This window comes from Amyelois transitella, chromosome 3 (assembly GCF_032362555.1).
Source record: "Amyelois transitella isolate CPQ chromosome 3, ilAmyTran1.1, whole genome shotgun sequence".
Taxonomy (NCBI): domain Eukaryota; kingdom Metazoa; phylum Arthropoda; class Insecta; order Lepidoptera; family Pyralidae; genus Amyelois; species Amyelois transitella.
The window spans coordinates 8,063,206-8,185,101 of NC_083506.1; the positions used below are offsets into that span (position 1 = coordinate 8,063,206).

General features: G+C 32.9%; 3 protein-coding genes across 6 annotated transcripts; 1 reads left to right on the plus strand and 2 right to left on the minus strand.

The window, feature by feature from the left end:
* Positions 1-37,776: 37,776 nt before the first annotated feature.
* On the minus strand, positions 37,777-41,144 carry LOC106137794 (NADH dehydrogenase [ubiquinone] flavoprotein 2, mitochondrial). The gene is made up of 5 exons (XM_013338703.2): positions 41,025-41,144; positions 39,743-39,930; positions 39,116-39,323; positions 38,542-38,618; positions 37,777-37,894 (listed from the first exon to the last, which is right to left on the minus strand). Exons 1-5 carry the CDS (start codon positions 41,028-41,030, stop codon positions 37,777-37,779), a joined length of 597 nt encoding a protein of 198 aa, XP_013194157.2. The 5' UTR covers positions 41,031-41,144.
* An 18,615-nt stretch (positions 41,145-59,759) lies between these two features.
* Positions 59,760-99,223, plus strand: LOC106137829 (uncharacterized). 4 transcript variants are annotated; one of them, XM_060950127.1, is made up of 6 exons: positions 59,760-59,832; positions 88,988-89,102; positions 92,337-93,951; positions 94,384-95,150; positions 96,026-96,155; positions 96,825-99,223. In XM_060950127.1, exons 2-6 carry the CDS (start codon positions 89,015-89,017, stop codon positions 96,871-96,873), a joined length of 2,649 nt encoding a protein of 882 aa, XP_060806110.1. In that variant the 5' UTR covers positions 59,760-59,832; positions 88,988-89,014; the 3' UTR covers positions 96,874-99,223. The 4 variants fall into 4 exon arrangements, with proteins under 4 accessions (XP_060806110.1, XP_060806101.1, XP_060806097.1 ...); XM_060950118.1 differs by lacking the exon at positions 59,760-59,832 and adding an exon at positions 65,007-65,210; XM_060950114.1 differs by lacking the exon at positions 59,760-59,832 and adding an exon at positions 75,541-75,702.
* A 715-nt stretch (positions 99,224-99,938) lies between these two features.
* LOC106138760 (uncharacterized) lies at positions 99,939-118,655 on the minus strand. The gene is made up of 4 exons (XM_060948840.1): positions 118,510-118,655; positions 112,546-112,652; positions 107,171-107,321; positions 99,939-105,204 (listed from the first exon to the last, which is right to left on the minus strand). The coding sequence occupies exons 1-4, from the start codon at positions 118,653-118,655 to the stop codon at positions 99,939-99,941; spliced, it is 5,670 nt and encodes a 1,889-aa protein (XP_060804823.1).
* Positions 118,656-121,896: the final 3,241 nt, after the last annotated feature.

Consider the following 121,896-nt stretch of genomic DNA (forward strand, 5'->3'; position numbering starts at 1 on the left):
TTTCAACCGTTTTATCTATTACTCGTAATTTAATGTACTTTATCCACTAGCCCTAACTTTCGAAGTAAACACAGCAAACATGTTGGAATTAAATGAGGGCTTAGCTTGTGATGTAAATGACTAGGTCAGCTGTGTGATGGACCAGTAAGGGTACACACGAGAGACCAATGAAGCGGTATTTTATTATAATGTTGAGACCGACATTAAGGTCGGCTTTTCAAGCTGCAGTAAACCTCTGTAATTAAAAAAAAAGTTTAATTTCTATGCGGTATGTAAAAATATCTTATATTATTTTCTTCCCTTTTTAAGAAATCGTTTTATGAAATAGTCTCTCTCTGTCCTATATTTGTGTGATTCCAGTTACAACCATCGCTATTATGCTGTAGGGCTTGGGGTCCGCTTAGTGCTAGTAGTAATAATATAACCCCGTAGTTATTGATGTCCATTGTTACCACTATATAAAAATTATATATATAATATTATAAATAAAAAAGGCAAGGATGTTTTTATTTACGTACATATTGATAAAAAAAATAATACAACCGAAGCTTAGTGTAAGGAGAGGCAGTACAAGGGCACTTATTTCTAGAGAAATTTCTTCCAGTAGGCCCAGGTTTTAAATATCTTTTGTTCGTGTTTTCTAAACAAAATTGAACTGTCACACGAATAACCAAATAACAGGTTATCACCGATGTTTACATTATAAAACATATGAAATAAGGCTATGGCGTGATAAGAAATGTGAGAATTATACCGCCCTATGCAGAGAGGGTCCCATGGCACTTTCTGTATCATTAAGCTGACACTTCGTGAAATAAATGTTGGGGAATAATACGTTAGTGTAAAGGGCGTGGCCACACAAAATAACTTGGAAAAGTATCATGTGAGTGATGTTAATGAAAATCATACTAATATTCGCTTACATTCTAAAGGTTCTCCGCTGAACCCAATTGTAGACTGTTAGATACTGCTATTAGCATTAAGTCTGCCTATTGTACTTTACAAATTGTAATTAGTACAATTAAGAATAATAAATAAACAAATATTATAAACTGAAAAGTATGTATTTCTGGCCGTTGTTCAAGCTTGATCTAATTAACTAATCTTCATTGTATTTTTGTAACTTAGTAGTAGAGTTCCCGTGAAATAAGTTATATACATTGTACGCGAGCGAATCTGCGGGCAACAGGTATTTAAATATAATAAGCATATATTTAAATGAAACTATCTACACTAAGTGTGCCGTAGCCGTGTTTTTTTCGGCATAGTAAAATAAAGACATAAGTATCGTAGAACACGATTAAAATCGTAATATACTATCAACCAATCGATAATTCTAAAAAGAAGACATATCCAAAATGCTTTGAAACTTAAGTAATATAGAAAAAAAATATTCCATAAAAACAACAATGCCTTCTACTTTGTTATTTATTTTGAAAGTCATATTTTTTCCTCAAAAAATTTATTGAAAAATTGTTCCGGCATTTTGTCCAGCAAAGCAGTGGGCAGCTGTCAATGTTAAAATTAAATTCTTCTGTGGCTTTTCAGAAAATCGTGGAAAAGTTTTATAGCGGCAACTGAATATTTTGGTAAGGTAAAAGAAACCGTTGGGAATGACAAAAATGCCGTGTAAAAAGATAGCAAAATGATAATATTATAAGAGTAATATCATTTATATCATTTACTTTTCTTACTTCTATAAAACTCTACTTCTTATTTCGATAAAATTGTCAATTTTAAAGAGTCTCTTGTGGATTCTCGTAGTAAAACTAAGATACTATAAAACAAACAAAAAATACATATTTTTTTTTCCTTATCGGACCTTCACCACATTTTGGTTAACTAATAGAAAGAACTTAACTTCATATATTAAAAAAGACTTCATCTAGGTACTTTATAAAAATATACTTATCAAACAGTACCCACTTATACATATAAATCAAAACAAAATACAAATCTTCTTAAAAGCAAATCGTACATCACAAACAAACAACAGTCATAACAACTTCAGATTACGCGACACAAACTCGCATTAAACGTTACACTGCTAAATGACAGATAGCATGCTTAAAGAACTGAATGTATGAGTCCGTAGCGTGACATAAATATCCTTCGTGAATATTATCCCATAGGTGAAAATTCGTTATTTATACTGACACGGAACGATTGCAGTCATCTCTGGAAATTGCCGGATCTGAGCGACACCATCAGCGTAAATCAACGCAGATGGAACCAAATAAAGCCAGATTGTTTAAGATGACATCGTTTTTTCAAGGGGGCTGACATTATGTGACTAAATTACGTACGAGATTTGATATGGTTAAGGTTCAAATTTTTGTGTCGTGCTGGTGTGGCAGTGAAAAACATACAAAATACATGTATGCCATCTGCCTCTCTCACTTCGCAGATTGTATAAGTCCAGTAAATCAAATATTATAACAGAAAATCTTTGGTTATTTTTCTTACCAGTCAATGAAATAAGATATAAAAAATTAAAAGTTGTATTGAATTTATCAATTGATAACGTATGATATGAATTAACCCTTAATTGCATGATTTTTCCTATTGTTTTAAAATAAATCAGGTTGATGTAATTAATGCTCTAGATTAAAGGAAAAATATTTAAAAAAATCCTAGTATAAATAAGAATTTGAATTATTTAAAAAACAGTGATGAAAATTTACATCATTATGCATTGTTACATATATAGCTCAGTACTAAATAAGTCAAAAGATATTGTTTACTTATTCTCCTATATTCTAAATGATAATTTAAAAAACAATTATTATTTTATTCAAGCACAAATTAACTCCACATTGATTACACGAAATTGTGGAATAGCCTTTACATTTGGGAAATTTACACCGAAGTGACCTTTCTTTTTTTTATTGTAATTCTTCTTCCAGTAGACTGGTACTAGGGTTTTGTTGTACGCAATAGTCATTTATAAAGTTGCCAGGAACAACAAATTTAAAGTTTACAGTTTTTGAGTACCTTTTTTTCTTCACTAAATGTTATGATTGAAATTTCCATCATCATGCAAAGAAGGGTTAAATCTTTAAATTATTGTTAACTTCACAGCCTGCTAAGACAGAAGCCCAGGAGGATGCGGATGCTACAATACAACTTTCTTCTGACATCTATCATGCAACCTTGCGCAAACTTAGTAAATATTTTTGTTAAACCAGCCAATTTGATTTGTAACAGGCTGCTACGAATATATATAAAAGTTTCAGCTGCACCAAAACTAAAATAAATAATGAAGTGAAAATGTGTTTTCATTGCTTAATTTGTTTGAATAACACTTTACCTTAACAAGTTGACCACTCAACTTGCACCCCAATCCGGACGATCCTGAATTGGCTGTTGTATAACTGTGTACTATAAGATTAATTAGCTGTGGTCGCTGAGCTCCGTAATCTAAAGCCTAGTCAAGGTACTGTTTGAAGTCAAACCCAACATCATAGGAAATGGTGGTATTATTATTCCTTTTGAACAATAAAAGTTAAATTACTCTGTTTGTTGTCATAGAAACTGTCAAATTTATTCGTTCTTTTTTATAAAAATTAAAACAAGGTTTTTTTTTCTTTAGTCCAGATTCAAACTGCCGTTTTTACCAAAAATAAAAGAACGATAGAAAAATCTTTGCAAAATATTGTCACAGCATGAAAACAGTTAATTATTAAAAATTATCCTTTTCTCAATATTTCTCTTTGCTCGTCAAAATCGACACAGGTCGTAGGTCGTTAAAGTTACTTCTAATTAAAATGAAAAGCCATTGTAACCGGGCGTGGTGTGGAATTCATTTTGGTAAACAAATGTGAAAGAAAAACAAAAACCAATTAATAGTCGCGCTGCGCGTTGATTCAACGTGGAAACCCCAAAGCACAACTTTGGAATAAAAATAAAACAGAATTATAATAGTGCATATGCTCGTGTTAAACTCTGAATACAAACATTATCATAACTTTGTCCAATAGTTACAAGACTCGAAAGCTACAGTAGGTAGTGGAATGGCTGAATGGTGGCATTGTAATAATTCAAAGAAGTACCAAGTTAGTTCACAATCGTTGCTGATGATAAAAAAACACGTTGCGTAGGTCAACCGGGAGTCACTTCGTGTAAAAACTAAAGCAAAACTTATTCAATTCAGGAATAATACTAACATTATATGGATCATGGTTAGAAGGCGCACTCCAAGCTCCTCTCCAGAGAGGTGAAGATGTAACCGTTTTACGCTGAGACGAAGAGCAACGGATGACAATATCAAAGCCTTGTTTTCTATAAACAGATGTAGTACGCAATGCAGTTCTATCAAATAGTTTTGTTCCATTTACTCGGTGAGATTTATCAACACGATCACGTACAACATATTTCATCTTAATGCCATATTCTCTGTAGATATTGCGTTAAGGTGATGTTTCATGGGTAACCCAAATTGATATTTGCGAAAACAAAGCTTTACGGATCACAAACTCCGACGTACTGGTAATAAAAGAGAACGTATTACGACGTTTCCACATTTGTTATTGTTTTCCTTTCTTATAAATAAATATTGTTAGTGACTGAAAATGTATTGAAATATGTTACATACATACTTTATTTATATTTATACATAAAATCACGCCTCTTTCCCGGAGGGGTAGGCAGAGACTACAATATGTTTATTCATCTTAATATTGATTTCATTGATTTTTACGTATCGGTCTTTGGCTGTGATTTTGATCAAGTTTCGCTATTTATTTAGGTACTATAAAATTACTTACGCAAGTTTTTTCTTGCAATTTTAGTAAACTGTCTTAAAACATTTTCAAAGTTACTTCTTTTAGATATCTCATGACACAAAGGGTGAGCTACCTATTAATGAACTAGCAACGGCGGGACTTTTATAATAATCCTTACTCAGCTGAAGCCTGCCTACGTATTTGTATGATGCATTTCTTTGAAAATCATGTATTCCTTTTTATAAACTAGATTGGTACTATGGAAAGTACTATGGATTCAACAAAGAAATTGTCCTCCTTCCACTTGACCGACTTATGAAGTCCATGATAAAGCGGTCGACACACATCTAGCGGTCAAAATGCAAGAGTAGACCATTTTTCTATGTCACTATACAAATAGCCGGCGGGCACTACGCGAATCTTTGAAAGTCACAGACACAGATGTTTTTAGAACAGATGGCGTTTGGATTTTAAATTCATGGTAAGTATAGTAAATAGAAAAAATATTTATGCCGTGTGGTTCACGGCACCAATTTAAAAAAGAATAGGACCACTTTATCTCTTTCCCATAGTTGTAGTAGAGGCGATTAAGAAATGGGCGATAGAGATAAGCAATGGGCTTAATTGGCCAAGCATACTCTCACTATTTGAATCTTAATTCAATCATTAAGCTTAACAGCTTAACATGGCTTGTCAGTCTTTTAAGACTACTGTCTCTACTGTCTACCCGGCAAGGGATAAAGACGTGATTATATGAATGAATTAATGGAAACGATGCTCTAACGGTGAGGGAAAACATCGTCAGGAGACCTGCACATTCAGACAACTGAATCTGTAAGCATGATCCAATGTTACTTAGCTACGAGATTCCAATAATGTTTAAAAGGTCTACTGGCCCTGTTATTGATTTCTCAAAGGTTTCGCTTTTTGCTTGCTTCATATCGTTGAATATGCTTGTCACCATTCAGACTATCATCAATCATAATATTATGAACCAGGACTATTGAATTGAGATAGGTAATCACGTCCAAATATTGATGCTACGGAATCAATAAAATGTATGAGAAATTAGGAAATGGAATGAAAAGAAAAACGAACAATGTTTAGAAAATATCTAATGAAAAAAAGAAATGTACTCGTAACGTTAAAATGTACGACAGTTTTCATTCTGAAAACGACAATGACCTGGATTGAAATTGCATGCATGCATAAAAGGATTTTCGAAACTCTGTTAAATATGAATCAAAATGTACTGCATATGGAGCGACTTAAATAAAAAAATGTATGCCGCGTAAAAGTTAACTGCTGTTTTACTTTTATTGCTTCACTTTTAAACGGGTCGCCGTTAATCCTTGTTCAAATATCTCGCAACATCTGTTCGAACGATATTTTACAAGTGCCACGACATTTACTTTTAAAAATATCTACCCGATGTTTTGGGAAAGAAAATTAAATTCGAAATAACGGCATTAAGAGCTGTTTTATATTAGTCGTAACTTGGAATGGACGGGTGTGAGCCCTAGTGGCTAGTAAAGGTAATAAATATATCCCTTTGGTATAAGCACGTCACGTAGATTGGAGGTGGATTCCCATTGGAATTCGGCCAGCTATGTTTAGTATTAATTTATGACTTAAAAAATTAATGTTCTGGTTGATATCGGTTGTAAGAAATTTTAGAAATAGTAACTGAAGTTGATGATTTAGATTTCTCGTTATATTTACTTAAAAATAAATATGTAATAACTTTTCGTATATTCAATTCATACAAATAAATACGAAGAAAAACGCTGTTTTATACTGTAGCCCCTCTATTTCTTACTTTGATAACGTTATGGTACTATTTTGGTCAAAAAAGTAATCCTTGCTATACCGTTCCAACAGAAGTAAATTCTGCTATCACATAACTACCCTAACAAACAAGAGGACAATGTTTATAACATGCTTGTATATTGATGTTATATTGTCAGATTAAATTCTGGGCAAACAGAGGTTTCGCCATCACAGCTGCACAAGTTGAACTAATTTCATCCTAACATGACAAGGGTATTAGTTGGGTCGGGACCCTTTTTATAACTTACCTTCCTAGCGCAGCACGGAATCTGCCTTAATATCTAAATGATTGTCGCCCGGACGTGATGGCATTTTTGTTCTTGTCGTGGATTGAAGACAAATGTTTTATGGCTTAGGATTCTTGAAGATATTTTTCAAAAAGCAATCTTTTTTCTTATTACAAGATATAATTTTTTAAGCCAAGTAAAATTTGTTCCAAAAATTATTTCTTTCTCATTTTTGCGTAATCCAGTTACGCATTTGATTGCGTAGTTCAGGAGTCGAAAGTCTGCTAAAATATTGCATGTTATGGTAAAATTATAGTTAATATATTTCATATGACTTGGTGTGTTCATTGCATACCTTTGAGTAACTTAAAGCTACAGAGGAGCTTAATTATAAATTCAGCATTTTATACCAGATAAAGATTCAAGGCATACCAATTTTGAGTAAATAATTATGAAATTTTAATACAGGAAGACCGCAAACCTACTTCGTTAATAAAGCAATCATCCAGATTATTCAGATCCTTGACAAAACTCTGTAAGCAACAACCGACTCTGCCGTAACTTATTGCCGATGTTAATCCAGATTTGAAACTGTTAAATTATGCAATAATTTGTCTCGAATTAAAGGCTGTTGTAAGTATTGCTGGGTGAAGTATTTGAGACTCGGGGAGATTTCTGAGCGGCGTCGCGCAGGACTCAAACAGATAAGGGTGGCCCGCACTAAGCTCATGAATTACCGCCGTTTCTTTGTACGTCAGACCCGGCTTCGTCTCCCGGAATGAGAATGCCCGTGTGTGCTTGAATTATTTAAATTCTGCATACCTCTCCTCGGCGCGAATAAGTGAAGTTACTACGACATCATTAAGTCGGCAATAATCGTAATGAAATGTTCTCCGTTCGTGACCCAGCTGCGCTGCCTTGGAAGATAATATCACCGGTTTTAACGCAATTTAGGAGTGTTCATCCGGGTAAAATTTCTTCATTAAGCGTTTAAAATGTCCGAGAAAAACAGTGGACTTGAAGCCGAAAAATAAGATGTCAGTTTTGTGATATCTATCCAGAAACACGAAGCACGTACCCGGGTCAAATATACGTATCTATAGATTTTCGAGACGAATACAAGTCTTGCTCATAAGAAATTCACCCTTGTCGCTAGAGAACCCTCTTGAATTATAACATCAGAAAGTGATAAGTTTTTGTAGGAGGATTACGTAGATTCTAAGTATTATAGCATGCCGAGTGAGTCGGTATTTCACAAAGTTCTTAATTTCTTACTGGATTTTATAAAATCGGTTTCATGTCTTTAACATTGCATTTTCGATGTTGATTAATAAGATTTATGGTAAGAAAGGTAAATGAAAAACATTATACAACACGGCTTTTACTTAAATATTCCCGAAGTTATAATTAAAAAAATATATTTTACCTGATTTAAAAATCACTAAAATGTGATAAATTTTGGTTTGATCCATAGTAAGACACCTTAGCAATTTTTTTAAGTTTAAATAAATATTTTAAACAAAAAGTACAATGTTGTGTTTGAATTGAATCATAATAGTTAAATAATCATGATCATCACTATCCTCCATGGCGTCAGTCTTGTTTGCGTTGTTACCTCCCAGTTCATTAGTCGATTATGGTAAAAATGTATTCTACGTATTAACACAGCTTTTATCAACCAAAATATGTCAGCTATAATCCAAAGATCCTTCATATTCTGTAGCTCCCTGTATTAATAAAATCCGGAAATCTTGCCCGGAGCTAGGAACAAATGCTTCGACATCAAACTGATAACATTATATTATGTAATAAACTTGGGAGACGTATAAGGCAAATAAAATACTTCATGTGCTGAAAAAGATTTCTTATATAATACGTAAGGTTGTTTCGATATTATTATAATATATTAACTTTATTGTTTATAAATATTTAAGTAATCTTTAGCATCTTTTAAGGGAAAAATATGTTTCCCATTAGTATAGTTCAAGGATGTTGCAATTCAATTCACTCAAGTTAAATATACAATTTCTCTCAATATTGTAAACGTAAAGATGTTTTTGTGCTTGTTTATTCTCATAATTTGAATTTGAATTTTTTTGACATTCAAATAACATGAGTATCTTCAATTGAAACAACAATTTTTAAAAACGGAAAGATGCAAAACTTTTTTGTTTTTAACTGATCAATCGCTTTAACGTCTCACCGTCAAAACTTAACAGTTGCAACAAATAACGTAACGATTCATCAGCATTCAGCGGCGTGGCAATTGAAACTGCGGTAGTGCGGACCTCCCACTCAATTTTCCTTGTTCCGACTGAAGTTATTTGCATCACAAAAACACAATGTCGGAACGCAAGACCATTAATCACTAGGCGGAACTTCGGCGGTGAATGGTTTCAACCACACGCGAATGATTCAGACGTTTCGATCGACGCGTTATAATGTCGCCGCTACATCGGTGAGTGTTGATTTGTGGGTTAACGGGGTAGTACATAATTACATAAATAATATAAGTCTCTTAAAAAAATTATTTTGTAAGTGTGGTTTCTGGCACTTCAGAAAAGAACCATTTCCTCTTCTCTTTGTTGAGATTAAGATAGTGAGTAGTTGCTAGCCTATCACCTAAAATAACTCCAAGTTAGGCCTTACACTTGGCTGACTTTTGCAATTAAAGCGGGATGAAAAGTAGCTATAAAATAAACTTTTTTTTTCTTTCCTACCAGACCAGACCAGCTAGGAAGTTTGCACTAGATTATCGTATGTAAGAGATAGAAGGATCTAATTCTAAAGTACAGGGAAACACATGGTACATTATTAAGGTTTTTATTCCAAGACAGACATGGTCAATAGACTTACTAAGATTCTCCGCTATCAGCTCAACATTAAAAGATACTAATCCTAAGCGAATACTACAAATACTTGTAACATCATCATTACTCACAACAAAAGCGGGTACTGTTCAAATTGTCTGTCTGTACTTTAAAAGTTTTTTAAGTGCCGGAACAAGCCGCCGTTTTAATTGCGCCAACCGGAAGGGGAGAGATGAATGGTAGGAAACGGCAGCAGTCTTGCCAACCGCCCTACATTATTAAAACTTGCCTCTTACATCGCCCCACTCTAGTCTCCGGCATAATGAATCGCGCATCTCGAATAGACTTGAAATTTTGTTCACAAATATCGAGTGGGATTCCGAATTCGAAATTTTTTTAATTTAAATTATAGCGACCAACAATTTTTAAATTGATATCCATCGATTTATTTTCTGTAACCTTATTTTTCACCCAGTTTATTATCAACTGGGTGAACAAGTTAAAATTATAATTTTAGCCAATGCAAAAAAGGCGAAACTCTCTTTCTCTCGTTCAAAGTGTTTTCAGCAACGTTATCTATTTTAAAGTCATCTCAGCTAAACAATGCTAATATATATGCTACCTAACCTACGTTACTAATAAAATTAGACATTAAAAAATTCTTCTACTGTTAATTGCATTTGCAAAACAGTGTCAAATAATTTGGAAAAAAAAGTTATGACGCCTGACAACATGAAAGATAACATCCAAATTAAACAAATGCTTTAGTTTAAAACTAGCGTTTGCATTGAGCTTCACGATTAACAACAATGTGTAATATACATATTACTAATATTGTTCTAATAATTAACTTATAAATTTCTCCCAAACATTTAATTTAAATTAACCTCAGTAATGAGATGTTAGCGTAAATAAATGGTTACGCACATGTATTTATTTCGTATATAAACTTCTAATTAAGATCGGAATAATGGAGTGTTGTGAAATGAATTGATAAACTTATTGCAAAATTAGAGATAGGGCGTAAAAGCCATACTGAGTTCATAAATTAGTTGTATACTGTATATCAAAACCAATACATGTTATTGGTGCAAAAAATACAAATATTAAAAAAAAGTGATATTTAACTTTTAATTTTTTTAAAACAAATTGACAATAAATAAATGAAAAATATCATTATAAAACAAAAATATTCTTTATTGACCTTTTCAATAAGTTACTTACATTTTGAAAACGCCAGCATAGGCAAAAGAGAAAAGTCATTGTAAATAGTGAGCTAATAATAGCATAAATAGGACTAACAAAGCTTCACAGAGCCAGAGCTTCAAGTGGTGCTTAAAGTGGCGCCCTCTCTGGAAAAAGTCACGAATCTTAAGACTTGAGGATTTAGTGGTTACCTCAGTTTTCGAGGTTAAGGAGACAATTTGTCACTTTTCTTTAGTTTAAAACCAGCCACAAACTGTAAATGCTGACCTTGTATTCCTTAATGAGTTATTAAAAAGAACCTTTAAAAACAATACGTATTTGCACACGACACTATATACATACTACTTATAAATTGACATCAGTAAAACCGATTGGTAAATAATTTTTTTATTAGCAAGTTTTTACGTCATATTCTGAGAATGTTAATGTTAATACCTAGGTAATAAATGATTACATACATACATACATATGGTCACGTCTATATCCCTTGCGTGGTAGACAGAGCCATTAGTCTTGAAAAGACTGAATGACCACGTTCAGCTATTTGGCTTAATGATAGAATTGAGATTCAAATAGTGACAGGTTGCTAGCCCATCGCCTAAAAAGAATCCCAAGTTTGTAAGCCTATTACTTATTACTTAGTGATTAAAGTGAAACTGAGGCTTGTATTTGAGAAAAAAAATATAATATTAATATACTTGTTTAAACTGTATTGCAAAGTATTACAAAATATGAGAATTCTCCATCCAAAGTTAAAATAAAATCTGAAAACATATTGTAATCTCAGTTAAAATAAAACAACCGCATATCACATTGTATGCATTGTCAACAATAGCCAACCCCGTCCTATTGTTAAAACGTTAAAAACTTCGCGCCACCGACACAATGCGTTCCGTTACACGCAACAAACAATAGGTAACCGCCGTGAAACTCACTAATTGCGCTTTCAAAAATAGTTTACATCCTAATAACATTAAACATGCTAAAGTTTGCAAGAATTTGTGGATGTGTTTGTCACTTTCACGCAAAATGTAGTAGACGGTTTGATGAAATTTAGTACACAAGTAGAATATAGCCTAGATTATAACATCAGTAGTTTCTATCTCGAACTTCAAGCTAAAGCGAAGCCATCGGAGGGACAAGCAGAACTGTCTTTCCACTTATGACGTTTCTTGCATACTTCTATCGCTTCAATTAAAATCATAACTCTTTATGAAAGCTCGTGGGTAGGATAATCTAAACTGACCTACTCGCAATCTTCCAGACGGTAAGCTGCCTGGATGTGTAACCATGATCTTCTCAGCAGCCCACCTTTCTTTACGTTTCGCAACTTTTCTCACGGTATTCACGTTCACCGTAAAAGCATCGTTTTGAAATCAAACCAAACGTGATTAAAAAAGTGCCTTTGTTGCATCGTCACTGTAGGATTCACTTTACAAAATTCGCCTTCAAAAGTATTTTCGCTAACATTGTTTATAAAAAATTGCAACTTGTATAACCTTACTGGCCTTATTACAAGCTCTGGGGGTACCTTTCCCAGAGCCCCGGCGTGCCTTATCTGTGGTACGGCAAGAGCCTCATAAGCCGAGTTGTTACCTGGGAACACATTGTATCACATTATGCTGTCGACCTTATACCCACATCCTCACGTAATAAGAATGTAGTCTTATGAATATTTTCCGCCTCCACAATGCGATTAAAGATTAAGGTTGTAAGCTGTTAGGGGCAATGCGTGTATACCGATATAAGAACGTCACTTTTCGCGTAAATAAGTGTTAAGTATAGGATGTGTTCTCAATATTATTCATTCTGTGTTTAGATTTAATATTTTAGACAACTAAAACAAATTAACCACAAGTAGCCCGATGATATCTTTAGCAGGAAATCAAAAGTTTATTTGCATAATACACAGAATTCCTGTGGCCTACTTAAAACACTACATAAACACTGCAGATATGTGACTATATAATAACTTTAAAGAATATTTAATATATAAAAGAAATAAAAAAAATCAATCAAATAAACCGTGTACTTATTATGCGAATTCCGCTAAATAACACACTTGGAAACTCAAAACTCAGTTTCAGCGTGTTCGATCTCTAATAGAAACTGCACGCGTTTACTCCTTTAACAAGTTTGCGTTAACAACATTCTAGATAGTACGAGTATTGTAATGTCCATACTACTGGTACAATGCATAACAAGAATACAGGAATATTAAAGGTAGAATAAAATTCTGAAACAAAATCATAGCGGTATGCAATTCACGCAATGTTGTAATTTATAATTTAACAAGCTTTTATCCGCAACATCGTCCCCGCGAATTTAGCGACCTCCACAAGAAGCAACAAATATCGTGTCACCTACATATAGTTATAGGCGAACCCAAGATTGAGTATATTACTCGTAGATTGAAACAACATTAATTATTTTTTTCACAGAAATATACTTCCTGAATCTGGTGTAAATACTTATAGAAAATAGTATATTGCAGGATTAAAATCTAAAATTAAATTTTTGAAAACAATGACGGAATCAAATTCATAATTTTATTATGTCACTCAGATTTTCCATTAGCTTCGAAATAGGTCGATGTCACAAAGTAACCTTATTGTAAAAGTCTGTGGTCGTAATCTCGGGTTCTTGCGAATGCCACAATAATCGTGGCCTGACGTCAATCACACGAGGGCAGCTCCAAGGATGGAACTGAAGGGTAGGATTATGAGGGTCTAACTCTCAGACGCAACAGGATTATTAATATTCAGGGTCGCGGATGATGGCTTTAATTTACTTTTATTTAATATTCAATTACAGGTTGGTTTGTGTAAGCCTATCAGGGATTAAATTATGAAGGATTACAACGTTATTTTTGTATGTTTTTCTTTATAAAAATGGAAGCTGTAAAATGGGTTTTAAAAGTTTAAGGTTTAAACTGAACTTCAGGACTAGCTTCTCTTTTTTGGAGAATATCAAATAATAATTAATTTTATTCTGCCTGCGTCTTAATAAATTGTAATAATATCTACCACAAAACAGCGAATTTTAGCCACGTAATTTTTTCTTTCCAAAAAGCCCAACAATAATTTTGTTATTTTTCGGTAATGAAGAAATATGAATGCCACGATTGTGTTAAAACTTACAAAGTTTTACCTACCATTAATTTACACCCAATAGGGAGAGCCTTGTGACATTGAGATACAGTCTCTGCTTATTTCAGTCAAAAGTCTCTCGCAATCTTTCTTATTTATAATATGGTACTCTCAACATAGAAACCAAAAGGTAATATTATGATTGTGGAAAACAATAAAGAAATTATTGATTTGATTTTGATTTTTGATGAACGATTACCTAGCGTCCGTCGACCTAACAACGTAAAAGTGTATCACAATAATAAATGCAAATCACATAAAAAACGTTGTTTTATTGATTTTAACTTACAATTAACTGTAACAACATTATGACGTCACAGGAATTTTCGATATATACTTTCGGCTTTTGTCTGCTTGAACGCAATAAATCAAACAAACCACGCAAATATTAAAGCAAAATAACGTTAATTGTATTGTATGTTAAAATAAACGCGCTCATGTAACGTTAAGGAGACAATTAACGCGATACGCAAATTTATGTAATGAAAATTTGTAACGCGCTGTGAATTTAAATGGAATGATAGGTTTCAAACTCATTATTTCTGAAATTTAAACTACCTAACCACATTATTAACTAGTCTCAATATTTACTCACGAATTAATATTATAATACACCTTAATCACGCGCGTTCTATAATTACTATTCATATTCGATAACAATCCTATGATTGGAATACCTTAATTTTAAAGTAGGGACAGATTACCAGCTCTACTAGTCTTCTATACCAATTGAAAAAAATAAATATTACCGACCTCTTATACTCCACTCCCACATTAAGTGGGAACCACACTTCTTTTAAGACTTCATTAAATTAATAGGGAAACTTAATAATGTAACTATATTAAGTATTCAATCATTTGTACAAGCATTTGAAGGTGTTAATTTACCTTGTCGCAAAACACTTAAATTTGAAATGAATAATTTAGACCGACGCTCGTTATGTGAATTGCAAATCAAGCGGAAGATTGTGTATTTACACGAAATAATATTCAGGCAAAATCTTCCCTAACGAATTGTTTGCTTTGTGCAAACTTTTGCAAATCGAAAATACTATATTTTCGAACACTTTATGAAATCTAAAATCAATTCAATTCAGACTTTCTATTATCGTAACTTGAAATAGAATTGTATTATAACTCAGCTAAAAGCGTCGTTAACTGTATGAATAATTTAAAAAATGCAACACAAATTTACTTATACATATTTTACGAACACCCAAACCAATTGTCTAAAAACAAAATGCAGGTTATCCTCACGCTATTTTATTTCACAAATGCACCTGTACCATACCGCTTCTCAGAAACTTTCCAGGCGTTCTCTTCAAAGGCGCATTTCGCTGTTTATCGTAACAATCAGCTCGGAGTGTATGTCGCACAGCTGCGGGTTAAGTTGGGAATATATAAGTAGGTCTAGGGAGATAGTAGAATGCTCAGTTAAAGACAAAGGAGCAGCACAAAGCTATTCCGAGCGAGTCGCCAGAATCTCCGGGGGTTTGCGGTTAGCGTTTGCTGAGCCGGTTTGCTCGGCTCGCCTGTTGCTGGTTACGACTGAAATTATCTAGAATTAAGGAAAATACACGTGTAAAAATTGTATCACACACACGGTCGGTCGTGTTCAAGATCCTTGCGATTTTGTCCTTCAAAGTATATATAAAAATCCAACTATGTCTTCTTCTTCCTGGCTTTAGTCCCGGTTGCGTCCTCACCGCTCTGGAGAGGCGCCCTGAGTATGCCTTTTCTGGATATGTGCATAACCACGGATCCTGGATTTGATGAGTTAAGTTTTTACACGTCCATCTGACCTCCGTAATCTTTGCAGGGGAACCTAACCCGTATTGGATCGATCATTATTACACAGTTTCCTAATTGGGTTTACTCACAATGTTTTCCCTCACCGAAAAAGCATCAGCTAGTATACAAATTTATGTAGGTACATAATTTAAATAAAAATCCATGTCTTTATTATTATTTATCGTAAAAGGCGACTAAAGGGTAGGCTTATAAACTTGGGATTCTTCTTTTAGGCGATGGACTAGCAACCCGTCACTATTTGAATCTCAATTTTATCTTAAAGCCAAATAGTTGAACGTAGCCTATCAGTCTTTACAAGATTGTTAGCTCTGTCTACCCCGCACGGCATATAGACGTGATAATATGTATGTATGTATATTATTTATATTATATACCTTATTATATACCAATATTCTTCAATTCCTTTATATATAAATATATTAGATTTCGAAATATTTCTTGAAATATTTACAAGAATTTTATAAAACAAATATATTTTGATAGGTATTTACCCTATTATAAATATTTTCTTTTTAGAGATTTTGAGTGAGTTTAACCTCAAACTGCCTGTTGGTAAGCAAGTTATTGCATGTAAATTCAAATAATGCATATTTACATTTGCCGTGTCATTGTATCAAACTAAATCGTTTCAATATATGTATTTTTTCCTATACAAAAACATTGCAAAAAAATTTAGTGCTTTAGGAATTCACATACATACATACATAAAATCACGCCTTTTTCCCGGAGGGGTAGGCAGAGACTACATCTTTCCACTTGCTTTATTTTAGGAATTCACGTTTGCAATATTCAACCGCATTGCGGCCATGACTGCCAAAGGAAATCTTAGCACGTGTTGTTCTCGTCACAAAGACTTAAATACCACACTTTATGTACACTTTACCTCGAATAACACACAAAACCGGCAAATGTACCTGCAATACACACGGGTTCGGAAAATGTACAAGGTGTTTTGTTAAACTCTTTTTTATTTAAGAAATCGTAGTAAACTGTTTTATATAAGGTGTTTTAAAGATGGTGGGTAACCCTCGATTCCATTTTATTTTAATTTGCCTTTTTTCTTTCTATATGGTAATGGCTCAGTATCGTGTAGGGTAGGTTCATAGCCGTACTTAAGACATTTAAAACCCACGTTATATGCCCTAGTCACTTAAAACGGGTCCGCAGTAGAATTTGATACTCTAACCAGTCTTCCATAAGTATACTGTATATCGGGTGCATACTTATTAAAAACTCTTACAATAAACAAAATCGATTAAAAGTAAAGTACCTATATAATACCTAAACATCAGTCACCTCAAACAATATATTTTCAGAATTTGTTAAACAAAGAGTACGTACAAATTATTCCATGTTATATCTAAACGAAAAAAGTTCCTTTTTGAATATTTCATAAAAGCCCTGCTATTTTAAATTCTTCATTTTTTCACCAGTATAACATACAGTTGTTGGAGATTGTTTTATTAAAACTTTTTCAGAACGTTGGCTTTTTGCATAACTCCGTTTTGTTTCGAATCATGAATACATAAAACTGAAAAGTTTACCTTTTAATGAAAGAAATTATAGCTTTAATAATGATGATCCATTTAAAAAGAGAGTTTGAGATTACATAAAATTCCAACGCTCAAATATGTAAACGCATCATCTTTTTCCTAAACATATGTAATTTACTTAGTTACTAGTTCTTTGCCGCGAACTTAGATCTCATTACACTTAGATACACTTAACATTTTTACATTGTGAATACCCCACGAACTTGAAAATTCTTTTAACAGATCCATATAATTTAATTTTTTATCAACATCAGCACCAAAGATTCGAAAGTTATCGCATTTCGAACTTACCTAAATACGTACAAAAAATGTCATGTGTCACTTCACTAGGTCAATTATTTCATTCGTATAATATTCCTTTATCACTAAAGGGGTAATAAGGTTTGATATTTATCTAAAATAATATAATTTTACAAGCATGAATACATTTTATCAAGCGCCCCGTTCAATTTGTTATCGTGTCCCTTACACATTGTTCCTGAAAATCTAATCAAGCTGGCAAAAACACAATAGACCCAATTTCAATATCTGTTAATTAAAATCAATCCTTTCTTTATATTCAATTGGATAACAATAAAACGGAAACAGAATAGACATGAGTTATATTTTAAAAAAATACCAACAATTGTTAAATTTAGGCAATAATTTATTACAGCAAGTGTAGCTGAAATTTACGGCCATTGGTAAAACGTGGGGTGTAGGTTATTCTTCGTAAAATCAATATGAACACACATTCTGGTTATGGACGGTCGTTTTTACATTTTTAAAATTGACCTTTAATGTAATGCTGCTTCCTATAAAACCGTAACTAACAAATGATAGAATATTCCGGTTTTGTGTATGGATTTTGGCTCCTTTTTCTTAAAGAGATCACCAAAGATAGAAATAAAACTTAACACAATTATTATAATTAATTTTCATACAATAAGGTAAATATATACTAGGTTGGCAAAATAATTTATGATCATCGCAACGTAGGATACCTCAGAATAGGCCAATGTCCTGCAGTGAATTGCAATAGACAGTGATAGATGGGATATGGTTAGCAAGGAACAGAAGATATCACAAAATTTTAGCCACCATACATCATCACTCTCAGAAATCAGATTTTCATTAATTTTATTACTGTAAAATGAAGACTTTTCTTAGTAATTATATCGTAACTTCTTAGCCATTTCTTAATCTTATAAAAAAATAAACGATATAAAACTAAAAGAAATAAATTTTAATATGTTTAGCTAGTACTGTTTTTAATTTGACAATATTAAAATAAAACAAAACGTTACTTTATAATTGTAAATCTACATTATCTTCAAGTACTCAATCTTCTTACTAGGAGGCGTTTAGGTTTCCGTGAACTTGCCAAATTTATAATAAAACGACAGCTAAATATCCGAACAGGAAATTAAATAGGAATCAGAACAAAACCCATTATAAAGTCTCATCAATCACTAAATTTCCCTTAAGGCTTGCTATGAAAAAGGTAAAAACGTAAAAACGAACACATTGAGAGACGCGTCGTGTCGACAGTAACGTATCCAACTTGAAGATTGATTATTTTTTCAAGATTACGTTTCGTTTATTTGAATTGAATCAGTTGACAAGAATAACACAACATTTCGGTATTTATTTTCATGATACGATTTAAGCATTATATTATTTATAGATACACAGATTTAAATATATGGCGATGGGCTAGCGATCTCACTACCCGTTACTTTTTAATTCTCAATTCCATCATTAAGCCATACGTCTGAAAGAATGTCTCCCCGTAAGGGACATAGACGTGATTGCTACTTATGTATGAATGAAGAAATAGTGAAAATGTGGTTTCTGTTAATGCAACTTTGATAAAACACAGCATTACATACCTAGCTATGAGCTGTTTTATGTTTGTACCTATGCACAAACATAAAACCGTTGTGTTGAGTCAGTTTCTATAATTTTGAAATAAAATACTAGAACATTTGGCAATGATCCTTTGTTGTATTTAGTCGACCACAAATTGTTCATTTCGTTTAGTTTATGTAACAATTAGAAAGGAAAACACCAGGAAAGCGATACCCGCTTTTCCATAATGTAACCGTTTCAGACCGAAATGAAGCCGGGATGATTCTCATTAAATCGTACGTGAAACTTCAACATTTTGTATGAACTAATTTCAAAGACAATTTTTTTTTTCCTGAAATCATGTCCAATCCAAATGACTTTTTTTGTTTTTGTTCATTTGTCATATATTCTTATCATTGTTATTATGTAAGAAATAAAAACGATTTAAGTCAATACTCTAAGACAAAAACGCATCTTAAATTAAAACAGCATAACAATACAACGATCTTACTTACTCTTAAATGCAAGTTTGAAACGCACACACATTGATATGGAAATCAAGCGGTTATACAGCCATGTGTTCAATAGCATCAAATAGTTCGCAATTAGGCTATAACAATTTCAATGCACCAACGTAGTAGAGCTTGATAAGTCTAATAGTATCCATTGTAATTTACTATGAAATTTTAATAATATAATAGTACGATTTAGTCTAATAATTATTCTCTAACTTTCATCACAGTCCGATTGTTGTTTTCAAGAACAGAGTAGTTATTTAAGTGATAACTTTTGAGTGGAGTTGAAAACACCAAAAGCAAAATCTTCAATCAACCGTACAATATCAAGATTCTACCTAAAGCTTTTATGAAAAAAAAATTCCTTTCCTTTTCTTTCACGCAATAAAATTAATGACTACCGAATTTAAGGCGTGAATGTAGTCTAAATAGATATTACAAAGTGATTACCGTCATTGAGAAAAACCCAAGCAAATAATGGAGAAGAAAAATTGAATGTTCATTGAAAAGTCGGTGGAACATGCGTGATTAATGTGCCCGAGGCTGAACTGAGCCGTCGTGTTTTTATGATGCAAATCAGCGAGGCTGCTAGCTATGGGACCGTTAGGGGTTACGCACACTAGACTATAGACGCACATTTTTAGACGATTTCTATTAAAATAAGACTTATATAGATACAAGTATGAAGGACACAAAAACAATATATAAGATTCGAAGTACGGAAGCGCCATGGCAAATTAAAACTTAGATAGCAAGATGATAGGGATATATGTATGTATACCACGAAAAAAAGAGCTGGAAATCTGATGTAAGAAACTAAAAAAGCACTCATATCTCTCACTTAGAAGATATGGTGTAAGAAATAGTAAGAAACGTTTTAAAAATGCAGTGTTCGATGTTCCTAACTCACTATCATATGCGCATTCTGAGACAAATTGTTGCGGCCCGTCGTAAACGTTCTACGCCTGAGCGATCTTATTTAAAACACATATGCGGAAAACTAACAAAACAAATGAACAGCGAGATTTCCTTTTGTCCCTATCTTGATTGTCCATTTTGTTCGCAATGTAATGCCCGGCTGAATATGCCATATTAGACTTGTATACATCCAGAGATGTCATATTATGATTTTTTTCACTCTTTTCCGGAAATTCAGAGGAAGTATCCTTCAACATTATTATTTCCATCCATGCCAAAATTGGTGAACTTGGGAATACACAAGAATATTTTTCTCTGTTGTTATAAGACATGGAATCTTTTTCAAAATGAAATATCCAAAAATTAAAATTACAGAAATAAAGTTCGACTAAAACTTTATTTTTGAGATTTTTATATCGATTAAATTCTCTAAAGCTCCGTGCAACAATAACTAAAGGGTAATACACCTAACTCAATTTGTCTCATAGCATTCCCCCTAAGTGTAATTGCGTTTCGTAATAAGTAATTTGGGAAATTCTCTTCGCTGAAGCTTCCCATAGGGTTGTCAATGGTAGATGTCAGTATAGCAGGATAGGTGCAAAATTGCAGACGGGTTGATAAATTAATGAACCTATAACGAGCAGAATATAATTATAATAAGTACTTATGTCCTTTCCAGTCAAATGTGGTTTTAAGTCTCATGACTATTGGTTCTTCCCCGTAAGAGAACTAGACGATAATATACTCCAGGATTGTAGATCAAAAGCGAACCCTTTCGATTCTTTCCAGGAAGTGGCAGTAACTAGGATAAATACCGAGAGTATGATTATGCTGGAACCATATTCTTTGTTTTAGGTTACTCTCAAATACTTACTCACATTTAGTTTCTACTAGTAAGTATGTTAAATTGTTCATATAAATTTCTGTACAAAAGATGGTTTAAGCTAGCTATCTTTTCTACCTGTCCCAAATCTAGCCAGTTGATAACCCTGCCGGCGATGGTATAATTAGATACGTCGTTAATTAGACGGCAGCTCCACAAGAGCACTCAGGGGCCGCTTTCGTTTACTTTCGTAAGCACTAGGCAGGTCTCTCTTTGGTGCATGAATTAAATCACCTTGTTTTGGGTTAAGACTGGTTTTACAATTTTAAAAGGACAATGTAGTAAATGGATGTGGAATTGTGGATGTCGCGGAAATGAAGGTTATTATTTTTGAAAGAGTATCTAACCCAATTTTGATCGTTGATTCTCATCCAGTTGCCTTAAGTGGTAGTAAGGTAAGTTAAGGTTGCCTCGGTACTTGACGTGGCAAAACTTCATCTTATGCACCTTTTAAGACAAGTTTTTCAATCATATTTGAGTCATTGAAAATATAATCAGAAGACACTTTGCAGTAGTTGTTTAAGTATATTTGAATTATCTCAAATTTTACTGACTGACTGATTAATCCTTATTGTCACTTACTTAATAGATAGAATTATTATTAGATAGAATTTTCCTAAAAGATTGACGAAGTACTTGGGTATCTTTATTTTTCTATAATAATTAGTAAAAAACAACTTTATTACAAAGCTTTGTCATATTTTAGAAGCACTAAGCAATTATTGTTTTACTAGCTTCCCCCCGCGACTCCGTCCGCACGGATGTCGGTCTTCGCGTGGATGGTTTATTTCTCCATTTTGAGTAACTCTTACAATGACATTATATAAATATCTATTGGACCCAATTACGGCTAGGCCTATAATAATTAAGGAGATCCCTGTTTTGAGCTACTGCTGTTGAGTTCGCGTTCTGTAGTAAGTAGTCCGGTCAATTTAGACCAAAAAATAAGAATGAAGCTACATTAATTCCCATCAAGCTGAAAATGAGTATAATTGTTTAAAACACAATCAAAACCATTATTTCAAAATTTTCCATGATTCCGGTTTAAGGAAAAAAAAATACCCAAGGTCAAAGGTTATAAATGGGTTTTTCACGATTTTCTTCAAAACGGTAAGTTTTATCGGAAAATTACCTCAGACATAGATTGTAGATCATAAAGTTATCTATAAAAAGGAATCAATAATTTTTTTCAATAAAGCTACCGTTTCTGAGATATAACTATGCAAAAAGTTGCAAGCGTCATAATATGCATAAGCACGTCTCGTATATACTCTGTGTAGCAGTAATATAAGTAAAAATATTGTTCTGTCGGTAATTTTAACTTGAATTCAAAATATAAAATATACATAAGTATAATGAAACCCAGTCCCTTCATTTATACTGTAGTGAAACCTTGAGACAACATCTGTCTCTCTGTTTAATTGTGTATGTGGCTAGGGTCGTATACCTTAAGGCGCCATGCCGCCCTAATTAATATAATCCTCCGTGCTCTTGCCGCCATCCATGTTCCAGCCGTTCTAGAACCAAACGGTCTGGCTCGGGATGATGCCAAGAGACCGGATGGTATGACCTTGGTACCCTGGAGATTAGGGCGGCCTTTGGTGTGGGATGCTACTTGTGTCGACACACTTGCGCCGTCTCATCTTCAGGTTACTAAATCTAAGGCCGGTTCTACTTCAAATGAGGCAAAAAACCTCAAAAGGCGCAAATATGTAGGTATCGGCAATACCTATACTTTTGAACCTTTTGGGGTAGAAACTCTGGGACGGGGGGCCTATCTGCCCATCAGCTTTTCCGACAATTGTCGAAAAAGCTGATTGAGGTATCTCTTGACCGAGGGCTGGAAATTATCTGGCTCAGAGAATCCGCATTGCCATTCAATTTGCAATGCTGCCAGCCTTTTGGGCACACTCCCGCATGTTGATACTATGCAGGGACTGTACAATTTATAAATTACATTTTAGTTTGTAGTCATCTTTTTTCTTTCTTTTTATAAGTAGTTTTAGTTTTAATTTGATTTAATTGTAATCTCTATTATTTTCCTAAGATGATTTTCTTCACTTAGGGTTATTCTTATTTTTTTAAATAATAAATGCGAAAGTTAGTCTTGAGTGCCACTGCGTAGTGAAAACACGTGTTTCTTCTAACCTATTTCAGTATTTTTCAAGTTTAATAATAAAAATGTTTAAAAAAAAACGCGCTAATAGTACATTAACTCAGAGGTGGCGTGGAAACGTGTGCATATTATGACGCCTGCAACTTTTTGCATCGTCATATCTCAGAAACGGTAGCTTTATTGAAAAATAATATTGATACCTTTTTTATAGATAACTTTATGATCTACAATTGATGTCTGAGGTAATTTTCCGATTTGAAAAACGTAAGTTTTGAAGAAAATCGCGAAACACCCGTTTTTTACCTTTGACCTTGGGTCATTTTTTTTCCTTAAACCGGAATCATGGGAAATTTTGAAATAATGCTTTTGATTGTGTTTTAAACAATTATACTCATTTTCAGCTTGATGGGAATTAATGTAGCTTCGAATGTCTAGATTGACCGGACTAAAGTATTTTTTTCATAGTAATTAGTAGCGGCCCGCGTGTGCCGCAAACGGTTCAAGCTAAATCCGACTTTCGGTGTTACAGGTTACGGCCCTGAATCCACTGCGGGTAACGTAACGTGTGTTCGCGGTTCTACAGAACAACGTCTATGGATAAACTGAAAAATTAAATTTTTTTTTCTTCGTATTTTTCCAGGATAAAAAGTATCCTATTTTATGCCCAGGATAATGAGGTATAATTATACCAAGTTTCATCAAAATCGAACCGTTAGTTTTCACGTGATGCCTGAACATACAGACAGACAGACAAAATTTTTTTTAATCACATATTTGTGTTTGGTATCGATCCAGTAACACCCCCTGCTATTTATTTTTTCAATATTTTCAATGTACAGAATTGACCCTTCTACAGATTTATTATATGTATAGATAGATATAGATTTAAACTTAGTATTTCATTCAAAAAATCTATGTTACAAACAAATACGAATAAACACCAAAATGACTCTGCCAAGATGTCCATCATAGCAAAAGAAAAATTACTGATATAATTTTCGCGAAACACATGGCGTCTGAGAGAAAGGAGAAAGCCTATTCTACTAATGGAAGCACAATGGAAAAGAAAACTCAATCAAGCGCACGAGTCACCGTGATTTCTGCGCCTAACTACAAAACAGATTTACTTCTGTTGAAACAATTCATTTGGCCCTTATCTGCTTATGCTGTATCCTTAAATGTATTCTGCATATTTATCAATCACGTAAATGTGAATAATACTGTACCATAAATTGTATCTTTCGGTGTATTTTAATAGATTGGAGAGTAAAAAAAATTTTTTTAATGAGGATTTCTCTAATTGCATTAGGTACATATTGTTTCCTGAAAGGTCAATAGAGCGTGTATTATAATTATATTTTAAAACTAAGTTAAATAATATTTTTCAATTGCTTTCAAATTAAAATATTTTTTTAATCGTAGAAAAATTAAACCTAAAAACAATAATATAATATTCTATTAGTCCTTATTTAATTAATTAAATAGAGTAATATGTACAAAAAAAGATATTCGCAATAATGTAACCAACAATTGTCACAAATGACTATAAGAAATTTGATCTTTCATCAAGCAGAAACTATTGTGAGGTGAAATTTACGGGCTTAGCAGGACTATACTAAGAAAGATATATCGTAGGACCCGGCGTCATTAGCTGGGAATGCCACATTTCCCACAAAGCGGCGGAAATTCTTCTAAATAACCTTTACGTAACTTTTCATATGTGAGCCTGATTTAGCAGCCACATTACGGGTTGAGCCCGGATTTTTTGCGCCTGTCTCTTAATTGGATGTTAAACATCTGGGCCTTGCCTGGCCACCTGATTACCTTTTTATAGCACGAAACAACTGGATACCTAACAGTTTTCGCCACCATACATTTTTATTGAATAAAAAAAAAAGACTAAGTTATTGTTTTTTATTTTATAGATATACTTAGATGATTGTGTAATGAACGTGGAGGATTTGTGAAGTAACATTTGCAACTAAAAGTATTTTAATTTCCACAAAATGGTGGAAAAACATTTTTACAATAGAAGTTTAAATAATAAGACCATTTCGGCTCGTTTGTAAAAACAAGTGAAAAGGTACTGCGAGTTCTTACAGAACTCGTAATCCTAAAAACGTCTGTTCCTAATTTCTTTTCCGATTTTAAAAGAACCATCTTTCATTTACGACGACATTTAGAACAAGAATTTCAGGCTTCGACACGAAGTTTTGGCAATTTCGGTACTTTACGAAGGTTTTTTTGTGACTCACACTTTGTCGTTAATCTTTCGAACAAAAACGTCGTCTACTTTCCCCGGCTTCACTCCACTGCGCTGGTCTCTGTGTTCAAATGACAGATTTAAATTGCCGTTTCGCTATATATTAACTTTTTCTGAGCTATATATTATGCTAATAAAGCCATAACCACAAATTTCAGTAGAGCAAATAACTTTCCCTTATAATTTTGTAATTAACGCAAAGTTACTTAATTATTACCAACCACGACTTATTACATTGCCCATATTACATCGCGCTTCCGTATTGATGTTTCAAAAATTGTTTTTAAATTTATCTCGTTAAAATGTCTCGCCACAGATTTCTACCTTTATTTTCTTAATTTAATGTTTGTTATACGTATAGACATTAAAACAAATGTTTTAATACATTTTTGCCTATTTTCTTAGTTACCTTTTACAACATGAGAAAGAGATGGAGTAATCGTACTCTAAAGTACACAGAATAATAATAAATAGGTATTCCAAACATCGAAAAAACTCAAATTACCTTTATGCTACCAATTTCTCTATCGTAATATTTATTTTTAAAGGCACATACTTTTAGAATATTTAAGTCCACTTATATTGTCTCCTATTCAATATTGTAAAAGCGGTTTTCACTGGATTTTATATTAGGGTTGTAAGGGATCGTTCAGTCTCTCCATTCGAGGTAAATTCGACCCAAATTTGTCCAAATGCGGACACATTTTCCACGTCCCCAGAATACTTTTCTTTTTATTGGAATGTATATTTCAGAAATTTCATTGGTACCTAAGAACACTGTGCAACGGAGTGTTATTGCAAATGAAAATATAGTAATAGCAGTACGCTGCATCTTGTAAAACTAAATTACTTTCAAGAAAACAAAGTAAGCTTTTTTAATAGTCCATTCTCTACTTCCTTGAGTACTACTTTCACTGCGGAGTTGGTCGACTTTTGTTTTTTGTGGAGCGTAGAAACGACGCCAAGGGAAAATTCAGTTAACTAAAGCTTGTGTAGATTGTAGACAGAACCAGTGGGGGCGTTCGTTTTCATTTTTATATTGCCATTAGTTCCATTTTCTCTATGGCTTACGTATACTTTTTTTCTGCATTTCAATAATAACATCCAGATATTTTCGTCGAATGGTTTTAAGATCAAGAAAGAAAATTGATAAAAGTTTACAGGATCAAAATAAGTTCTATGATTGAAAAATATTTTATTTGTAATACATACTCTATTTGGTGTCAAAAATACTCTATTCTTTTAAGTCCATTGTATTTTAACAATTTCCATACATTTTATCAATGTTAATATTTCGTCGTTAACATAATTCAAGATTATCTCACACGCATGCCTGCACATAATATTAAACAAAATTCGATACAAGTCATTTTATATAAAACTGGAAAAAAGCGAAACATTAAGTAATATCGGATAGCATATCGGAAATTGGTAATATATAAGGTACTGGGAATTTTATGTTCCCATGTTTTTTATGGACTCGTATATTGAGCTTATTTCATACTGAAACCATTTTTATAGCTTTAACGATCATAAGTACGTATTTTATGATGTTAAAGACTAAACTATGTTGTATCTTTTATAATTATTTTAAAGCTAAGTATATCGATAAGATATTTGAGATAAGATCTAATGGTTAAAACCAATTATAATATTTATGACGAATAGAAATAAAGTTGGTTTTTAAAAATGTAAACTTTTAGAACATCTGAATTTGGCAAAGCTTCGTCGCAAATTTATGATAGAAACCTGAAATCCCGCTTCAGAAAAATTCTGTAAAAATATTGTGTTATTTTTTAAGAATAAGCGGATTTGTAAAACCTGCTTTTTTGGTAACTATTCTTAAAAATAAATTGAGATAAAAAGCTTTCAGCTTAAACTTACAATAATTTTTTAAACATATGTCTTCTTTTTATATTTGTATTATATAATAAACTAAATACCCCGTAGTTTTAGTATTTTAGAATAGGACCACTCAATCTCTTTCCCATGAATGTCGTAAAAGGCGACTAAGGAAATAAGGCTCACATTCATTTAGTACAACTTACCATGCCAGCCTGAAGAGAGATCCAGCGAAGAAATAACATAGTGTGTGCCAGCTGCTCTCTTCCTGTGCAGTTTTAAAAAGACACACTACTATATTTATATTTAACTTGGGAGATCAATCTGTCATTATTGGAATCTGAATTCTATCACTAAGCTATACAGCATAACGTAGCCATTCAGTTTTTCGAGACTGTTTTTTTTTATTTCTACCCTGTGTACTATGTCGTGATTATATACGTACTTATGTATGTATTTTTACAAATAAAATGCATTATATACGGGTAAGATTGCAAATCCAAAAACCAATTAATTCTTAGTTATATTGATTCCGCACTCATGCGAATATTGTCATTTGAATCGGTCTACTTTCTACCCAATAAAACCAAATTGCCCCAAATGAGATAGATATATTTGAATTATAATACAAATATATCTATCTCAAACAACTTAATTTGAAAAAGTCTGAAGACCATTGGGGTATGTCTGTTAGTATCATAAGTCAAATCATAGATATTATTGCATCTGATCTAGCTTTTATATTTAATGAATGTATTGATGAGGGTATTTTTCCAAATTTAATGAAATGTAGCAAATTAATACCTCTATTCAAAAAAGGGGAGAAAACAGTCCTTGGCAATTATAGACCTATTTCTATATTGCCAGTTTTGAGCAAGGTGTTTGAGAAGATGATGCTTAATCAAATGCAACAATATTTTAAAATCAATAACATTTTCCATTCCCAACAATATGGGTTCACTGCCGGGAAGTCCACCACTGATGCGGGAGTAGCACTTGTTACTCAAATCTATGACGCGTGGGAGAGTTCACAGGATTCAGTTGGAGTCTTTTGCGATCTCTCTAAAGCATTTGATTGCGTAGATCATCAGACACTTTTGCGTAAACTTCGTCAATATGGGTTTGACCACAAATCAACTAAACTAATGGCATCCTATTTGACTGATAGGTTTCAAACTGTAGATATTAATGGAGTAAAGTCAAGCGGATCAAGCGTCTCAATGGGTGTTCCTCAGGGCTCAATTTTAGGACCATTCCTCTTCTTGGTATATGTCAATGACCTGCCTTTTATGGTGGAAAAACAGGCGGGTATAGTGCTGTTTGCCGATGACACTTCTTTAATATTTAAATTAGATCGCCATAGCGAAAATGTAAGTTCGGTTAATAATATACTGTCGGCCATATCTATCTGGTTCTCAACCAACAATCTTCTTTTAAATGCTAATAAGACCCAATGCATTAAATTTACCCTTCCAAACGTAAGGCAGGCCAATACTGACATAACACTGGAAGGCCAGAAATTAGAATTTGTTGAAAATACAAAGTTTTTAGGAATTATAATTGATGCAAAGCTACAGTGGGGTGCTCATATTTCTAAACTATCCAATAGACTTAGCTCTGCCGCTTATGCTGTTAGGAGGATCCGACAATTGACAGATGTAGCTACAGCTAGGCTTGTTTATTTTAGCTATTTTCATAGCTTGTTATCTTATGGTTTACTTTTATGGGGTAGCGCGGCTGATATACAAACTATTTTTATAATTCAGAAAAGGGCCGTTCGCGCAATTTACGGCTTAGGACCAAGAGACTCGTTAAGACAACTCTTTAAGAAAATAAACATACCTACAGTAGCGTCCCAGTACATTTTTGATCTTATAATGTATGTTAGGAAAAATACCTCTTTTTTTCAAAAAGTTAGTGCCACAACTGATAGAAATTTACGTAATAAACATAAATTAGTCATGCCGTTTCATAGGCTTAGCAAAGTCAGTAAATCATTTATGGGGAACTGAATACGATTTTATAATAGGTTGCCGGAGTCTGTTCTTGATATGCCCAACCGAAAATTCAAAGAGTATGTAAAGAAAGTACTTTGTGGGAAGGCTTATTATAGGACTGATGATTACCTTAATGATAAAAACATCTGGCTCGAGCTTGGCACAGGAACCTCGTAATTAATTGTAGTTTAATTTGAACTTAAATCAAAATTTCAGTACACTCTGTACATAAATCTTTTTAAAATTGGCAATCCATAATATATATATATATATATTTCTTTTTTCAATATTAAATCTCATAAATATATAAATCTCCCGTGAACAATGTATTCTCCCGTCCACATTCTATTCTAAGTATAATTTAATATTGTGAAGTTGACGTTGTTGATGAAAATGCTGCAGTGCAGTTTGTTACCGCTTCTTCTGCACTGACGCCTTGGAAGCGGCAGTAAACTTAGTTTTTAAGTAATTTAGTTGACGTCAACCAAGTTGTTAAACCATACGACAATTATTAAGCGATATAATAATATCCTATAATAATGAATAAAAATTTTGAATTTTGAATTTGAATTTTGAATAGTGATAAGTAATACTGTTAATCTTTAAGTAAATTTTTCGGTATTATGTTTTTAATAATTATACACTGTATAAGAAATTCCATGTCTTAGGGATTTATGCAATTTTATGAGTGACTTCTTATAGGTTCGGACAAATATTTTCACATTTATATTTTATTGATCAGTATAGAAGAGAACATTTAATAAAATATTTTGATGTACTCGTAGCATGTTATGGACTTTGGATAATCATTGATAAAGCTTAACTATCGCTAATAATTTTCTTTCGGTTTTTGACAAATCATATTGCTGATGAACTTCTATACTTATTTGGTTAATTCGAAATGAAATTCATTAGATGTGAATTAACTTATTGTATTTAACATTGTAATTTATAAATTATTCCGCAATTGCATTCTTTGATCTAATAAATATATAAGATTATGAAGCAATAAATACTCGATGTACCTAATAGTTAATCCCATGTGAATGAAACACACATGACTGAGAGCACAATACGATTGACCGGAGCGAGGCTGACGACAAGACAATGCGGACATGTAGACTACTAGTCCACTACAAATTATGTTCGTTCTATCAGTACTGCTGCATTGGATGTTTATTGTTTCTAATTGAATTTTTTTAATCAAATCAATAAATGTATACGGCACAAATTACATAGACTTAGCTAGCCCTGAAATAAGTCCGAGACTTGTGTTATGATGTAATAAACAATACTATTTTTTATAATGAATACTTAAATAGACCGACATCCAAGACCTAATCAAGAAGTTCGTGCTTCATCATGCCCTGGCCGGGATTTAAACTCAGGACCTTCACTTTTAAAGGCAAACTCATTAACGCCTACGACACTGAGACAGTCACATAAGTTTTGATGTTAATCGTTGGTTTTAATAACATTCGCCTATCTTATTTATCATTTGCTGTATAAAACTTATGGAATGGAGGAAGGTTATGAAATGTTCAAAGTTGTAAACAATTATGAACGCTCCAATTCAACTTTTCCAATATTAAAATTTGTAACAAATTTTGAACCAATGTCCTTCATGCAACCAGAAAATATCGAATGAAAAGGTTATTATTTTATCATAACCAATAAGCCAGACAGTTCATCAAATTTTCAATGACGGTTGTTTTTATTCAATTTGGCCAGTCGACTAAGTTGAACGGAGTTTTGGTTGCAAATCTTGATTGATAGCAGACACGAGGCCCATCAATTTCCACACTAAAGCGGAATTTGCACTTTAATGGCCACGAATATAATAAGAGCACATTTTAATATACTTTTAGCCTGCTACACAAATAAATAATATTACCTTTGAAAATGAATTATTATTGTTTATTTAGGCTGTATGTTTACGGTTTAAATAAGTGAAAGTACGTTCTTATCTATTTTGTTTTCGATTTATGTATCATCTTAGTTACTTCGTCTTTATTCCATAAGGATAATATAGAGCCAACAGCCTCGAAGTGACTGTAAAGCCACGATTAGCTGTTTCAGAATTAGATTGTGACAAGTTGGTAGCCTATCGCCTTTTCCAAATTTATAAGTCTTTCCCTATCACTTCATTACATATTTCTGACATCTTGGGGAGAAGTTAAGTTCCATACGTGACCTCCATGTACCTATGTGTTACAAAGTCAAATAGATTATTTAACTGTATGTAAGCTTTTTCAAAAATGGTTTGTAATAAGCTTAGAAAAACTGCTTAGATAATGAACATACATACATATAATGAAGAGCCTCAGTCAGTCTTATAAATAAAGGCCACGTTCACAGCTTGCGACTGTCAGTATCTGAATCTCAATTCCATCATTGAGCCATACAGCTGAACATGACCTTATATAATTAAGTCTGATGGATTTCATACTATAATTAAAACCATCAACTATTCCATAAAATATTCTTGCTAACAATCCCAAATTCAGAGCATCTATCATTAGTTAACCCTCTTTTCAGAGATAGTTAACCTTTCCCCTATCAAATATGGACACAGCCGGGTGTACTCCGTGTACCCAACGTTGGCTAGAACAGACGACGGTCCCTCAGGAAACGTGCCGGAGCGTAGTCAGAAACAATCAAATGTCCATGTTCTCAAACAACACAAAGTATTCTGTTGAAGGAATGTTTTTGATGGGCACAATGATCGTTGGAAAATAGTAAAGTAAATATTTATTGCTCTCCATAAAATCTTACAATTATTTAATTAAAATAGAAATCTGAATTACGATTTTTCTGGTTAGTAACTTAATTTCAGTTAATATTTGGAAGAAGTACATTGCTGTGGGTTAACACCATTCATGCAATGCTGAATCACCTAAATTTTTATCGGCCAATGTAGGTACCACATGTCGCCCGCACTTGTTCCGCTTAAATTATGAGCCAAGCAGACGCGCCAAACTTGTTTTTGTTTCCAAGATTAACGATGAACAACGGCCCTCGAAAAAACGTGTCACAGAAAACGGATATTGCCCGAAAGTTTACGGTATAAATTTTCTTTTGTTCACTTTTATGGCGTTTATGTAAATAATGAAGCAGCCCTTTTATGGCTTCGTTGCCTTTTGCGTGGCACTCGAAGTTGAATTGTAAGATTATGAGGCGGAAGTTTACCGAGATTATGATTATGGTGCGGATATTTGGGAAAATTGAGTCTTCGCATTTACGCCGCCCGCACTCACGCCGCGCTTGTATGAAGAAAAGTATACGTTGTATCGACTTTTTTATATTTATTCGAAGCCTAAAATTACAGCTTTAAATGCTGTGTGTAATAAATGTTTGCTTTGTATTTGGGTAGTACTGGCTACTATAGTAAAAGGTTATATAACTGACTAATGTATTTATATGATTAAACCAAAAAGAATTAAAAATGGAATGCAAAATTGAGCATGATAAATTTAACATGTAGTAGGTATAAACTTTAAACGTATTTTTATTTGTATCTTATAATCGTAAAAATTAAAATTAAAAGATCGAATATAATAGTGTGTGACTACAAATTGTGTTAAAATATTTTAGTTACACCTATGTAGCTGCGGTAAAAAAAAAACATTAACATAGTCACTCTTGAGGCAGTTTGACTCGATTAATCAATATTCTTGGGAACTATAGGTACATGGCTTTGAGAGCTTTGATTTGAAGCCATAATAAGCCGATAAAATAAATCTTGAATTATAAATATTCGACCACAGTAGAATATCAATACAAGTCCGACAATTTGAAAATGAAATATTCTCGGGTTACTATCACTAGCAACAAGCACGAACTATAAACAGAGAAACTAACTGTGAAATAGCATCGCTTGCAGGGTGCAAGTTGATATTCATTATAGCCATGGATAGCTTACTGACCGCAGTCCGATGCTCACTTCAGCCTTAATTTAGAGAATTTATAGCTCCTACAACTACATTTAATATACATATATATCTATCATCTTATTTTCAGCCAAAAGCATTTATGAAATACATAGTTGTACTTAGGCAAATTTTTCTATTTAAGTATAACCTCCTCTGAAACTTCAAAAAAAGATGTATTGAAAAAGTGAAAAATGCGTTCATATAAAATACATTTCAAACGTTGAGAACATCCAAAAAATACAACTTTAAAGCTTTAAAACAAAAATTTGAGTGAAACCAAGTAGAAATATAACAATTTAATTCTCGCCGAAAACGCCATTTTCCATCAAGAACGTTGGAATCACAATTCGAGAGAAATATTATTGCATTTTTGTTTTCCATTTGTACGTTTTACGGTTACGGCAGTGCTCTGGCTGGCCTGGGGCTGGTGAGATGGCCGCCTGTTGCATAGTCGCGATTTTAGTAGTTAAATTTGAAGTTAATTGCAAGATGTAGGAACATTTATTCATAGCGTTACTGTGATTCACAGGGATCGTCGCATATTTATTTGGTTTCAGCATTGGGTTTTAGATAGATTGTTAGAATTAAATAGAATTTTTATTGAATAGAAAAAACAAACAATTGAAATCTTGCTTTGTTTGCAAACTCATTAGATACTTATCAGTACTATGTCTCTCTGATTAATAAACATTTTTTTTTTTCTTATTAAAAAAATATGAAAAAAAATATGAAGCCAGCATTTAGTTACAACCACAACTTTTGAATTGAACATACCTTGATAAAATTGATGACAGCCTGACAAAAAGACAGAAAATAGAGAGTAGACGAGAGTCCTTAACCGACGAAATTGCACAAAAAGAGTGATAATTTTGAATGAAGGGAGTCTTAATGAACAAATACCCAAACGTGCATCATCCAATTGCCATAGCATATTTTTCTTTGCTCAATGTAGTAATTTGTTACATTACAACACCGTGTGATAGTCGGCTTCCTAAAGCAATAACAACGCAGCTACGACGTCCGGTCGCGCCATTAACTACCGCATTATCTCACTGCTTCTTTTCCCAAATATTTGGACATTTTTATTTGCCATCATTGCTATAAAATTGTTAACAAACCACAAACCCAGGTTTTACTTTTGAACAAAGACACTACTATAAACTTGAGCTGTGTATTTCCTGACACTTTTGAATAGGAACTCTCCATTTTAACCTTTGACAAATGTCGTAAAGGCGACTAAGGTAATAGGCACAATTATCGTGTGCATCTACCATAATAATTTAGTTGTTTGTTCCCTGGTTAAGGTTGCAGAGATCAGACAGGAGTCGCATCGTACATACTCTTGTCCAATCCAGGATCTTGGTCAAAATGTGCACCACAAAAAGTGGAAGCACCACCAAATTATTTTAGTTTTGAAATTCTATCATAATTAAAATATTTGTTCACTGATTTTTTTTAACCAAGTTTGGAACTACATTCGTTTACTGTCACGCTTGTTAGTATAAATCAAGCGTTGAAATTGTTTTTTGCACCCCGAATAAATGCACCAAATTGAAAATGTTATTTGAAATTACTATTTTTATTATAAAAATTCAAGTCAAATTCGCCATCTACAAGCATAGCGACCATAATTGTAAGCATATAAATTTTTTTTGCTACTACCACGCCTTAATACTAGTAAATTGAGCCTAGGAAGAAGAAGGCACTCGATAAGCACTTAGTACTAATAGTGGATCGTAGTTATTGAATCTTACGGATTGCATCGATATAATTGCAAGCAACTACTTGATTACTACGCTCTCTGGGGAAGATATCGAGTAAACCTCCTATCCTTTGAACATTACCGCTCTCGACCCCACTTGACCTGAACGGTGCTTGTTAGCAAACTGAAATTAAATGTACCTAAATTTTCTTCGACGTCAATTATAACTAATTTATATGAATTCGAAGCGATTTTTCGCTTTGTATGTTAACAACAGCATGTACAAAAATGATAAGAATTTTATTGTAACTTTTTTATACAGACAGTCAGATATAATTTTGTGCGTGGAATACGGACGATTATGGTATGATTACGAACAAAATATGTTTTGATAATTTGTGAAGAGTAAACGATCAGCTAATTATCGATCTCTTATTCGAATTCACACATATCGCGAAGGCACAGCCGACAGAAAATCTCTCCTAAAATCCGCGAGTGACAGCAGAAACGTGCGAAGTCTAATAAAGCGCTTAATTAAGAACAAAAAGGAATTACAGTGTAATAAAGGTTATAAAACATCGCCCTATACTTCTTGATCATATATTTGGCTTTTAGAAAAATAGAAGAAGTTTCAAGAGAAGGATTTATGAGTTTGAGATCCCTTTTTTGGCGATGGGCTAGCAAACTTTCATTAAAACTGAATCTCAGTCCCATTATGTAGATACCAGTTTAACGTGGCCTTTTAAAGTGAAATGACTATTGGTGCTATCTAGCTCGCCACGATATTATTATATGTGTGTGAAAAAAGGCTTACGGAATGATCGAGAAGCCAGTTCAAAACCCAACTATCAATCATCGTAACGTTAAAACGCATCCATCACCAGCTTTCAAACTTTGTTATTTGGGACTTATTTGTACCTACATCCACGTATTTACGAGTTGCTGAAAACAAACGGAATGTTCGTTAGTATTCCTAAATGTTATCATCAATCAATCGCCCAATATGAAACTCTTACGTTACTAAGTGAAGTGAAGTGAATGATTGACAGACTGCGTGCAGCCGAAACTATTGGGCGGAAGCGGATATTAGGATTTCAAAAAATGCCAAAGGTAGGTAAAGAACCAATATCTTTTGTTTGAGTATATATATATGATGTAGTCATTATATTAAATTAAACTTTATGGTTAAAATGCTTCATGCAAGCTCATTTGATTATATTTAAATAAAGAGGTTTTAAAAAAATGAGCTCTTATGAAGACCTGTGATTAGCTAAAGAACCTATCAGACTTTGCCAATCCTAAAAAATGTACGCTGCTTGCGTAAGGTATTTTAAATATGTAATGTTAATCTGATATCGAGCTTAACTTTATCCTTATTGAAAACAAAAGCCAAACAATTGATCAATAAACCTTGAACTTGATACCACAACTCCAAACTTCCAAAGGAATCTCAAGCAAGACTTCTCTGATCTTTATATTGCTATTTATAAATGGTACAGGCAGAAAAATAAATAAATATTGGACTTATATCAAAATTCAACACATAACAGGACTTAATAAATGAAAATAATAAAAAGGCATATCGAAGAAAGAAAATTATCATGCGTTTATGCCTAAGTGCGCTGTTATGTGGGTTGTAATTTTCAGTCACAAATAAATCAGTTTTATAGATATAAAAATCGTTGACGTTCTGACGTTCAATCTATTTCTTCTTCCTGTCATTTGTGAAAGTTACATCCCTTTCTGGAGAGAAGTCTGGTGCGCGTCTGTTCACAATGGTACTAAATGGGTAAGACAGGTTTTTATACCAAGTGTTTCGGATTTGAATCTTTGCGAGATATCCTAACACATACTGGATCCGAGTTGCACTATATGAATGTGCCTTTTTCCTTCTAAATTGCCAGGCTACTATATTCTACCTAGCACAAAGTCACTGTCATGTGAAAATTAACGTTTTAAAAATATACGCCAAAAAGGATTGCAAAATGATGTTCTTGATTTTATCTGTGATGACTGTACAAAGTGATCCAGAACTAATTATATATTCGCCCGTCGTGTTTCGCAACTGGAGTGCTTGAAGTGGAAAATTGGAATTTTATACTGTCGTTTTTCTGACAGGATATTAAAACCTTAGCGAAATATTTAATTTGCCGTCAAAAAATTACAGTCACGATTGTACGCTCTCGTCTTACCTGATCTTAATATTTTGTGAAGCAATTTTAGGCTTGGTATTTTCTTTGTAACCAACTCAGAAAATAATAATATAGCTACTTCTTAAACATTTACAGCTTGTGGTTATATAATTTTGGAAAGGTGCTTTGGTTATCTTTTTTTGAATTTATTATTATGATGATTGATTGTCTCTTATTCACGAGGTTCAATTTTAACTATTTCAAAAACGTAATATTTACAAATACACCATTTAATAATAATCTTCTTATCACAAAGAAGTACTATCAACATTCAATCACTTCTTTTTAGGAGTATTAGAAAATAATGCTGGCTGAATACCAAATCCTGGCCCAGGGGGACACTCACACAGACTGGTCAAGCCACATATAGGCTCGCAACTAAATCTTCCACTCCTGAAAAAGGGGCAATTTTAAAATACGTAGATTCCACGACCTTAAAATAAGCAGGATCTATCTAAGCATTAATTAGTACATACAGTCACGTTTATATCTCTTACGGGGTAGACAATGTCATCATTCTTGAAAACACTGAAAGGCCACGTTCAGTGGTATGGCTAAATTATGGAATTTAGATTCGAATATTGACAGGTTGCTATCCCATCGCCTACGATGAATCCTTAGTGTGAGGTAATAGCCATTCCCTTAGTCGTCTTATACTACATCCATCGGAAACATATGGATTGGTCCTATTCTTAAGTGCCGGGAACCACACTGCGATCAGTAAGTATCATTATTCTCCTGTCATTTGTTCTATTTTCGTATTCTGTATGGGGGACCCCGACGTTAATTATCGCGAAATCCATCCTGTGTGATCCTGTAAATTAGGAAACCTAACGCTGGTGTCTCAGAACAGTTTTGCTATTAAAGGAATAGTGATTTCTATCATTGATTCCCGGAAATTCCCACGAGTGCGAAGGTCAGTGTAGGAATAGTATTAGTATGGGCAGAATGTATTCTATAAAAGAAAAAAAGTATATTATATAAAAGAAGGAAATACATTTTGCTCTTGGTAAAAGATTTTTATTAAAAAAAATACATACTGTGGTCCAGGTGGCGGGATACCTCCGCATTTCAGAGTTTGAATAATGTTTTGAACGTCGCAAACAGTCACATCTTCCTGTAATAAATATCTTAGTTATAATATTTTTACATTTGTTCTACATACATTACTAACTTTTATATCATAAAATATTGGCTCTCAGAAAAAAATAAAAAACATTAAGATCTTCTCCCTCTTTATGTCGTAAGTACAGGTTCCAGCCCTACCTACCTATTATATACCTATTATAGGCTTAAGTGGTATCTAATTTAACTCCTTTTTATAACAATATAAATTTTTTAATTTGATTGCCGAACTGTATTTCACTTCTTTAATAATTCTGTTATTCATGTTTTCGATAGCCACAAATATACTTTGTATATATATACAAAGTATTAAATGGTTACCAGAGCCAGCAGACTCGAAGGCCTCGATCATCTGAAAAGCTTCATGATGGGATTGAACAACCTACAAAATAATCATCGTCGACAACAAGCGCAGGAGCATTCCTAAACTGCCGAGAACCACACGGCGCTACATTGCATTTTCTTCTTAAACAGAATCGACTAACTTACATAATAATCATCGTCAATAACCAGCACAGGAGCATTAGCGCATGCGCCTGCGCACTCGACCTTGTCCACCCCGAACATGCCGTCGTCAGACAAGCTGCCCGCACAGCAGCACGTCGCTTGCTCGACAGCCTGCAGTATGATGTCGGAGCCGCGCAGCATGCAAGGTGTCGTTACGCAAACTTTTACATTGTACTTTCCTCTGTATCGCCTGGAATAAATATGAACTTTTAATACTGGACTTATTTGTATGACGCAATTTTCATACATCATAGTTTTGCTTCATTTCCGTTTTATTTTCTAACTCTACATTGATGATACATTTTGATGAGTGTGCCTAAGTATAGTGACCGCTATTTAATTAATTATAACATGAAGAAATAAATAGAGAAGATTCCCTATAACTGCAATGAAAACACGAAATGTGGAAAAATCCTAGTAATTCAATATAAATCACCAGCTTTTTATCACCCTCAGAATTCTCTTTCATTCACTCCTAAGAATTCTCTTTCATTTGCTCCTAAGAATTTTCTTTCATTAGTTACTATTGATATCTAAACAGCAAAGTTTCGTTCATCTATTTCATTATTTAAAAAAATAACTACAGAATAATATATCGGTTACATATACCTCTTAGTCATAGTGTAAAATGTGCACCATTCGTATACTCTCATTCTTGGCATACTCAGAATCTCTGCAATTTTGTGCATCGCAGATATAGGTACCCAGCCAATTTGACGCTGTACTATATCGACACATGCACCCAGGGCTGATCTCTGCGCCCCTTCAGGATAGTTCTGGATGATAGCTGCAATTCTCTGAAAATAAAAATAAGATAACCGTACCTCACTTTCTTTTGCCTGCATCTTGGCCACGTAAAATTTTTATTGTATAATATATAAAATTTGCACTAACACTACTACTGCATAATATAGGATATATCCGTCACCAACAGTGCTAATATAATATCACATTTTTTTCCAGATAATTTAAAAAAGCAAACAACCATAAAAATTCATATTATTTTCCACAGCATGCTATTATAAAAGTGTTCTTGAATTAAAATAATAAATCATCTATTCGCTGTATGTGTGTATCCACAGGCGGAAATCATCTCACAATAAAATAAATTTTACAGCAGTTAAGCTCATTACAATTTAATTTCAATCGGACAACAACCACGCATTTGCTTTTCGGGCAATTAATCATAATTTTTAATTTGTGTGAAATGTTTACACAAATACACATTAGTGGGTAATTGTTTAGTTTGGCCGATGTGTCCGCTCGCCGCTGGATTGCATTCGGCTAACATAAATATTGCTGCAATGTGAAATATTTGCTTTACGTAAAATTTTGCAATTCCGTTCCAATTTAATTTTTAATTGCAATTATATTTAATTTAGATACAATAATTGCGAAATGTTAGATGGTTTTTTGCTGAGTGGGCCGGCCATACAAACAACAGAGTTTAACTTTCGGTTAGACCAAAATTGTAATATTATATTTCTCTTATCGGTTTCTCCTTGTAAATATAAGAACATCTAAACGAGTATTTAGTCTCGTAGCAAACAAAAGTCGTACGGGTGAATTGAGAGTAGAGTGGTAGCTCAAAGGAAAAATCGATATTACTCTCTCCATTGAATTAGAGAATTAATTTATCTGGCCAAATATAGAGATACGTACGTAGTAGTAGATCCTAAGATAAATCATTCTTTTTAATAAAATTATATTGTTTTTTTTTTGCCTGGGGCTTAGCTTCCATAGAAATTTCCAATGATTAATCCTACCTGCTGATGGTCACTCCATCTCTGTGCAAAATGTTACTACAGTCGATCCTTTTTTTGAATTGTTACAAACAAAAATATAAATCTTGTTTATAATAATATAAGTATGGAGTAAGGGAAAATCTAACCATCATATTAGCTTCAGTAAATTCAAAAGGTGTCGTGGCATTATTATCCTTAGTGTCCCTATGAACAAATACTTCTTCGTGATTCAGACACGGAGAAGCAGAAAATCTTCGAAAATGATGTGAAACCTGGAAAATAATAAAGTAGGTCAAAACAGATCAGGCTCATTCCTTAAATATAATGTCAAATTGCGTTGTACCATAAGAATTTATACTATTAAATTTTGTTAAGAATAAGCATTTATCTTTCCTTAGATAATCTTTCTCAAATAAAATTAGGTATATACAAATATAGCGTTATCATAGGCGATACATATAAAATATTAACTTAAAGAATACGTAATATACGTATTAGTATGTCTAGTCGTAGTTTTACTTACATAAGGTAAAATATGCTGCTGTAATTTCAACATTTTACTGTAGGAATCTTTTATTTTGAGATAAAAATTGATGATGCGATTATTGATTTAAAACCTTTTTTTGACAAACAACTTTCTTTTAACTTGTACGGCTCATAAATGTTCAAATACGATAACATCATGAAGGTTTAAATTTAAAAAGTTTCCATTACTTACCAAAATATCGCGGGAATTTATTTGAATAAGTATTATAATCGTGAATCGTCCGGTAATAGCCTTTGTAGATAGTAAATGCACACTCTATTTTGGTTTTATACAGGGAGCTTGGTCTTGGTCTTGTTTTAAACTCACAGAGGTATACAAAATTATCCGCCACTTCATTTTATTTTATAAAAATCTTTGAACCACCAAGGCGTGAACACATTACGGAAAGTGTTTCGAGCGATCTAAAAGTTGTTACCAGGGAAGGAATATTAACGGATATTGGAAAAAGATGGCAAAAGATGGCAGTTGCCGGATCAAGTCTAGTAGGCACTAATATTCGCTGGATGCAATATCGAGGTACTTTGCCATAAAATCGTTGGATGTCGTGGTTACGTTGTTGACCTTACAACGTTATAGCGGAAGCAATTTCAATGTCGTAAATGATTTTTATCAAAAATTCTGACCCGACCTATACGCAGTATTTATCAGAGAATGTGACGATAAATGGAAAATGTTCAGTATATTAAACACTTAACAGCCTGGGGTCTACCTGTGGAAGAGGAAAACCAAGACTAAATTCTTTGATCAAATAAAACAAAACGAAAACCTACAACATGGGCAAATAAAAATTCCTAAATAAAATTATACTATTTGATTTAGATGTCTAGAATTACTACTGTTGACTTATAAATTAAATCACTACCCAGTCTCTCACTCTAAATATTTAATAATATTTGAAAATATAACCTTGTATAGCAACCAAAGCCAGTTTTAAATGATTTTACTTTATTCAACTTATTCTACCGTTCCTTAAAAAAATTATATATTTTCTCAATATATTTTAGTCTTCGTCAATGACACTCGACTTTTGAAATAAGATGATAAGTATCAGTTTCTTTCGCTCATTTAATAAAGATGCAATAACGTCCAATTTCCTTTTCACGGAAAAATCTGAGTTAAAATTTTCACCGACAAATTTAATTTCTTGTTGACTGCGGCGGGCGAGCTCGTTAGATTGAAACAAATTTCAATCAACCCGCAAAATTATTGGACTTCGTTTTATTCGATAGCATAAATCCTTTCGGCAAAAATTGTAAGTTTAAACCTAGACGCCAATAAATGCATTCCTTTTCATTTTGACATTGAAACAACTTTTAAATGCGAAAGTAAAGGCTATGCGCTATATTTTATTGAACGGCCATTATATATTGAACAATAAATTACTGATCTGATATCGATTAAATTTGTAACCGATATATATTATATCTTTAGGTGTGGAATGATTTCTTTAAACCTGGAATTTCCTGCATCTCACAAAAAGAGAACGAGTTTAATACAATTAAATATATTTCAAATATTTCATTAAAAATATTTTTAAATTTGCTCGGCGTAATTTTGACCCAAAAAGGTATTTAACCTCCTTCGACCCCGGTTGAATATACGAGTATACATGGCTTAACTAAGACGTGAGCAGCTTACTAAGACCCTGACATTACACTTAAGTACCTATAACGTAGTCATAAGTAATAATACTTAGGTAGGTATTTACTTAGAAATTAGCTCCTTGGAAGGGTACACAAAGAGGAGAACAGTTTTAACATGAAATTACTTATGATTCTAAGATCACAATTGTTCTTAATACCAAATTTACTTGTTTGGATGGATCTTCGGACCAGAAATTACCAAAAATTAAAGAATTTCGCTATTCACATAAAATTTGGGTCATTACGCACTTCGATAAAATTGCAATTGAATAGAATTTTTTTTGTATGGAAGAATTTCCGCGATAATGTAAAGTAGGTATTAACCTACTTTACATTATCGCGGAAATTCTTCCATAGCGGATGCATAAAGTCTGCATATTTCTAGTTACGCCGCACACTGCACTGCTATGCTTCGAGATTTGGAATCTGGTTTCCTTTCTCCACTTTGTCCGATCTTCAGCATCCTCAATTTAAGCCAATTGACCTGCACACCTTTATCTTCGCCTATAAGATCTGTCCCGTCTAATTTCACATTTTTGTGATAACTGTCTTTAAGATATCTACCATTTTATTGTTAACTTTCTTTTTAACTAGAAAAAGTAGTATTGAAAAATTTCCCACAACATTATTACGCAGACATTCGCCTTAAGATAGGGACCCGAACAATTCGTCTCCTAAACTCGATGTGAAGCTAAGTTCCACAGCAGTACCGGAACGAACGAACGCTTTATTCCTTTTGTTTTATGAGACAATTAAGACTCGAAAGACTTCAGGAAAACGAAGAGTAAATTTTTGTGCCTGGCAATAAAATGAACATTTAAATAGCAGATTGAAAACTCTTAACGGTTTATGTTAAGTTTACGAAGAAACAAGCTAGAAGATTACGTCTACAAAATTAACTATCTTGCGACCCACAATTAAATCCTTTAACAGCGAGTATTCGAAAGAAAATGGTTTATTTCTCGGGGAAAAAAGCTAAAACAATTTAACAGCGCACTCTGTAGTGTAGCCTCAAACTTAAACTTTTCCATTTAAACTTATAGTTCTTCCTTTTTGTTGAAGACCACTTCTGGTTTGTACTTCTATATTACCAAAACATCATTAAGTACTTTATACATATGATGAATACTAATAGTGCCGAGTATTTCCTGGCACTTAAGAATAGGACTACTCCATATCTTTCCAATGGATGTCGGGAAAAACGAATAAAGAAAAAGCTTAAATCTTAGGATTTTTCTTATATGCGCTGGGCTGCTACCCCAGCTGAACGAGGCCTTTCAAAGTCTTTTTAAAACTGTCCAAAGCTCTGTCTGTAAGGGATATAAACATGACTACATGTATGTGTGTATATACTAATATAAAAATAATTAGTTAAAATTAAGTTTCTAAAGCAGAAAGTCACGTGTCATAAAAGGATTTTTTTGAAAAATAAAACTCTACCTTATGTCTTATGAATTTTAATTTTTCATTTATACACCGAGTTAGGAAAACATTACGACACGTCACAAATTATAACACCCAGGCTTAACGTTAACGCGCTTGTTAAAAGGTTTTTGCTAAGAGAACAATCTTTTTGTCTTTATGTGACCCTTGTCACAAGTAATTTTGTTATGAAGCGATTAATTCACATTTTCATAAATATAATTTCTTTTTGTTGAAGCTAAATCACATTTATTTTTATTTTGTTAAGTATCTACCTCTACCAGATAATAGCTGTCAAAAATGAAAGTCAACATTTAATTAAGTCCGTTTCAGACAGAAACGTGGGCTTAGATATTTTGGACTTTCTGCTTTTTTGCATTCATTCAAGTTTATTTGAACTTTTTAAAAATCCGTGGTTTTCTAACTTCAGTAATAGTAACTATTTGTTGATTTTTAACTATCATTTAGTATACATATTATTTTATAATCTTGAAATCACGTCCTTGAGGTAAACATTTATATCCTACATTATGTTATACTTAAATATATGTCACAATTCTTTTCAATCACATACATAGATAATATTTTTTATATACAAAAACTTTCAGTCATAATTCTGTGAGAAGTCACTTGTTCAGTCACCTACGTTTCATTCAAAAATTAACATTCAAATATAATTATGATTTAATATTTATATTATTTAATATTATTACAAATATTTTTGCTAATTTCGAAAGATTTAAAACAACGCGTTTCAATTTATGACTAAGGAACAAGACGGGTACAAATTTAGGCTTTAGAATATAAAGTTATCATAGACCCTTATAATCCATGCGCTCACAACTTTGATCCCTTCAAAATGGAGCCAACCTTCAGAGATGGACATTTCCTGTGTTATCTGTTTCACCAGGCTCGTCGCTCTGAAACCAGCGATTTGTAGGTAGGTATATATATGATCGCGACAGAACATTCCCCATTGATGAGAGATGAGATAATCTACTATATGAGATACCGTGGATGAAACAATAAAGAGCTTTAAAAAAGCGGTGATCATTGATGTACCTATGTGAATGATATTTTATTAAATCTTGATGATCTTTTAGAAAGGTGAAGTCATAATTATTTTACTCGCTTTCTCTTGAAAAAACTTGCAATTGTACACAAAGCTTTCTTTTTGCTTTATCTCGTATATTTTCAGGAATGTCAGCCGAGGCCAACTTTAACGAACAATGATCCAATTATCTGTGAATTCCCGAAGTTAAATACGGTCTATACATAGAACCGGCAGCTTATAATGGAAAATACTGATAGCTTCGTTAGACTAATTGAACAGGCTAGCTTTCAACGTTGGGGGTATCTGAACATGATGAAAACAGTAATTATTAGCACATCAAACAATTGTTAAATTTCTGAGTAGAACAGTAACTGATATGTGTCACTGTTACTGATATGTGTTATTAGTAAAACTAAGGAATTATAATATTGAGTCCATAATTATTATGCAGACAAATATGGAATATAAAGCTTTTAGATAATGTGGAATCGATCTCCGCTGTATGGAATACTTGCAGATAAAGAAAATAAGCCCGTATATACATATTCATAAAATCGAAGACAACAAAAAAGATTTAAAAAAATATTCAGACTCTAAAAATGTTACCTATAATTATAAGTTTGAATGAAAATGCTTATAGGTAATTGGTTTTTCGGCGTTTCATAGCGTTAACAAAAACAATTTAAGCCCAACAACAAAATATCACAGATGTGTGAAGTTCTTTTTAGTTATGTTTTATTTCTGCTCGCCAGTTAAATGGATAGGAAAACATTGAAACTAATCTATTTTTCGTAGGTAGATTACACAACAAAGCTGCCATTAATCCATACTGTTTGCTTTGACCCAAAACCAGACGGCCGAGATCCCTTGTGGCTATAACGTCGCCTGTTCAAAGGAGCTTAGTTGAAATCTAGTGAGCCCTTCGATATCATGTTCGTTTACACAATAGTTATGCAAAATCTATAATGAGATTATACGCTTAAGTGATCCTCAATGTATTTTAGGAATTGGTTATGGGAAACCCATAATCTCATGAATACTTATGAAAAAGCAATATATATATGTAACTTTGCTTTATTAATTATATATAAATATGATTATCTTATATATATATTTCTCGTGTCACAATGTTCGTTCCCGTACTCCTCCGAAACGGCTAGACCGATTCTCGTGATATTTTGCGAGCATATTCAGTAGGTTTGAGAATCGGGCAACATCTATTTTTCATACCCCTTAGTGATAAGGGGTGTCCTTTAACATTTTTTTAACTAGAAATTACTTTAAATATATTTATATGGCAAAATAACGTTTGGCGGGACAGCTAGTAGGTTATTATATTCTAGTGCACATTAATAGCTAGTTCAGCGTATTGCAAAAACGTTATTATAAACAGCAAATAACGGACGAATGTTACTTTTCTTTAATAAGGAAGTATCCTTAATACATTAAAACAAGCAACTCAAAGGAATATTTAAGACAACCTTTGAACTTTCAGAAACAACCTGGAATTTTTAAAATATCCTAAAATAAGAAACTGAAATACTTCACTGTCTCGTAAACATGTTCGAAAATAAAGATTCCAAGAGCGAACAAATTTTACTTGGCATGGGTTATGTATTTAAATGCTCGTACCTATATTTTGCAATCACATAATAATTAGTAAGGTGACCATCATAAAATCTTTTCGACTTGATCCATGCAGTACAATAGGTAGCCTACCAGTCTATAAACAGACTATTACAGTTAGTTCATAGTCTGGTAGCAAGTACCTATATTCGTAGTATATTTATTATTAGTATGTATAAATTTTCGTCAGTTATAAAAAAGAATAAGGCTATCACTTAATTACGTTTCCAAAATGTTTAAGATTCTTACACTGATAACAGCTCCATTACTTCCTTGCAGAACACTAAAACGCTTTAATGGATTGCGTAGGGCGACGTAGGTACTTGTATTTTTACGCTGCGATACACTTTTGTACGCAAATATTTTCTTCATTGTTCTACGAGTACTATCCACAAAATATCAGATTCATAAATTTTTTTAAGCATACATACATACATAAAATCACGCCTCTTTCCCGGAAGGGTAGGCAGAGACTACCTCTTTCCACTTGCCACGATCTCTGCATACTGCCTTCGCTTGATCCACATTCATAACTCTCTTCATGCAAGCTCGGCGGTTTCGGGTACTTCATAAATTCATTTTTTTAAGCATGAGGTTAGTATAGGCCATTTGTGTACTTTTATGGAACTATAATAAATGTAAAATTGAAGACTGTATTATTTTAAATATTTATTATCTACCTATTTTTAGATTCTACTAAATAATAAAATAAGAGTAATTCAACAAATAAAAATGCTCTTGATGAAATTTTCTCCTTTGATATTTTGCTTTGTCCTACAGTATATTTTGCCACTCTAAAAACAAATTCTTCATAAGGTTTCTACATTTAAAATTATGAAAAGTCAATCCTAAAGTATTGGACATTGAGGACATACTTAAAAGTAGTATATAAATCTTCTTAAATAATATCCGCTTAAAGTGCCCAAAGTAAAAGTTCAATAAAGTCTATAATTCTGCCCATTTACAAATCCGGTAATGGTGGAAGTCGCTTAGTACACAAAATAAAAGAATCACAGAATTGACACTACTAAACACGTATTCTCATCGTATTCAATCATAAAAAAAATGGTTATTTCAAAAACAAATTAACACAACAAATGAATTAACGGGATCAACATGCAACATTCCTTGGCAAAAGAAAAGCGATGAAAATATGATGAGAAATTGATACTCGTAAAAGTGTGGTCTGCTTGGTACTATCGATAGTATTATTATTAAGTTATGTAAGTAATGTGACTCTTTACACATTTATTCTTATTAGCATTATATTCTTAACAGAAAAATAAAATTCTGCCTGTGAATGTAAGTAGAATGTAAGAAAGTTGTATGAATTGGACAAAAGCACATTATTTTATATAGAAGCTGACTATCAATACCTATGCTATTTAATTTGACAACATGTATTTTTATGAATATTCTGGTAAGTCGGCCGGTACATAATGGCCTATACAAGAATACAATCAATTATAACAGTCATTATAATAATATTGATTGATATTGAAGGTTGACTGGTAGAGATTGCATTAGCGATAAGTCCTGTCCTGTCTGTATCTGTTTTGTATGTTTAACTCTTATGGTGCAAATAAGAGTTTTTTCTATCTATAATACTGATTATATTTGCAAAAAAATTTGATTGCCATAAAGCAATAAAAGCAAACGTAACAAAAATCAGGATTGCTCTTCTCCCACATTAGTCTACTATTTACTTACCTCTCGACTCGGATCATGACTACATATCTAAACATTCAAGTTACTAGCGCCTCAATGATTATAGGTTTTCTCACTATATTTTCCTTCAACGTAAAAGCGTCGCTTACCAAAATAAAACCAATTCGCATCGCTACAGTTACGTTTGCTAACGCGCAATTTCTAATATAACTTTAATTTGTGCTTAGTGCTTCAACAGAGCTGCACCGGGGACACTCCATTAACCAACGCATTATCTTGCTGTTGTGAACGCTCTCCGTTTTAAAATATCTCTCCCTAATACTACAGCTTTTACCGCAAACGTAATTTGATATTTTGAAAAAAAAAATCGAATTTTAAGACTTGGAAAGATCAAGTGAAAGTGATATTATTCTTAAAGCACTAAAAAGTTACTTTTAAACTTTATTTTATTTTTTGTATAAAAACGTGATAGTACTAAAAAGCCATTTTCTGATCGACTTGCCGGATAACGCAACTTTATAAAAATTTAGACATGGACTCGCGGAAAAAAGATTTTATTTATAAATCAGAAAACAATTATTTATAAGGCTTATCAAACCTGAAGAGGAATGAGAGGCTCATTGACGTGAATAGTAGGTATTTATTTAATCTTAATCTTTTTTGTATTAATTCTACATGAGAATCACATTTCTATCATTGGTATTTTACTCTTAATGACAATAATTTTTTTTAATAACTTATAAACATCTTTTAAGTGAAAAAGTCAGGCTACTATTTATATATCTATAGGTTATTGTAATCAACGACCTTTTCTATAATCCTAATCAGTTTTACTTACAAGTTTAGGTGGACAGGAAATACCAAATAGTATTAAGTCTAACACGAAGTTTTCTTTCATATTTAAAATAATGCGGCATTATTTTCTAAGAGACTATAAAATATTTCGTAAAAGAGAACAGTCAAGTCCCAAGTCAACCCTGAGGTTTAACACGATCGTGCATATGTGCGGAGAAAATTGCCAGCCAGCAATATTTCTAAACTTGTCCAATATAGCGTGACCTGTAACTCCTTAAACCACAGTTCAGGCACAAGTTTCTACTGACTGGCGAAAAAACTCGTTGCACGTGTAACAGTAGCAAAGACATAATAGGTGCCTTAAAACTGTGCACATAAATTTTAAAAGTTTTCCAATTTGAATTTAACTAACAACTTGAGGTTTTCTTGGGAGCATACTAAAAAAGTTACACAGTATTTAAACTAAGCAGTGTGGGGATCCCTGGAAGAGACTATTTTGTTAACGAGATTTACGTTGCAAATGTGCTGTGGAAAAGATTTTAACATAGTTTAAACGGTTGTGAGACTTGACACGAGTATGTAAATAGGTATTTAGTTGCTTACTTTTGACGTGATATTTTTATTATTATTTTATATCGTGTATCTGGTTAAAGTAATGTATATAAGAGCTGCGTTGATTTTACGTTTTTGTGATAATACTTATAAAATGAAGGCGTAAAACCATATATATTTTCATTCTTCTATGAGATAAAACAGGTTATTTACACCTTATTAATCGTTTAAATATTTTTACCAGACACAAAAGACAAATAAAACATTTAAAACGTCATAAATTTCAAATGAAGTCGGTTGAGGAATTGGGATTTTAATTAAAGTTGTTTCTTACTTTAACCGCCTCATTTTTCTTGTTTATTACTTGTAGGTAAGTCAAATGTCATAGACTAATAAAAACCCTTTAATTAATATAAATTAATATTTTTTAAGTTGAGGCGAACATTCTTTCGGTTCATATACAGAAAGAATAAACCTATTACATATTTAAAAGGGAACATTTAAACAAAATTATTATAATCTAATCACATATAGGTCAAATTATCTGATTGAGGTAACTTGTGACTCAAGCAGTGGCTGGAAATAATCTGGCTCACAGAATCAGTATTGCCTTTTAATATGGCAATAAATTACTTAAAACTAAGTTTACTGTCGCTTCCAAAAGCGTTAATGCAGAAGAAGCGGTAACAAACCGCACTGCAGCATTTTACCTTTTGGGGACACTCCCAGCAGGTTGATATTGTTCAGAGACTGTACAGTACTTCTTTTTTTAAGTGTAGTTTTATAACCTCTTAAAATAAATGCCGTGTAGTTTCCGACACTTAGGTAAAAATAGAACCACTTTATATCTTTTCCACGGATATCGTAAAAGGCGGCTAAGAGATAGGTTTACAAGCCACTTGTCACTATTTGAATCTAAATTACATATTGAAATCATACAGCTGAACGTGCCCTTTCTATCTTTTCGAGACTGTTGGGTGACTGGTTTGTGACTGTCTCTCTACTCCGCAAGGGATATAGACGTGACTATATGTATTTGTGTTTTAAAATAAATAACTGAACATTTTGTAAATGTTAACCAAATTAGGATATATAGACAAAAGCATTTTAATTAGGTAATTATATACTATTTGTTAGTTATAAAAAGTTATAATTTTGTAACGTTTTAAAAAAATGAGTTCGGCTTATTAGTGTAATAATAACTTAATCTATTTTTACTATTAAAATACTTTGATAATATATCGGAAAAAATTTGCATTGTAAGTTATTTTAAACAATCTCGCCGGAAAGCTTTAAAGGTATTCCGAAAGTTTCAAAAGTTATTTAATTTCACTATAAGTTGTAAGATATTTTGGGAAGGTTAATCGGCGTTAATTGATTTTATAAAGCTAGACGGTCAAGTTGATGTCTAGCGGACTTGGAGGATAGAAAACCTGCTAATGAACTTACCTATTCTCTCTTAATTCGAGCGTTTAAATACTGAAGAAGGCATGTATTTACAGACTGTAATTTAAAAACAAATTGAGTGTGTTATAAAACACAAAAATAAAAGGCAAACCCCTAGATGTTAATAATGAACTTAGCTAAGTTTATCCACAATAAGTAAATTTATCCCGCTCATTATTGATTTAGAGACAAGCCTAAGCCGGATAGGGGATTAAAAGATTATTAAGTACTAGTTGAGTTTGTGTAAAAGATACGCAATTATACCCTTTAATTTAATATTATTTAAAAAAATAGATTAAAAAATTACTAATAATTACAAAACGCTTTGTTTCGCTCTGTTGTAAAATATATATAAAATATTTTTATAACAGGGTCAGGTTTCTACTTATTAAGTCACGGCTCTTTTACGAAAGAGCCAGAGACTCATCATTTAACTTAAAAAAGAAAAAAATTATATATATAAAAAAAACAATTACTAGAAACTATTTCAATTCCAACAAAAAATATATTGAACGGTTAACGCGAGCAATACTTGCGTTATACAAATAAAAAATATTGGCACAAGAGAACTCGCTGCGAAAAACGAGACTTACACCGCTAATGAAGCTGTTCACAGGTTAGTAACCCTGCTAGTGCGAACGCAACCCTGTTAATACGGTAAGTGAGCGCTTGTCACATTCAAGCGACATTCATTGTTCATGCCAGGAACATAGGAGCTCATAAAAGGGATCAGGGCAAGCTTTACTGGCTCGCGGGGCAAATGAAATATTTTCTTTACGCTCGCGTGAAGCGCTGAATTTTTCCACAGGGCTCAATGAACGTGCACGAACGGAGAAATTCTCGTGGTACTTATCTGAAACTGTCTTCATTCCGCTTTGAGATTCAACACATTACATCGAATGGGGTCGACAGATAAAGTTTTTTGATTTGCGTTTAACCCTAAAATTTTGAGTGTCGATTGCCCAAAAAATTTTTCTTTGTGACTGGCGCTTTACTAGTATTTATTATTTTTGGATTTTATAAAAGGAATAAGTCTTATGAGATTCAAAGCCTGATATCCAAAATTGGAATTCAAAAAATAAATTTAGGTGAAAATGTTCCTATAACCAGATACTTAAATTCTATTGTCTATTATTATTACAAATATTCCCCACTCGACCAAAAATGTGGTCCGATCTGAAAATACGGTCAAAATTGCATCGACATGACGACCGCAGCACGTAATTTTTAATACATATTTATTCGACATTACCAACCATATAGGTATTTATTTCCTGCTGCCTCTGAACCCAGTTCACGCGGATTATAAATTCGATTTCATTGGTACGCGTTCTGCTTTCCGATTCTGTATATTCGCCAATAGGACTTGTATGGAGATATGGTAAAATGCATAGGTAATATTTATTCAACGTATCTTTTTTGCAAGTTTGCAGGTTTATGACTAATAGAACTTTTAATATAGGTACCTACTTGGTAACATAGATAAAATCTTTAGGTCCCACTTCTAATTTAGTAGGTGAAGTTTCGATGCATATCGATTAGATATAATACAAGAACAGACTGTAAATGGAAAAGTAACGGGTCAGTGACTCCGTGATTTTTTCTCTTCCCGGCGTGATAAATGGGCTAGAACGCAGCACGCCCGCCTAGACCCAAGGAATGCCAATGACGCGCGGAATTGCTACTCTTGTAGATTTTTTGCTAGCCTCAATACAATATTTAAATATATTCTGCTTGATTATTAATTGAATTTATTTTTTGCTTATTAGTTGACACTTAAGTAATAGCAACATTGGTTGGTATTTATTTTGCTACCTACCAATTTTATATATCTCTTATAATGTGCTTAGCTACCTAAAACCCACTACCATAGACCAAGATCAGCCTTTTTTATACAAGTACCTCAATATTTGACCGAACGAGCGTAGTAAGAGAGGTCTACTTCGGGAAACGATGCATTTTTTATGTATAATATCTTTGAATTTTCATGACACTCACAAGATATGTAGCATCTGTCAATAGAATTACTATTTTATACATATATTTATATTAGTAGGGCAACAAAATCGATTCGATTGTTTTTGTTTATGATACGATTTCGATAACAATTTTTTTTTAAATAAAAGTGTTTGTGAGGTCTAAGTTCGCTGCGAATGACTATTATTATTCCTTTTTTGGTATTGTGGAACGTCAATTATGGGATAAAGGTATTATTATAATTGGTCCGAGTTAACAATAGGCAGATCCATCATTTTGGGAAGTCCTGAAATTTTCCTGAAGTTAATCACTAGGCAAAGCATTATTACAAGGAAAATACGACGAAATTATGAACATAAACTAAACAGTTATCGCATATTAAGTATTAAATGATTTTAAAATAATTTTTATCAAATTTGGCAGTACAGACTTAAATTTACTAGCCAATTTTCATTCATTTAATTTAAGTACACGTAAGTGTAGCTTTGCATAAGTGCTCTATCATTATTCACAGAAGATAAGGGGTGCTACATGTAACTGTTAAGTGGGCGGGGTCTGGGTATTCAGTTAAGTAACTAACTGTACCTGTATGTGATTGTACTTAGGCTGTTTTTACACCACATGATCTAATGTAGTACAGAAGCGCCATCTGTTTTTAATGGGTTTAACTAAAGCTAAAGCATGGTTGCGTATGTGCTGAAACCATTTTGTAACCTTGCAAAGAACGCCATCTATTAAATTTTTAATGAATTAAAAATACCAAATGTCTACACAATACCTACTTATAAAAGAAGTCTACTTAGAGTTTGTTTTGTAAGTTAATCACAAGATGACACTAGTAAATAATAAATGTCTGATAGCATTTTAAGAGGACAACAAACTAAGAGAGATCGAGAGATCCTTACAGAAGCACAGGGCAATACTAAATTCTGGTGATACCGTTTTCTTACTTATGGACATTGAATACATAGGTAATAAATAAATTTCTTTGGTCAAGAGGCTGTTCGTACAGTACATGTCTCAACCATGTCTCTCATCGCCGTCCTTCTGATATAAATCACGGTTACGTCTTCACCTCTCTGACGAGGACCTGGGTTCTGCAAGTGGCGTTTTTGTTTTTATCATGAAGAGACTCCCCTGCTTCTGAACACCGAGAAATTCGCAAGTGAATCAAACCCCTATTGGATCCTAGTTACACATCCAGTTTCCTAAATGTACAGATTTTCTAACGATGTTTTTTCCCACCGGCAGAGCGGCTAGCAATTAACGTATGGTTTACTCGATAAAAATCATTTGTAAGTAAATAAGTACAAAAGGCCGCGATAGTATAGGTTAGATATGTCGTACTATATCGTGACAATAACGCATTTCCAGCAAGGACGGAATGTCAAGGCTTTCAACTCTGAAGACTAAATGTGTGTGTAAAAAATCAGTTCGGTGCTTTTCGCAGATTTATTAATGCATACAAATACCTACCTCATGACACAAGGTTTATAGGTAAGGCCCCAATTTTCAGAAAGTAAGAATAGAGGTGTAGTTCAAGACCTGCATGTCAATTCTGCTATTTTATTTTAAGTCGAAACGGATCTGAAACGCATTGATGACATTTGATAACTGAGGTCAAATAGGTAGGTATTAAATTCAATCGCATATCAACTGGTCATAGCTAAAAGATGAACTACTAATAGCCTACCTTCTCAAAAAACATGTAAAAGTTGCTGCTGATGCAAAAGTTTTGCCATCCGTTGATGCAAATAATTTTTTTTAGTACAAAATAGTTATTATTTCATATATATGTATATATATATATATGAAATAATTTAAGAATACATTGTATTTGCCTCGTGTCGCCAGCCTGGACATATCTAGTCTCAATGCACTTTTGTCAGACAAAGCCGGATGCAGTCACGTTCTCATTACTCGGTGCATCGGGTTTCACGTCGGGGTAGTGTTACTAGGGCTTAAATATGGCTCCTGTTAAAAAGGATCTTTGAAAACAAAACCGTTTGTTGGATAATTATATTTTTATTTAACGTTTTGTTGTTGCTTTTACGACGATTTGGAACGAGAAATTTGATATGATTTTTATTTTATTGTTTTATTAAAGTAAGTATATACTTAGGTACTGGAATTAGGAAGGAGAGTGTGTATAGAAACGTTGAAAGAGAAAAGTCTAGCCGAACGTGCTTGATCGCATCGGGGTCGTCCTGCCGAAAAGTTAGGTCAAGAATAACCTAAGCTTGCATGATTCTAGTCGTGAATGTGGATGATCGAAAGAAGTATGCAGAGATCATGGCAAGTGGAAAGGTGTAGTCTCTGTAGGAAAGAAGAGTGACTATTTGTATTAGGTAAATCAACAAGGAGCCAGCGCACGCGCGAAAAGAGTTTTGGTATCGGTCTTTTACCTGGATTACTTGAGAAGTGTTTAATAATCAGTCTTGGAAACTTATTTCATTTAAAAGAAATATATGCCAATAGTAATTTTGGATAACGTAGCTTTCTAATGGTGAAAGGATTTTTATAATCGGTTCTAGAGCTTTGGAGATTACCCGCCATAAACATACCAACTCACAAACGCTTACTCCTTTATTATAAAAACAGTAAAGACGTGGTTATAAGCAACTACCATTTAATCATTGAAATTAATTCACCGACGCTTTTTCTTAATTTTCTTTCATTTCTTTATCATACTCGATGACTTATTTGTATTTAGTAGATATTACAGTTGATAAGAGCTAGTCAATAAAATGTTATCGCCTTTTCCTCGATCAGTTTTGTCACATTTGGTCTTAATTGGTATTTAATTACATGCTAATTATGAGTATCGAGGCCGAGCATGCACAAACCTCAAGGATTTTTTAATTGAGATCAATACCTTTTATAACACAAAATTGATTAGTTTTAGAAGTATAATACTGTCATTGGCTTTATTTTAGATTTAATTAGTTCCATTTAAATCATTGTCAGCTTATTTTTTTTACTAAGTAGGTAAGTATATAGATTTACTTAACTAAATGACAGGCTGTCAAACAAAAAATATTCAATTGTATAGTTACCACATTATACAAAAATGTAGTTAAATACTTATATCTAGAACCCATTACAGTCCATGTTACTAGCTTATTTTTTTTTATATTTGGTATATGAATTGTGTATTTACACAGTTCCAAAACATCTGTCTTGCAAACATTTGATCAAAACTTGCGAATTCAGATAGATAGCTTTTTTATTGATAGACCTTAGGCTTAGGTATATAGAAATTTTGATCAAACTACGTTAGAAGCCGCTGTATGAATAAAAGATTTATAAGAAGTCTATATTATAATTATAGAGTACAAAGGTCATTGCACCCAATCAGCTGTGTCTACCTTGATCAAGGCTGTCGTGCGCCGGCCGCATACCACACGTTCTTTGAGATCAATATCGCCTTCCCTTTTCATTTCATCGTTGCGGGAAACCCTACACGGATTCTTGCCCTCACTTTGGGTACCTATACAACCATAAAGCAAATGAATCTCAGATACTTTACGCGGTCCGACAACATGCCATAGGAATAGATTATTTACCCTTTAGAATACTCACCCTTGTCATGGAGAATGTTGGTTTCAAAAATTATATTATTACAAGCTTTCATGCTTGTCTGGTAGTGAAGAAAATACAGGTATGGTCGAACCACAAAAGTATATATTATATATATATTTAATTTAATTAGTATATATGTATAAAAGCTTCGTGCAATAAGGTAGGGCACTAGTCCAAATCCTAGCACAGCCATGATTGAGAGCACACAGTTTTTCCCGATGGTCTAAGCGATGTCATCACTCACCGTTAACCTTCCAGGCACCCTTGCCATATAATCCATCTGTTCACGGTGAGGAGAGTTTTGGACTTGTAACCATGGTCCTCTAAAAACCTGTTTTATCCTATTCAGGATTATGGTCACAGGCACTCACTACTCTTTGTGTGTGAATGTAATCGATACCGACGCCAGAAGGAAGGAGATTGTAATTCGCTTAAAAACAAACATAAGCATTCGCATTAGTAGGGATGATACACATGCACGCAAGCTGACGCGTGTAACGGCCACACCACCGAATCGTTTGTTGCTTGTTCAACGGTGTGGAACGGGTAGATACTGTCCATGAGTTCCGGCATGTTTTTAGAACTACATGATATAAATAGATAATTTTTAAACCAAGAAAATAATTACCACAGCCGGAAGAAAACAGATTAATTTTTATTTTTTCTCTTAAAAGGTTAGGTATACGCTTTATAAGAGAAAGCTATAAAGATACATTTTACAGTTTAGCATGATGTCGTTTTTAAAAGAAAACTTATATACAGTCTTTTTCCTCCTGGCGGTTTAACCCAGTTAATTCAATACCTCATTGGAGGGAAGTCACGTCTTTGACCCTAATTCTGGATAGTGTAAGTCAGGATTTTACAAGCGACTCCCATCTGACCTTCGCAAACTTTACAGGGGAAACTAAACCCTAAGAGATTACAAGTTTGCCCTCTCAAGAAAATCTTAAAAAGCTCCATCCTATTTTAATCGAAATATTATTTATATTCATTAGTTAGAAGCAGGTTGTCCCATTTTCAACATGCAATTTAGTCACATTACCGACAAAACGGCTTCTTGCACCGCGCCCGGGTGATAACACGCTAGTGGGTAATTTTCAACCTGAACATAAAGACCCTCCTCCATATTGCATAATATATTGTAAACTATCCTTGGTTACACGGCGCCCTACTTACCGTGCAAAATGCTAAAAGTTTTGGGATGAGACAAAGCATAATAAAAAAAATATTCCACAAATACAAATTTATACGTCACTATTTGCTTTAATAATCCTTTTTTTAGATACTTAATATAATATTACGCAAGATTATCAAGTAGAAATTTCTGAAAAATCCCACAATGAAATAATTGCATAATCATCATTAATGTTACTGGTAAAAGTGGAACTTATCAGTACTTTTTAATATTTCAAGCAATTTATTTTAGTGCATATCCCTCGGATTATCAACCACAACATAAGATTAAAGCAGTCGTGAAATGCCGCTTCTCATAAAATGGCTAAATGTTTCCAGAAATTTCGAATATACATTTTATTCTCTTGGCAATAATGATCAGAAAATATGAAGTTATTATGTTCAACAAGCAAAATATCACTCACTACGTGGTCAATTGTAACGGACGCATGGATTCCAATCACGGGTCAGCAAGCAGCCAATTCAAGATGCCCCAGATATATCAGATACTTGATGTTATCGGTTGACCTCCCAAAATTTATCGCATTGCATTTCGCCCAAGGTTCTGACACGCCCATTGAAATTATACTCTCTGCTGCGATTGTCGGCACGATGAAGCTTGATGCCTTTTTTATACGTCGGCGAACGGAATAAAGTATTGATCAAGCAGCCTTAAGGCTAAATTTGAAGACTCAATTATACCCAATAGTCCATAAATAGAGAATTAAATTATAATGTTTCTAATGTACAAATTTCATAACTATTATATTGCATTCAATAATAAGGATTTAATATTTGACAAAAGTTTAGAAATTAAAACAATAACCCAAGAAACATACTTAAGACTTAAAAAGTACTTATATAAGTTTACAAATTTATACGTGAATCTCATAATACACCTCTTTTTCCTGGTGACTAATCAGAGCATCTTTTGCATACATATAGTTCAGACGACAGTTTGCGCTAACTTATACGAGTAGTGAATACTTTCCAAAACAGGGCAATAGACAGGCCCTTTCTTTCTCTACGGAAAATCGTACATATGAACAAAAATTAATAAATAAAATAAAATATAGTCTTTGTGTGCATTCAAAAATTACACATGTTTCGCGATTCTCCTGCCTGGCGAAGGTTGTATTATTGAAGTTTAGAGTTACCGACGTCCCAGAAGCCATATTGAAGCGACACTCAATGTGGGGACAATATTGACACAAGTGCGGGGTTTCAGTCTGTAGGCTGTACTTTGTATTTACTGTCACTACAAATCTTCCTTTGATGTTTTGAATGGCTGCAGCTATTGACTTAGCTGCTATCGCTACAGGTTCTATACTGTTTGCTTACAGTATCCAATTGAAATTAAGTTTAACTTCAGTTTGGATAGTATTTGTTGCTTGAATCGGCTGTGCACTGTGTAGTTTGTTTTATTTTATCATTAATTTCGGTTTTTAAACTACGTTAAAAATGCATGGGTAAGTTTGGTCAATAAATTGTTGTATATCATTATTTTTATCAACTCAACAATATCTTAACTACTTTTTTACTTATTTCGAAAGCTTACAATAGTCATCAGTTTGGTTACTGTGTCTGTTAGTGTTTGTGCATTTTTTTTCACTCTTTCTATATCTTTAAATACCACATCGGCCTACAATCTTACGACTTCATTGTTGAAGTTGATCTTCATTCAATTCACACATCCGATTTCGCACATCAACATAAACAATTGAGCTGAGAATGTTCGATTCCGCTAATTACCATCAAACTTACATCACAAGTCCACACCATGGCCGTTGCATAATGGCTGCTGCAACATCGCTTTCTCCTAGATATCGAACGGCCTCTATTTGGGTCGAGTTTGACTCATGCTTATGTATTCTGATAGCAGGCTGAGCAATCGAAAAAGGTCACATTCATTAATAAAATTTCTCAATAGCAGCTTAAGCCTGGGATTTTTGAATCGCTCCAGTGCATTTTTGTCTTTGAACAATACATATGTTCCATATTCAAACCCAAACAATATAAATAGAATTTGATGAATTCTGAACCCAGCAATATTAAATTGCAATGTACGTAAGGTTGCTAGCACGTCGCGTAAAATAGAATCCTGAGTTAAAAATCCTTTCATTCATATGATCGACTTTTACAATATGTGTGGAAGAGAACAGCTTTTAGACAGTTTCCAAACGAATGAAATTTCACATCATTTTTTTAGATGACATAAGTTATACGTAGTACAATATTATGTACATACATGTACCTCTGTACCTGCCGTCTGTTGGTCCTATTTCTGTCACGTCCCAAACGAAGCACAATACAAAATTAATGATCGTTTTACGTGACATCGTAAACCACGGAACCCTAAATAAAAGTTCCGTAGCAATAAACCCAAAAACCGAAGCGTGAAAGGTCCTTAATATTTCATGCGAATGCAAGAAATTAAAATGTCTAAAGAGGATTGACTAGCACTTACCAGATTTTTAGGGTCCTAAATTTTGAAACAACTAATTGGATATTTACTAATAAAAGCGATATCTGTTTGCCAATTTCTAGAGATTGATTGGTTGATAATGCTATTATCATGGTCAACAAAATAGCTTTAAAACTCAAAGCAATTTTAAATACATATAAAAACTATAAAATAATATATTTTTAAACGCAAATACTGATAGAGTTAAAAGTTCATATAAAAACGTGTATAAAAAGAAACATTATCGTAACATGTATGTATACGCACTTTATTTGAATAACAATTAGGTGTCAGTAATAAAATTAGTATGGTGACCAATTAGCAATATAATATTATAACAAAAATGTTTGTCAGCTCATTAATTCTAAAGGTTTCACTTATTAATTCTTCATAAAATTCTCATATCATAAAAATTATAGTGGTTCATTAAATTAGTTGAGAGAAAATAAAACTTCGTATTAGGACTTATTGGTGGAAACTTTATCGTTTCACACCTAATTTGAAAATAATATATTAGATAATAATAAACACAAGCAAAATCGCGATATTACATATACTTAACAATATTTTTTACTTCCCATTCAAGTCTTCCAAGTTGCATTACAATGTGTCATATAACTTTTTATAGTAAAAATTCTGTCTTTTTGTAATTAAAATAAGACAATTATAATTTAATTCGCACGCATCAGAAACTAGGTCACTATAGAATACTCGTCAATTTTTCATACAATTATGAATGGCTCTCTCGATTCTGCTCGAGTGGTCAAGTTAATTCGATACTATTCGCAACGATGCATCGAACCCACAATCGTCAGATGGAGATAGCAGAAATTGTTTTTTTAATAACCACCCTTCGACCTTTTGAATTCTAACTAATACATTATAGAACCTTACGCAATATGACAATCTAAGGGTTGGGCAGATAAATGAGTTATCATATAGGGAATTTGATTATTTTTCAAGTATTTTTTTTTTACTTTCTACGCAACTAAATGTAGTTTTGCACACGCATAAAAAGTATCTTATCTTGAGAATAAGCTTTCGTTTGATTCGAAATCCTAAACCTGCGAGCCACACTACAACCAAAAGAAGGTGTAACAAAATTATTAGGCGCTAAATTCGCGGGAATACGAATCATTAAAATAAATAAAAAGCGATAGTTTGCACACAACATAGTACGATCAATTTGTCTTGCTGTGCTTATCAGTACTATTAATTCAATTAAAACAATAACTATACGCTCATAGTCCCTGAAGGGTATTTAACATCCTTGTTTTTGTTTACCATTTTTAGACGAGAGACTATAGACCATTGTCTTGCCGACGTATAATAATAAGTTGCTTTAATTAGACCAATATCTTCTTCCTTTGTCTATGGATGTGGCGGGTTTTAGAAATATAAGATAAAATAGAGGGAATTGAAAACGTAAGAGAGTATGTACTTTTACACACCAAATGCGGATCAGTAATAGAGCTAAAATTAGTATACCTACTGATACTGCACGAAGCAACATTATCTGTGAACCGCTTACATTATCATATTTCTTTTTTGATAATAATTGTTAACTCTAACATGATGTTTAATACCTACTTTATTGTATCGTAAATGTAGAAAATTGCAGGATGTTATACAAAAATAGAAGGATACTGAGATAATAAGATTTAGTGTTACAATTTTCCATTATATTCATAGTATTTGCTAATTTGTTTTCTAATCAAAACATCAAAAGAACAAAGGCAATCAATTTCGGGAGCACGTTTACACAACAGGGAAATGTGGGCAATGTGCCGTGATGTGATAAATGTACCAGAATGAAACATGTGCATGTTTTAGAGGTTTGATAACTTGGAACTATGGTTTTCAGTTAATTAATTTTGCCAATTTACTTTCGACCTTTAATCATATATTTTCTTATATATGATTAAAGGTGTGATTATAGCCGTGTGATTTCCAGCAAAGTAAAATAAAACCATTTCTTCTTGTGGAAATTGTAGGTATCAATTGAATCACTTAGGTATCAAAAATCCTCTAAGCTTGTAAGACGCGCGTCTACCGCTTTTCACAGAAAATATTCTTTTGTTCTTATTTTCTTTCCCTTTATAAAAAAAACTTTCAAAGTATTTGGCAATATCTATTATTTGGCAATATCAATATCTATTGGTGGGAAAATTAATTGAAAACTAAAATATTTCGAAATATTTTAACTTTTTTGTAACAATAAATTGTAATCGGAACTAATTTTCTCATTCCAAAATTATACTTACTTAGTATCAAAAAATAGTTATTTATGTTGAACATTATAAGTACTTAGAAATATTTTAACGATGACAAAGATATATCCATAATGTAACCCATCAGTCATTCGTCCGTTGGACGTCGGCATATCCATTAAGGATTTTCCTTTTCAGCGTTTTCAGCCCGAGAGAATCATGACCCGCGCCATATTGAATTTCATAGTGGAGTATGATTTTTTTACTTTTATTCATTTGCGCTTGACTATTCCTCGTTTCTGGGGATTTTTCATCATGTTTTCAGATTTTATGTACTGGAAATGCAGTGTCAGTTTTCTGATGAAATGAGGTAGCTTGAAATTGTTCTAATTTTCGTTTAGATAAAATGATATGTGTACCTATAAAGATACAAAACGAAGATGTATTAAGAGATATTGTTGTGTTACGCAGTGCTTCTACCAAAACTTGTTAGATAAAAAATCTGATATGATCACACTCAACTCAACCAAATACATAATTGCACAAACAGAAGAAGTAAAATTGGTTTCCGACAGAGTAGAGTAGGATTAGGTCATCCATGTTATGTAATTCTTATTCCAAAATTTTTGTATATAAGTCTTCCAGTTCGTCTTATTTCTCTTACAGACAGCTATGTAACAGAGATAATAAAATCAGCATTAGATTTACGTTGGAATCACAGTATGTGTTAATAAAATTAACTAGATTTTCTTCCCGCGCAAATTATAAATGTCAATCATAAATGCTCATAAACTTGCGATTTACCTTTAAGTCGTTGGGCTAATAATATGTCCCTATTTAAATTCAACCATTAATGCAGGCAAACGTAGCTTTGCAGACTTTTCGAGACTATTGGCTCGGTCTATCCGTGTAACAGTGATAAATACACCAGATTCCCACAAAGTGAACCTATGTATGTATATGTAATCAATTATATTTGTTTCATAGCTAACACCAATGCCAGACAATGATGGATGGGATGACGTCAAGATAATTATGCACACGATTGCTTTAGTTGCAACACTGCGTCAAGCTGACACATGTTGCATATGCTCAGCATCAAGTCAAGTGCCTCACGCAATGGACTGAAATTAACACAAAATAAATAGCCGCAATTAATATGATAGAATTAATGCTTATAATTTGATTTAAAGAATTCAAAACTTCTAATTAGGTAAAAAAATATCAACTTCCTTGGTTCTTTCTATAAAAAATAAAAAAATCCAAATAAAGAAGTATGTAACAATTTGATTCACCTGGACATATCCGGGTGCAAGAGATTAGGTTTAAGATTATGTGTGTGGTAAATCCAGGCATAATTCACTAAAGGGTATTAATTAATATCGTTCTTAACTCTCTAGAGAGAAGACCACGTTTTGCATGAAACCACTGTTATACATTATAAATTTTTGTTTTACCTCTAAAGAAACTGACAAATAATTCGTCTTACCTGCATTGAATATATAAACCCCTAATTGTACATATTTTGTTTACTTAAAGATCAGAGAAATGGGAATATTATACTGTTTATAAATAATACAGGTACCTATTAAACGCGCACGTAACGTAGGTACCCTATTAAATAGAATAATGCAGTGCGAAAGTTTAAAATCAGTTATTTGAATAATATTCCCGAGATGGGCTTGAATGAATACGAATATATGACCTTCATCAATATCACTTACATAAACTAAACAAAGCGATATTTTTTTTATATTTATGTGACTTAAACTCAAAATACACCAATTAAGTTACCTACTTAATTGGTGTTTGTGTTTCACATTACCTACAACATGCAATATGACAAAGTAAGCTTCTGTAAGTTCAGCACTGGGCGACGCTAGTGCTTTGGGCTTTGCCACCCGATCTCGACCGAGCATACCCGATCGCCAACCGAACCCATAGGCGATCCTCAGTCGGTAATGTTTCATCAGGCTACAGCCACGTGTGTTTCGCGACCCAAAGTTATTCGACCTAAAGTGAAGTGAAACTTACAAATTAAGTACTTTATGAAACAAACTACGAACAAATTGATATTGCAAGCAGCGTTCACGAAATATTTTGGATTATTATATTAAAGTTCGCTGGATTTTAGACTGTACCGGTGCCGGCGTACTAATTGCTGTTTGCGGAGGTAAGCAAAGTTTATTTTTGTTGATGTATACACAATTTCTGACGGTATTGTAATTTTTGTTTTTAATATTCGCTTGTACGTGTTTACAATTTTAAAATAGGTTTTTGTGTCATTTATATTCTATGCATAATATAACATTACGTTCTAAGGCTAGATGACATAATAATGTATTTACAAGATTGGAACAAAAAGCTAGAAATTTGCCAAATTTGTAAAAGATTCTTCTTCATTAATTTAAGAGCTAACTCTTGTCGGTGGAGTTAAGTGGATCCTCCCTTTATCATAAGAAGATTAGGTAGAAGTTATTTTTAACATAATTTTATATAATAAAAACACCATAAATATACGATTGGTTAACATCAATATATACTTTCTTATATTACTTACCTTGTTTGAGTGATCAAAAAAACTAGTTTTTGTCATTCCAAACCTTGCGTTCATGGTCCGGGAACTGGTTCTTCACTAGATGCTATAGCTAATTGATTTGTTTTCAACTAGCTAGGTACCTATATGCATGAAATTTACATCAATGCTATGTTTAATATAGGTAAATAGAATGAATATTGCATATAAGTATTTAATCTATTTTCATAATGCAGCTGATCGTGATCTTTTCAATACTGTGAGCACTGTCTACCCCATAAGGGATAAAGACGTGATTACGTGTGATTCTGTACGTATATCTTAATAACGTTTCCAAAGACGATTGAATGCCTTGAAACATATAATTAAATATAAACACTAAACTAGAAACTTACACTCTTTTGTTTATTGTGTTTTTTTTATCTTCTCTAAAATCGTTAAATTTGTGTTAACAGATTTGGTGTTTTACCCAATGTTTTTAAATGAACGAATTTGTTCATATCTTATATAAAAGTCAAAAACATACCTACTTTAAAAAAAATATTTAGCTACGACACTTGAATGAAATGACCAAAAATAGAAATAACATTGCAAACAAAAGAGTCTGCTGTAGTTGGGCTATCGATGGTTTATAAAAAAAAACCCTTTTTGCCCCACACACACCATCCGGTGGGAACCTGTTTCCTCCAGATGGGCTGTTATTATTTTTTGCCCATCTCACCTCCTTACTTTAGAAGTGCCGGTAGGTATAATAACGAATTAACGCTATTTTATATCTTTTGTGTAATAATGACTATGAGATAGATAAGTTACGTAATGAAATTAGAATAAGTGCAAAATTTTCAAAAATGTTTGAAATGACTTATCTTCCTAGGTTTCTTTTCCATATGATAAAGAATGGAAATATCATACATGTATATAATAACGTCTATATCCCATGCGGGGTAGACAGAGCCAACAGTCTTGAAAAGACTGATAGGCCATATTCAGCCCATCGCCTAAAAGAAGAATCCCAAGTTTCTTAGCCTATCCCTTAGTCGCCTTTTACGACATCCTTTAGAACGAGATGGAGTGGTCCTATTCTTTTTTTTATTGGTGCCGAGAACCTCACGGCACATGGAAATATCAAGGTAAATAAATTGATTCGATCGACCCCCTTTCCTGATAAAAGTATATCATTGGCTTATTCTATATTAGCTTCCGGAATTTGCCGTTGTTTGTCCACATTGATACTACTCAAGTACTTAATAGTTATACTGTAGGTATCTTTCATTTACTTTTAGTATCGCATCCTGTTGACCGCTTAACAGGAGACGGAGAAATAAACATAACAAATTACCTCGTCCTATCTTGAGGACAGCAGATAAGGCAGTGCAATGTCCTGGAGATAGGCCTCCAGGGTACAACAGCAAGAAACATAAATGCGGGTACATGATAAGTAATATTATGAGCAAAATAAATACTATAATTGTACTATATGTATATACATTGCCATAATATAATAAAGAAACTTCATAAATTTGGGAATGGACTAGCAACCTGTCACTATTTCAATCCCAATTCCACCATTAAGCCAACTGAGCGATAAAGACACGATTATAAGTTTCTGTCTGTGAATACAGTTTAACAAGTCTTTAAGACAAAGTTAAACTGATATGAAAGCTTGTTAGCACTATTGATTTCAAACTGTATGTTAAACAAAAAAGCAAGATAAAAAAATACTGAAATCTTTTAAAACAAACTTATTGCAAGATTAAAGTAATAATATTTAAAAGACACCCCTGCCCTTCCTCGGGTCGCATTATTTGCAGACAGAATATAAACTGCCGCGTCAGAGCCAACAAAATAACAAAGTGAAGGGCTAATTCATTACATTCCTGATACTAAAGCGCTGCAGATTAGAGTACGCCTTATTGCGAACCAGGGTTAGTTTTACATTTTCAGATTTTGATTATTGCTGACTTTTGATTTGCCGACAAAAATAAATACAACAAAAGCTTCTTCGTCAACACATTAAATAACGTTTTTTCCACAGCCACAATATTTCTCAATAAATTTTTATGATTGTAGGATATCGAGAAAAATACGCTTTTTATATTATTCCTAAAAAAACAAATTGAATCGATATCGCTCCATTTGTTACCCAAAACTTTAAATTGTCTATTCATAGTACTATTTGTACTTACCTATTGAAGTTCAACAAATAAAAAAATTATAATCTTAGTTCAAATGAAAGCATATCAAATTGGTTAAGCATAGATACTTTAAAAATAGTAAAACTGGCCTACTCGTACAATCGTGAACTACACTAAATCAATACTTCGTAGCGAATGGGACTAGAAGGAAATTTACAGTAAGTTATTTCTATTCCGCAATAAATTTAATTTCATTGAAAACAGTATATTCACTTCTAAGAGAATGGCACCAGGGAATGCAATTAATACGAACTTTCATATTACTTATTTGACCTAGGGTGTGACCTTGATGTTTTTTTCATTCATTTCATCGTAATATGAAATTGACTTCCACCGTTCCCATTCACACTCTCCTTGTATACTTGCTTAGTCAACCTATTTTCATTCATGGCCAAATTATCTACATCATCATTATTTTTTCTATTATTGTTACTATACTCTTTTTCGACCACAGTTTTCCTTTATCAAGCTATTCCTTAAAAATATAAAATAAGGACAATTGTCCTGTCCCTCAATTTACAACGATTGTACTCCTTAACGCTCTCATCCATAGCGTAACTACACAAATTTTATTAAACTAAAACCACCAGGTAAATAAGAAGCGATTCAAAATCGTGATCCATCACAATTCGTTTCAGAATCTATCGGAACTGAACTGCGCATACCTGACAGTGCGGGGGTGGGCGGCGATATAAATAATGTGCTAATTCCATTCGAAACCCGGCCATTTGCTGACCAGGTCGGACAACGTACTGGGAAGACAAAAGTAGGATGTAGTTCGAAATGTATTGAATAATTTGTTAGTGGCCTGGATATATTTTCTTGAATAAATCTTGAACCTAAATTTCAAACAATTTGTCAGAAAGGTTTTATGTTCAATAACAAAGGTGTACTGATAATAACTTAAAATTGTGATATAATTTGCTTTTTTCTATATTCAACTCGTCACTTTCTTCGTGCAAGCTCATTGGGTTTCCAGTACCATATTAGATTTATTATAAACAAATTATGTTTAAAACCAAATTTATTACAATTTAGAATAAAAGGAGCAATATTTTCAAATGAATGAAATGCAAAGGAAATTGTGAATCGATCCGGAAATTAAGTCCATCTTTATGTTTAGCCCGTAGTTTATAAATTTGATGATGTTGAAGCAACCGCCGGAAAAGATTACATCTTTACGGAATCCTCTTGATTTGTGAATTTCGTATCTACGGCTTTGAAAGCATTGTAATTTAATTAAAAAATAGATTTCAAACATTTTATTACACTAACGTCTATTTCATATACTAGGGCAGAATCATAAGGCATATTATAATGAATATGGACCGAACTACTGCTAATAGACGGAACTTTGTGCTCAACTAAAGGAAGGATTGTTGAGCACAAAGTGAAAAGCACAATGAGGAAAGATCGAACATAATGTATTTTAACTTATCAAGTGTATTAACCACAATCAAGGATAACAACCTTTTTAATATCACACGACTTGTACAATGCGGTAATAGTGTCTCGATGCGCAGAAAACATGACGACATCGATTTTTATGAGGATAAAGCCTTGGAAATGAGTGAATCGTAGTCACGACACACAGAGCAAGAAAGTCATGTTAGATTTGCTCTGTGTTCACGACACTAGGCAGGTGAAGCGTGCAGTAGGGCAGTTAGCATACGGTACCAGCGAAGACATTCGATAGACCGGAATTTTGCCAAGAACGGTATGCGACTAGACGAGGCTATGGAAGATAATTGGGGTCTATTACTTTGTGGTTTGGGTTTTAAAATTCAGTTTTTATAACTTTAAGTTCATTTTGACTGTAAATAAATTGCTGATTTCTATAATAACATTTGTAACGTGGGGCTGATGGATAAAGGAACGCTATCTACCCACTAATGTGATAAGCCAAGGAATAATAAGATGTAAGTACATAAGTTCTATTTACTCTAATATTTCTGTTAAAACACAAGATTTTCAATGACAACGCAGGAGCGCCTAAAAATGTAAGCGCAAATATTTGCAAAGAACCTGTTTGCCGATATAACAGCATTTTCCAAAATTAATCCTATTAAAGGACAAACAGTAATTGTAAATATGTATTTAGAATGGAAGTCCGTGGTCAAACATATCACACAAACAAATGCTACCTTTTCGGGGCGAATTCTAATGTGAGAGCTGTGTAAAATTACATATTTATTTCAATTAAACAAGATAAAATCTTTTTGCAAAAGCGACTCAATTGGTTTTAAGCTAGCTTGGTGGATATATTTTTATCTTTAGTATCATCTTGGGAACGTTGAAGGATCAGTGAACTTTGCTAAGTGACGTAGCACTCTTCCCCACACCTGTGTTTCACTCGCACACCTATTAGTTTCAAGCGCTTATAGTTTGATGACATATCTCGTGCTTATCTTACATAAATTAAAAAAAGAATAGACACGAGAACTTAAACCTAATGTCGAAGAAACGTTTCGGTTACTGAACTTGTAAAGGTTTTGTGGAGTTAAACGACTTAATAAAAATGAGTTGAAAAAAGCAACAATGGACGAAGAATGGACGTTTAGAGAATGTATTTTTTAGTTTCAAAGGATTTCATATCTCACTCATGTAGGTACGTATTCCTAATCAAATTCTTAGTCACAAGACAAACACAAGTCACCATACATGATACTCTTAAAAAAATAACATTGTTTATTAATAATTGCCTGTTGTGCAAGTAAAAGCACAAATCCATTTTATTGTCATACATTTTTTTATTTAATACATTTTTTAGGACAAACTGTTTTGCAATCTACATTATATCGTTTGTTTGTAATATCTTTATTGTACAGAAATTTACACAGTTACAAGAAATAGTAACAGATATAAAATAAATAAATCGCTTGCAATGGCGGACTTATCCCATGAAGGATTTATTATCCATGTTATTTTACTTGTATTGCCGATTACAAACCTGTCTGTTCTCTTTTTGTGCGAATACATAAATCTGAATATAAATTTAAATTTCTAAAAGAAACTGGTGCTATGCAGATACATAAACTCTTTATTGCAGCAAAAGTAAATGAAAATCAGGTAAAAAGGTAGGTAAGTTAGCAAGTCTCTTCGCGTGATACGTATTAGTAGATGCAAATTTAAGATTTTCTATGGTTCGTTAGAAGCTGTTATATACCTGTTATATACCATTAGGATGTTCATCATCATTCTCACATGAAATAACATTAGGTACTTTGGGATAAAAACATGGAAACATACCTTTGTTTAAATTCACTGCAGTTAAACAAATACAAGTATTTTAAATTAATATTTCCAAATTAAATTATTTAAGCAAAAAAGTAATTTATTTCCCTAGTAAATTAATTTGTATAAAGAGATTTTATTATTTAGTTTCATTTAAGATTAAGAAGTTAGTATAACCAATGTGTCAATGATTCGTCGATTTATTTTAAGACATTTACGTAGAACCGAGAGACTATTAATAAATGTCTCGTGTCCCACAGTCCAACTTTGTGACCAAATGAGTTCTTCATAAAGGACCGACAGCAATTAACGAATTAGTTCCTCTAATCTACGAGTCTGTGATCCTTCCATTCTGATTTCGTGTTAATAGCTTAACGTTTATTTAAGACTGTGTTTTTTAAATACCACTTTATTTTCGTACTTACATATAGATATTTTGTTAAAAATTTATGTTGAAATTATGAAATAGTTCTAACTTTTCAACAATAACAGCAAATAGAATCCTTGGTCCAAATTATTGAAATGTGCATCTAAAAGAACCATTTCAGGTTACTACCCCACATGCTCCAAGTATGCAAAAACAACGATTACATGATTGACTCGCATGAAGTGTGATATGCTTATATCCTGTTTACATTCTTTAATTAAGCACATTTTGAATATAATGTCATAGTTCAACACTCCTAACATGACGTATAAGGCTAAACTAACAATAGCAAGGAGTAAGAAGCAGTGCACATTAGCTGCATAGTAATTGTAGTGTAAGCTATAATCTTGAATGCAGTCTGCGGTCGTCATAATAATAGGCGGCGAGCAGGTGAACCGCTGTGAACCATTCTTTATGATAGAATTCTTTGACAAAACCTGATAAACGGGATGCCAGATTTTTTCTGATATCCACATGTAATCTTCAGGTTACGCTCGTTGCTTTAAATCAAGTTTATTTTTCTCTTTCTCTCTCCCTCAGTTTCTCTTCTATGTTCCTTTTATTATATCCTAAGTAAGGTCTGATTTCGCTCTTAGATAATTTGTATTCACTAACTCGGATAACAAAATGTTTAAATCATGCTTTTAAATTACTTGGTACAGAATTTTCTTCACGGCTGTTAAAATGTTACTCTTTTGTTTTTGCCGAAACACTCTTTTATTTCCACAAAACAATTTAAGCATCTGTTGTTATGCTCACTCCTTTATTTTGCTTTCAAAAGCATCGCATGAAGTAATTTACGTCACACGTGTAGGGCCCTTAACAATAAATAGCCATCATTAGTGCCTGGTGCTGTATTATGTCTACATTCCGCTTGTGAACCCGGGACCTCGAGGGTCCTTGGGCAACCACCTCGTCTTTGTTAAGCATTTCACTCACTAATTGCCACGTAAGTTCTTTCGCAGTCAACGTTTTCCCAAATTGCTTTACAAAATAATATAATGCAGTATTATTTCGGTTGAGAACAGTTAAGCTAGCAGTTTGTTATTTTATTGCTAGCTTTCATTAAGCGATTATTTTTATAAATTCTGACAAAATATACTTATTTTGTAGACAACAGGAGCAATATCAACATATGGCTAGTGGAAAACAATGTGATTATTAATATAATAGTTCCACACAATATTTTGACATAAAAGATCATGGGAACATTGGCAAGCTAATTACAAAGAAACAATGACATTCTTCTGACCATATACAAAATATCAAATTTAAATATAATGTAGCACTCAATTGTAGCAAGAGGTAACCTTGGTAGGTCATGGAACCCAATATAATAGTTTCATATTTAGGCGTATCATGATTTCTTCATAGTCATCTCTTATGGCTATTAGAACATCAGGAAAAGTTGTTACAGCATCGAAATTGCAACTTCGAACACTTTTTGAAATGTTGATTGGTTTCGATTAAAATCAAGGTTGCGGTTCATCATAGCTATTATTAATATTTTTTTTATATCATGGAGATTCCAAGCAATTGTTGTGTTTTTTAAATAGAGATTTTAATTATGTTCTAAGAAAAATAAAAAAATATATTGATGATCAGTACAAATTTGATAATGTCCAGAAGTCTGACAAGTAGAAATGAACGGTGGGATTAATGTCACTATTTCAGGTTCCATTACCTTGTGATTTCAATTTATTAAAATTTTAGTCTAAAAATAGTCGAGTAAACATAGATGTGTAACTTATTTTTTTTAGGTTCTGCTAATAGGCCGCCCAGTGCAGTGAGATGTGTAACAGGTGTCCAAACAAGAGACGCGGCAGATGTAACGAATTGCTACCCATTTAAGTAACACATAAATTAATGATTGAACAATGAACGTAGCTATGTTTGAAGAAGTTTTATAATTCAGAATGGTGTTGCGTCCGCTCTTCTTTGTGAAGAGGCCCTAATTGTTTTATATTTTATACGTATTAAAATCATTTTTTTCATTATATCCCAATAACAATTGAATTAAATCAAAATGCGCTAATAATAACAAAAATACACCACCATTGAAAATAGCATCTAAAGCAGAAAACATTGCGAGCTTTCTACCGTAAAACATCGCAGTGAACTGAAACAGTTTTCCACCGGACATTAGCAAAGTTCTACCGGAAGAGTAAGCAATCGATATAAGGTAATCCGATTGGACGGCCATTCCCCTGACACAGCAGGAAGCTTGCTCAATGGAACGCTGAACTCAATAAGCCAGGATTTTCCCATAAACATTTTTATATAAGTGTCAGCCGTAGGTAAAAAAAAAATTAATAAGTATCTACTGATCTGAGACTGAACAAAAATTTGAGATAGATATGAGGTTCCGTATTAATCGATATAAGGCTTGCTCAATGAAATACTGAATTCAAATAAGCCTATATACATTTTGTATAAGTGGCTGCCGCTTGAGAATTTTTTTTTATTTACTGATCTAAGACTGAAAGAAAATTGAAGAATAAAAAATCTTATTTAAGGTATTATTACGCTGGTCGTGAATTACAAAAGAATTTTTGCCATTTAAGAAACCAAAAATATAAGGGGAAGATACCGGATCTCGTACTACTTTTTCTTGTATTGGTAAAGTAATAAAATGAATAAATGTAATAGATCAAAGCTTTTCAAACTAGATCACACCACAAATTAATAATATCACATGTTATCATAATCACTAATGAAAAGTCAGCCCATAATATAAGTAGGTAGATTATGCATATTGATTTATGCTATCTTGTCCTGAATTCTGATTTGACCTGGTTAGTGTGCCAATTATCGAGCTAAAATTGATAATACTATAAATATTATGCTAACTATAATGTCACATTCCAAATAACTGTCAACATGTTTACTTCAAGAGAATATGATTTTCTCTCTGCTTAGTACACTTACGTTTAACTTGGATCACGGTTTTTCTCCAAGCACCAATTTTAATAAAATAATTAAAGAGAACAGATTTCACTAAATATAACAGTAAAACTTACATACTTGCTCCAAAAAACCTGTAATTAAATTGCAAAGTACAATAAAAGTGTAATGGCGCTGTTTGTCAATTTTTAAATGTTCAATGTCCAGTATTTTTTCTCACGAAAGTGGCAATCTCGCATTTTGTTTAAATTAGTTCTTAATACAACGTCGCAAAGTTTTCAATTGGATGGCATTTTCTTCTTTGAGCTTAGTGTTAAACATGACTATATTCTGATGAATTAGCACAATGTGTTACATTACTTGGTGCATTGGTGTTCTTGCTGTCTCAATATGGATTGTTTAAAGTAAACAAACTCCATAAAATGCTTGTCACATGAAATATCTTCGACAAATTGACGATGACATAGACTATGCACACATTTCCAAGTAAAAAAATATGGTGTGATGTAACCAATAGTTCGGAAGTATCAATCCAAGTACACAACCAATAAACGAGTCACTTCGTTTTTTATTTTGGAACAAAACAGTCTCATGACAGCTGATATATTACAGAAACCTGTCATTATCTAAATCTCAATTCCACCATCAAGCCATCTAGCAGATCAAGGCTTTTTAAATGAACTTCAAAAAGGGAGGCGAGACTTTTAGACTTTTCGAGACTATTGGCTCTGCTTCCATTTAAGATATGAAGACGTGATAATAATACAAACATACATATATATTAAATATGTATGTTTGTAGGATCCATAACTAGCAAAAAAGCAGAAAGTGCTTTTTTTTATTTCTTAACCTTTCTTGGAAAATCAAATAAATACCTAGATACAAAATTGTCTCGTAAACTCGTAAATCACTTGGGGTGCTACGAAGATCATTTACATATTCCAGTTTACCCGGATATCATAATCTTATTCTTGAAATTGTTCACGTGTGAGAAACCCCGCCAGACGTCGTATCTCAAAATGATACTTTTTCGTCAATATTTCTAACAACACAATACATTACTGGGTAATAATACAGGTAAAAGAAGCGGTACCTAAAAAGGGACAGCGATGGATATTATGCAAGTTGATAGTATCTCTCTGACAACCAGTGTAGTACTTACCTGAGGCCGCCGACGGTAGACCGAATAACTTTAGTTCGACGCTGAGTTTCCGCTGATGCGAACGCTACAAGTCGTTCCTCAATAAAATTATATCGCGATACGATACATAAATGAAAAGTGAATAAAAATTTTGTCAATAGTGATAACGTGGTTTTGCAGTTAAGTGCAGTGCTTACCACCTAATTGTAGCTAATTTGTTTTTATAAGGTATGTTAATACAAGTTTAAGATTCAATAAATGTTTTTCTCTTTATTTATTTTCATACATATATATAGCCACATTTATATCCCTTGCGGGGTAGACAGAGCCAACGGTCAGTCAGTGCAAGAAGAAATGTATGTAAACATAAATAAAGTATGATATTATTATTCAAATAAACGTTGTTACTGAATTCTGTTAAATTTCTCTTACGCATGTTGACGAAATGATTTTTATGATGCTATAAAGAAAACTAAAAATATGTTGTCTAATAGCTACCTTTACCCGCATTCAGAATATGACCTGAAGAGCAAGGTCAGAATGCATCAAAGCATTCTTTACAATGATTCATAGTATAATCATAATGTTCTAATGCACGTCTTTGGTTTAACACTACTGACTTATTTAATCGAATGATCCACATTCATCATGGATAATTTTCTTAATATAATTTATAATTTTTGAGTAAAAGAAAAATACATGTAGCTATTTATCTAGTCTTAATCACCTGAATTATAACAGCGTTATAATGAATTTGTTATTACCTTTATCAAAATTATGTAGGTTCAAATTTTATACAAAATTATAAGTTTCTTTACTAAAAAAAATAACTTCTTAATAAAATACCCATTAGTTATTTATATTCGTAATAAAAAAATATTTTATTAATGAGATGACAAATTTTATTTCTGCAATATCTTGTTGATTCACGATTTAAGAATGCGTCCTTTTCATTTAGCCTCATACTTCCGATAAAGATAAAGTAAGTACCTACTAGGTATTTTTGTATCGTCGGTTATTGCAAGTAAGATGGAATGTATCAATTTATGATAGCCGTACACGAGCAAAACTCGTAGGTATATGGTATTTCAAAAAAACTACATGATATTGATAATTTACAATATTTGGTAGAACATTCAGTCAAGAAAAACGCCTCGAATGATCATGAAAAGTTAGGTGATCACAATATCTATCATAGTTAATGAACATCTTCTCAGTTGCACTGTTTCCTAAACACATTAACCGGTTTCCTTCCTTATTGTCTTATTCAACCATATCTCACGAAACCCAAGATTTGTCTTGGAAATTGTCAACAACAGACTGGCCATTATCGCTCACATATTGCCTTAGTATTGTCGTAATGACGATCTTGCCATGTGGCTGTTAAAAAATACTAATACCTAACTAACCTTGCATGACATAAGTCACTTCATATTTGTTTGTATATTTTTTGACAGTCTTTAAGAATACATGGTGTTTTAGTGCTTCTGAACGCCGATAAGGTAGCAAACAGACTACTTGTATATATTACCAAATCATAGATAACTTTAGCGATAAGTCATATATGTATATAAATATAATACACATCTTCTCAGTTGTACTGACTAATATATCTATAAAATATTTCCTTCATCATAATGTAGTTTCCTTATTCAACCATATCTCACAAAACCAGATATTTGTCAAGGAAATTGTCAACTCCGTACCGTCAGTATCGCTAATGTTAGTCGTAATGATCATCTTACCGTGTGACTGTGAAAAAGTGCTAATAACTCCAACCTTGCATGACAAGCGTGTCATTATTTACTTTATATTCGCTTGTTTAGTTCTTTTGACTATTTTAAAGATAGTTTGGTTTTGGCAGACAGTCTAAGAACTCGCAGTTCTGAAATCACCCCTAAGCGTCAGTAAGATAGCAGACCCTTTACGAAATTATTTTATTGATATTGCTTTAGCAACAAGCCCGCCTTTGTAAGTACTACCTGGTATTCTAAGGATTGTATTTTTCTTGTTGCAATAAAATGTTTTGTCTGTCTTCCAAGTTCATATTTTATGACAGGGAAGTCCAGATTGTCCAGGTATATTATCTTCGTTCCTTGAATCTGTTTTGTCGAAAGTTTATTTATTTATTTAAACTTACAAATGTATAACACAATTGGCGGACTTAATGCTAGAAACATTATCTACCAGTCAACTGTTAGGTTTGGGGTCAAAATGTGGGGTCAAACTGAATTTAAATATAGTTATTATACATACACAAAATAAAATGATTTTAAAAAACATATATAAATAAATAAGTGTAGCGATAACCGGAATGAGTGAAAAAGCTTATTGATATCAAATCTGAAACTAGACTCGGGAAGCGAATTCCAGAGTCTAACAGCCATAACGGCGAAATAATTGGAATCAAAACCTGTACGGTAAAAAGGAGTAGCAAGAGTTAACTTATTTGAAGAACGCAGGATTATTTCGTGAGTAAAAGTTGTAATCTTACAACATTAAACTTTTTTAAGGACAGCTTATTATTAAGTTTTAAACTGGTCTGCTTACCTAAACTATTGTAGGAGTTTTAATCATAGCCTAAAGTAATTTTTCCACTTAACCAATATTATCATAAGAAAATCTATGAAGTATATTTATATCCTTTTACTGGATCACATCCTCAAAACATGAAGGAAAATAAAATGGATTTATGTAACAATTATAATTAGGTAATTTACACGTAGAAGTGTCAAATATTTTGTTATTATTAGAATCATTAATATGTTGTTGTTATGTTATTGATGTTACTTTTCACATAAGTTTTGTGCGAATTATTCAACTCCTATTAGGTAACTATGTAGTTATCAACTTCCTTGTAATTAATTAATAAAATATGCATAAAATTATTCGAAATATCTGTGACGAATTGAATTTCGAAATATACCTTATTTGAATACTTCCTACTTTTAAATTTCTTGGAATTGTACTGAATTTCATTCAAGTTAAATAATGTTGATACCATACATACATACATAAAATCACGCCTTTTACTCGGAGTGGTAGGTAATTGTAAATGTTGATATTTGTAAACAAATTTGTTGCTGTTTATGGTTTTGATAATTAATTATTTTGATTTTCCTGATACCTATATGTCATAACTTTAACTGGACTATCGTTGCTTAAATTATAACTTTAATATAATCAGAGTTTATTTGGATAATAATGGCCTGGCCATGCCAGACCAGGCCACAAACATGGTTTTTACTCAGCCAAAGCAATTCCTAAGAACAATACTTGCATAGGGAATCTATTCCTCTATCATACACATATACTCTCGTCATTGGTGTAATGACGAGTAATAATCATGATTACATGATAGTATCCTGTCTAGAAAACTAAGAAAATTACGAAACAACTTGTAAGTATCGATATAAAATGTCCATTTCTCCATTTAATCCGAAGATCACGCCACTTTCACTGCGATATGTCATGGTTAGTCTTGAGACGGAACACAACATTCAGCGACATCCATTAACAATAGCTTGTGTACTAAATCTATTGATATTGAGAACAAAGCATTTCATTTAATACCTAAACGTTTATTATGTTTAGTAAATTTTTCGATTTATTAAATATTGTAAAACCGATTAATTATTAATTTTGTTGGTTAAGTTGGAACGAATAGACCAAAAAGATTTTCGTAAGGTTTGCATTGGAGTTAGAGAACAACTCTCTTCTTGTGAATATCGTATGAGATGACTAAACAACAAAAGCACTATTTAGTGTACGACATTAATTTCTTAAGTTCTTTTATCGTAGATGCCTTGTATCATTCTTAGTTAGCCCAGTGTCCTCTTACTTACCAAGATATTTTATCAAGAGAATTTAACGATAGGTTAGTGGTTTTTTTCACAGAGTTTGAGAGCGTTTTGAGTTTTATTACAGAAGGACATTAAACACATCTTCGTCAGAGGTTAAAACCCGAGACTCATATTTGTGCAACCCAACCGTTACAGGAACAGCATTCGTGTCCAATCACCTTAGATTGATCTCTCATGCATCGAGAAAGTGAACTAAAGTATATCGAATTACGAAATAGATACCTAAGTAATGATAATGTTTGTTGATGATCATGTTCTCGGCTCACTTGTGCACGTTTGATTTGTTATCGTTTGTTGTCTGATGATAACAATACAACGAATGTTTCGTAAAAATAAAAAAACTAGTTTTGTTCTCTCTTTAGATACGTTGTTGCTTCGCGTTGTTGTAACTAAAAATAATTTTGTGGGAATTTTCTAAAAATGTACCTACATATGTAGGTATATAATGTAGGTATAACATAGGTAATATCTATAAATATTATGCAAGTTGCCACAAAAGTTTAATATTATGTATATAAATAAATATTACTTTTAGCTATACACAATATTAAAAATATTTTTATGCTTCATTGTTGTAGGATACCAACTACCCTGCCTACCCTCTCTGACCAAAAAGTCGTGATAACATTGTATGGTATGTCATATTTCATAACAGCGAAGATTATGCGCATTCATCTTGCTTAATATTCATAGTCTCTGCTTACGATGTGTCGAATTTCTGGACGAATATGTAAATTTGTTATGTAAGTACAAAATTTACAGGGATGACTAGGGTTAGCCAATGCATAACCCTAGCAGCTATCTGAATGAGGTGCAGTGAACTTTGCTCGGTGTTCATTCATTCCCTATTAGTTCCATTTGCTTGGTGATGTAAAAATTTATTAGTTACAAAACATTTACATAGAACCTATTTACACATCATTGATAAATTTATTTTAAACCCCATTTTCCTTTGTCAAAGTTAAACCCTCTCAATATTCTTTACAATCTTCGCCACTTTAAGTTGTAACCATATACAAAAATATATGACTATAGATGATCTGAAGAAAATAATAAGAATTTTTAGATATTTCAATTACAAATATTAAAAAATATTTATTATGAGAATCAATTCGTAATTACACAAGGTACTAAAATACGCAACATTTGCGTATTTCTTTATGGCAAATTGCATTTATCACACTGTCCCAATTAATAACACTGGTAGCCGAAACCAGTATTGAAGTATTTTCGTCGTTAAATTAATGCAAATTAATACTGTATGCACTTATGTATGACTGTTATAATCCTTTAACGACAAAATTATACCCTTTGAAGTTGAAACCTCATCATATTGCCTTCTTCTTTGCATATTCGCTTAGAGAATGAATTATATATATATTGTTTTTAATTATTTAAGTAAAATATCTCTGCTAGTACACATCACACGTGATAACATTTCTATTTTATTATAATCGTAAATCAAAAGCTGTGACTTTTTGTTATTATTTCTGTCGATAATATAACGTATGTAAATGCAGGCATTCATATTAAGGAAAATACCAAGACATTAAAAGTACTTTTGTCTTGTAAATCTTATGTTTGCCGTCAAGTTTCACAATTTGTGGACAAAGAACCTTGTGAATATTTCATGTTTTTGTTCAAAACGACATTTCTTAGGCTCTAAGTCTTATTTCCTTAACAGAGAGACACAATAATGAATATTCAATAATGTAGATACACTTGTGCAACCGTTATAGAACTGAATTGTAACTTATTATCATAAATAAGCATCAGCATTCAAAGGTCCGTAAAGACTACACTAATGTATTTCTTATTACCAAAGGGTTTGAATACAATTTTTAGAGAAAATTCTCATTAAGTTTATGTAGAATCTGAGTTAAGTCTTTCTCACGACGGGAAACTTTTGTGTATAATGAATAAGACTGTCCGTTCAAAAGACAGGCGAAACGTAATTAAATTTTCTCGTCTTATCTTTTTCAATGACAAAGGCCATTACGCAAGCTTTCAAAGAGAACCAAAAAGTAATCATAAAGCTAAAAGCTTGCGAGAAGGAAAAGGTCAACGAAAACTGCCCTTAGTCTCCCAAAAGTGTAATAAAACTTGAATAAAAATTATACAGATTAGGTAACATTTCAGAATGTATGCCTTAAGGGTGCGCTATATCATTTTTTTTCACACTTGGGAAAACTAAATTTTACTCCGAGTTATTGTTGCGAGCTTTGATCCATTATTGTTAGGTATTTATGACGCCTTTTGAGTACTATATACCTATAGATATTTTTTCATTAACTGTATCGTCTTGTTCTTAGTTGCGTGCTTGGGGAGCCCAGTGTCCTCCTATGATCACCTGTTAGGATTATTGATTAAGTGAAAATTATTTTTACCTTCATTAACTTGTTTTGGGTAAAATTCTGTACCATCATGGTAAGAATGACAAAAATCAAAATGAATTAAAAAACCGCAAGGCGAACAACAAGAGGAATGAGTAGTGAAAAACAACAATAAAAAATAAAACAATAATAAATACTGTGTAAAATAAATTCAAAATGAGAGCAACAAAGGTTTTATGATTTTTATTGAGTGGTTCAATGCATTTTACATTTCGTATTACAATGTGCGTCCGGTGTTGGCAAAGGAAGCGAGAAAAACCGTTCCGCTTGAAAGCGTTCAGCTTAAAGCCAGGGGCTTTGGAGGCTTCCGTTGGACTCTATTGAAAAATATACACCGCCATTTATAAACCTACACCCGGTACTTTTAGAAGCTGATTACACTTTTCTTTGGAAAATCTTTTAAGGTTATCATTTTAAGTAAATGTTAGATAGTTTTTAACATTACATATATTTTTTTTACTTAATGGTGGAAGAGAGTTTGTTTATTTGTTTGTAATAGACAGACACCGAAATAATTAAGACACTTCATTTGACTTCTATAACAGATACCCCATGAACAAAACGAAACTAGAAATGGCCAGTAATAATATATTATTAGAATTGCATCTTTACATCATTTATTACTTTTAAACTTTGAAGAAATAAAAGTTATTATACTTTTCTAAGTTAATGTTGTATTTTTTTCCTTGATGTACTTACATAAAAATATTAATAAATAAATATATTAGGAATGACTAAGACTCAATGGTCCATAAAGCACGTAACTTGGCGTTGAGGTCCAATTGATGCAAACACAAATTAACTGACATAAACCCAAGAAATTTTTATTACGCTTGCAATACAGCAACGATGAAGTATTGATTAAGCTATTATACTACTAAGTAAGAACAATATAAGATTATTATAGATCTGGATTATTATCCAGACCTAAGTATAATAAACTTACTTATAGGGTAACTTTATTTTTACATAAAAGCATCAAAAAAAAATCAAAATCATAAAATTAAGTATATTTTAAAACTGAAGTGAATTATATAATATACCTAATTTTCTATTATCATTCGGACCGTACATCACACCTAAAACATGTGTACTTAGGTTACACGATGCGTCACAGCTAATCTTAGCCACAGTAAGACGATGCTGACCTTACCTGACTCACGTTTCTAATCCGGATGATCACTAATTGTCTTCTAATTATAAATGACATCACTATAATATAAACTACAGGTAGGTACTAATGAATTTTAAATTTAAGACCAGTTATTTTTATTTACTTTTAATTAATTCACACAAATTTCACAATTACAAAGTAATGTTTTGAAAACTTTTAATTAGATACAAAAATATCATGTCATTTGGTGCCTACGCAAATATCAAATTTTTAAGTAATCTGTCATGTCATTTACAATTACTACAATTGTCACTTCCATTGTATTGTAATTATGTTTAATCATAATTGTTTTAATGAGTTTGGGTATGATTTTATGTACTTAAAAAATAAAAAAAAACTACAGGAAATTGACACTGGAAAACTTTGTAGTTACTCCCAAACCTTAATAGGTATCACTGGGATATAGTACGATTTTAAGATTTATATAATGTCTTGGTATCATGGCTTGAAGAGTCAAGACGTCTTAATTAGAAATATTCAACTGAAGCCCAATGTTTTCAAAGCGACCTAAAATTATTCTAGAAGTAACGGATCACCCGACCAGGTTATATCTTATTGAAGTAACGATTGTTGACACATTACGCAAACCGCTTTCCAGAGAAAACATGTTCGTCTTTTTTACGTCTACCTATTGTTTGTCAGTTCAATTTCCATCCGCATTTGTGACAAGACCTCTAAGTTCAAATGCAAAGTTGCAAACAATAACGGTAAATGACTTTATGTTTGGTTATACCATAATTTCAGAATTGAATTTCGCCCAAGCGTCTTATGACCCAAAAATGATAACACCATTCTTAATAATAAACTAAAAAAAATAATTTAAATTTCGACCCCTGGGCAGTGATAGTCAGCACAAGTGTTTTTCCAAGATAAGTAAAAACAAGCTTACCCCTGTTACAAGTGCAACAAGTATCGTTACAATGACATTTCTACTTTCCTGAATCTATGATTCGATAGGAAATCTAAAAATCGAGTGCATTGTGATTAGTACACGTACTCCATACATCCGTATTCCGCATTTTCGTCGCGTCCCTATTCTGATACACGCTCGGCGGTCGCGCCCGCAATATTGATCAGTACGTGATGACGCCAACTATAGCATTTTCTCTTGAACTCACGGATTCAAAGCTGAATAGCAATTACACGTAATTACTGTTATCTTTATTATCTGTTAAGTTGAGCATGTGGATATTAATTGGACAAATTAACACTTTGGGAATTAGTTGGTTTGCATATACCAAATCTAAATTTAGTAAAAGGCGAGACTTTTCAATTCTTCTCTGGTTTCTACTTTATTCCTGGTTCCTGCAAATAAACGATTGCTGGCCGTGGCAGTATGTTATCTAACTCGTATTAATTCAAACATATCTACATACTTCCAAAGTCACAGACAAGATGTATTATACGATTAATATCTGGGCTCATCGCCAAATTGTCCATGTCAGACGTACTATGGCTTATTACAATACATGAAAATATTTCGTATGTGATAAACCTCGAAACAAAAGGGACATACATAAACATGAAATGGGCAAATTCGTTTGGCAGATAACTATTTATCTTGCACGTAATGGAATATGAGAAAGATAGTCTGAAGGAATTGTTTTACAAATTGGATTGTTGGTAGGGAGCCAAATAGAAGAACAGAAGACAACAGCTATACTGAGAATGTAGGGAATAATTATCTAGAGACAGAAAAAGAAAACAAGGTAGATGAAGAACGTATAGAGAGTTACTTATTAAGTGATATTATTCGTAAAATTTTCTATTTTTGGTAAAATAAGGCAGCTGCATTTATACTTAGTCATACATAATAGATACCTACAAAACCAGATGCTTTTGTTCACATAATGAAATAAAACCAGATTATAACCGCATGAAATTTTGTTTAAGGCTTTCCTAAAAATCAAAGCTATCGCTTCCCTAATTACCATAATAAATCTGCATAAGCAATTCTTACTTTTCTTACATACGTTTACATTCTTACGTACTTACATTATTTGTTATTTCACAACCTCCGTAATAATTATTTGTAAATTTTGTAGTTAAAAATTAATATTCTTGCTTCAATTACTGTTAGTGACCTAAAATAAATCTGGTGTCAAAAATACACACCGTAATTTGACGCTGCTTCATTCGTAGGCTCGTTAGCTCGGACGATGTGAAGTTGATAGACTACATTCTTTATTACAACATAGGTACATTCAACCTTTACGGTATGGACAAAAGACTTAGTCAGAATTTCGGCTTTCTATCTATGAACGAGTCTCAACCTTAAATAATATTACCCAAACAAATGGATTTTACTGATATTCCTTAGTTTATAAAGATGTTAAATATAATCTTTATCGTTAAGTCCTTTACGTTCTTTCTTAATCCAAGGTAATTCTTACCTACAATTCTTTTCACCATATCTTACTTACGCACAATTTATTCTGCACTTATGATCTCATCCAGAGTATGTTTAAAACATTTTCTTTAAAAATATGGAATGGACAAATACTTTATATCGAGGGAGCATTTTGTCATTCTATCATGTGACGTCATTCAGTCCAGACCAGACCTCCAACATAGGTACCTACGCACCTATCATGACCATTGCTAATAACCATAAACTCACGTTTACAATATGCCATATAATAAAGCGATGGACAATAAATGTCATACAAAGTATTTGCAACAAAATAAACTTTATAAAATATTGACTTTACAACTATGAACTGGAACATGGCATAATCTTGAAATGTAAGTATTTTTAATGCAAACCAAATTGATTATAAATACCACCTCGGAATAAGATTATAAGGCGGTGAGACCTTTGATAATGATCGAGATATTAACAAATTATTTAATTGTATCCAATTTAATTCCATCCTCACATTGACTCTTTTTTTTTCTTGATACCAGCAAATGATTTTAGTAATTAGAAAAAGGGGCCTTAAATAAAACCAAACGATAAAACAGGCAATAAAAAAAGATATAAATCAGTGGAAAATTTTGAACTATTTGCTACAATTAGTGAAAATCTGATCGGCTAATAAAATGAAAAATGTAATTTAAACTTATTTTATGTCAATAATCAAGAGTCTTGAACCTGTTCTTACCATACTCTAGTGAGATGACAACCTGACTCACACATAGCACAAATGTTGTAAACTTTACTCTAGTACTTACAAAATATCATAGACCGTGTCATACAAACCAAGATCGTCATTTCGTGCTGTCATGCTATGACTCATTTCAACTCCCATAAAAACCTTCATCACTTATGGTTTTGTTAAAACGCATGTCAATTTTAAGTATAATGTAAATAACGTATGAAAGGTTTTGTAAATAAATTCAATTCAACAACCCAAATTGTATTCAAAAAAATGTATGATACTGATCAAAATCATGCCCATTGCAAATTTTTCCTTTTTCGTTTATCGGATATCAGAAGTGTATCAATAGCCACTATGTTGAGTCCAAGTTAATAAATCTTTATAGCTCTTTCCCTGCTACGGGTAGCTTTATCGTGTTGGTATTTATAGAATACGACTCTTGCGTAATTCTGTTACAGAGTTAGATGGGAAAGTCGGAATCATGTGGTTTCCTGCTCCACCATCAATAAAAGTGATGGGTAGGTTTGAGCGGGCCCATTGTTCTTTAACTATTAGAGCGAGTTGGAATTCACTTGAATGATTCACTTGAACTTCTTTATAATTATGTCTGAAATTGTGAAGCAGTTCTCGCTTTGTATGGCATAAATCATTATATGTATTTGTCTTTCATCTCAATGCAGTATTATCTTAAGCTCAAATAATTTTAATTGAACCTTAGTAAGAATCTTCCACAACATTTTGGATTTATGTTTTTTTTTTCTTAGGCGTTCTTATATATAATTAAATCGATACTCTAGGACTTATTCAAATTAAAAAAAGAAATATGTACTTTATGTCTATTTTATATTCACTAGTTGAAACTTCCGGAAAACACAAGGATTACCTCAATAGCAGGTTTTCTATAAGGAAATGCTTTTAAAGGACTTACTGCGGTAATTAAAATATTATTAATCTGCTCTTGGGTATATGCGTTTCATAGAACAAATTAAGTTTTTTCAACCTATGAGGTCAACTACATAAAAGAATATAATTTTTTGAACAAGCACGTTTTCGAGAACAAGGTTGAAGCGGAAAAAAATCTGTAGGTAATAACAAAAATGGTGCAGACATGCGAGCAGTAGGTACAGTCAATGACAAAATCACAAAAAATGTTTAACACAGAACATTACGATTTTAATTAAACAGCAATCTACTTACTAGGTTTACTTCTAGATTTATACACAAAGCGACAACCGTCTGATCTTCGTAACCTTGCAGGAAACCTGATTAGCTTAACTTATAACTAATTATATGCTAGTCAATTAAACATTACTATAACCTATAATCCTTATCACTAACAACACAACTAATTTATTTGCGGAAAGGCCGAAGCATAAATCCTTTAGTAACGCTTTCGGTTATTGATTGTTTATGAATGATTTACAACCAATTATTTACAGAACTAGATGTTTGCATTAATTTTGATTAAGTTTCAGATGCTTTGATTTAAAATTTTAAGTTCAAACTAAAGCTTAAACTTAAACTATAAGTTTTAGAACATTAATATATGACTTAAAGCAATTTAAAAAATATTTAATCTTATTTATGAAGATAAATATTTTATAAACAAATTGCTTGTGCAGAATTATTAACGGGCAGGAAACTATCGTTATAATTTTATAATATTATAGAAGTTTTGAAGAAAAGATTTACAATTCAACCGCCAATTCTGTTTATTCATAGATAGACTTACTTGTATTATCTTCGATATCATAAAACAAAAACGTTCTTTCTTGTGCAGTTACTTCAAAACGAAAGCATTGAAATTGATTATGCCATTCCGTCCAAACCAAGACAAGGTTAGATATTGTTACGTGATCGTAATCGAATGGGTTTCGATTCTATCGATATCAATGACGGATGTCTAGTCGTGAAGTTTTAACAAATTAGTGACGTTGTTGTGACTTGCTTCACAATACCATTGTGCAGATAATGATGTAATATTTTTTTCTCTGGAAACTGATATTTCTTGAGAAACGAATGTTCTTGAAATTTATTGTACTGATGAAATTGCAATTTCTTTATTAACCGAAATATTTTCTGGTTTCTTTTGTATGATTATGTATATATATATATATTTAGCATTAATGATTTTAATTTTCAATCTTTTTGATATTTGTAAGGTGTAAATGTGTTATTTGTCTTAAGTAGGTAAGTTTAAAAAAAACTTTATTTGTACAGGACCTCAATGCTTATTTTGTGAACAACAAACCTATATTTAACTTACATAGAGTACATAAAAACACGACTTTTTCCCGGAGGAGAAGGCAGAGGCTACTTTCATATTTTCACTTCACAATTTATTGCAATCAAAAAAGGTTAACGAGATCAAATGTAATTTTTTTTCAAGTTACAATCATCACAAATTTTTTACTTCTTAAAATTATTCGTAATATAATCAATAATGGCAAGGCTTGGGCAATACCGGCGACAGACAGGTTATATGAAGAAATTGCATTACAAATAGTACACATACGGATCGCATAAGGAGACTGACTGGTTAAGAAACCTGTCAGGAGTATGTTTGTCCTTGTACTAAAAGTACGAATTGCTAACACCTTGTTCACCCTCAACTCATTCTATAAATCTGTTTTAAGTACGGGACGTTAACTTACTGCGGGTGGCGAGCGTATCATTACGAGTAAAATGTAATTTTTCTCCTTGCCATCTTTTGCTAGTATGAAGAAACTATTGGTTTTAGTTGAAAGAAGGAAGCTAGGATTAGTATATTAAACCCATAAACCCATGTTAAAAATACTAATAGTAGTGACGGCTCTCGGCTGTCATGTTCAAGAAATCCTGGAAATCGACATTGTTTACAACCGTCTTGGTTGTATCAAGTGGAAATTCACAGTCTCTGCCTACACCTGAACAAAATAGGGTTGATATACATATGTATGTTAATTATGACGATATAACAACATTCAATCTTGTTTGTTTCAGGAAGGTTGACGATGGTGTGAGCAGAGGATGCGGTGGTTCAAGAAAGGTGAGCCGCCGCGGCTGCTAGCGGTGTCGCCAGAAACCGAACCACGCTCCACACGCCCGTCTCGCATTGGTGAGCTAATCTACGCAGTAGTATACTATGAACATCAATAGAATAAATAAAATCGGAACAATACATTTAAGACAAAAGAAATGCCTCATGCATTTCTTCTACTTGAAACAATAGGAATGATGTGTATGTGTGATTTCATTTTGCATCGTACACAAGGTATATGAGATACCTACTTGGGCCATCTCTCATTTATTTATCAAGGCACAGCTATCTCCTGAGCTTACCGTATGCAATTTTCGGCGCAGATGTAAAGCTAGCCTAGAAATCTCAAAATTGAGATGCATGAGTAAATAAAACGTTCGATGATTGTGTCACAGTTGTCAACTTGCAACGTCACGTCACAATAACCAGATTCACCACTTCTAAAGTTCCTAACTGCTGGTCGTAAATACTAAATAAATCTAAGCTAAATCTAACCACATATGAAATATACATACATATATCAAAAGCTATACTTTTCTAATTAAAATAGTATAATTTCTATAGAATACCATAAAATTCAAAGACTTAGTTCATAGTATTACATTCAGAATAGGATAGGCCTTTGTTCCCTTCGACTACAGCACGACCTACTGTTTATATAAGGAATTAATTTAAACGGTCTTGAAAACTAAATTTCTTAGAAAATATAAAATTGAATAAATGAAATTCATAAACTACGTAAAACTAGCCAAATAGCATAGTATTTTAAATCCCATTAAATCTGCACACTCAATTCATTAAGTTTATTTTGCGCAGTGTCATGCGATGCTCAGGAGTATTTACGTAGGTAATGTATTTGAATGAGAAAGCAAGTCAAGCTTACCTTGAGCCACCAAAGAGGTTTGCTTTGATTTATTTCTCGTAACCTGTCCTTGTGACACCTTGAATAATAATTTGCTATAATTAAATGCTTCTACCGACTAAATACCTAACTGAGCTAAAATAAAGTTCAACGACTGAAAATTTTACTGATAGAGGTAGCTGTACCTACTACTAAAGAAAGCTAAAGATTATTATGGTGACGTAAGTTTGCGATTTATATTATTGGAAATAACACAAAAAATTTTTTTATGTTACATTATTATTAATATAAATATGTTATATTATTTCCACCAAAATAAATCAATTTTATGTCACTTTCTAAGGGTTGGCCCTATAATAGAGGAACGAAAATTACAAGTTACACGTAAGTGAAAAAAAGTGATTGCGAGATCATCCGTTCAACAATTATAAGGGAAGGTAGCTTAGGATGATTTTATTCATTTATTTTTAAACTTTATTGAGCCTTAAAATTACAATAAGCGAACTAAATGCTAATTATCTACCAATCAAGCCTTAGAAAATAGCAAACATATAGTAACTATCTTAATTAACGAACATTGACAAGGAAAGCATTGCGCCTATTATTTTTTTAAAGCAATAATGTCTATCCTTATCGTTAGTATTTAGTATCTACTATATAAGTTTAACTTTCGTAACTTAAGCTCTTAATATAATTATGAGAGACTATAATAAACACAAATCTGAAACCTTTTATAACTTTGCCGTAAAAAAAACACGATAGTCGTTATTATCTGTCACGAACAAAAATGAATTGAGCGAATGTTTACCATTTCCATATGCATTTCACTCACGAAGTTTCTGTATGGTAATGTCTCTGTGCACGCACATTTCTCTTGACTAATTAATTTGTTCCTACCTTAAAATCTGAATAACACATATATTGGTTTCTAACACATATACACAAACAATTTATAGGTTTATTTTCACACCTTTAAAAGTATTTAATCAAATCTCAATTTGCTGACTATCAGGCACTTAGTAAATTTAAAAATTATATATAATAGGCCAGATTTTGTAATAATTCATCAATAAATGTATTTATTCCTGTAACTTAAATTGTAAATTCTCTGTGACTAACTCACAGAAACTGAACAGTGTATCTAAAAACAAAAATGCCTGTGTAGCCAATGAACAATTATAAAAAAGAAATTGTGATCTTTTACAACTATCTAATTGAATGCTGAATTCATATAAATTTACGATAAGTACATAAGTATTATTTTTTTAAATCTCATTGAACATTGTATAAAATTAGAATTGGTCATTCATAAAAACAATAAAGATACCTATTATGGAAAGGCTTATAAACTTGGGATTCTTCTTGTAGGTTAGCAATTTGTTACTATTTAAATCTCAATTCAATCATAAAGACATACAGCTGAACGTGGTCTTTCAGTCTTTTCAAGACTGTTTTTTTTTTTATTTTATTTAAACTTCATGCACGTAAAATGTACAACAGGTGGACTTAATGCCACAAGGCATTCTCTGCCAGTCGAACCTTTGGACCAAACTGAGATGGAAGTACGGGTAGTGCGATAACGGTAAAAAAAAATTATATAAATATAAATAATAATAGGTTACTTAATACACTTGCATATAATATATTACAAACATAAGTATGACTATATATATATATATACTCCATATAAAATAAACATACATATACTACATACATTGGATGATTGTGTAAAGTTTAAGGAAATCTACTGGTCAAAAAGAAGATCATGGACTTGCTCCCTGAATACAAATCTATTAGGCGCCTTCCGAATAGATTCAGGAAGAGAATTCCACAATCTGATGGCTTGCACTTGGACTGTTGTCTTTGTCTACCTCGCCAGAAATATAGACGTGATTATAAATATAGTATGAAACATATTTTATTGTGTGAATATAGAAACATATTCAATAGGCATAAACAGAAAAATCACTCACTTAATTCTTGCCATGCGGCATGTCGCGAATATTAAATAATTTTTTGCAATGGCACGCAAGCAAGACATCATGTTAAAATGTATACTTATATGGGTCTCATATTTGAATAGGCAAGTATTTAATATTTGCAACCTATAAGGATAAAAATGCTGTAATAGTTCCATAGCACGCTAAAAAAATTTGTTACTTTTCTTGCATTAAAAGACAATTTAATTATTTAGTAATTACTTTCTCGTCTACATCAATTTGGACTGTGGAGTGAATAAAAACATTTTTATTATTTTATTTATTCATATAATATATCTAGCTTAACAACAGAACTAAATAGTCTTGTAACTATTGGCAAAGACGTGTTTAGCCTGTGTACACATAATTATACTTACCAAATTTCATGATCATTTAGCGGCAATTTTTTTTTTATGTAAATAAGTATTAAACTGCAAATTTAAAATACATTTTTAAACCATTTCCTTGCAGATATGTCCCCAGTTCGCTACGCCCAAAGAAAAAGTAGCGGCAGCTCGGTGGAAACTAATTTCTACAATCTCAGCGATCAGATAATAATCGTCGAAAAATCGCCACAAGAAACTCGAAGCGGTGAAACCCCAGTCAACAGTCGCATATCACTACACAACGGTCTGACCTCACCACAGGAAAGTTATAACGCTAGTTGCAAAAACCGCGGAGGCTCTTTAGAGAAAGAGTACATGGTTTATCGAGAAAAGCGCAATCCACTGCTCGATAAAGTAAAAAATACCAAGCTATCTTGTTTTAAATCTAGCGGACCTTTGAGGCATGGAGACGATGCCGCTTCCACCTCTGGAAGTGATTGCAGTGGATTTGGTCACGCAGAGGAAGGTCAGTGCCGATTTGGTATTAATTACCCTGAAAACCACCTAGAATTCGAAAATAAAAATCCTTGGGTTAAAATGCCAAATTACGATGACGATGTGTTTTTTGCAAAAAGTTTAACCAGTCCGATAGAATCAAATTGGAGAGAAGGAAAATCATTTACAAATAGAGGCACCAGATGCTACAGCTCTGGGTCTGAATGTGATCGTTATTATGGGATACCTAAATCTGGTACAAAACTTTCTAAGTCAAGCGATCAAATTTTTAATGATGATTACGATTCCCATAATGTACCAATTGTATTGAAAGCTCAAAAAAAGACTGATAAATTTAAGATCAAAGATGAAAAAGATACCATTGGGCCAAGTTCCTGTCTTTCTGCTAAATTAAGAGCTATGTCTGACAGATATTTGAAGTCTTCTAACAAATTTCTTTCAAAACTGTATAAACAAAATGGTGATAATGATGAGGATATTAAGGGTAGCAGCGATAATATATTAAAAACAGCTAGCATTAATAAAAGTCGAAAGAAAAGGGGTGGTGTTAAGGCAAAACTACGAAGTTTTTCTTACGGAGCTTTACCAGGTTTGGAAGAATTTCAAAAAGGCCAGAGTTCTGTATTTCACGACGATGTCTACCAAGTGTCATGTGATGACGAGAACGTTTTATTACAAGACTGTGAAGATGCGGATTCAGGTATTCTAGTCAATGAGTCTGCGGCATCGTCAATATTTGAGAGTGATAGACTGTCTTCAAGATGTGAAAGTTCAGCATCTCATGTAAATCCTGTACCTTGTCATGGAAGGAGTGTATCAGGAGACCAAAGTTATATCAAACCTAGAGCTTCTGGCAGAATGAGTAGAGAAAGAAATGATTGTCCTAGACATAAACCACGTCATACCCAAAGAGCCTTATCATTAGATCGCAAAGAAATCCTTCGGCGAATGCCAAAGAATAATAATGATACCGAACCGCAATATCTTCAACTAACGGAGAAACAAAAGATGCGTCAGCGGGATGTAAGTTTAGGAGAAACAGGTATACCACCCATACCACCTTGCAGGAAACCAATAAAAGATGGTAAATTGGATAAAGTTCCATCAGAATTCAAGGTTGTCAGGATAATAAGACGAAATCCCACTGATGAATTAGGTATCTTTATTGCGAAAACAAAGCTGTCTGATGAAGGTCATATTGGATATTTAGTGGCTCATGTCGTACCTGGAGGACTGGCTGAAAAGTAAGTTTAAATTTATTTATATTCTTTAAAAAATAATGTTAACAGTGCAGTTTTGAGTTATTTTAAATTGTAGAATGATAAACTTTCAGCACCAATATAAGTTGCCTTTTATCAATGTTGACTGATTTATTTTATCTTACCCCGTTTTGCTTGTTTTGCAAACATAGTTAAAATATTATTATACGCCTTATTAATTATCAAAAACTCTCAGGACGCTTCATTACAAAATAGCTTTCCTTTTTTACATTTTAAAAATATTTCAGTATAGAGTTCTCTTTATCTAGCGATAAAATAGTACAAGTGTATCTGAACGAGTATCGTTATATAGATAATGACAAAATAAATTAGACTAGAAAGGATAGAATATTTAATTGCACCTTTATTTTTTGTATTAAGATAAAGAAATGCTTCATTGCACTCTTAATGTTTCAGAGAAGGATCACTACGCATTGGTGATGAACTGGTAAATGTCAATGGACGGAGACTCCGAGATCTGACCATGAGTGAGGCAAAGGAAGCTCTCAAATCAGGATCATCTGAAATCGACATTGTAATCTGTAGACAGCGTGATAAACCTGAGGTTAAGAAACGAGGCACATTTCAAAAAAATAAAACTCTGATGCGGGAGAGTTCTGTTGATTACGAGAACGCAATAATATTGGGAAAGGAAAAACGTGTTGATAAATATGACGTCAGAATAGACCGACGGCGGTCGCAGGACGAGTCGGCTTGTAATCGCAGCGCGCTATCAGCTGCGGACGAGGCGAGCGACAATGCGTCGGGTGCGCACACGCATTTCCTCAAAGGCCAGAACGCGAGTTACAGCAGCATGAATAACAAGCTGCTACGCCGGCAGGTTGTGAGTTACGGTGGTGCCAATAAAGACGAACTTGCTCTTAGTTGTGCTAGTGACGTTGTGGATGTCGATGTGCCGGACTGTGCCGATCGTCATAATGAACGACATAACAGTGAGTGTGAAACACAAACACAGAATGCGGCCAACTTCTGCACGCTTCCGAGAAAACCGCGAGCACCGACACACACTTACCATACTATAAATTTTGAGAAGGGACCCGGAAAGAAACCGCTCGGATTTACCATTGTGGGAGGGCGCGACTCTCCTAGAGGGCCTCTCGGGATATTCATAAAAAGCATCCTCCCACAAGGGCAGGCAGTCGACGATGGACGTTTAAAAGCAGGTTTGTATGTTTTCTTGACTAACCTACTGCATGTTATTATTTATTTCGAATTCAGTGAGCCTTAAAACTACAATTGATGAAATTATCGCAGAAAGAATTCTATGCTATAGTCATTGTATTAGGACTGATTATCGTAGCCAGTCCCTAGGAATGCAATTTGATAAGAATAGGAAGACGTATTGTGTTCGCTATACTAGTATTAACAAAGTGCATAACATCAACTCGGCCCATTGTTAGTAGAATTGTTAATGTGCATGATATGATTGTTTATTTTTTTACAAAAATACTATTATTTGGCATGATGTTTGTTATAGTTGGTTTGATGAATAGCTACATACCCGGTGATTTTTTTAAACAAATACAATGCCTGAGCCGATTAATTTCTTAAGATCAAGTTTCTAAGAATTTGTTTGTAAAAATTATGCTCAGTTTTTACTTTGTATAATGTTTTGTATCCAATTCTTTTAATTTAAATGTGTTTAAAATAAACAGTATTAAAGTTAAAATTAATGAGAGGTGACAAGTCAATGTCATTTAAATCAAAAGGTGGACTGGTATTTTTATACAATTAGTCTGACAATGTTGCAATGTTTTATAAGTAGTTCTTCATGACTATAAAACCAGTTATACAAAACAGAAGCGTACCTAACAGGAAAGTTATTTAATGTGGCAACGAGTGTCAAGTTATTTATCATTGTCTAATTAATTACAATTCCTGTAGAAAATCGGCAATACACTAAGATGAAATCAAGATAGGCTTTATTTTTCTTAACCTGATGATATTTATTTAAAAGTTAATCTTAACCTGACTTGGTGCATAATTTTCAAAACCAGAAAAAAATCCAGTTTTTAATAAGTTGGACAATATTTTCCAGGTGACGAGGTATTGGCAGTGAACGGACACGCATGTCACGAATTAGCTCATGTGGAAGCGTTGGCCCTTTTCAAAGCAGTGCGCACTGGCTGCATAGAATTGAGGATCTGTCGACGGGTTAAGAATTCACAGTAAGTAAACCTACACCTAAATTAGGTCTTTTTATTTATAAATTAAATTTTTTTAATTATTTTGTTAATTTTTTATTAACTATTTTCCAGCTATTAGGTATATAAGGCAAATAGTCATTTGTTATAATTATTTAATATATTAAATTAGGTAAAATAATTAGTAAAAATAACACAGGGCTAAATATTTGTTTACTTAATGATTGTATTGAATGTGTATTTTCCACGCATTGCGTGTGTTTAATGTAGCAGTCAGTTACATAAATTAATTGCAATCGAATAGCTAATTATACAAATACTGTAACATTATTAGCATTATGTCCATACGAGTGTCAATAGTAAATACTTCTTATATTTAAGAGCTATTTAAGTATCCTCCATTTCCTTGCTCTTTATCGTACTATTTTTATTCTAGAGACAATGAATACAAAATTTAAACAATATAATTTGTTGATGTGTTGTGTTATTTTTTTGCGCTATACTATTGAAAAAAATACTAGCTTGAATCTTGTAGGTATTAAATATAACATTTGTGATTCGAACAATCACATGATAAGCAATCACATACCTTCGTTATAAATGCATAAAAAAAATAAATTAAATGTCAGTTGGTTCCTGTAATAATAAAAAGAGAATAACTGTAATTTAATTTGATTATTATATTTTTTTCAGATCTACCAAAGCCAAATCCTGCACTGATCTACTAAACGATGACGAATGAGGAACATATTTAATCTGATAAAAATATATTAGTTTTTGTAAATATTGTACATTTGTAGTAGTGAGATTGAGAAAATTTTTGCATGAATTTTATTGCACATATGGCGTTAATAGACTTTATTTTTTTGTTAATTAAGCTAGACAAATAAAACTATGTATTCCCAAAAATGTTAGAAAAGATAATTTAAATTAAACAGATATAAACTTCACCTTACTACCATACCTACAGCCATCATAATAGTCCTTTTATTTACATACATTATGTAAACGTTTATCTTGAAAATATGTTGAAACCGTTATTTACACAAAGTCTATGAAACGATACGAGTATGCCTTTAATATTTAATATATGTAATCCATCGTATTTTGTATTTCTTATTTTATGCACCATTTATTAATTTATTAATTATTTTGATATTTCTCCTAACCCTTTCTTAGGGCATTTTGTCTACATTGACTTCTTTAGACTAAACAAAGGCAATGTAATAATAATTTTGATATAGAAAAACTGAATCTAAATGTCTATGTAGACATTATGTCTACTCTGTACTTTGCATGACGTTCCTTTTTATATATTTTTTTTTATTTATCACAACATAACGGACATGTCAGGCAAATTTATATATAAGTATATGTCACTGTAGTATAATGTAGACGTAAGATAATACAAATCATCTTTCGTTTAGAGTCCTACGAAAGTTAATAAATTCACTAGGAAGTTTATACTTGCGGTTCTTGTAATTTTCCAGTGACATATACTACACTTCATTTTTATACTTCTCCAAGATTCCATTGCACGATTACTCATACTATTTATTTTTCATTTTATTCTCATGCTCTTTTGTTAATTCTTTAAGTGGCAACCCTACAATTTAATAAACACATAAATACAAATTTACTTAATTAATTAACACTATGTTATCGTGCAAAGGGATTGTGTACTTTATGTGTACAGTGCCATTTCTCCTATCATAATGTTCGCGGTTATATTCTTGTTAAGAAGCTCAAATTATTATAGATACGCCAACTGATAATTATCCCAAAGATAAGAATTAGATATTCGTGTATCATTAGAAATTTCTTTATATAGGTATCTTATGTGATTAAGATAAGATAATTAGGAAATTTTCGACCATGTGTAAGTATAAATAAATATGCTTGTAATGTATGTAATCGATTATTATGAAACTAATGGTTTTTCTGGTATTTATGGTATAAAATTTTACATTCAATAAAATATAATAGCCGCACAATACTCTATATGAAAAAACAAAAATATGAAAGCTGATTTTGTGTCATAAATTTTTTAGAACATAATTTTCGGTGAAGATTTATTAAATATTATAAATGTCATTCAAAATATTAGACATCAATGTAATGTTTTATGATAATAGGTATTTTATACGCTCTTTTGTGCAATAATATGTTAAATGTACACCCTAATTGAAAAATCGCCATGAAATGTAGCAATTCGTAATGATCTGGCCACTGTGATAGATGTGTAGTATTAAAATTTTTATTCTATAATAGATTTGGCACTCATAGTCAAAAGTAATTATGAAATTATCAAGAATTCTGAAACTATTACTTTTTATATTCCAGTGATAATAGTTTACCGATATCTACCTATTTTTATATTATTATGAATACCACATTATATAAGTTATACGTTAATGACTTATATTACATTAACAACTAAAATTATGACTTGTCCTGTGTAAGAAAATGGTGTATTAAATCAGCTTGAGATTTGACGTATGTTTAATAAAATTACAACGTAAAATTACAGAGTCCTTGCTTTTTGCCTTATGGAGTTGATTTTTCTACAGTGCGAGTTCGGCCGATGATAAAAAAACATAAAATTTAAGTAAATGAAAATAAATAAAATTTATTTTACTAAGTAATATGAATTATTTACTATCTATCCATATTGAACAATAACAGGTAGTATCTTGGAATGGAGATTTTTTTAAAAGTAGTTTTATCAATGACCAATTTATTAAAATACATTCGTTAAGGAAAATTGCAAAGATACAACTTTTTAGTTAGTGAAAGTACAAATTACAATAAGGGATTTTGAACACAAAGAAATCTCTATCAGTGTTTCGTTTATAATTGTTTGTGTAATTTGACTATCTTTGATTATAGCTCGACTAAATACACCACTTTTTTACCTTGTTTGTTTACTGAAATGTAATATTTTCTATAATATTGACAAAATTGATTCATCAATTAATTATTTATATTATATTATATACCTATAAAATTTTGGTTATAGTTTGGTTAAATATCTAAATCACATTGTTAAATTAAAGTTAAAGACGTTGTAGATTTTTTCACACATATCAAATTGTAATAATGAATAATTACACTTTATTGTTTAAAAATATAGAAATAAAAAAAAATATATTTTTTTTTTTCACCTTTACTTATCTAATACAACCTATGCTTTGTCAACATAACTAAATAGTTTCTATTTTAGCACAAGTTCTAATAACCATGACGACTGCTATAAAATGAAAACTTCTTAGTTGGTAATATAACCAATAGATGGCACCTGGTTCTAAGTAGCCTTAAAAAGCAGTACTATGTTAGTACCGACGTTGCAATAAGGCGGACTTCGAGGGCAAGCAATAAATACAGTTATTATTAACTCTAGCACAACTCGACTGTTCAATAAGGGTCCAATTAAATAAAAATACCGTGTCCTAGGCGAACTAAAAAAGAAAAATTTATTCCTCCATCTTACCAACTAATAACAAAGATAAAAAACCATAGTAACCGAACAATGCCAAAAATCAAAAGAGTCCATAAACTTACAACAAAACTTTATGCTTGGACATTCCGCCCACCATGGACATTATGTCCATAAAACAATGAATGAGATGTTAAAAACATTCACTATGCTATCTTTAAACTTAATGTTTTACTTAACTAAAATCAAATCTTCATAAATGTAACGAAAGTAAAAATAACAAAAAGAAACTAACCTACTAATTCATAAGAAAAGGTTAATAGAAGTGCATGTGTATCAGTGTAAATGATAAAAAAAAATACCACAAATTTCTATTTAGCTATAGGTAAAATACACAACTTTGAGACGGGTCTCTTAATTATATTCCCTTTACATTTTAAAGTAACAACACGCGTAATCTTATCCAACCCAGGGTGCTTTTGAGTTATAACTCCATACAACCATCTCGCAGGGGGAAGATCATCTTCCTTTACTAGTACTATATCACCAATATTTGGTTCTGGCGTTTGATAACTCCATTTGTACCGATGTAAAAATTGTGTAAGATACTCCTGAGACCACCTTCGCCAAAAATCTTGTACCATACGTTGCATAAACTGCCATCGTTTCAAGCTAGTCATGTTTGACGTTTCAAAGTTTGCATCTGGTACAAGTACTAATGGTTCCCCAATCAAGAAGTGACCTGGTGTTAAAGGCTCGGGATCATCAGCCGATGAGCTTAAGCTTGATAATGGACGCGAATTAAGACAAGCCTCAATTTGAGATAAGAGAGTGCTCATTTCTTCAAAAGTAAGTGTAGAAGTTCCGATTATCCGTCTAAGGTGATATTTAGTGGATTTTACGCCAGCCTCCCATAGTCCTCCAAAGTTGGGGGAATGCGGTGGGATAAAATGCCATTCAGTACCATTTGTAGATAACCAATTCGCTATTTCTGGCAGTAATCTAGACTTTTCTGCAAATAATAAGGACTTCAATTCACGTTCTGCACCCACAAAATTTGTACCATTATCACTAAAAAGCTCTGCGCAATGTCCTCTTCTAGCTACGAATCTTTTAAAGGCAGCAATGAATCCTTGAGCAGTAAGGTCACTTACTACTTCTAGATGGATTGCTCTAGTCACCATGCAGATGAATAAACAAATATACCCTTTATATGCATGATGACCACGCCCTTTGGACGTTCTTATAGCAATAGGACCAGCATAGTCGACGCCACTTCTTTTGAAATGTCTCATTGGTGTAACTCTGGCTGTTGGCAATTGTCCCATCAGTTGCTCTCTACGTTGACTTGCATATCGAATACAAATAACACAATTGCGAATATAATGCTTTATTTGGTTTTTAGCGTCAATAACCCAGTATTTTGTTCTAAGATGATTGATCATAATTTGAATACCCCCGTGAATAGTTCGTTCGTGCGTATCCTTTATAATTAAGTTCGTTAAATGAGCTTTAGCCGGAAGAATGATTGGATGTCTTTTATTTACGTTTAAGAAAGTAGCTGTTCTATCCAACCGCCCACCAACACGTAAAAGTCCATCATCGTCAAGGTAAGGATTTAACGGTTTAAGTTTGCTTTTTGTTTTAACTGTTCCTCCTTTAGTTATACTTTCAATATCTTCATAAAAACTTCGAACTTGGCATTGCTTTATGTATATATGTAATGTTTGTTGTAATTCTACATTAGTTAGCCATTGAGGACCTTCATTGGTTTTATTAATGCTTTTCAAAATAAATCGCCTGCACCACGATATAACTCTTAGAAGTCTCATTAATGATGAGAATCTTTCCCATATAATAACATCATCATCTATACTTGTTAATACTTGACATATTTTAATACCTTTTTCTTCTGTATTTGTATCATATGTTATATCATCTCCATTGTAATTTATGACTACCTTTCTCAAAAAATCTGGTCCTTGCTTCCACAGTCTCATTTTTGAAATGTCAGACGGCATAATTCCACGCGATGCAATATCCGCAGGATTATATTTTGATTGGACATGAGACCATTGAGATCTGTCTAAACTTCCTAAAATCTCTGCTACACGGTTAGCGACGAATACTTTCCACCGGCTTGGATGGCTACTAAGCCATGCAAGTACAACTGAAGAATCACTCCACGCATGAATGTGTTGCTTTGGAATACCTAAAATATCAGCTACCTCTATTAATAATTTAGAAAGTATTGTTGCCCCACAAAGTTCTAATCGGGGTATTGACAGTTGTTTGATAGGAGCTACTTTTGTTTTAGAAGTAACAAGGTTTACATTAATATTACTACATTTATCAATAACACGGATATAGACAACTGCGGCATATGCTTCACTCGATGCATCGCAAAATCCATGAAGCTGAACAGAAGTATCATCCTTTCGAGTGTTCATCCATCGGGGTATCTCGAAACTTTTTATTAATAAAAGCTCGTTTCTATATGCGACCCATTCGGTTAGTAATTGAGGCGTAAGTTTTTCATCCCATTTCAAACCTGATGTCCATAGTTTTTGAATAAAAATCTTAGCTTTTATTACAATTGGAGCAAGCCAACCTAATGGATCATAGAGACGTGATATATCTGAGATCACTTTCCGTTTCGTGATTGGCTCTTCAATTGTCGGCAACTGCACTAAATATTTAAATGTATCGTTACATTTGTCCCACGTAAGACCCAATATTTTAGTAATCGAATCAGATTTATCAACAAACTTTGGTGTCTCTGTCTTAGACTCTTCCTCTGCAATTCTATTATCATTGTCTTCACTGTTTCTATTATGTTTTATTTGCTCTTTCATACTTTTATCTCCAAGTTTTTCTTCGTTTTCTATCCACTTCATTAGATTTTTATCATTGCTTGTCCACTTTTGTAATTCAAACCCTCCTTTTCTAAGCAATTGTTTCACTTCAGTATATAGCTGTTGACCTTCTATAAAATTTTCACATCCTGACATCAAATCATCAACATAAAAGTCTGACAACACTTTTTTTGCAGCTATTGGGAAATGAACACCCTCGTCATAAGCTACTTGACGTAATGAGCGAATTGCTAAATATGGAGCTGACGATGTACCAAATGTAACTGTCAAAAGTCGATAATGTTGCACCTCAGAAGCAGAATCTTCACGCCAAAGAATACGCTGAAAATCAACATCTTCTGAAGATACACGAACTTGACGATACATCTTCACAATATCAGAAGAAATACATACAGGATGTGCCCGCCATCTCATTAAAATATGTCTCAAGTCATCCTGTAATGTGGGACCAACCAATAAGTCTTGATTTAAAGAAACACCGTTGGATCCTGGGCACGATGCGTCAAAGACAATACGTACTTTTGTTGTACTTCTATCGTTGCGCACCACAGCAAAATGTGGTAAATAAAAACCTTTGGAGCTTTTATGTTCTTCAGGTGGAATAATCTCCATATGATTTAGACTGAGATATTCAGCAAATACCTCTGCATATTTTTCTTTCAAATCTTTCTCCTTGTCTAATTTACGTTCTAATGAATATAATCTTCTAAGTGCTATTTCTTTTGAGTTTCCATTTAAGCATTGTGGACTGTATTCTTTGAATGGCAGCTTCACTATATAACGACCAAAAGAATCCCTTTTAGTCGTGCTTGAATATATTGATTCACATAGCTGTTCCTCTTCCGTTAAATGTTTCTTTGCTTTAACTAACGAAGGTTCGGCTTCTATTTCCCAAAATTTCCTCAAAAGCTTATCATTTTCTTCTATCTGAACATGCATAGTTACATTTGTATTACAAATAATCGTCCCAACATCTTCACCTTCATCAGTTTCTCCGGATATTATCCATCCCAGAGATGTATTTTGCGCTATAAGGCAACTGTTAGAATCTTTAACTAGGCCCTGCTTTATAATTTGACTGTACACCTTTGCACTGAGCAAAAGATCAATTTTATTGGGAGTAGCAAAGGTAGGGTCAGCCAACGACAATTGTGTAAACTTTGGACACAATTGAACTGCCACTTTCTTACTAGGAAGACAGTTGGTCAGTTTGTCTAACACATGAGCCTTTACTCGAACAACAATATTGGTATCAAGAAGTGATTGCAATTGGATAAAAACTATATACTTAGAAACCACTGAAGGGCTCCTGTCACTTCCTAATACCGAAACATTACTTTTGCTTGCAATTTTCTTCAGTCCAAGTAATTGAACTGCAGACTCTGTTATAAACGAAGCCTGTGAACCCTGGTCTAACATTGACCTAAAAGTAATGTTTGCTCCTGTTCGAGATTGAATTTTAACTAAAGCAGTTGCCAGCAATACCTGAGATTGAGCTTTAGAGCAACAGCCTACTACAACATCATTGGAATCGCCTTGTATGACTACTGAGGACACAGCTTCGGCCCCATCCGATTGATTGGTATTTGTATCGCTTGTGTCATCAATCGACGGGACTGCTGAATTGGAATGAAGTAGAGAATGATGTTTCCTGGAACATATTCGGCATCTAGTTGACATGCGACATGAAACTACGGAATGGCGTGGACCTAAACAGTTAAAGCATAAACCCTGGTTTTGGACAAAATTGCGACGTGTATCGACATCATCCCTCGAAAACTTTTGGCATGTATATAATTTATGGTTTTCGGTACAATATGGACAACTTAAGGTAGTGGTGACATGAAGAGCTTTAACATTGTTAAAAGAGTTACGGCTGAATGTCTTATTAACACTATTTTTACTATTTAAAAACTCGAATGCGTGAAATCTGTTCTCTAAAAACTGTTGAAACAGATTCCACGATGGCAATTCTTGAGATGAGCTACTGACAGCTAATTCCCACTGTTTTCTAGTTTCTATATCTAACTTTAAACTTAAAATATATATTACCATTATATCCCATTCTTTTACATTAATACCTAATTGTTTCAAAGCATTAAGACATTCATTACTTGTGTCTAATAATTCTTTTAAGGCACTCGATGACTCAACAGTAATGTTTTTTTGACTCATAAATCGCGACAAAATACAACTAGCCAAGTACTTTTTATTGTTATATCTGTTTTCTAATTTGTTCCAACATATCATATAATTTTCCCCGGTAATAGGCACATGCCGTAGCAGCTGCTCTGCTTCACCTGATAAGTGGCTCTTAAGATAGTGAAGTTTCTGCACTTCATCGAGTGTCTTATTGTTATGAATTAGCGAAACAAATAAGTTATAAAAGCTAGTCCATTCCGAATACTGGCCGCTAAAAATTGGTAACGAAATTTTGGGTAACTTTATATTGGAAACATGTTGAAAGGCATCGGACATCTCATTATCTGATATACTTGCGTAATTATTTTTCAACGTGCACAGCATTTCTTTTAAATCCGATTTATATTCAATGTAAACATCTTCAGTTGACGAATACAAATCTTGAGTGTGATAATCAGATTCTTCCAACTCATTTGGTTTACACTCTTCAATTATTCTTCTATGGGTGGAATAAAAAGATGACCACAATGTATCAAGAATCTCTAGTCTCGTCTCCACATAAGAGCTGGTAAGTCTATCCTTGGGAGTCTTTTTAAAATTACGCCTTGCTTTAGAGAGACTAGAAATAGTATCATACTGAAGCTTAAACAACGAACTCATCTTATATGTGCACTTTTAGACAATCTCTATAGGTATCTATTATTTTCCCCTTTATAGAAGATTCAAGATACAGATTACTTACAGATTTGTCACCACATTAAATAAAACTGCATTTTCTATCGGTTGATAAGTATTGATACCTTCACGCTTTGATGATAAAAAACACATCTGTTTCATTGGGTGCATGCTATGAAGCAATAGTGAAATATCCGCCATTAGATGCTTCCGTATGTCGCTTGCGGAACTAGGCCGCAATCCGGCGATAGGACCATGTTCAATAAGGGTCCAATTAAATAAAAATACCGTGTCCTAGGCGAACTAAAAAAGAAAAATTTATTCCTCCATCTTACCAACTAATAACAAAGATAAAAAACCATAGTAACCGAACAATGCCAAAAATCAAAAGAGTCCATAAACTTACAACAAAACTTTATGCTTGGACACGACAGATGGCGATAGTAAATAAAATTTACAGAACTGCGAGATAGGTATCGGAATAAAGTTAGGATTTTGAGATATTTTACATGATTTTTAAAATATAATGTAAATCACCATAACCTCCTGAGACACTGGGATCCATCACACTTTATTTTATATTTTCTCTCCTCTTTAAGTGTTCTTTTTACTAATTTGTGTTTAGGTAGTTTTTGTTCTTACCTTGTAATATATGGTTGGAGTAGAATTCAGATTTATGTGGGGACAAAATATGCAACGTGATTACACAAAATATTTATTTAAATATAATTATTATCTTATTTATATTGTTTATAAATATTTAGTTACTTTTTTCCTTTCATACCTAATTCTAAGTATAAATACCTAGCTGGGTGTTGAATTCCATTTATATTTCTTTATACTTCGTTTGTAAGTATGATAAAAACTTTTTATTGCTTCCAACTCCCGTCATTTGTCTTAATAACTATCCATTAATCGAGTTTTCTAAACTTTCACTTCATCATCGTGATGTCTTTGTTTCTCGAAGTCAATTTAATTTTATTCATACTTACGTAGGTATCTATGAATAAAATAAAATTGAAATTTTATATACGTAAAAGTAACAGATAGTGTTCGTCTTTCTTTTTAAACAAACTTCAAATTCTTCGGGCATACCATACCTGACCTCTAGACCGTCCTTAATTTGATAAAGGTAAGTTTGAGCTTTCCACTCTTAACTTTCCCTTACATATAGGATCACCTAGTCCTAAACCCTTACGGTAGACAGAGACTTGAAAATACCTACTTAACGATAAAAATATTTATTTATTATTTTGCATCAGGGATTAAAGAATATAGGAAGACCACCTCTCTGTTAGTGCCAAGCGTGGAAAATTCTCCTATCTTCATCACGCGATCCGTATATTATTCGATTATCTATGTTAATAGACGCGGGACTTTGTGCACGACGATATTACACTAACTACTTATTATTTAATTACCTTGTCGTATCGTAAAACAAGATTGAGATGAAATATCTCTAATTGAATAATAATTATAAGATTATATCTTTTATATAATGAAACTTCCCGATAAGGACAGTCGTATCATAAATCTACCTAGGTATAAAAATTCATATTTTGTATTATTATTGTAATCTATTCAAATATTCGCTGTTTATTTTCTGAAAGAGTAGAATAGAGAACCTCTCCATCTCTTTCTGTGTATTTCGTAAGAGATAAAAATAGATCGCATTAAGAATCCTTATGCCAATTTGTTTCTTAGCTTGTACGATGAATAAAGCCAATCTGAGCGGAGGTTAAAGCCTAAAAAATGTATATTCTATGGTCAGATATGTATATTAACTAGGTATACCTGTATGTTGCACACACATTATATTAAGTACTTTTGTTTCTGTCATTTGTTATTCTAAAAAAAGGTTACAGAATCTCCGGAGCAGACAATAACTTGTGTTTAGCATGTAGTTATACCTCAATGGATATGTAAACAATGTTCCAGTATCATCTTTGTGGCATGGCAACACCGAGTCGTTGACATCCGAGATCAAACAATGCAGCGTACGGGAAGCAAACATGGTGATTACCTTAGGCTGATAAAGCTCGCTGGGTCGCAACATGCTCCCTGATAAAAAGAAATTAAGACAGAGTTGATTACTCATAGATAGCTCCGTATATAAAAAGTTTCAGCGTCTCAAAATGTATCAATAGGTAATATCGTGTCATGTATTGGTTTTCATACGTAATAAAAAAAATGTAACTTCAACTTTTCAAAAAATTTCTTAGAGGCCGCGCCAATCGGCGAGATTATCACAATAGAATAAGGTATTTTTTTCGAATCTGTTTAACTATTATAAACCTTACTTTTTTCGCTATCAATCATCATATCGCCAACTGTATCATTAAGATTTGACAACCAGGATTTTATTTAACAAATATTTTTGTAAAAAAACTGAAACTTAACTTTAACATTATCACAAACCAGGGAGGGAAATTTTAAGGAGATCTGTTATCGTCTTTTTGAACGGAATCCTAACGATGCAGGGAACAGAGCCCGTGTATCAGAACAAGATAAAGCCTCTACACGTGTCGCTTCGCAAACAATAGGAGTACGTGATAACATGGGCTTTTACGAAAGTTCCTTGAGAAATAAAAAGTTGTAAAAGGCAAATATATATATAGGTTTCGTTCGTATTCTATTTTTGAAGCATGAAAATGTCATTTTATTATGTCCTCTTCTACTTAGACGATGTAAGATTAGATCAGCCATTTTTATAGAAATCGGGAAAATATAACTACAATTTGTATGGTCATAATTATTATATCATATTTAAAAATCTTGTATCCTATATAAGATAAGTGTATAAAAGCTTAACTTGGGTAAAGTTAGTTGATAATATAAACATGTGTCTTCATTTTGATGGATATAATGAAATACCTACATAATAGTTCATTCACTGTCTGGCACAACGTAAGTACTCAGATGAGGTTACAGGAGACTGAACGACCGATTATCTCGAGTTCAAAACTATTTTATCTTAGTGAGATATTTCGAAAAATAAATACTTATGTGAAAATCCTCTCCAGTTGGAAGTGACTAAAGTACGAGTATTTTAATCATTTTATCTAATCTATGTAAAAAATATTCTAACAGTTACTATTATTTTTCGCGAATTTTTTATAAAAACAAACGAATTTACTTATAGCTTCAATTCATTTGTTGATGAAGTACCTATAACATTTCGTGTTCATTGGTACAATGGTAAATTTGATTGCATCTGATACATAGCTTAATGTCAATTTCTCATTCTACTAACTATACTAAACATACTACTAACGATGTGTGCTTTCATCAACTTTTATGAAATAAACAAGTAGAAATTAAACTAGCAAGAAGCGTAATCAGAAATTGCTATATGACCTGAATAGATTAACCTGACACTTTCATAAGAAGCATAATTAGTAGGCCACCAGGCTTTTGAAACAAGAGAACGTTAAAGCCATTTTATACAGACGCCATATGGCGAGCATACACAATTACAAGATGAGTGATAAGTACTTAATTATTTGCACTCCATCTGGCTCACATTGCATTTCGGTTAAGCTGCATCCACATATTAGGTTACCGTTTAAATGAATGATAACAAATACTTTCAATATTTAAATAATAATAAATATTTTGGCGAAGTGGATGAAGTCAAAAGGTTGAACTGTGTCGCTCGTATACATAATTGTGTGTGTTACCTATCAAAGATGGGATCTAAGCAGGTGCACGCTAGCTCGAATAATGCGTATTCACTCTTGTCTTGAGACAGAAAAGCTAACCAGAGTTAAAAAATCTTTCTTTTTTGTTTTTTTTTTGAGGTGGATATCAAGTTATCATCTTTTTTTTACCCGTCTGCCCGAAAGAGTCATTTTAACACAGTACAGAATTTCACAAAGTTATCACTGTTGTAATACAGGATAAGGCCACAAACCACAGTATTTTGCGTCATCACAATTATGTACAATAAAATGTGCCTTCAATTCTCAGAATTATATTAACTTAAATTATAGCAATTACAAGGAGCTATCTATCTAGCAAGATGAAGCTCCTATGAAATTCGTGTTTCCAACTTTTTAGAAATTCGTGGGATAACATATATAACATGTTAGTGGATTAACATATAACATGTAAGTGGTTTAACATATAACATGTTAATGGATAAAATATAACGGCTTCTTAATATTTTCAGTTCTTGATTTTTACTTGAAGTTATTCATAATTTTGACAAAATCATTATTAAATCTGATACACTAGTTTATGTTAGCTGTTACTTTACATTTTTTTTTTATTTAGGTCTGATAGTATTTTCTTTTACCTGCTTGTTCATGCTGTGTGGCATTAAGAAATAATAAAATTTATCAGAAGTCTATATTAATAAAAAAAAATTACACTAAATAAATATGTAGGAAATATGTTTCATTTATTTTTCTGGCATCATGAATATCCCGAATTTACAAACCGTGAGGACACCTGACTTAGGAGCGTGCGTGCGCGCATCTTGAAGTACCGTCACTACACCTAATGGCGCGTATCTAACCGCTGATAGCTCCTGTTTTCAAAATAAAAGAAGTATAGAAGTTCCTATATATATTATTGGCACTGCAGAATACCACAGATTATCAAATTGTTATGATGTGAACTAAACATTTTTAAAAGTATTAAAATAATAAAATGATTACGTATTTTTAAATAACTTTAAATGTAAGTAGAATGGACTAAATAAGATAATGAAAAAAAAATTTTGCTATGATATTCTTAGTGCCAATTAGAAATGCTGAAATTACGATAAAGTTGTCTAATGAGCATACTTATCCCGAATATTCAAAATCTATAACCTTATTCTGAAAGGGAAACCCCTGCCTGGAAGACATCAATCACACCACAGATAAGGCCATCTGTCTGTACAAGGAGAGAAATAACACTTTTTTTCTATTATAGAAACTAGATAAAATATATGTTTAAGTATTGTAAACTTGACGGTAAAAAAGAAAAAAGTATGCAGAAATAGAGGCAAACGGAAATATGCAGTCTCTGCCTACACCTCTGGTAAAGAGGCGTGGTTTTTATGCATGTATATTATTATGTTAATTGTAACCTTTGTGCTTTTCTTTTGTTAACCTTTTGTTAAATAAAAAATTTCATCATATAATAAAAATTTCATTCCAAGATTTCGTTGAAAACAAATACACAAACACACTCTCTCATTTTTATAATATTAGTATGATGATATCAAAACAACATACTGGATCTTCCCTTCGATTTCATGTTCTAAAACTGCTCGCTTACAAAAAGTCAAGCAAATACAACCGGCAAAGAATATATAGTAGAAATAACAATCCCAATAAAATGAAAGGATAAGCCTACAAGAACAGTCATGCAAACTAAGTAGGTCAGTGGTATACCCTCGGTGCCCGAGTTACACGGTTCATATATTTTTAGAGTGCTGGTTAACTTTTGCCAAAAGGAATCTTTGTTTGAAATCTTTCGGCCAATGCGTTGTTCGTTACTTATTAAAATATGTCTGTATTTTTTAATAAGTACCTATTCGCTAGCGTACATTATCGTTTATCGCAAGTACCACGGTCACAGTTTTTAATTCAGTTCATTCAGGAGTTTATTATACGAAAAAATGTGCCTATCAGAAAAGACATAAATAAACTTTTTTTTGTGTTTAAATTTTTTAAATGTTGATAATATTTTATGGTTTTCTGCCATTGATTCTACAGCTAAAATTAGTGCGAGGTGATGCAAATCAGAGATATCACAAATTAAACATAATTATATAGCAGATACAAGTACTCAATCACGAATTTGCCTTCCATGTGAAAAGTTACTAATTTATAAGTACCTACTATCTGGATAGGCAGAGCCAATACTTTGAAGCCACGTTATTTAGTCGGCTTTATCATAATTTACAATAAAAAAATACAGTAATATTTCTTTATTGATTCTACTAAAACTCTCGACAACTTCGTGAATTATATCTTCTCAGTAGCACGCCTTGCGAACTTTAAACACAAACGGGCCAATTTGAGCCAACAGCCCGAGAAGAGACTTGATTTATGTTCGTTTTGCGCGAAGAATTTTTCACTGTGTTTTCGAGGACTGCTATCATGAATTATTGCTTGAGATAACAGTTGCCTTAGCAAATGTATGCCTTAAATACTAGGTTCTGCCCTAAGGCATGGAAAACAAGTCTGCTGACATGACAACGGTTCCTTTATTCGATTTATGAATTTTCTATCTCCTCGGAAGTGTTTCGGATCCATCTACCTAACTAAAATATGTATTGACAATAAGGGACTTTCTTTTATCATTAATTAAATTTTTATATATGAATAATACTTAAAAAAGACTGATCATACAGATTATGATAACTTAGCTAAGTAATCACTAGCAAAGTAAGAAAACTCCCAATAGAGGGAATGTCATATTGTGAAAATATGGGAGCAGGCGCGGCCAAAAGCTGATCAGCCAACATATTCTGCAGTAACATTTTATTTTATAAAAACATCCAAACAAACTGCAAAAAACACAGCCCAAATGGTGTTATTCCAAAGTAAATTTTGATGACATGTCACTGAAATGTGTTATCGTAAGAGTTTTGGGAGGAAGTACCTACTATTTCATAAGACAATATAGGTTGCCAACAATAAACACTTTTAAAGGTGTCTATTCTAAAACCATTCGAAAATGCCATGTGCAATTTTGATGACCTTTGGAGTTTTTTTTTTTGTAAAATATTAAACATAAGACTTCGATCGCGTGTTACTTGTTAAAGTTTCATCTCAATCTCTTCACATTAATTATGCGGTAAAAAGTAATAAACTCACATAAGTACTTACATCTTATTATAAGGAACACACATACGCTATCTCATTCATTTTATTCGTATAGTAAAGTATGATAATGACATTTGTCTTCCAATGGTATACCTACTTAATTTAGTCATTCTCGACCTAGTTCGACCATCACCACCACCGTCCCAGTCGTTCTACTAGCTAGACTACTGGTGCATCAATGACATAGTACCTAATACTCGTATTAGGTACTATGTCATTGATCTATTGTAACAAAAGAGGAAATACTTTTCAGACAAATTTTTCGAATCTCGCATAACTATATTAAAAGAGTGACAAAACGTTTCAAGAATCGACCCCGTCGTCGCGTGTGTCGCAAGTCGGGTGACAACAAAGGGTCGATTTGTCGCTGCATTGTGACCGACACAATGGCAACCGGGTCAAGTGATGACTGTGGAACCACGCTAATGGACTAAGACAAAAGTTTGCTTGAGTAAACTCACCTGCCAAATCGCAGCTATGTTTTAGACGCACATAAAACGATATCATAATTTTACTCTGTTCCGTCCTCACCTTTCTTGCGAGCAACTTGTGGTATGTGACCATGATTCTGAAACTGGAAAAACAGATTTTTATACGAAACAAGTCTCATCCGACCTCCATAACCTTTCCACTGGAACCTTATTGGTTCATGGTTGTACTGTACATCCGGTTGCCTAAATGTGCACGATATTTTCCCTCATAGTAAGAGGTTACACATAAACCGTATTTTGTAACAATCATGATCTTCCTGGAATATATCTCAGTTGTATCCTCCCTGGATCCACTAATGACTGCCATCGAGAAGTAAGTACCTAAGTCAGGTGATCAAAGATAGGAATATTTAACCTCCTTATAATAGTCATTGTTCAATAAGGTCTTGTTAAAGTATAATTTTCATCTTATTCATGGGTATTCTTTTATTTAACTCACAATACCACACTCTCATCTCATCAGGCAGATTTCCTATAAGATCCATGATAAATTCTCCTTTCCCGTTTAAACAAATGTATATCATCAGGATTTCCAAACTTACCCCAGGAATTATGAAACAAAAGGACAGTGATCTATTGTTTAACTTGGGCAAGTCAATTATGAAACGGAATGCGTGATATAAACGGTTTCCAAGCAAATTAAGCCATAAACTTTCCTCTGGATTATACGTATCACCTACCGTATTTCATGAAGGTTTTGTAAAGAATTTAGATAATCTTACGTTTGTTATACCATCAGATTTGTATTAATAGTATTATGATGACTATGAAATGTCAACAAATAAATCACAGAAGTGAATTGATATATTGTTTCTCTTTTAGACTAAGGTATTATTACCTCTATATTCATATCGCCATAAAATAGGCGAGTTCACACAGGTTAGGAGATTTGATTCTTTGGTTAAAAAAGGAAAGTTAACGTTAACCAACCTTAACTTGGTATTTAAGGCAATGAGCTAGCTGGATAGTGACAGGTTGTCACTATCCAGAATCTTTCTTTGAGTCTTGTGACTATTAACTCTTATTCCCCGTTCAAAATAAAAATTATTAATTTTACTTTACTACATAAGGTATCTGATCATTTTAAGCAAAATTGATTTGTAAAAATATCTGCACCCTCACGAGTTAACTTTTTGCAGCACTGCAGCCAATCTCAACGGTGTAGTAAATCAGCTTGCAATATCAGTTTCTTAGTAACACAGCGTACTTAGTAAATGTTCTCAGCCATATTTTTTGCCAACGCTAATGCGTTTGATATCAGAGGAAGTCGTCAGGGCTGTAGGCGACGGAAATTGTTCCGCGTTAGAGGGACATTAGCCGTTATAATAAAAGATGCTATTCCAATTTATTTGACAAGATTTTAATATGAACCGTTTGCGATGGAACTGAAAGCTGTTTGATTTCCGGAAGCATTATAACAAACACACTACACAGAAGACCAGTGAAGGAAAAAAAATTTACTTCCAAAATGACTCAAGTCACAGAATTTCGGTCTTTTGGCCCCTCGTCCTCTTCCTTCCGGATTTTTGGAGTTTACATATTTTTTAATAAAGTTAAAATAAATAAATGGCTTTTTCTAATATTTCTAAAAAGGATATGAATCATAAAACTTGGTAAAAAACTTTTCTTGAGACATGTTGGTCTTTATTCTGACCTCTTACTTTAAAAATTTCAAATACTTATAAATGAAACAAGTTAAATCATTCCAGCTAATGATAAACAGCTTTGTTTAATACATTATTTTATTTTTGGAATATCTCACAAGTTCACCTTCTAAAACACCACAGATTAATCTTCGAAATCCGAGCGTTTCATTTTCGCTGACAAGTCAAGCCTACCGCATTTAGGCTTCATTTATCAGTATATATAATATGATGGCTGTGGTGGCACTTCGCTTCGTCATGCTGTCTGACCAAACCTCTCTGACCTTGACAAAATGACCGGGTGCTGCTATTTTCGGAAGGTCAGAATGACAATTTGATTTGTTCGCTCCTTCTGTAGAAGACTAATCAAAGGAAGGCATTCAATGCTTGGTTAAGGTTTGATCCTATTATTATGATACATGTGATTACAGAAGGTAATGTTTTAGGTCTGATTTAAAATCTGGGAGTTGTCATTAGATACATCAATTATTTTAAAGGTCGTTAGAATGGGGAAGTGCCCGGTTTAAATGCGTGATGCACATAAAGGCACATGTTCAAATCGCACCTTGGACATACCAATGACTGTTTTCGGAGTTATATACATTAGTTTGAATATTAACCGATACTCTTACGGTGAGGGAAAATATCGTGAAGCAATCTGCACATTCAGGCAACTGGATGTGTAACCATGATCAAATCAATACGAGTTAGCTTCCCATGCAAAAGGTTGCGGAGGTCAGATTGGAGTCGCTTCGTGCGAAAACCTAACTCACCCAATCCAGGAACCGTAGTCAAAGGCATACCCCGGGCTCCTGCCCAGAGTGTTGAGGATGAAAACGGGAATAAAGCCAATAAGAAGAAGAACTTTACTGAGACCCGACCCTCTCCCATGTGATAAAGAATCCAAACGTCTCTGTTGTCCTTGTGGTATGATACAATTATTGATTTAAGATATTATTGAGAAAATTACAAGTCATTGACATACTTTCTGATTAAAAATACAAATAATACTAAGGGTATGGGAGTGAACCAGTTTGTTATCATCCGAATTGGATTGAACCTTTCGCGAAATCCGTAACGATTATGTATATTGCCACATTGACCTGATTAGGCTACATTTTCGAGAGTCAGCCACGTCTGCTAATAACCTATTTGATTTTCGCAATCTTGAATTAAGATTAATTTAATCTTTATTACACGATGAAGGACGAGATTAGTACCATTGTGTCAGTAAATCCTAAGCTGTGCTGAAAAAGTTTAAACTAAATATAAAGATTCAAGTTCATCTTTTACTTCCATCAGCAGCAGTTAGAGATATAGTAGATTAAATTATTTTGTTCAAGAGTTTATCATCGATCATGACTGAACTAGAAACCTGAAACCAGTAGGTGTTTTTCTCGTAATTCTTTTGCAAGTTAATAATGTGGACATTGTATGAATGTGTATGTTTGCATGCCGAACTAACAGTGCGTGTCGCCGATGTCATCACAGTATCGTAATAATATTTCGATACGCGTGCTTGGTCACCGTCGCATATTCATACACGATCGGAAATAGCAAGACACATTGCTTTGAACAGCTGATTAGATGCAAATGCAATAAAAGATAGAATATTTGCATTAAATTGAATTAACAGGCTAATTTGGATGTCATGAAAAGGGGACGATATATATTAATACGATTAATTAGTTTTCACGGACTTAGGTGAAGCAAAATAAGTGATCTTAGCAAACGGAAAGATTTTTAGTATGATTATTTTTTTTCTAATCAAATGTATTATCCTGACTTATACCCCTTCATTTTAACCTTATTATGTTTTAAATTTCAAATATCACTCACGTAGGTATCCTCGTTAAATGTTTCATACATGAATTTCGCATAAAATATCTAATTAGCACAAATTGTGCAAAATAGCGTAATAACGACAGAATGTTGGCCACTTTTAATTAATTTATGGTAGTTCTTCCCTCTCACATTGTTTCCTTAATTACGGCCCTGTCGCTGGGGGGTTGTTGGGTAACCATAAACGAAAGAGAATAAACACGAAGGTGTGAACAGAACATGACGTTCGTGATCATGTTTTAATTGTCAGCTTCAAGGTTCATTTTAATATTACACATTAAAGATTATTTTCTTTTTTTTGTAAAAATAATGATAATTAAAATTTGTAGTTTTAGTAGCGGCTTTTTAGAAGATCAGAATCAGAATAAGATCAATAAAATAGTAATAAAAATTTGCAATACTTTGCTCATTTATATATATAGTAGGTAAACTTAGTAACTTTAAAATTAACAATATTGTCAAAACCGGCGCCCATCTTGAGTTGTTCGGGACGGTCTATTTATGAAATACAAGGCACAAACATAAACAAAATATTTTAATGTAGTGTTTCCGTTTAAAAAATGTTATGAACGGCCTGTTAATGTTATTTAATTAATTATATCTTCCTGGAGCTACAGTCACTCTATAATTAGAATATTCTCGGAAAGACCGGTTTGGTTTGCAATTATTTATATTATTTTATAGTATAGATTGAGAATTTTATATTCCCTAATGATATTTTTTGTTTGAAGTACTTTATTATAAAACCTAAAAAAAATGCAAAGTATATGTATTTATTTTGTTATCTTTCGCTGGAGCTATAGTGAAATATTCTAATTAAATTAAATAGAAATAAGATTTTCTTGAATATAAATTTATTCTTAATCCGATCGAGATAATATGACCTACTTGTGTAAGTTTTGACAAGAAACAGTCGATAATTTTTTGTTGACGCCATTGTTACAAAAAACAAAGTAAGGAAGTTGTTGTAAGCACAAACATGTAAGATCCGTTTTGAAATAAAAACAACAAAGATTTCATTGAAATGTTTTCGTCATAATATTACAAAATCTCTAATCAAAGTCATAATTTCTAACCGATTTTCTTTACGCAGGAGTTACAAGCTATATACATATAGGTATTGCTGTTAGACACTAGCGTTACTTTTTTACATAGGTATATAGAATCAGTTAGACTACATAATTCCACTTAAAATGATCCCTACATACTTCTTTCGCTTCATCCAGATTCATAACTAGACTCCAGTTTAGGGGTAGGTACTCTTGGCCAGAACGTCCCCGATTTGATCAAGATAAAAATATAACATCGGAATATTTGTTCTGAGCCTATATTATTATCGTGATGGCATTTAGCCAGGATTCTGTGGTATTAAGCTGGTGAGAGGCGGCCTTTTCGCAACGTGCGACCCTTTCGACCGATGCCTTCACCGACCGTAATTCTAGCTCTACAAGCCATTCCCAACAATAAATTAAATGATGCAAAGTTTATACCGTCATTTACATTACTTATATTTTTCAGGAATATTCTACTCATAATTTCTTTTTTTCACTAGTTTCAATTCGTAATACTAGCTTTTACTCGAGGGCTTTGCTCCCGAAGAAATATTTAAAAAAATCTTTTGTCTATCTCTCTGCCAAATATCAAGAATGAAAAATGTTGAGTTCATTCATTACAAAATAAAATACAAATATTTTCTCTCTCTCTCTGTAAAATACAAGTATGAATTAGGTAATACATTAAGGAAATATATAGTAAGACAAAAAAAAATGCTTCATGAAAACATTGAATGTTATAGATACCTGTTTATAAATAATAAATTATCATTAAAAACAAAAGCCTTCGGCTTTTTCTTTAGAAATAACACATGGATAGAAAGAAATTCGAAATACAAAAAGTGACAAAACAAAACAAATGTTATTTTACACTGACGGACAGGCGATTCAACAATCTTGTTGGTAGCAATTAATACTTGTCCAATAATAACTCCTCTATTGACGTGAAACGCAACAATTTAGCGTAACCAATTACACAATCCGCTACCATGTAAGTTCTACCTGAATGAATTCCTACATCATCAGTGTATCTGGTACCTAAGTGGCTGTTAGCTCATAATGTCGTAATAATTACAGGCAAATGTTGTATGGAAATCTGAACGTAAAATAATACATGGTTATAACACTGAATGAATTTCGCTGAAAATCAAATTATCATTGCAAATAGCTAAAACAACATCACCTGATAATTGCTATCCAGATCTCATTTCATCATTAAGCCATCCAGCTGAATGTGGCTTTCGAGTCTTTTCTCTCTTTTGGCCCTTTTTATCCCGTGATGATATGAATATTGTATGTATCACCTACATTACCTCCTATTCTGGACTGGATCTAGTTATGGGTCGTTTTAAGATACCACCTTAAAAAGTCCCATAGAACTGCAAACACTGCATTACTTGTCCTCGTGTGTATAAAGTCGATGCTCTTTACTAGGTTTCTCATCGTGACCGCACGGCCGAAGGTTTCGGAACGTAACCAAATATCGGGCGCGAGGCGTGGTCCCTGCGGTATGCTCGCCAGCTGATCTGCCAAACGATAGCATTGTGAAGCAATTTAGGTGTGTTGTGGACTGAACTTAAACAAATAACCAGCACTGTGTTGTTGTTCCTGCAAAATGATTTTATTTGATTTCAGTGGCAGGTGGCGTTCATTAAAAAAACATTCATGAGTATATTATTTATAAAACTTTGAATAATAGCGGCTTGATGCTTAAATGATTGTCTTATTAAACTCTTTTCTGGAGCTTTGCATTTTAAAATATAATGCCTTATAAATCACTATTTCATTGGGAAAGGTGATAGGTATACAACAAAGCATAAAGTTGAACTTCAAAAATAATTCGCAACAATTAACAACAATGTCCGTGTGGTTCCCGGCACCAATACAAAAAAGAATAGGACCACTCCATCTCTTTCCCATGGATGTCGTAAAAGGCGACTAAGGGATAGGCTTACAAACTTGAGATTCTTTTTTTAGGCGATAGGCTAGCAACTTGTCACTATTCGAATCTCAATTCTATCTTAAAGCCAAATAGCTGAACGTGGCCTATCAGTCCGCTCAGGACTGTTGGCTCTGTCTACCCCGCAAGGGATATAGACGTGATTATATGTATGTATGTATTAACAACAATTTTTATAGTTTTATAAGAATAATAAAATTGCTTCGACAAGGAAACAACTTGCATATAGGAAATTAACTTGAACAATGCAAGAAACAAAGAGAACCTTATGCTCGGCAATTTTCAATGCACCTTTTATGAACGCCACAAGTGATATACTTAAGTACGGAAGAATAGGGAGTTAAATATCTACTAGGTACTTACGTTTAACGACAAACTAAACTGATGTTTTTTCAATACACGAAACTAATTTTTATTCCATTATTTAAAATCGTTCGCGTCAATTCATTTCAATCGTAATTTATAACGTAGTTTGAAACTTTGTCCTTTTATATGCTAAAGATATTCACAACAGCTTCGTCAACATCAAGGTAATACAAAATAGAAACAATCACCAAACAAACAAATACATTTAATCAAAAATACCACCCCGGACTGCACCCGGCTCAAAAGTACCCATTAAACTTGCCGCATTCCTTCTTTGGATAGCTATGGAGAGCCTTTGCACCAGGTACCATCCCGAGCGGTAGTCATAACCACGTGCCCTTAAACGCCGTCCTATCTCACCAATAAAGAGCCTCGCCTGAGGACACCATGGACCGGCTGTTTCTACGGCCACCGGAACAAACTCATACTGAGTTGTTAGAACCGAGTATTTATTAATCTTTTGTTCAGCAGCCATCTTAGCGGCTGCGCCGGGTGTACGCTCAGTGTTAGTGAGATAGGACGCCGCATACGTGCTAACGCACGTCGCGTCCCACAACAGGCAACGTCCTCTCTGCCACGGCACCAAAGTGAGTCCATCAGGTCGCTTCCCGTCCGTACGCGACAGGCCCGGCGGTTCCAGCTGACAAGGTATATTGGCAGATATTAAAGCCCTTCGTATGATGTCACTTAACGAGTGATGCCGCGACAGACGACCCGCACAACGTGCGCACCCGAGAGCATGGTGCCCATCGGCCTCCACCATCTTCCCACAAATACAGAGATGAGGTTGACACACAACGCACCCCAACCATAAAGCTACGGCTACTCTCAGGGAATCGTTATCTAATAATGTTCCCATTTGTGGGGATGGGATAGCGTGCAACCAAGCGCCCGACTCCGGTTCAGCTGCGGCCTTGAAGCGAGCCAAATGAGCACCGGTGACCTGGCCCTCCAGTTCCCTAAAAATAGCCTGAGTCCTGTTTTCATCCCAAAGGCGCTGAACCTCGGGCCTATCAGGAACCGCACAGTTCGGGTTTTGCCCCACCCACGCTATCAAAGCATCGTCTACAAAGGGCAAGATCAAACTGTCACCGCAATTCTCAAAAAAAATTGTTTTGTTCCTCTCAATCGCTGTTATTTCATTTTTGACGTTGTTAACATCCAAATCACGTTTTGGCCCCGGGAGTAAGATTTATAAAAATGCAAAACAGAGTGGTCGACAACTGCCGAATGCAAATTCAGTTTTCTCAGTTCCCTGTTCCGTTTCATTAGATATTTCCACAAGGATACATATAGAAGATTACTTTAGCAAGTTATTGTAATTTTAAATTATTCTATTTTATTTTAGAATAAAAACTAAAAATTAATTGTTACTTCTAGCAGGCCCAAAAAACATTATTTTTCTCATCCACAGCTCAGGGTATTTATATACCAGTACTGAGTATATAAATGCAAAGAGCATTAACAGAAGACAATCGGACATTTATTTTTTAGTCCGGCTCGTAAAGCAGCCGGATCGGAATGTTTCCTAGTCGTGAAATGCCACCGAACAATGTTCTCATACCTTTATTTATATAGTTTTTACTTTAACTAATTACGGCTCATTAAAGTGTACACGCGACGATGACTATAATGCTGTGAATCTTGTTTGAGATATATAGTAATGGCTAGAAATAAAATTGATATTATCACTCAGCCTATTAGCAGAGCGGTGTTATTTCAATACTCCGCGTGGAAAGGATATTAAAGAGAAATAATTATAAGTCATTATCGTTATGTACATTTTTTCAAAGGGTCTATACAAAATACAGATGAGAAGTTAATTGTAAGTTACTTTTCATTGAGGACGAGTCATTGACTGAAATTATAGAAATCGAAATAATTACTCCTGTAAGTTTCCGATTCCCATACTTCGAAACGTATTTATATATTTTTTAAACTTGTATTTAAAACTTTACTATACAAATATTTATTACAAGATAACAGAAGTTGAAAAATTTTACAAGCATTTAAACCTTTAACTTCTGTGACAATGCTTTAAACACAATTTTAGCAAGAGGATATGAAAAAGATATTTTAGGGCATGATCACATATACCAAGGTGTATGAACCTTGTGGGCTCTAGGGAACCCACAATACTTTTACATTATAAACACGAACTTTGTGATATTACCTTTGACGCTGAGCAGTAACTGTTATTACATAGTGTACGTCAGGGGAAATCAAGTAGTTCAATCATTTGAATTTATTGTTTTAACTGAATGTCTGAGATATATTTAAAGGCTTCTGTCACGACGGGTACGCAGAGACGACATATTTACACGAATTATATGGGAATATACATAATAAGAATTACATATGTATATATATTATTGAGCAAAGTATTGTTCATTCTCACCTATGGCCCAAATTCTAGTGAGCTTTAGCTGAATTTTACTAATCAAAAATTATGTATATT

Coding starts and splice junctions, on each gene's coding strand:
- LOC106137794 (XM_013338703.2), bottom strand. Junction 39,324..39,742: donor TTTTACACTATGACTAAGAG/GTATATGTAACC, acceptor TATTTATTCCAG/GCGATACAGAGGAAAGTACA. Junction 37,895..38,541: donor ATCCCGCCACCTGGACCACA/GTATGTATTTTT, acceptor CCCCTTTTTCAG/GAGTGGAAGATTTAGTTGCG.
- LOC106137829 (XM_060950127.1), top strand. CDS start 89,015: ATGCGGTGGTTCAAGAAAGGTGAGCCGCCGCGGCTGCTAGCGGTGTCG. Junction 95,151..96,025: donor CGATGGACGTTTAAAAGCAG/GTTTGTATGTTT, acceptor AATATTTTCCAG/GTGACGAGGTATTGGCAGTG. Junction 96,156..96,824: donor CGACGGGTTAAGAATTCACA/GTAAGTAAACCT, acceptor TATTTTTTTCAG/ATCTACCAAAGCCAAATCCT.
- LOC106138760 (XM_060948840.1), bottom strand. CDS start 118,655: ATGCTATCGTTTGGCAGATCAGCTGGCGAGCATACCGCAGGGACCACG. Junction 107,322..112,545: donor ACATAGCTGCGATTTGGCAG/GTGAGTTTACTC, acceptor TCTTTTTATCAG/GGAGCATGTTGCGACCCAGC. Junction 105,205..107,170: donor TTGTTTACATATCCATTGAG/GTATAACTACAT, acceptor TACTATTTCTAG/TCTCTCTAAAGCAAGGCGTA.